Raw genomic sequence first — 144,179 nt, 5'->3', positions numbered from 1 at the left:
AAAATGGTACAGGGAAGAAGAAAAGTTGAAAGACAGTTTAAAGCTTAAGAAGGCTAAAAGAAGCTATTCTATTTGTGAAACCAGAGCTAGAAGTTATAAATAAGGAACATCATAGAGCAAAAATGAGCTCTAAATTTAAAATACCAGAGCAGATAGGAAATGTGAAAGATGTAATTATAAAATAATAGAAGGAAATGTTGACAGATTTTGTTTGTAACAGGATTAGGGAAGGACTTTGTGTACAAAATTTTAAAAGCACATTGCATTAGTCAAAAAGTGGAATGAATTCGTTTACATTATGGTTAAAGAGTTCTGTATATTGAAGGGATGTTTATGATAGGATGGGAGAAGATATTTGTAAAATATAAAACTAGCAAGGATCTCACAGCTAGAAGATTAAAGGAACTCCTAAAAATCAAAAGGAAAAAGACATCCACCCTAAAACAAAAGTACACTTTCTAGCCTCTCTCGCTCCCTCGTCTTCAGAGACAGCCTGCACTCTCTCTATGGAATGTGTATCTACTTTTACTTTAACCTGAGCACTCAACCCCCATACCTCGTGGCCTTTGTCTTGCCTTCTGAAACAGCCTGCACTCTATGTAGTATATATCTCTCTAGGTAAATCTACCGTTACTCAAAAAAAAAAAAAAAAAGCACATTCTAAAGAGGCAACTTATAGAAGGAGGAACCCCAAAGCTTATAAACCTATAAAGAGATAATCACAATCTTTAGTTGTCAGAAAATGTAAATTAAAACAAATGAGATATGACTTTATACCTATTAATTTGAACAAAACAAAAAAAATAGTGCATTAGTTGATCTATTTCTTCATAATAGATTATCCTCCAAATTTAGCACCTTAAAAACAACAAACATTAGCTCACAGATGCTGAGGATCAGGGATCTGGTAGCAGCAAAGCTGAGTGGTTCTAGCTCGACATCTCTTGTAAGGCTGCAGCCAGAGCTGCAGTCATTTGAAAATTTGACTGGGGCTGGATTATCTGCTTCCAAGATGGAACAGTCACACAGCTGTTGGTAGGAAGACTCATTTCCTTACTAGTTGTTGGCAGAAGGTCTTAGTTCTCCACTATATGGACCTATCCACAGGGCCGCTTGAGTGGATCCATAAGACTCCTTGGTCTTAGTGACATGGTGTTATGGACTGAATGTTGTGTTCCCTCTCCTACCCAAAGTTTATATGTTGAAAGTTTATGTGTTCAAATCTAATCCCCAGTGTGATGGTATTTGGAGGTAGAGCCTTTTTGGGAGATGGTTAGCTAACAAGGGTGGAACCCTCATAAATGGGATTTTAGTGCACTTATAAAAGGCCAGAGAGTTCACTTTTTCCACTGTGTAAGAATATGATGAGAAAGTCAGTAATCTACAACCCAAAAATGTCCTCACCAGAACCCAAACGTGCTGATATTATGATCTTGGACTCCCAGCCTACAGAACTGTGAAAAATAAATTTGTTGTTAATAAGGTGCTCGGTTTATAGTATTTTGTTATAGCACCGTGAGCTAAGACACATGGCATCTGGCCTTCCCCAGGGCAAGTGATCCAAGAGGGAGCAAACAGGAAGCCACTCTGCCTTTTATGATCTATCCTCCCAAATTACATACTTTCCTATTCATTAGAGGCAAGTCACTTAGTCCAGCTACACTTAGGAGGAGGAGAAAAGTTTCACTCATGAAAGAAGAAATTTATAAACTTTCTAAAACTATTACACTGGATAATGACAAGTGTCTTAATAAGAGTGTAGACTTTGCAGCCATTCTGGAGCTCAGTCTTTCAGTACTTAGATTAAAAATATGAATGCCTTATGACCCAGTAATTTTGCTTCTAAACATATATCTAAAGGTATTTGTAAGAGCTTCATAGGGGATATGTACATGGATGTTGATTGCAACATTATTTGTAGCAGCAGGAATTAGAGTCTATCTAGGTATCTCACATTACCATCTAAGTATAGATAAGTAAAATTTGTGAATACACATTGTATTAGGTTCCTAGGACTGCCATAACCAAGTACTCAGTACTACAAACTGGGTGGCTTAAAACAATAAATTCATTCTGTCATAGTTCTGGAGGCCAGAAGTCCAAAATCAAGATGTAAACAGGGCCATGCTCTCTCTAAAACTTTGGGTAGAATCCTTCCTTGCCCATTCGTAGATTATGGTGGTGGCTCTTAATCCTTGGCACTCCTTGGCTTGCAGGTAAATCACTCCAATCTTTGCCTCCCTTATCACATGGCATTCTCCCTGTATGTCTTCACATGGTATTTTCCTCTTCTTATAAGGACACCAGTCATACTGGATTAGGGCCTTTCCTATTGACCTCATCTTGACTTGATTATATCTACAAAGACTCTATTTCCAAATATGGTCACATTTACAGGTACCAGAGGTTAGAACTTTAACATATCTTTAAAGGATACAGTTCAACCCATACACGCACTATTATATAGCAGCCAGTAGCAATTGATTAAATGTATACATGCACATGGAAAATATAAGAAACAGAATGAGGAGATAGAAACAATAACATTTACATAAATGAAAAGAGTCTTATGTGTGTTCATCAGTGCTCTGCAGAGAAATAAAACCAATAGGGTGGAGAGAGAGATTTAAAGACTTCAAGGAATAGTCTTACATGATTATGGAAATAAAAATCTGCAATGTCATCTGGCAAGGTAGAGATCAAGGAGAGCTGATGGTACAGTTCCAGTCTGAAGCCCAGCAGCCAGATGTAGGAGAGCAGATGGTGTAGATGAAGTCCAGAGACAGTGTGCCGGAGAATTCCCTCTTACTTGGGGATGCTGTTCTTTTTGTTCTAATCAAACCTTCAGTTGATTGGATGAAGCCCACCTACTTTATTGAGGACAGTCTGCTTACTCAGAGTTAGTGATTTAATGTTAATGTTGTCCGAAACACTCTCCACGTTGACACTTAAAATTAACCTTTACAAGTCCCTCTCTTGTCAAACTGACTCCTATAGACATCTCCTTAAACCAGATTGTCTCCAAGTAAAGACAATAACAAGGTCATACTTCCACCTCACATAATACAGCTATTTTGTGTACAACCAAAAACACACTAACCCTTTCCCCAGAAGAGGATGCAGATGCTTTGGATTATGTTTACTCTTTCTCCTTAATATCCCATAACTGAAATACTGTGATGTTATTTTTATATATACTGTATATAATAAAGTTATTAGTCTTCTATTAAATGATAAAGGGATAAGAGGAAATATGTTCACTTTATATACACACACAAGTATATTCATAACAAAATAAGGAAGAAATGCTCATTACAGTTACAGGCCTCATTTCTGCAACTGGTCGTATGGTCATAGCTGGTATTCATAACTACATTTGTCCTATTGTGTATTACCTTTGCCTTCAGCAAGAAACTCAGCTAGCCATAGTTGTTTACCTGGTGTGGTGACCCAAAACCTTCATTCCTGAAGGATCTGGGCCAGTAGTAGTCCTGCTTGAATTGGATTGTTGTAGTTTTCCATTGATTTTAATGACAGGGTATAGTAATGCTAAGAGTGCCCCTGGGGATCTCTTGTATTCCAGACATACTCTTCTTTACCTCCATTGTGGAGTAGCTGTCTAGTCTCTCCTTGATCCAATCATCATAATATAACATAACTCCCTTCTTGGCCTGTTAGTTCAGAACTATGAAGAGTCCAAAATGTCCAGGTGGCAGTTTTAACATCCAATTCAGTGGAATCATTGTTATGTCTCCTTATGGAAGCATTTCTTCCTTTGGAACTAAGATCTCTAGGGCAGTAAGAGCATGAGGTCATGGGGGAAAGGAAGCAAAAATTTTCCTAGTGGGTCACTAGGGATAATAGTGGGTGTTGCTGCTTCTATTTCTACACCTTGATTCCTGGATCTTTGAATCCTAGTTATGGAAGAAATTCCACTTTATATTGGATGCCAATTCAGAGCATATTATAGAGCTTTCTGGAGAACCTTGCCCAAACCATGCAAGGTAACCTCTTGGAGAGTGATGGAAATGTTAGTTATCTTGATTGTGGTAGTGGTTTCATTGGTGTATACATCCATCAAAATTCATCAAAGTGTACATCTGAAATATGTATAGTTTACAGAAACCATACCATAATAAAGTTGTTGTGTTTTTTTTTTTAAGGAAGGTATTGCCACCTAAGCTGGTGCTATAGTTGAGTATTCAAATGGGCCCTTTTATCATTCTGTCAAGCCAGCTACTTCAGGATCATAGGGCACTTGGTAAGATCAGTGAATTCCATGAGCATGGGCCCATTGCTGCATTTCATTTTTGTTAAGTAAATTCCCTTGATCAGAAGCAATGCTGTGTGCCATACCACGAGGGTGGATAAGGCATACTGTAAGTCCATAGATGGTAGTTTTAGCAGAAGCATTGCATCCAGTGAAGGCAAATCCACATCCAGAGTAAGTATATTCTAGTAAGAACAAATGCTGCCCTTCCGTGATAAAAGTGGGTCCTATAGAATCAACCTGCAACCAGGCTGATCACCCTAGGAAGTAGTGCCATCTAGGACACTCAGTGTTTGTCTTTGCTGCTGGCAGTTTGAGCGCTTAGCATGCCTATAGCCAGGCTGACCTTGTGAGTAGAAGTCCATGTTGCTGAGCCCATGCATAACCTCCGTCCTTGCCACCGAGATCACTTTGTTCATGAGCCCACTGGACTGAGACATTGGTGACTGGGAAAAGAGTCTAATATCCACAGAATGGGCCATCCTATCCACTTCATTACTCAAATCCAACTCTGTGTAGGGTCACCCTTTGGTAGGCATTGCCATAGGACACATATATCTACATTTTTCACTCATTCAGAGAGGCCTATCCACATACCTCTTTCCCAGTCTTCCCTGTCACCATCTTTCCAACTGTGATCTTTCCAAGTCCTTGAACATCTAGTCAAACAATTGACCACAGCCTACGAACTGGTTTATAATCACATGTCTGGCAATTTCTCCTTCCAAGCAAAATTAACAGCCTGGTGCACTGCTTGAAGTTCTGCCCACGGGGAGGATTTCTCTTCACCACTTCCCTTTAGGAATATCCCAGAAAGAGGCTGAAGTGCTACAGCTGACCCCTTTTCAGGTGGTGCCTATATATCATGCAGAACCATCTGTAAGCCAGGCCTGAGTTTTCTCTTCCTCTATAGCTGATTGTAGGGACTCTGAATGAGGCTGTATAGGTACAGTCTGAGAGAGAGGATAGTGTGGCAGGGGTAGGGGCCATGGACATTTGGGCCACATCCTCATGTAACTTACTTGTACCTTCAGGACATTCTTGGGACCCTCTTTTTTGTACCACTTCTATTTGTTGATGGAGTGCTGCCATGCGCACCCAACTTTACGGCTTGGTGGGTCAGATAACACCTAGTTTATGATGAGCAGCAGCTTAGGTTGCATGGTAACCTGATGACCCATGGTTGAGCATGTAGTCTCTGCTAAAGCCCAGCAGCAGGCCAAGAGCTATTTTCTTAAAAGGAGAATAGTTAGGTGCAGAGGATGACTGGGCTTCGCTCCGAATCCTAAGAGCCTGTGGTGCAGTTCCAAACAGCATCCCTGTCCCACTGATATGGCCCATGTCAGAGCAACTTACAAGGCAGCTTGGATCTATTGCAGAGCCTTCTCTTGTTCTGGGCCCCACTGAAAGTTAGCAGCTTTTTGGGTCACTCAGTAAATGGGCGAGAATAACACACCCAAGTGAGGAATATGTTGCCTCCAAAATCCAGAGAGGCCCACCAGGTGTTGTGTCTCTAGGCACTGGGCTTTTTTGGTTTCTGATTGTTTTAACTGTAGGATGGACCAGATGCAACCAGTTATCTTTCGCCTTAGAAGGCATATCTCAACATGCCCCACATCACAACCTGTAGAAATTTCACTGATGTTAAATTCCCCTGAATTCCTGTTTGATTTATTTTTCCACTTCCTGGTACATAAATGTCTTACCAGTAAGTCTAAAGTAGTTGTTTCTTCCTGCTCACTAGGTCCAGTTAGTGTAATATCACCAGTGTAGTGGATCAATGTGATATCTTGCGGAAGGGAAAAATGATCAAGATCCCTCATCACACCATGTGTACCAACTAATCCTTGTTTTGCAGTAAAGATTCATTGTTAAGCATTTTAGAATAGTTGCCTTTGTATAAAAAGAGCAATGAAAATAGAAACTAAGGATAAAATAAGTACAAAAAGAAATTAAAATATGCAAATAACATTGTTAAAGTCAATGAAGAATCAGAAACTAGAATCAAAAGATCAAAAATATGCAACATGGGTAAGAAAAGAAGAGAACTGTCAGTCTGGGAGACCCAACTCAAATACCAGGAGTTTCAGGGGAAAAAAAATTTGAGAGGAAGTAATTCAAGGAAATATTCCAAGAAAATTTCTCAAAAACAACAAGAATTTGCAGGTGGAAAGGGCCCACCATGCATTCATGACAATGAATGATAAAAGGCCCACATTAGGTATTTCACAGTGAAATTTCAGGACATCCAGAGATAAAGGGAAAAATCTAAAAGCGTCTGGAGAGAGGAGAGAGTCACATACCAAAGATCGTGAGTCAGAATATCATTGAGCTCAGAAACAAATCTGAAAGACACCTGAGCATCATGTGTTCACATTTATGATGAAAAATGATGTCTACTTTAGAATTCATTGGTTAGGCATACTATCAGTCAATTGTGAAGTAGAATAAAGTAATACCCTTGAAATGTATGAAGAAAAATATAAAGCCTAAAGGTATACAAAAATGAACAAGTTCACAGTCAAAAATAACCATACTTCACAAACTTAGTAAGAATATAGAAGATTAAACAGTACAGTTGACAAGCTTGATTTAAAAGTTATATAACCCTGTATACATATATAAACATACACACACATGTAGAGCATATACATTATTTTTAAGCATAAAGATTTCAGTGACAAAAGCTGAATTTCTATTACATCACAGTGGAAATTTCATCAGACTTCATGAAATGAATGTTATTTAGAACATACTCTTGGACTTCAGTTTAATTGAGAAGTCAGCAACAGTAATGAGTTTAAAATTATATTTAAACAACTTTTGAACAGCAACAATAATAAATTTTAAAAATTACGTTTGAAAGTTGAATTAGAGAGCTTATGAGATAAGAGAAAATCACATTAGAAATTACAAAATATTTAGAACTCTGACAGAGAAATACCACATGTCAGAACTTGTAGGTTGCAACTAATGTGAATGGACATTCCTTTGCTTAAATTTTTTAAGACTGAATATGAAGTAGAAATTAATGAAAAGGCAAATAATGAGATCAATATATATAGACCAATAGACAAACTTCTAACATGAAGAATTAAAGGAAAAAGATACAAATAAGCAATATTAAGACAAAAAAGAATATGACCACAGATGGAATAAGAATTTTAAGAATCCTTAGTAGTAACATAATACCTTTGTATGGTGACAGACAGTAACTAGACTTATCATTGCGATCATTTTGTTATGTATAGAAATATTGAATCACTATGTGGCGCAGCAGGAACTAACATATTGTTGTAGGTTAGTTATACTTAAAAACTTACAGAAAATGAGATCAAATTTATGATTACAAGAGGCAGGGGTTGGGGAAGGGGGAAATTGAATGAAGGTGTTCACAAGGTACAAACTTCTAATTATAAGGTAAATAAATACTAGGGATGTAGTGTACAACTTGATTAATGTGATTAAAACTGCTGTATGTTATATATGAAAATTGTTAAGAGAATAAATCCTAAAAAAAAAATTATCAAGAATCTCATAAGGAAAAAAATTTCCTTTTATTTTGTATCTGTGTGAGATGTTGGATGCTCACTAAACTTATTGGGGTGATCATTTCAAAATATATGTAAGTCAGATCATTATGCTCTACACCTTAAATCTATACAGTACTGTGTATCAATCATATCTCAATTTTAAAAAAGAATTTTAAGAATCATAAGATAATTGATTGCTTTATTCATGAATGCTTTATGTAAAGCTTGAATCTTAGATGACAGTTTTAGAAAGATATAATTTGCCAAAATTAACCTTAGAAAAAAACTAACACTAATAAATTAATCACCAATAAATGCTAAATAGGAAACCACAAATACACTTTTACCAACTTCTCCACCATAAAGTACACTGAACCCCCAAATTTTATAGTTACAGAGAAGAGAACAAGAAGACTTTTCCATTTTACAAGACTATCATTCAACAAATAATTCCAGAGCATCTGTGCTATATACAAAAATATTTGATACCCAAAGCAACTTATGACAGTACAAGAAAAAGTAGTACTTAATCTTATAAACAGGAATGCAAAAATCTTAAAACATTAGAAAATTAAACCCAACTTAGTATTAACAGAAGAATACATCACAGTCAAGTGGGGTTAATCCCAGAAATCCAAAGTTAGCTTATTAGCAGAAAACCTTATAATGTAACCTGTCACTTCTAACAAATTAGAAGAGAAAAAAGTATTTAATATATTCATTGATCAGATGTTGAGCATCCACCACCTACCAGGAACTAGGCATTATTAATGGTGTGTATCAGTGTACAAACCAGAGTCCTGTTTTCATGGAGTTTACAGTCTAGTGTAAGGCAAATGATAAATTAGATTATGTAATAAGTGCTATGAAGAAATATAAATATCAGATAAATCAGGGAAATACCAGATAAAGAGTGATAATTTTTACTAATAATCATTCATACATTAAACGTAAACCAAGTCTCCTCTTTCCATCTCTGTTCTACTTCAGTCTCTTTGGCATTTACTTTTCCCTAAGCACAATTTGAAGACCTCTACTGTAAAATAATTAGATAATTAAGTAAATACTCCTGTACAGAAAATATGGTGACAGCTGCTGAAAATGACTTATTGGCCAGCAAGGTCTATCTTATAATAACTCTCTCTTTATTAGTTGAAGTTTCTAAGTTTGAAATTCCTGTCTAGGGAATGATATACATGTATGGAATATAAACATATTTACATTTTAATATATATTTATAATCTAATAAGCTATATAATTATACATGTAATGTAATTATACATTTTGTGTTTCTTAATAAAAACTTGACAAAGACCGTCCATATATATAATTTCTTTTTCACATAGAACAGTTTTACTTTTATCTCTCATAGGATTAAAGGGAAAAATAAGCTATTTCCCTAGCTTATTAATCAAGTATTATAGCACAGTGTCTTTAGCATAGTTTTAAAGTTGTGTTAAGCATAAGTCTGGGAGTTAAGTTTAATTTGAACATAGTGCTAAATGAAGCAGAAGTCATATAAATTAATTTCACAGAAAGACCTACTCTTAATCCCAGATAAGCAGTCTCACAAATGCCTCCCTATCAGTCTTTATTAGATGAACTGTAGAAGATCTCTAGCTTTATAAAAATGTTTTATATACTCTCAAAACAACCCTAAGGTATATTAGAGTTCTATAATTTAGCACTGTATTTGAAGGACAACAGTTATTTCAGAAAAATCTGAACTATTTAATTGGACTTTGGGAGATCTTCTTGGATGTCTGTTGGTTCTCTTTGTTTAATCCCTACAAAAGAACTAAACTCTCATGCCTTGTCTACATTAAAATACTACTTTAACTGAGCTTCTGCTAAAAGTGCTTCTTAAAGTAACTTTTATATTTATGTATTTTTAAAAACTTAAAAAGCAGAATTATATAAAGTATTTTAGGTCTCTTCTGTCAGACCCCTAGTTTACCTCAAGATCCCCCCTCCCACTATAAATGTATTTATTTATTTTAAGTTGCCTAAGACAACAATCAAGAATTGGGTAGCTTCCAAAAAGATGTGTGCACAAAAGGTCTTTCACTTTGCCTAGCCCAAAGGTTTCAGACTTGCAGCCAGCAGACTGATCTGGTCAATAGAATGTCTTATTTGTCCTGCACAGTGTTCCTGAAAAATAAATTCAGTTGGTTTCCAACATTTTAAATGTGAGATTTCACATAGTCTTGATTCCTGGGTCTGTTAACATTTCAAATCATCTGATACCACTTGGCATGAATTCCAGCCTGGCAACAGTTGGTCAGGGTTTAGCACTGGGTAAGAATTGCATGAGTCGTAAACTCTCCAGTTCCCTGTATCCCACACCATGTAGTTTTACTTCAGTCACTTTCTTAATTGTAACCTTTGTGAGCATTTAAGTGTATGACCATTGCTACCTTATTGACTCCTTGCAGTCTTTTTAAAATTTTTGTTTCTAATTGTAGCATGGGAAAGTAATTAAGCTAAATTTTAAAAAAAATTTTTTAAAACTTGAATTTGGGCTAGCATTGCCATCTCTTTCCTGGAACTGTACTATATATCATCAGGAGAATAAGTGTATGTGTATATCTGTATCTGTCTGTAGAGGTACATATGCATAGATAATACATATTTATTCTTCATTAACTTTCTCAAAGCTTTTTTGATGTTGATTGTCCTGGAGTCTGTTTCTATAGGAAGAATGTTGGTAAATTCAGTGATGTTTGTTTAAGGTCCTAATTTTTTTAAGTGATGATATAACTATTAGAATTAATGATTTCTCAACTCTCTATCACTAAAAAAAACCCATTTTTTAACCTTTTTCTGTGTCATTAAGCTAGGCACTTGGGATAGTCATTTATACTGCTTACTAGATATTTTTGGCTTTGTGCCATCTGGCACTTTCTGATCCCTCTGTCACTAAGCCTTGTGAACAATTCTAGCCAAAGAGTTGTGATTGGAAATGAGTATGTCACTTTCAGACAAATCATTTGTCAATATGAGACCTTCCAGAGCTCTTTCTTTCTCCTGTTGCTACTAGCAGTGGTTCAGAGAATGACTGTTCCATAAGTCTGAGTTCCAGAGGAGAACAATTAATACAGAGCAGAGCTCTTCACCAACCAGTGATAGACATGTAAAGTGAGTGAGAAATAAATTGTTGCTGTTTTAAGCTAGAGATTTTTGGAGTTGTTCATTACTGCAGGTTTTAACCAAGCTTATCTGATACTACACTAACAATAAAGTGAAGAAAGACTGATGTAATTAACCAATCAGTTAAAGCAGTTAATTAAAGGCAGCTATATTAAACAAAATCTGCATCATGCAAGCTATTAGAAGATTGTTCTTAATCTTTATGATAATTTTTTATTTATAAATTGTGTCATCAAAGACCTTAATTCTTAGAAATTACAACTCTGAGAGTACACACAAAAGCTATGTCAGAGATCATAGAACATTTTGCAGAGTGAATACCATGTTTTATACATAAAAATAGAAGATGGTCATTAAGGCTTATCGTAGAGAATCCTGCTTTCTATCAGTGGTGTGTGTGTGTTTTCTCAAGAGTAGCATGGACCTGAAAGTTTTTAAACAACCTTCCTAGATAGGTTATAGATATTTGTGACATAACATAATTTTGTGAAGTAATTTTAGAGCTGGAAGAACCCTTAGATATCATGTATTACAACACCCTTATTTTATAGATGTTATATGTTATGAAAGATGAAATAAAGAACATGTTTGAATAACCTACTTTGTACGTTATTTTTGGTTTTAAAATGCCAATTTGATTTCCCTTTCCCAGCTAATAATTTTCTTAGCTCTTTTTGCTGACATTTGTTTTTCTCTTGCTTCCTCATTTTCCCCCTTCTTCATTATATTTAATCCCCACAGTAATTCTAAGAAGTAGATATTTTTCTCCTATTTTACAGTTGTGGAGACAGGCTTAGTGAGGCAAAGTAACCTGCCCAAGACCTTATAGCTAAATAACAGAGCTAATATTTGAACAAATTCTGTTGATTCTGATTGCCCATGTTGTTTCCACCTATGTCTTCTATGTGTTTAAGATTCTTACACAAATGTAGAGAATGTTTTTACTTTGTGTGATTATTAAAATTAGATCTATCAGAATGACAGGAAGCCCAAAGCAATAGTTGTTTTAAAAAGGTAGAAGTTTATTCCTCTCAGTTGTGATAATAGTCTAGAGGTATGCATCTAAGATTGGTATGAAGCCTCCACCATGACATTAGGGACCTGGGCTCCTACTTTATTACTCCACTATCCTTAAACACATGAGTTTATGGTTCAAAATATCTGCTTATGTTACAACATTCTACCTAGCAGTAAACAGAAAGAATAAAGAATGGCCCTCTTCCTTTCCTTTAGAACCTATCCCTGAAGTCATATAAGCCACTTCTCCTGTTATCCCATTGGCCAAAACCTAGTCAGTTGGTCCGCTCAGGGAGGCTGAGAAATGTGGGCTATATTCTAGATGGTCATGTGCTCAGACAGAAATCTGGGGTCTGTCACAGAAGAAATAAGTAGATTTGGAGTAACAGTAATTTCTGTCACTGTGATTTAATCAGTTTTGTTTGAAATTGTTTATTTGTAGGTACTTATTGAACACTTATGTACCATGTACTGTGGCGTATAAATATATACAATGGAAAATTGTATTAATTCTTGTGTTCATTTATAGGTTAGAAAAATTTTACTCTAAATTGGTTAAAATAAAGAGTACCCAGGTGTTCTGTTTGTATGTATGAAAGAAAAGTCTGAAAGCGTTTGCTTAATATTTTACTTTAAAATATTATTGGCATAATAAATGAGAAAAGAGCATCCTTGTCTCATGCACCAGAGTATGATTAATAATGTATATGGATTCATTTAGGGATGTAAAAAGCAGAATTAAATTTCAAGGCTTTGCCTCTTTTATTTTTCACTTCCACTATTTGTTGGTCAAAATACCTACTTGATATACATGTCATTTCCCTAATGAATATGAGTTAGTGATTTACCCAACTTCTTATAAGAACTTTTTACTCATCTTGACTGAAGACCCTACTGCTTATGTATAACATAATTTATTAAATCTAGGTACTTACTGAATATTTATGTTACTACTGACTTTATGAATTGTTCAAAGGTAGTTTCTATCTCTGTCATTATCTTTGTGTGATTTCTCATGAAGTAACATCAGTACATAAAATTTTTTTTATATTTAATGAATAGGTACATTTATTGAAGTTGGATTTGACTTAGCTATCCTAGTTATAGTAGTGGTCTTATAAACTGAAGATCAGCACAGCCTTTGTAAACACAACCAAATTACCAACTTTTAAATTTAAGTAAATGTAAAATTCTAGCAAATATGCTGTAAATTGGTTACCATTTGTTCAAAATAGCAAGTAAAACCGTGAATCCAGCTTTTCACTTATCTTTATGCTCTAGTGAAAGATGCTGTATTTCTTCAAAGTCAACCAATACCTTTGAACATATTTGTACCACAACCCCAAATTACTAGGTCTAAAGAAAACTGTGTGAAACTTGAAATAATGTTATAACTTTTACTTAGCTACTTCATAAATTAGGATCTGTTTATAGACCATTTGTTTTAAACAGTTTATTAAACTAATGCCATTATGATTTGATTACAGGCTTCACTTAAGTTTTCTGTAACTGGATTATTTCAGAGATGTGTAAGTGAATTCTGTTCTCTATTAGTCTTATAGCAGAACACTTCTATAAGGTCAACTATGTAGTGATTATTCTTGAAAAACATATTTGAATAAAATTATTTGATAATAGCTCAGTAGCTTTCCTATGATACCAACAGATCTATAGCATTTTAACTTGAGACAGTTTCATTTTGAGATAATTTAACAACAGTATTTTGGTTTTATTTTTCTGTACTGAAACAGGTTTGGAGGCAAGAGTGAAAACGTAAAGCTAATGTAAGTCTTTGGACTGATTATTTTAGATTTGTTATAATTATTAAACAGAATTGGTATGCTTGGTGCTATGATCATCTATGTTGAAGGAGGATCTAAAGAAATAATTATACATACGTGCATATTTTGAGATTTGTACATAATTTTTATGATGAAGTTTACCCCATAGATTAGGTTTTGATTCTTATTTTTCCCTTTTCTTCCCAGTTCTTCACACCACTCTACTTTAATTCCTTTTGAATTTCAGATGGTTACTTCTCTAGTCCAATGGCACTAACAGTGGAGCTTTTTCAAAATTCAAGGTACTTTTGGATGTGAGTAACTTAAATCTGACTCAAACTGTCTTAAACAATCAGAAAACTTATCTTACATGACAGGAAGTTTTGTTTCAAGTTAGTTTCCCTCAAGACCTAGGGTGGCTGCCTACCACAATAATGCCACAACATTTATCCTTGTTAGTAACTACTAGGAGAAAAGAAAGAAGGACCTCTTTTACTCAGAAGTCAAAAAAGCAAACTGTTTCTAGTGTCTCACTGGGCCAAATTAACTCAGGCCTGTACTCATCCTTGAAGAGAATGAAATTACCATAAATAGCTATATTCTTGTGTGATGGAATAGATATTATGAAGTCAGTCGCAGTGTCTCCCTCATAAGTAAAGTGTGAATATATACATTTTTACAAGTTCTACAGATGATTCAGTGCACAGCTAAGTTTGAGCACTGCTATACTTTCCAGTTCAAAAAATAATAGAAAAGGGGGATAAAAGCATGTTAGGATAAGTGTCCTAAACTCCTATAATAGTGTCTGTTAACCCTTTTTAAAAATAGGTATGTTTAGCAAGCTACTTCTTTGGTCTATCAGAGAAAAGAGGAGTCTGTAGTTAGTCTCAGGAACACCTAAAAGAAATAACATCTAACATGACAGAAAGGGAGAAAAAAATCTATAAACTGCAGGAGTAACACAAGAAACCCAACAGTTTAGGACACCTTATTTTAAAAATAGCTTTGTGGTGATCATTTTGTAATATATAGAAGTACTGAATCACTATGTTGTGTGTCAGGAACTAACAGTGTTGTAGGTCAATTATACGTCAACAAACTCATAGAAAAAGAGATCACATTTGTGGTTTTCAGAGGCGGGGTTTAGGGGTAGAGGGACTAGATGAAGGTGGTCAAAAGGTACAAATTTCCAGTTGTAAGATAAATAAGTATTAGGGATATAATGTACAATATGATTAATATAATTAACACTGCTTCACATTATATATGAAACCTGTTAAGAGTAAATCCTAAGAGTTCTGATCACAAGGAAGAAATTTTTTTCTTTTTCTTTTATTTTGTATCCCTGTGAGATGATGGATATTCACTAAACTTATTGGAGTGGTCATTTCATGGTATATGTAAGTCAAATCATTATGCTTTACACCTTAAACATATACTGTGCTATATGTTAATTATAATTCAGTAAAACTGAAAGAAAAGAAATGCATTGTACTGATGGGTGGGTCTTCCAGGGTCTCATCACATTACAAAGTGGTAGACTTATTTCATGATCCTAATGATTATCTTATAAAAATCAAATTGTTATATTATTTTAAAGGTAAAATAAGGTAATTTACTTTAGAAATATTTTTAGTCAAAATGATTGAAATTAAAATTCTGTTTTGGTACTTGAAGGGTTTTTAAGCCCTCCAGACATTCTTAAAAAGTAGCTATAGATAAGAAAGAGGAAAACAAAGCTTTAGCTATTTGTACACAAGAGATTGGTCCAGAATCTCTCTTGGAGGTCTTATCTATTTATGAATTTGTGAAAATATACTATTTTTCTCTGTGAATCATTCAGCGACTATTACTTTTAAGTCTTGCCAAGATGTCCTCCCTCTCCCTTCACCCTAGTCAGTACAAACACCCCCAAAGACTAAACTAGTTTAGTCTTAATGTAACCCAGATGTCATAAAAGTGAGCTATTAATGATGACAGTTGTTCCCCAAATCCTCCATTTATTTTTTATTTTTTACATTTAAATATTTTGAACTCTGGGTGATCTTGAGATCAGTGGATATATTTTATTCTGGTCATGCTCCCCCTTATACATCTTAGAATCAGAAAGGAAATACATTTCTGTGAAGAGTAGCCTTAAATTACTCATATTGTTGATCAGTTCTGTTAATGCCATTAATTAAGAGTTTATTATGGAAATTTTTCTATGACTCTCTTTAGTTTTGTAGATATTAGTATTTTTTCTGGACTAGCAACTCCTTTGTAAGAAAAAAAGCTGTATTGTGTCAGGTTTTTGCCTTTTATGCAAACTTTTGTTTTTCCATATGTATTCCTGCTCTAGGACATTGTTATTAACATCAATCTGTGGGTATATCACATGAAAACCTAGATGATTTGTAATTTTTTTTAACTCTTCAGTTCTAAATGAAGAGTTTTTAATCATTTATGTGATTAAAGGAAGGCCCCAAGGAAGGCAGTTGTGGAAAAAAATAATATTTTGGCGCCATCTGCTGTTCTTTAGTGTGATATTTCATCTTCTTCAGTAAAACTTGCAGATAGATTCAAATATATGTATTTTTTCTAGTTGCCCACAAAATGCACAAAAATAATGGAGATTTTTCTTTTAATCTGCTAGAGCTGCCTATATTTCCAGCTGTCAAGACTGTCTTATAATTTTGGTGTTAAGAAATAGACTCGTCTTAGAAACGTTCCTATACTCTTACCTCTGCCGCTTTTGCATATTTGTTCAATGCCTCTGGAGTACCTGAAGATTTCCTTCTCTAGCACCCTATGTCTTCCCATTGAAAGCTCCTGAGTAACACAGGTTTACTGGTCTCCTTACTTACCTTTGCTTTTTTTTTATATCCCTTTTCCTTTCTGAACATCTTGTTTTTCAAGTTTAGTTGTCTGTCCATGTCTTATCAATCAAGCCTGATCTATGTTCATTCTGTGAAATCTTCCCCTATGATTCTGAACTACATTTACTTTTATTTTTATTGCTTTTCTATAGTTTGTTTTATGAAAATCATTTGCACTACAGAGATAACATTTTATATTCATAGTCTCTAATTGCCTCATGTGATATGGTGGTGTTCTGGTGCAGCAAGTACACACACACACACACACACACACACACACAGAATTTTGCTCATTGATTGCCACATGTGTCTTTTCTCTCTAAACAAATGGCATGTTCTTTGTTGACTGGGACAATTTATATGCTGATTTTGTAATCTTTAGATAACAAATCTGCCTGCACAATTAGGTATGAAGACTTGGAAATGTGATGCCTTAATTAAGAAAATTGTGTGCAGAGAAAGATAGATGGATCCTGAGCAGTGAACTTCGAGTAAAGTAGATGAATTTTTGTGCATGAATAGCATAAGATCTTTTTTGGCTGCTCAAAGCTCATTCTGCTTTGTCGCTGTCAGATTTAAACATTGCCTGTTGATTTCTGCTGTGATGGTTTACTTACACATTCCCTCCACTCACCTCATCAATGTAACTTATTTTTCCCTCAATTTTTTCCTATCGGAGGCACTGGGGATTAAACCTAGGGCCTTGTGCACACCAAGCATGTGCTCTACCACTGAGCTATCACCCTAACCATCCTCCCACTACATAACTTTAAACAACATACTTTAAGCTTAATTTCATTTTTCCTCAATTATGAATAATATCGGTAGACTCCCTCCTTTGTAAGATGAAACTACTCATGGCTCTACATTTTCATTATCAAGGTTGATAACGTATTTATCATATTGTTAACGAAGTATTTTTGTTAATTTGTATGTAGGTTGATTCTAGACGTTGAAAAGTAGTAACAGTGGTCATCTTATTATACTTACGGAGATGTTTTTCCTGTAGAGCCAGGTATATGCGAGATTCCATTTCTTTCTCCACTGCCTGAAATATTTCTGAGCCACTCAAAAGAATCATTCTTAACTGTTCTGATGGATTCTTTCTTATATTTCACCTGTTGCCTCTATCATGTCCAGGTTTTTCTCAGTTCCCCACTGTCTAACCTATTGTTTCCCCCCTTTTCCAGGAAATTTCATTTCTGTAACCCTTCAGAGCCCTGGTCCAATCTATACTAGTTTCTTTGGGCGTTCTTCACCCTCTTCGTCTTGAAGTATCTTCCGCTTGTTGCTTTTCTGTGATGACTTCATTAATTACTGCATCCCAAGTTTTCCCCTTTGTGGGTTTACTCCCTAGTTTTGTTAAAATATGTCCTCAAGTAACTTCTTAAGAAAGGTTACATAGGAGAAAAACTTTAAGTCTCTGCATGTCTGGAAATTTCTTCATTCTACCTTCAGTCTTACTTGGTAGCTTGAGAAGAAGACTTGATTTCATTGTATTGATCGGCAATAAATGCCATTGTTTTCAGATCCACATATCATTATCACTGTTGTCCTTTGTTTTCTACTTGCATTTTCAGAGTTCAAGACTTCTCTGAGGTTTTGAGAGAACTTGACATCTCTCTCTTCTGTTGTAGCCTCTCACATGCTTTAGAGGCAGTAGCTTCCTCTACTTTGCTTCACTAGTCAACACTCCTCTATTTTTGTGTCTTCTGGTATTCCATTGAAATCTCTTGTGTACAGATCACTTCATCTGGTTCTCTTTGCTGTAAGGATTTATATCTTTTTATTTCCTTACTAATAATGTTAAGGGGTCTTGGCGATAAAACGAATCTACCTATTCTGTCATTTTCCCATAGGTTTTTTTTTTTAAGTTTAAATTTGAAATATACTTACGGATCTAATGTTTTAAGTTACTTTCTAATAATTATAGTGACTTCACTGTACCAGAAAGTGATCCCTGATTTTATGTTGTTTTATGGGTAGCAGTAGTATGTATGTTTGTAGCTTTCCAGTAGATAATGGCAAAAACATTAGTGGGAAAGAGTGACTGAGCCATAATAATGTTTTGAGGCTTTTTTGTTTTTTTGTAGTCTTAACTACCACCACCCTAATCTAGGGCTCCCTGGTTTGTTGCCATTATTGAAGCAATCTTTTTATTGTGCTTTATTGCTGTTTAATCCACCTCTTAACAAAAGGTTTGAAATTCTACAACACTAGTTGAAAATTTTCCATGTTTTTTCTTAACAAAATAAAGACCAAACCCTTTGCTTTGGCCTTCAAGGACTTTTCTTTGGCCCCAGTAGTTCTCAAATTATGATCTCTTGCCCAGCAGCAGCATTCCTGGGAGCTTGTTAGCAATGTAAATTATCACTCCCCTGCCTGCTTTATGATTCAGAGACACTGGGGGTAGAGTTCAGCAAGGTGTTTTAATAAAAGACCACCACATGATTCTGATGCTAAAGTTTGAGGACTGCTGGTCTAGTCAATCTCTCTCATTCTGCATGCAAAAAAAAATTGAGACAGAAAGGTTAATTGGCTTGTCCAAACTCATTCAACTAGGTAGAGCTCTGTTTCTAATACTCTGTTCTTTATTTGACTTTACAAATTTTGACTTTGCAAAGTTCCAGTCAGAAAGCAATCCAAGATGTGAAAGTTTAGAAAGGCTTTATAGAGAACATGGGACTTGACAGAACACTGAACTATAAACTATGTAAACAGAGAGAAAAGAGATGGATATTGTGAGCAAGAAGACTACGGTGTAATACGACATTATACCTTCCAAGTCCATCCATGTTGTTGCAAATGGGAGGATTTCATTCTTTTTTATAACTGTGTAGTATTCCATAGTGTGTGTTTCATGTCTTTTTTATCCATTCATCTGTTGATGGACACTTAGGTTGCTTCCATATCTTGGCAGTTGTGAACATTTTTATAATTAGAAAAAATGTGACACATACTTTGAATTGTTTAACCTCTCTGTGTCTAGTCTTCTCATCTATTAAATGGGAATAATAATATGTTCCTCTTAGAGTTTATGTAAGGATTCAATGAGTTAATACATATATAAAGCACTGAAAACAGTAGTGCCTGTACATGGAATTTTTCAGTGTTAGGTACATGAGTTGGTAGTAGTACTGTTATTTACTGTCCATTCACTATCATCATCATCATCGTCATCATCATCATCTGTATGTAATTTGGATGTCCAAATTACTTTTTGTGAAAATAAATTAAAACATTGTGCTTGGAGTCCATTGGGCTAAAAAAAAAAAAACTACTATTTTGCCACCACTTACTAACTTTCTAACTTTCAACATTTCACTGAACCTTAATGGGCCTCAGGTGCCCCATCAGTGAAACAGGTCAATAATGTCTTTCTTGTCAGCTAATCTCTTGATCTGTAAAACATTACTGAAAATTATGCAGTCCCAGAAATTCTGGTATAACTATGGAACTGTGAAAGAAAGAAAACTGATGACACTCAGCCTCTTGGTCCGTTCTCCTTCTTTCAGTAAAGTGGTTTGCTGTGTGAATTTATGACAAAGGTTGAGCATTTAATACTTGTAAGAATACTTGTAAGCATTTAATACTTGTAAGAAACTTGTAAGACTTATTCTTGTTTTGATCTTCATACTTCACTCTCCTGGTCTTGACTAGTCCTTCTCTAGAAAACTACACTAAAGGCATTTCTAAAATTTTGTAAATTTCATGTGAAAATAAAACTCGGGACAGGCTAAATTGTTTCCTTTCAAGCTGTGTGCATGTGGTAATTTGTGTGTCCTATGTTACATTTTACTAACACCACATGTATGCTTGTAGCAACACTTATTATATTGCTTCAGTTATTTGTTTACATATCTAGCTTTCCTTATAGTTCAAGTCCCTCAGTGGTTGATTTTTACATTCATAGTGACTAGCAAATAGAGGAAAATTAACAACTTTTAATCAGTGACTTACATGAAGCTTAGGTTAGCCTAGAATTAGGTTTCTCTTAATTGTCGATTTGGGACCATGGTCATTCTGATCTTGAATTAATGATGCTTGTAATACTCTGGTCATATCAGCTTCTACTTTGTATATAATGCCACCTTTGAACCACATTTTCCAATTGAACTTAAAAGACTTCTTTTATGAAAGTTACTAACTTTAAAATAATTTTCTTGTTTGATAAAATAGAAAAGAATGGTTCTATTTTATGGATTTTGACACTTTAGGAAATATTGGAAATTCAGAACTAGAGATATAAAATATGAGAATAGAAGAAAGAATTTTAAAATGTTCCATTTTGTGGTGAGGCTATTCTATACCCCTTTCCCTGAAAGCAGTGGGAGAAAACGTCTTAGGAGAACAGAATGTGATATGTTAAAGGGAAGAATGAAAATAAAGCTAATAAGCTCTTCCTAAAGGATGTTAGTCCTTGAAGTTACTAGTTATCAGTTGATTTTCTTTTATTTTTTATCAAGCTGGAGTTATGAATTCTCATCAATACTGGGACCCATAAATATTGTTATGTATAGTATTGATAATTTTGAAATTAATAAACGATGATCCACTTTACATTATATGGCTGTTTCTCAAGAGTTGGATGACATATCTGCCATGAAACATCAGTACTGTACCATAAGTAAATACTGATAGATAATTTATACTTTCCAACTCTCCACTCCTACCTACTATAGTTTATTTTCAGAGTGACAAAATTCTCTAATTCTCTATCTCCAACCCAAATCACTCACCAGAGCCTGAGATCAATATATTTAGTTTTGTTGAGTCTCCACTTATGTGTCCCACATATACCTCAAAACTAAAAATCCAAACCTGAACTCACCTTTTCTTTTTTACTCTGCATCCCTGTCTCACCTAAAAAAGTCCCTGTCTTATTAAATGTACATGGTACCATCATCCATTCAGTTGCCCAAATCATTATTATTCCTGGCACCATCCTCTTCTACACCCCACCAATTCAGTCACCAAGCTTTATGAATTTACCTTGTGAATATATCTAAAATCTATTCAGGTCTTTTATGTTTGTTACCATAGTTCAAGCCATGTTCATCTCTCAGTTATATTACTCCATAATTCCCTGATTGGTCTCTTCCATCCAGTGCCATCCATTTCCAATAGTTTATACATTGTTCAGGTAATCTCCCTAAACAGATCAGAGCATGTCACTGTTCTGTTTAAAACCCTTCAGTGGCTATCCTTGGCCATCAAGATGAAACCTAAATTCTTTAAAGTGTTTGTAGCATCCTTCATAATCTGGCCCCTGCTACATGATACAGCCAATATGGAGCAACTTGCAGTTCCTTGAGACTGCTGGAGGGTGAGCACTTTCAGGTCTTTGCACACACTATTCCCTTCTGCTTAACTAACCGCCATTGGTTATCATCTCAGCTTGGACAGTCTGCAAGAAACCTTCACTAATACCCCAGCATCATCTAAAATTGGATTTGATATTTGTGTGTGTTCCCATAGTACCTTGTGCTTATCCCTGTTACAGCATATGACACACTGTATTATTATCGCCTGTCTAGTTATTAGTTATGTCTCTAAGCTCCTGGAGGGCAAATGTAGTACTGTTTGGTTGTTCTGCTTCACGGGTACCTCACACAGTACGTGGCACATTCATTTCAGCAAATACATGTGAAACACACTTTATGTCAGGCAGTTTAGAATGAAGTGGTCTAAATTTCTTCTGTTGAAATGAAGCCTTGTTTGAGTTTTCAGTAATTCTTTATAATATCAAAGATGTAGCTTCTAAAGATTATTACTCAGTGGTCAAATATATTTTCTTTGACTAGTCTTATGTAATCCCTACAGTTCATGTTATGGTGAAAATTTAGAATTATGTATGTGTGTGTGGATGTGTGTATAAGTAATAACTGAATATATAAACAGAAGTATAGAACAGTATCCTGAATAGTAAATTATTTAGTTTGTAACTGTATATAAAATGCAATTAGAAATATCTGATAATAGCAAGCCAAACTTTTAAAGAGCAGTTTTTTATAATTTTACTTCTGGACTCCCTACCTTTAAATTTTTGAGTAAATTTTTTAGGTAAAATATTTAAGTTTTAAGTATTTAAATGAAAATGTATTTAAAATGAATTTTGTCTTGATTTCAGCTTATTCACAGATTTTTTTTTAGTAGTTGGAAAAAAGCTGTGGTAGTTCCCAACTGTGTTAGAAACAGTTGTCAAGTGTGGTTCTTTACACTGTGAGACTAGGAGCTGTTTCTAAACACGCAGTTACTAGCGCAGATTTGCCTAAGTTTCCAGTCTGATCTGTGGCTATGGGTAAGTAACGTGGAACACATACAATGTTTGTGGGGGAAAACTTCTGGAAATTAAATTCCATCAACTACCATTTAACTTTAGGTTAGTTTTTAAACCTAACGTGTATAGACTTTAAACCCCAGCCAATCAATAGTACAGTTTTTTGTAAATCTTTAAGATAGTTATAAAGGTATGTAAAAAAAATAAAAATATTCTGCTGAAGGTGTATAGACTTAAGTCTCTTTATGTTGACATTAATTCTAATATAAACTCTTAGTGCTGTTTAATATCAAAGATTTCAAAGATGATTTTTTAGTTAAAAAGCATGCTTCTTCTCTAGAAGTCTTTACTTCTCCCCGTGGGTCCTTTTGATGGTGGAAGCCCTGGAGACTCTAGTATATGTACACAGGATTTGTAGTAAAATCTAAGGATTCCAGAATCAGTTTTGATGTTATGTTCGTGTGTGTATAGCATCCCTTTAAATTGCATAATACTTTTTTAAGAGGACTGATAAGAACTTAATAAAGATGTGTATATGTGTGTGTGTACTGTCCAATTAGGGTAGCCACTTGTCATACAACTGTTGAGCATTTGACGTATGACTTGTCTGAATTTGAGGCATGCTGTGTTAAAAATGAAAGGCTTTAATATGAGAAAAAAGAATGTAAAATATTTTATATTTTATAATACAATCATTTTATATTGATTACATGTTGAGATGAAAATTTTAGATTAAAATTGTACTAAAGTTAATTTTGCTGATACTTTTTAATATAGCTGCTAGAAAATTTATGGTTACACATATGGATGACAGTCTGTTTCTATTGAACATTTCTAGTCAAAAACATTTTTTTCTAACTGAAAATTAATTTTCTATGTTATTGTTGAAATTGAACATTTTTGGTATTGAGTTATTTTATTATTATTCTTAGATTACAGCTTGACATCTGAATATTGGTACTCTAATATTAGATGTAAAAGTTATAAAGTTAAGTTTTTAACAAAATATTATTTTGAGACTTTGTTGTTAGAACAGTACCATAACTAGTCCTTCCTGATTTCTTGGTTCTTGGATTGGAGGCAGTTTGGCAGCTACCATGGATCATTCACTTTATTCATTGTTTCATTTATTTAACAAACTTTTTTTGTTTGCTTCATATGTGCCAAATATGTCTTGTGGACTAGATCATAATGTCAGGAGGAAACAAAAAATAATGAATGTGCATGTAAGTGAGTTCACAGAGTTGGAGGTAGGAAGAAGGGAAGCAGTTCCTGTTTGGATTTTTTTTTTTCTGTATAGTGGTATGTAAGGTCATCTTAGCCCACCACTAGTGGTGGTTTCTGGGAAAAATTCCTTGACTGAGTGAAATTAAAGAGTTCTCCATAGATGAATATCAGCATTTATTTAGTAGTTGTTGGGCACTGAGCTGAACATGGAGGGAAAATATAACAAAGGAGCCTTGCTTTCAGAGCTTATAATTTTGTTAGGAAAATATGGCATACAACAAAAAGTAAATACAAATAAGACAGCTATGATATGGTAAAGAATATAGTACTATAGGGGTACACTATATGAAATATAGAATATATGGTATATGCTACAGTACATATAGTAGACTATATGGTATATATTACAATACTATAGCGGTACCTCTTCAAAAGATGAAGAGAATACTAGTGACTAGAGATTTTTCTTGTTTCTTGGTTGGTTGGTTGGAGCTTTTCTCCTTTTGCTTCTTATTTACAATAATGGCCAAGTGATCTTTTTATAATGACCTCTTTGTAAAATACTTTCTTGCACCATACGTGATTCTCAGAACAGTCAGTGGTAATTTATGAGAGCTGTATAGAAAGTTAGCACAGCACAAGTAAGAGTTCAGCACAGTTATTTTAGAACTGAGCTTTGCTTTAAAAGAGGACAGTGTTTATGAATGGAAAGTTGGGGTTATTATGGTATTACATAATTAAAATCATGTAGCTTCATGTATATATTTGTTGTGAACTTCAGGTTGCAGCTGAATTAACCAGCACCTATTGTTTCCTGTTACTATCTCTGAATTTCTTACTTTTCATTCCTTAATATCTGCTGTGTTGATGGTGGTGAGAAGGAAAGATGGATTCCAGGGTGGTGTCTGGGTGGGTATCTATAATAATAAGGTCTATAGATATTAAAGAGGGGTTGTATAGGTTGGAAAGTTTGAGAATGTCCTTTTGAGTATAGTAGAAACTGACTACTAACTACGTGATAAACCAAGCTGATAGAGATATTACCCCACACAGCAAACATATAGAAATGTAACACAAACCAAGAGCAAAACTGTAAATGCATAGCTAAACTCGAAGGAAGGAAAAAAAGAGAAGGAAATTCGCAGGTGCCAGGTATGAGAGAAATCAAATCAAAACCTTATGTGGGAACTGATGTTGCTGGGTGAAATAGCACAGGGGTTTTTTTGGTCCTGGATGTATGTCCTAAGAGATCTGTGGTGGAATTTTAGTGTGCATATGAGGAATGGAGATGTTGCCTCAGCCTTTCAAAATACAGCTAGCACTGAGACCCACACATGCAGCCTAGAACCTGAAACACCTTCCCTAATTGTACATAGATTTCTTAAAGTGCCCAGTGATAGAACAGTTTAAACAGGAATATAAAATGTGTGTGAAATGATCAAAGGGATTAAAAAAAAAAAAGAAAATGAAGGATGATGAAGTAACAGGCCTATATGAAAAAGAAACAATAAGACTCAAAAAAGAAAACTAAATCACCTTTCAGAAATTAAAAATATAGTCATGGAAATTGGCTTTAGGTAGGTTAAATAGCACATTAGACATACTCTTGCTTTGCCTGAAAAGGAAAAAAAATATAACAAATGGTTAAGAAGAACTAAATCTAAAATATAGCTAGTGATCCAAGAGCAAAAAGTTGAACAATGCTAGGCTGATAAAAGACAAAACAAAAAGCTCTTGGGAAAAATATCAGGCAAAAATAGATTTTAAGGGCAAAAACATTATTAAGGATAAAGAGAGCCATTGCATAATGATGGAAAAGGAATAATTCATTAGTAAGAAATAATAATCTTGAGCCTTTGTGTCCAAATAACATCTCAAAGTATTTAAAGCAAAAATTTACATACTAAAAATGGACTACCTACAGACAGTGGGAAATTTTAGCACATTTCCTTCAAAAGCTGGTAAGTCATACCACTGCTACTACTACCCCCAGCAAAACGTAAAGGCATAGAATATTTGAACAACACAATTAGAACAATTGGTGTTTTAGATGTTTAAACTTTACTCTCACAAAATAGAATGTAGATGTTCCTTTCAAGCATACATGAAACATATAGAAATTAATCCCATATTAAACTATGATGGATGGCTCCATAAATACCCAGGCTGTATTTTCTGATTACAGTGTTGTATATAGAAAACCTACTGGATTTTCCAAGTTTCATTTGAAAGTGATGTTAATGGAATAATATTTAAATGAAATAATAATAGGTAAAACATTTATTGAACACAGTGTGAGCCAAGCTTATTGCTGATCGTTGTGAATTTTTTTTGTTTCTTTCAGCAGCCTAGTGAATTATAAGATAACATTACCATCTTTAATAGATGAGAAAATTTAGTCTTAAAAATGTTAATGTGCCTACGATCTGCAGTTGGAAAAAAACCATGTTTTTAGTGTTATACCTCTCCACCTTTTAAACAATCTCCCACCTTTTAAAAACACCTTTATTATCACAAAATTTAGCCAGATAAACTCACATAAAACAAATATTTAGTTTACTGAATTATTATTAAAGTTGGTATTGTAACACCAAATAGGTCAAGAAGCAGAACTTTGCCAGCCACTACCAAAGCCTTTTATGGCCACATTCTGATCATAGCCCTCTTCCTTCCCCAGAAAATGATAATCGTTTTCTGGCTTTTTTCTTTAAAAATTTAATACTGTAGTGTACATTCTTAAACAGTATGCTTTAGTTTTGCTAATTTTTTCCCCCACTCTTCCCTGTGCAGTGTATCTGTTGAAGAAAGTTGTATAGTTTGATCTTTTACAGTTTCTAATAGTTTTAATCAAATTGAGATTTGATGGTTTGGGCAAACTTTTGTAGGTAGGGTTGTGTTCTTTAATCAGGAGGTATGTAATATCTGGTGGTCTTTCTTTTTGTGGTATTAGAACTATTAATACTCAATGGTCAAATTCATTAACTCTTCAGAGATTGCAAATTTTTATTATTTCTAATATTATTGTTTTTTCATTTATTGCTGGAATGTTTCTGTAAAGAAGCTTCCCCTCATATGATACTTGGTTACCTGGTGGTTCAGTTTATATAAGAGAGGAAGAGTAAATGTTTTATTTCCTGTTACATACCAGTTTTCAAAATGATTGGTTAATTTTCACTAGCATCTTTCACTAGTAACCTTTCCCCTCCCTTTTTTAAAGTATCATTATAAACTCACAAATTGAAATATATTTCTCTCAGTTCATTTTAGTTATTCTTACTGATATTCAAATTGTCCCATCTTTGGCCAGTGGGAGCTTCTTCACATTGGCTTCCTTCATCATGGAGTTTATATTTTAGTAAATAATATGCATATATATATATATAAAATCTCCTTAAAACACACACATGTACCAAACGCGTTCTGTATATTTTGGGTTTTGTACTTACTGTATATTGGAGATAGTTCTTTATCTGTTCTATATAGAACTGCTTTATATTTTGGAATGCCCACATCAATAGTATAGCTATACCATAGTTCATTTAACAAATCCTTATTGATGAACATTTTGATTGTTACCCAGCTGTATTATAAACAGTACTGGAATGAATATCTTGGACTTAGTGTTTTGCCAGTGTTTGTGAATAGCTGCAGAATCAGTTCCCAGCAATGGAATCACTATGTAATGATAGCTATTGCCAGATTGCTCTCCGTACAGCAATTAAGAACTGTTGTTTTTTTTTCATGTTATCCTTTGATATATAATACTAGTATGTGATAAAACTTTTTGATGTTGGATAATCTGCTACATTAAAAAACTCATTATAGTTTTTATTAGCATTTCATTTGTAGTTCCTAAATTTTGTTTGTGTCCTTGGCCCAATTTTCTATTGAATTATTAGTCTTTTCCATACTAATTTGTGGCACTCGGATAAGGAATATAAGGAAGCTTGAACAGTCCAAACTTAGGAAAGTTTAGAAGTACTGTACAAAGAATGGTTTTTCCCCCCTAAACCCTTCAAGAGTAAGTTCCTAGCCTTTGTCCTGTCACCTCCTTATACTTTAGTGTGTATTTCCTGCAAACCAAGATGTTCTCCTAAATAACCACACTACACCTATTAAAATCAAAAAGTTAATGTTGAAACATTAATGTCTTCTAATCTTTAAACGACTCCCACCCATTTAAGTTTCACTACTTGTTGTAGTAGCAACATTGTAGCAAAAGGATCCAGTTCAGAACCACACATTGCATTTAGCTGCCCTGTCTTTTCAGTATCCTTCAATCCCAGTGTCCTGCAGTCTGGAACAGTTCCTCAGGCTTTCCTTGACTTTCGTGACTTTGACAATTTGAAGATTATTCAGAACAAATGATAATAAATTCAGATTTGTTCTGATGTTTCCTCATACAGTTTTAAGTTATGTATCTTTGTCAGGAATATCGTAGAAGTGATGCTGTGATACTATATGCTATCAGGTGGCATACAGTTTCAGTTTGTCCTATTTATGATGATGTTCACTTTGATACTTGATAAGACAGTGTCTGATTGGCATCTCTGTTATGGAGTTACTGTTTTTCCCTGTCTACTTAATAAGTATTTGAGGGGGAGAGTATTTTAAACATCCCATTTATTATCATACTTTCAATTTATTTATTCATTTATATATAGTAGTATGAATTTATGGGTTGTTGTCTATTCAGTGGGTTATAATCCCTGTACTGTGGTTATGAATTTTAATGCTTCAACATAATTTTGCTAGTGGGTGACCATTCAGGCTGATTTTGATGTTCTTTTGACATGTCCTCATCATTTTTTAAGCACTTCCTTGTTTCTGCTGCAAGATATTCCAGACTCATCTTGTATTTCCTCCAACCTGGAATCAGCCGTTTATCTATTCTACATATGCCTGTCGGTATCTACAAATTTTGACCTCCCAGTCTGTCCCTTCCAACCCTCCCTCCCCCCTGGCAACCACAAGTCTATATTCAGGGGGTTTAGGCGTTCCCTTTATGTGGACATGCTGAGTCCACCAAATACAACTTAGGAGAAAAGAGAGGAGCAAACGTAAGAGGGAGGGCGCTGACCACCTAAATAAAGCAGGTGCTACAGTAGGAGCAGCAGCAACTCGTCCCATGGTTATCTGGATTTTTTTCAAGTAATTTATTGAGTTGACATTCACATCCCATAGAATTCACCACTTAAAAGCGCTCCAAATGCAGACATGCTGCCATGTGATGTCAGCGGCAGCGCGCCGGCCCCCGGCTCCGGGCTGCGCACCTTGTCCGTCACGCGGCCAGCCGGTCGCTGAGCTCGCGCGGCTCCTCCTTCTGCAGCCGCCACAGCCGCGCGGGGCTCAGCGGCGCGGCCGGGCCGCCGGCGGCGACACGGGGGCGCGGTGGCCACGGCGAGCGGCGCGGCGGGGAAGGCGGGGCGCGGAGGCCACGGGCAGCACCGGGACGCCGAGGGGGCGAAGCGGAACGGAAGGCACGACCGGCGATCGGCGACCCGCGCTCGCGGGGAGGAAGCACGAAGCACCTGGGGTGGCGGGAGAGGGGTTGCAGCACAAAGGACCAAGGGGGCGGACTACGAATCAATCGTAAAACGCCCTTTGTAGGAAAGCACGCACACACTCACACACGCGCGCACACACGCTCGGGAGATACGGGGCGAAGGTGGCCCGGAGGGCCGAGCAGAGTCCGCGGCCGCCGCCGCGCAGCCTCCCGCCCGCAGCACTCGGCTTCCTCTCGGGCGGCGCGGGGCCGCGGGCGGGGGGAGCGGCGCGGGGGGCGCGATCGCGGCGCCGCGCTCCCCAACATCACTTTCAGTCTGTTTCATGCCCCTCTTTTGATTTGCTTAAGACCTAATGATTTTATCACATACCATCTGTACACGTCTCCACGGAGAGGAAGTGGTCCCGCAAGTGTGGCAGCGCTATCAAGGGAATGAAAGGGAGCATGACGAGGAAATCAAGCTGTGTACCGGTATGTGTCTCTAAATTTACTTAAAATGGCGCATCTCTCGATTTGCTCTCCCTTCCCACTCACTGAGCCCGAGCAGGGCCTGTGATTTCTGCGTCCTGCCAGCGGGGCTGTCCAGCCCTTCCGTTCCACCCCTAGTGAGTGACCTGAATGAGTGCAGGCTGGCGGGGCTGGACCGCAGCGGCTGAGTTCCAGCATCATCACCTGTGGTCTTGTTTGGGGATTAGACTCGGAGTTGTCACAGAGCGTCCTGGAGCCCCCGGATAAAGGCTTCATTCTCGGGGTAGCAGGAGCCTGAGCACCAGCCTCCCAGAGGATGAAGTGTATGCAGCGTCATACGACTGCCCCCAAGCGTCCTTCTGTGGGGGGGAGCACAAAGGAAGCAGGATGCTGCTGCCTCCGCGGGGAGAGGGGCTCTGGGGGTGGGGAGACTGCAGAGGCGAGCCTGGGACACAGATGCGGGGATGCTGCGTGGAGAGAGCTCAGTGGGAGCTGTGCCTGCTAGGGGACAGCCTCTCAACAGCCAAGCGCCCCAGTCATGTTTCAGGGCCGCGGCCAGCTGTCAAAGGTCCGTGTTCCCTTGTGGGACAAATAGCTGTCCTGCGCCGGTGCGCTTCTGGCCCGTTGTGCTCTTTTGGGTCAGATTTACAAAGGCCCCCTTCCCTGGGGACTCACTCCCTTGGTGCCCCTAGCCATGCGCCCAGCGCGAGTTGAGACCCCAGTGCCCTGTGGCTGGGCAGAAACGGAGCACCCTGCGTGGTGGCCCTGCAGGTACCTTGCACACTCATCCTCCACCCAAGTGGGCGAAGGATGAAATCCTCAAAAAGCTGGAGCGTGAGCTGAGTTTGCTGTCCCAGCGCTTGGAGCTCTTGGCTGACCTGCTGCTCTCCATCCTCCTCCTCCCTCCTGGCCAGCTCAGACCAGCTCTGCTCATTTTCCACACTCTTCCTCCAAAGCCCCTTTCCCTAAATTCTCCGTTTATTTCAGCTATCATAGATTTAATCCCCAGGATCATTTCCTCATCTGTGATTGCTCTTTCGTATGCCAAGTGTTCTTCCTTTATGGCTATGGTGTCTTCTGTTATTTCTCTAAATAAGTAGTGACCGTTTTTCTAAGGTTGTGTTTTGTTTTCTGTCTTGTCTCCATTTTCTTCTGGTTGAATCCTCCTCGCTCCCCCTCCTCCTTTCCCCACCTCTCCTCTCTCTTTCTTTTGGCTCTCTCTTTCATATTGGTTAGTTGCCTTACAAGCTTGGGAAGCCCTTATCTATTTGTGTTAAACAGAAAGCTGACTTTCAGGGGCAGGTTGTTTACCCCATGAGGGCTGCCCTGCGGGAGGCATCACATGACCAGGGAATTCCCTGTGTCTCTCTCCGGGGGGCCCTCCCTCTCCCTGCAGTCGAATCTACCAACAGTGAGCCGGGAGGAGCCTGAGTGCCAGCGCTGCAGGAGCAGAGCGGTGGGGGTGGCAGGCAGTGCTGCAGCAGAGGGCAGAGCTGGGTGGGGAGTGTGTCAGTGTCTGAGTGTTGAACAGGGAAAGTGACCTGCTGGTTTGCAAACTTTTCGGTCCAGTGACTTTCTTTTATACCTTCCCACATCCCTGGGCCACCCAATTCCTGAAACTTTCTGGTATTTTGAGGAGAATTTGCTCAGTTTTGCTGGGATCCTCTGCGTCTTTATGGCTTCTGCCTTCATCTGCCTTGGTAGTCAGTTACTACTTCTCCCTATGCTTTATTTCTATTTTAAAATAACTTCCTGAGATATAGGTGATATTTAAGAATGCACATATTTAAAGGGTACAGCTGGACAGATTGTGACATAGGAATAGACTCGGAAAACCGTCACCACAGTCAAGGTAATGAACACGCGGATCGTCCCTAGCGGTCTCCTCACGCTCTCTTCCAGTCCAGCCCTCCTGTCCCCACCACCTCATCCCCTGGCAATCACTGAGCTGTTTTTGTTGCTATGCACTGGTTTACATTTCCTGAAAATAAACGGAATTACACACCGTATCTCTTTTTGTTTGCTTTCCTTCACTTGATGTAATGTTTCTGAAAGCAATTCTTGTTGTAGCCTATAATGTATTCCTTTTAAACTGATGAATAATATTCTGTCTCAGAGTTTGTGCGCTTACCTGTCGATGGACATTTGGGTTGCTTCCAATTTGGGGTTATTACAAATAAAGCCACTGTGCTTATTTGTGTAAAAGTTTTCCTATGGACATATGTTTTCTTTTGCCTTAGATAAATGCCAAAGAGTGGGATGACTGGGTTACAGAGTTTGTATGTTCATACGGGTTCTAAGTTTAGTTTTTAAGAAACTACCTAAGTGAGGTTCAAAAAACATGCTGTCATTGCACATCTGCACCAGCAACGAAAGAGAGTTCCAGCTGCTGCACATCCTTAACAGCCCTTGATAGGGTCTTTCAAATTTTATCGTCGCTACTAGTGGTGTCTCGTTGTAGTTTTAATTTTCATTTTCTAACTGACTGCTGGTGTTGAGCTTTCGTGTGCTCATTTGCCATCCATGTGTCTTCTTTAGTGAAGTATCTGTTCACATCTTTTGTCCATTTTTATGGTTGGTTGTTTCCTCAGTAGTTTTTCTGAGCTCTTTATGTATTACGTACACTAGTCTGCTTTCTTTCTAAAACTGAGGACTATTTCAAATATGGGGGAAATTACAGATAATACTAGAAAAATCCTATAAACTTGTCACACATAGTGAATGCATGGTAACATGTTGTTATATTTGCTTTGGGTTTTATTTTTTAAAATAAAATCTTACAGATAAGGGACATTGGAAGCCCGTTCCTTACCCCTCTCTAATTCTCTTCCTCCTCAAAAGTAAACATTAATCTCAACTTGGTGTGTATCTATGGCTTTGTTCTTTCACTACACACACACGCACACGCACACGCACATGCACACACTCACGCAGACACTCACACATCCATACACCTAGAGTTAACACTGCGTTAATCATTATCCTTAAGCTTTCTTGCTTTCGGAGTCCATACTAGTGCAATCCTACTGTATATATTCTATGTGATTATTTTTGTTTATATCATGTTGTTGAAATTTATCCACTTTGATTCAGGTAGCTATGGATCACTTGATTGCAGATTTCCATAATGATAACCAAGATGTATTTTTCTTAGTAGTAACGATGGACATTTTGGTTATTTTCATATTTCTCGTATTATCAGCAGCACTGCTAGAAGCTTCTGTGTATGCTTTCTGGAGCATGTTTGTCAGTGCTGCCCTAGAAACAGGATGCATGGGCCAGAGAGTGTGCTCATGCTCCACTTTACCGGACTAGGTAACACCCAACTGCTTGAACAGATTTGCAATTTCACCAGTAGCAATGACAGTTTCTATTGACTCACATTCTCTCCAGTACTTGGTGTGATCAGGCTTTATGTTTTTGCCGATCCGGGAGGTGTGAGGTGGTATCTCAAGATCTCTTATTGCCAATGTGTCCAACCTAGGTAATTCCTCTCCACTGTCTTCTGGATCCTGTTGCTACTATCAGTTCTTTTGTAGATGATCTGTTTCATTCCTTGAGATCCTATACAATTTTCTCTTTCCTTTTGCTGTTCTGCAATGCCACTACGATGTATCTATACTTGGAGAGGATTTTCTAAAGTTTATACTGAAAGATCCTTCAGCTTCCTGGATCTGAACATTGGTGTCCCTCAGTAATTCTGGAAAATTCTCAGCAACCAACTCTTGAAAACCATTCCTCCTCATCCTCCATTATTTCCTTTCAAACTCAAGTTAGACATATAATTGACCTGCTCATTTTAGCATCTGCATCATATATATATATATATATATATACACACACACACATAAATATATACATTTTTAAAAATTTATTGAAATATACTCAATTATAAAGTGCCAGTTTCTGGTGTACAGCATAAAGTTTCAGTCATACATATATTCATTTTCCTATTCTTTTTCATTATACATGATATAAGATATTGAATATGGATTCCTGTGGTATACAGAAGAAATTTGTTTTTTTTTACATAGTTAATTGTACACTGTACTTATTTTTAATTAAGTAATAATCATTTTATAACGTTGTGTCAAATTCCTGTGTAGAGCACAATTCTTCAGTTATAAGTGAACATACATGTATTCATTGTCACATATGATTTTCACTGTGAGCTACCACAAGGTCTTGTGTATATTTTCCTGTGATATTCAGTATAATCTTGTTTATCTATTCTACATTTTGAAATCCCAGTCTTTCCCTCCCCAACCCCCACCCCCTTGGCAACCACAAGTTTGTATTCTATGTCTATGGGTCTTTTCCTGGTTTGTATTTATGATTTTTGTTTTTGTTTTTTTACATTCCACACATGAGGAATCTCACGTGGTATTTTTTTTCTCTTTCTGGCTTACTTCACTTAGAATGACATTCTCTAGGAGCATCCATGTTGCTGCAAATAGTGTTGTGTTGTCATTTTTTGTGGCTGAATAGTATTCTATGGTATAAATATACCACTTCTTCTTTATCCAGTCATCTGCCAATGGACATTTAGGCTGTTTCTTCGTCTTTGCTATTGTAAATAGTGCCGCTTTGAACATTGGGGTGCAGGTGTCATTTTGAAGTAGGGTTCCTTCTGGATATATGCCCAGGAGCAGGATTCCTGGGTCATATGGTAAGTCTATTCCTAGTCTTTTGAGGAATGTCCATACTGTGTTCCACAGTGGCCGCACCAAACCGCATTCCCACCAGCAATGTAGGAGGGTTCCCTTTTCTCCACAGCCTCTTCAGCATTTGTCATTTGTGGACTTTTCAATGATGGCCATTCTGACTGGTGTGAGGTGATACCTCATTGTAGTTTTCATTTGCATTTCTCTGATAAGTAGTGATATGGAGCATTTTTTCATGTGCCTATTGATCATTTGTGTTTCTTCCTTGGCGAATTCTTTGTTTAGGTCTTGGGCCCATTTTTGGATTGTTTTTTAATCTATTTTATATATAGTAGTTAATATTAGCAATTCTTGAACTCCCAATTTATCCCTTCCCACCCCTTTGCCCTCAGTAGTCATAGGTATGTTTCTTATGTCTGTGAGTCTGTTTCTGTTATGTAGGTAAGTTCATTAATGTCTTGTTTTTCCTTTTTCTTTCTAATTTTTTTTTAGATTCCACACATGAGTGATATCATATAGTATTTTTCTTTCCTTTTCTGGCTTACTGCACTTAGAATAACAATCTCCAGATCCACTCATGTTGCTGCAAATGGAGTCATTTTATTCTTTTTCATGACTGAGTAGTATTCCACTGTATAAATATACCACCCCTTCTTTATCCAGTCACCTGTCGATGGACATTTAGGTTGTTTCCGTGTCTTGACTACTGTATACTGTATACTGAACTACAGGTGTAGTTCATACACGTATGAACACTGAGGTGTATATATCTTTTTGAATTATAGTTCCCTCTAAATGTATGTCCAGGAGTGGGATTGCTGGATCGTATGGTAAATCTAATTTTAACTTTGTGAGGAATCTCCTTACTGTTTTCCTTAATGGCTGCACTGAGCATCCACATCTCGACTACCTTTTGTTTTTCTCTGTTTCTTTGTTTCTCTGGATTGTATTCTAGATAATTGAGCTAGTTCTACCCTCCAGCCCTCTCCCAATTCTCTCTCTAGTTGTCTATAATCTAATGTTTATCTGCCCACTGTGCTTTAATTTAAGCCAAGCTTTTTTACATCTAGAAATTATTTTGTGCTTTTTATGGCTATGCAGGTATTATTTATAGTGTCTTGTTCCTTGGTTATATTTTCAGGCTTCCTTTAAAAATTACTTAATAACACAATTAATTTAAATTCAGTTTCTGTTCACTTCAAAACCTGTAGGCTCTAGCAATCTCAGTTGTAACAAATATTCCAAGTGACCCTGATGCAACTGTTCCTCAGAACATTCCTTGAGAAACATGGATATAATTTAAGAAAGGTAAAAATATCCATTTTATTCACTGGATTTTCTCATCAAATTTTCCCATAATTTAATAGGAAAAAAATGATCTGTTAAGAGAATTAAAGAATAAAGGCAGGCTTTTCACATTAAGAAAAATGTTAGAATCTTCTCCTTAACACGCTGGCAAAATTTGTCTTTGGTAAGTACCCTCAGTGTATCACATATGAACTCCTATGTAGTATCGTAGTAAAATTAGATCAAAAGTTAGAGTTTATGGCTAGTAGGCTAGAAATACTCAGGCTTCCTATGGAAGCACAGAAAGAGACTCTCAGAATTCCAATTTCATGTATTCTGGAGTTTTTAGGGCCAAATGATTTATTGAATCTCTACAAAATTGACTGCCATTTATTCCTCTTAAATTACATAGACCTATAGGCACATAAAAATTCACAGAACATTTCAAGGGTGACTTCCATTCTTATTTTTTGTGGAACTAAGTCCAAAATGTGAAAGTCAATAATAATAACATTGAATGACTAGATAGTCTTTACCATGTTCTCCTGACAACAGCTCTGTGGAGTAATAACTACAACAGTAGTTATTACTGTTAATCTTATTTTACAGATGATGGAACGGGGGCACAGAGAGCTTAAGCAACATGTTCAAGGGCACACAGGGCATACTAGAACAGGATTAGAACTGTAGCAATGGGATTCCATCCCCTGTACTCTGAACCTCTATGTGACAACATGCTTTACTCTTTAAACCTCTGTATGTGACTGAGCTCTGTAAGGTATGTAGATTAGCATGTTTAAGGGGTCCGTGATGGGATAGGATGAAGTGCTACCTGAGAATCTATAAAACTGAGTTATTATCTTGCATTTTTAATGCAAGAGATTGTTGCTACATAGTGGACTAAACATCAGGCTCAATCACATGAAATTGCCAAATGTTAATCATTTTCAACCTAAAAAAAGACAGCAACTGAGGTCAAAATGGTTGACTCTTGGCAACTTCATGTGGTGCAATCAAATACAAAATTTACACCCTCCTGGTGCTTCATAGCTTACACGAGCATGTATATAATTCTCACACCCTGTGGTCTCAAGACTTGGGTAATGCATTGTTTATGCAGGGGGAAGCAGAGACCATGTGAAGGGCTCTGTCCTCAAGGGCACTGCACACCTGGGAGGTGACAGCACTCATCTTTAACCTGGTCTCCGGGAACGGGTTCTGCTGCTCCGTCCCTCTTCTGCTGGTGCTGGCCAGTGGCTGCTGATCAGGGGCCAGTATGCAGGCGGTTAAGGTGTTCCCTTTATGTGGACATGCTGAGTCCACCGAATACAACTTAGGAGAAAAGAGAGGAGCAAACATAAGAGGGAGGGCTCTGACCACCTAAATAAAGCAGGTGCTACAGTAGGAGCAGCAGCAACTCGTCACATGATTATCTGTATTTTTTAAAGTAATGTATTGAGTTGAAATTCACATCCCATAGGATTAACCACTGATAAGCGCACAGTTGGGTGGCATGTAGTATATTCACAATGTTGTGCAATCTCTACTTCTATTTAATTGCTAAACATTCTCATTGCCCCCCTACCCCCACGAGAGAAAAGAAACCCTGCACTCATTAAGCAGTGACTCTCATCCTCCCCACTTCCTGGCAACTGACATCCTGAGTTCTGCACAAATAGATTTATCTTTTCTGAACGTTTCATGTAGGTGAAATTGGTACAGTGGAAGATCTTTTGTGACTGGCTTCTTCTCCATTTAGCCTAATGTTTTCAAGGTTCATCTAGCTAGAGTCATGTTTATATCATCTATTAGACTTTAATATTTTCATAGTTTAATACTATACCATTGTATGTATTTACCATAATTTGTTTATTCATTCCTCTATGGATATTTCAGCCATTTCTACCTTTTGGCTATGGTGAACCATTTTGCTATGAAAATGCATGTATGTATATTTGTTTGAATACCTGTTTTCAATTTTTATGGGGCATATATCTAGCAGTAGAATTGAGGGATCAAATGGTAACTTTTTGAGGAACTTACAAACTGTTTTTCAATGTGACTATTCCATTTTATAATCTGACCAGCAATGTTTGAGCTTTCTGGTTTCTCCACATCTTTGCCTGTACTTCTTGTCTGTCTTTTTTTTTTTTTTTTTTAAGAGCCGTGCCAGTGGCTGTGAAGTGGTTTTTGCATTGTGTTTTTCATTAACATTTTCCTAATGACTAATGATATTGAGCATCTTTTCTCGTGCTTATTGGCCACTTGTGTGTTTTCTTTGGAAACAAATGTGTTCAGCTCCTTTGCCCACTTTTAAACTGAGGTTCTCTTTATTGTTTAGTTGTAAGAGTTCTTCATATGTTCTGGATACAAGTCCCTTATCAGGCGTATGATTTGCAAATACATTATCCTCTTTTGTTGGTTTTTTTTTTTTTTTTACACTTTTGATAGTGTCTTTTGAAACACAGAAGTTTTAAATTTTGGATTCTAATTCCTTTATTTTTTTCTTTTCTTCTTTGTAATTTTAGTGTTCTCTAACCCAAGATAATGAAGATTTACTCTTGTATTCTTTTTTTCTCTAAAACTAATAAGTCCTAGTAAATTGGAAGGTTTTTCTTTTTCTTGTATTTTCTTCTACAGTTCTTTTGTTTCACAGTTTTAGCTTTTACATTCAGGTTTATTATCCATTTTGAGTTAATTTTGTATTTGTATTTGATGAGGTAGGAGCCCAACAATTCTTTTTTTAATGACAAAAATTATATATATTTAAGGTGTACAACATGTGACTTGATATAGAAAAGACAGCGAAGTGATGACTACAGTCAAGTAATCAACACATTGTCTCCTCACATGATTACCAGTCCTGATTACCCACTTAGATCTTTACGTTCTTCTGCTAAGCTATAACAGAAGTTATACAGTTTGAGAACAAGTACCATTTCTATTTACTCATCACAGTTTCTTGAACATCTTGTACCATTTCTCGTTTATTTGTAGAAGAAAGGAGACTTTGTGCAAATCATTTCATCTTGAGAATCAGCTCATGTTCTATAAAACAATAAATCTAGACAACATTATTCTATGTGAGCCTTCAAGTTCTAGTAAAATTATGTGAATTTTTCTCAACTGGGATGACTTTGTAACATGATTATGTATCCTTTAAAAACCAGTCTAAGGTTGGACAACCATCATCTAATTTTAGCTTGAGAGCTCTCTGGAAAAACCTACTGTTTTCTGGCACATGGTACCTATTGAATGATTCTGTTCTGTGATGGAGCCAAGAGTCATAATCATTTCTCATAGTTGAAGTTCTTGCAAATAACATAAATGGCTATACTTTTTTGTCATCCCAGAGATAGGCCATGTTTATTTTTTATTTGTAAAATATTTTGTTTTTTAATAAATTTTTAATTTAGATTTGGTCAGATTCCTGCTCACCCGTGGGACAGCCCTGTCATCCTAATTAAGTAACTGTACTGGATTCAGATGCACATTCATTCATTTAGTAAATACTTACTGAGCTCCAGCTAAATGCAACAAAAATGTTTCCTGGGGACAGTGAAGAGGACTCTATTTTACAAGAATACCCTCTCTGAAGAAACAGCATTTACTTTGAGGCTTTAGTGAAGCAGAAGGTAAGGAATATGAGATCTGGAGAGAAGTGATTTCAGGTGGAGGGAGCAGAAAGTGGGGAGCCCCCACGCTCGGGGAGTGGGATGACCCGTGTGGCTAGATGTGAATTACTTTGTTTTTTGTTTGTTTCCTTTTTTTAAATTGAGTTATAGTCAGTTTACAATGTTGTGTCAATTACCAGAGTAGAGCACAATTTTTCAGTTATACATGAACATACATATATTCATTCTCACATTTTTTTTCACTGTGAGCTACCACAAGATCTTGTATATATTTCCCTGTGTGATACAGTATAATCTTGTTTATCTATTCTACATATGCCTGTCAGTATCTACAAATTTTGAACTCCCAGTCTGTCCCTTCTCACCCTCCCTCCCCCCTGGCAACCACAAGTCTATATTCTAGGTCTATGAGTCTGTTTCTGTTTTGTATTTATGTTTTTTTTTGTTTGTTTGTTTTTTTAGATTCCACGTATGAGTGATCTCATGTGGTATTTTTCTTTCTCTTTCTGGCTTACTTCACTTAGAATGACATTCTCCAGGAACATCCATGTTGCTGCAAATGGTGTTATTTTGTCATTTTTATGGCTGAATAGTATTTCATTGTATAAATATACCACCTCTTCTTTATCCAGTCATCTGTTATAGACATTTAGGCTGTTTCCATGTCTTGGCTATTGTAAACAGTGCTGCTATGAACATTGGGGTGCAGGTGTCTTTTTGATGTAGGATTCCTTCTGGATATATGCCCAGGAGCGGGATTCCTGGGTCATATGGTAAGTCTATTCCTAGTCTTTTGAGGAATCTCCATAGTGTTTTCCACAGTGGCTGCCCCAAACTGCATTCCCAGAGATAGGTCATTTTTAAATTGGCAGTCTGAAAAATAATGGTGATTATACAGCAAATGCAGCTTCCTTTGAAACACTCTGAAGCATTCTCATGGAAACCTTTTTATCTTTACTGTATCATTGTAAAGTAGGAAAGGGATGAGTAATTGTTGGTATCAAATGACTGTTTCCTTAGGCTCAGTGAACTGGGCTGTTCTCACCCATTTCAGCTGGACAGTTGTAGTTTTATGCTTTTCTGTGGTTCTGGTCACTGTGATGGTCTATGTCAACCCTTTGCAAGTTACAATTTTCATCACCTCAAAAGAGTGTCTTTATGTGTCAGTGAAGCCATTTAATAATAAATTTCTCATGAAGAGCAATATTGATTTGACAATATAACTTGGGCATAAAATATTATTTGATTTTTAGAGGAGTTGGAAGGCTTTTCCTAAATTTACGTTTTCTTTAAATGTTAAAATTAATGGGCCTCATAAGTCAATGTTATTTCTCTGACTTCAAAGAAGCTATTTATTCAGGCAAGAGAACACTTTGGTGGTACTCTGTAGAATAGGAAGCACGTCACTTCATTTGGTAGGGAGTGGTGACGCTAGAGGACATGTCTCAATTGATAGAATGTAGTTTTTTATTACTCAATATGGCAGATTATGGAAAATGAAGAAAACTTTTCATTTGTTTTATATTTCATTCGTTATAAGTTTAACACCAAAATCTGACTTTAAAGAGAATAAAATAAGAGGGAAAACTATGGATCAATTCCATTTGTAAATGTAGATGGAAAACCCAGAATACTCTGAAATATTAGCAAATCGAAATCAGCAGTGAATTAAAAAAAAATCTTGCCTGACAAAGTAGAATTTACTCCAAAAAAATGTAAAAATGGTTCAACATGCTTTGCAAACTCATTACATAAGCACATTAAAGAACCATACAATTATATCAACAGATTTAAAATAACATTAAAGTTTTAGTCATTTGTATCAGAAGCTCTAAGTAAAAAGACTAGGAATAAACTACTGTTAACATAATGAAGGGAATTTATCAAAAATCTACATGTCCAATTGTGAATTATTAAGCAACCAAAATGTGGGACAGGACTTCAGTGCCCTCTATCATCATGATTAAATGACATGATTTTGGAAGGTCTAGCTAATGTAAAAAATAAGAAAGAGGAAATAAGTTATACTAATGTTAGAACAGAAGGATCAAATTATCTATATTTGTAGGTGGTAGGGCTGCAGGCTTGGAAGATAACATAGACCAAATTTTAAAAAAACTATTGAATAAAAAAGAATTTTTCACACAAAATAAAAATCAATAGCTTTAAAAAATCAATCAATAGAAATTAAATGGAAAACTACCCCACTTATAATAAAAAAAACCTAGAAAATAAGTAGAAATAAATTTAATAACAAAAATGAAAATAAATGAAAGCTAGAAAATAAATGGAAATGAATTTAATAATAAATTTAATAGAACACAAAGGAAGACCACTAAACAGTCTTGTGGGAGGATGCAGAATGAGATGAGCTTAGAGATGTACAGCCTTTAGAACTTCCAGGTGAGTCTCTTGGCTGTACCCTCTTGTGTCACCTGCCTCCCTACAGGTGGTCAGATGCTGTAGGGTGCCCTGGCCTCTTCCCACTCAGGACCACTTCCAGAGGAAGAAGACAGCCCGTAACTTCTGGATGCTAACCTGATGAGCAAGACAGATCTTACCCCAAAGATGGCACGACTTTCCTCACATCCTTTTGGCCAGAATTGGGCCACATGCCTACTTTTGAACCAACCATTGGAAAAAGATTAGACAAGTTAGCATGAGTCTGGAGTAGAGTGGAGTCAGCTTCCCATGAAGAACATGGCAGAACTTGTTTCTTGAAAAAGTCTGGAATTATGCTGGTAAGCACGAAGTGAAAAGGGACTAATGGTTGGGTGAGTAACAGTTACTCAACTGGAAGAACAAAAAAAGAGACAGATCCCTACCTTGTTCCATGTAAATAAATCCTAGAAGGTTTAAATAGCTAACTGTAAAATAGACCCATAACAATATTAGTGGAAGACTGAGAAGAATATTCATCTAATCTTAGGGTGAGGAAGGCCTTCGCAAGCGATTTAAAAAAACCGCCCTCAAAGATCATAAAGGCAAATGGTGACACATTCACTGTAGATGTTAAACATTTCTATATGGCAAAGAATATTAGAAACCATCAAATAAATGGTTGACAGGGTAAAACATTTCCAATATACATGGACAAAAGTTTAAGATTGCTCCTACATGAAGAACTTCCTCAGAAAGGGAGAAAACAAAGATCTAGTTGAAAAAAATGTCAAAAGGTATGACTAGGCAAGATAAAACACAAAAAGTGGCAAAAGATTAAAACCATCAATCTCACTAGTGTCAGGAAATTTTTAATTAAAGCAAAAAAAATCAAGTTTCTTAGCAAATTTTAACAAGTAAAAAAATTGATAGGGTCCAAGATGTAAAAAAGATTAGAGAAGCTGGCACTCTGTAATTTTACTGATGGGCATGTCTATTGCTACAGCTTTTAGGGGAAGCAATCTGGCAGTATCTGTTAAACTCTGTGATGATAAAATCTCATTTTTAACAGTGTATTTTATAAAAATTAAAAGCAATACACCAAAATATATGTCTAAAGATATTCTTGTACAGTTTTATAATAGCAAACCATAGGAAACCATTTGAATGTCCATCTGTGGTGGATTTGCTGATGACACTATGGTACACACATGCTGTGGACACACATGTTGCTAAAGGTGAAGGACGTCTGACAGGATGGTGAGAATGAAAGATGAATAAAGTAGAAGAGAAGCAACTGCAAGAAAGTGCTGACTGCAGCTTACTGGAGGGACAAAGCAGGGTGCTTATTATCTAAGGGATCTTTGGGCAGGCTGAACACAAAACACTGTCTAGAACGGTCCATCAGAGGAAGGAAGATAGAACTTTCTTGCTGGCACTCTTATGTCTTGTCTCCCTTTATCAAAGTTCCCCTTGAAGGTTTGGCACACCCATACTTCTGAGTATGTCGCCCTGCAGAAGCCAGACCCCAAGCATCAGCTGAGTGGATAAATGGTGATGGAGCAGGAGCCTCACAGCCTGGTCAGGCCATGCCTGTGCACCGGAGCTGCTGCAGCTCCCACCATCACAGCTGCCGAAACAGAACATGGAGGAGCTGGGCCTTACCCCACGGAGGAGTGAGGCAAAGACAGCCTGGCCTTTGGATGTGACATGGTGGCAGCTGTAGCTGCAGCAGTGGTGGCAGCAGCTGGGGATGTCCATGACCAAGGGACCAAGGTCCTTGGGGTCAGGAATGAATGAATGTGTTCAATAAAATGTCTCTCATCCATTTGAGTAAACCATCATCCTGTCGCTGTTCAGACTGCCTCTGCTCCAGTCTGTCTGTTACCTCTGGGTAGGAGACTGCATTCTCTGGTCTTCTACCTTCTCTTTTGCGTTTCCATCTGTTGGTGTCTTTGTGTTTTATTCAGAATCTTTTCTGTTAATCTGTATTCCTAGTCACATGGTTTCTCCTTGATTGTGTCTAAACTTCTGCCAAGTCCATTAATTGAGCTTTAATGTTAATAATTTTATTTCTATTTTAGAATGTTCATTGTTTTTCTTTAAAATTTTCCAGTATTCGGCTGGAAATGTCTACTTTTGTTCTTAATCTGCTTGAACATATTAAGAGTAGTTATTTTAAAATGTGTGACTCTAACTGGATTTTAGACTGAGAAATTATTATTAATTTTATTAAATGTAATAATGGTCTGATAATTGGGTTGTTAGAGTTATATACTAAAGTCTTTAGAGACGAAATGATTTTATGTTTAGGATTTGCTTGAAAATGCTCCCAAAGTGTGTGTGTGTGTTTAATTGTTAAAGATGAATAATTTATACTTGGGGGTTCATTGTACTATTCTTTCTGTGATGTATGCTTAGAACTTTCCAAAATAAAAAACAGGTTTTAAAAAGTTTGATTCTGATGACTCCATTTTGGGGGGAGTTCCTAAGAGTTTGTTCTATTTTCTCTTGCCTTTCTTGCTTGCATTCCTTCACTTTGGTCTCACGGGTATTTGGTATTTGCAGTTGAGGACCAAGTGCTGCGCATGACAAGTAGTAGGAGTCACCTGAGGCCTTGTCTGCTGTCACCTCCCCCGAGGAAGGATTTGTGCTTTTTCTTGGCTGTCAGCTGGAACATTCACCACAATCCAGTTTTACACGTGACTGGAAGCTGGGATTCAGTCCCTCTGAGAGATGAGTAACATCTCTGTCACCCTTATTCCTAGGATGTAGCCCTTCCTGGTCCCCACCTGGAGTGTGGGTGGCCTGTGACCCTGTCCTGCCCTTTGGTTGGTGCTGGGCTCCAGGTTTTATCTCCTCCACTGAAAGGCTGCCAGGAGCTCTTGATCCCTCTTGTCCTCTCTTAACTGCCTTTTTTTTTTTTTTTTTTTTTTTTGCAGCTGGTAAACATCTCTGGGAAGACTGGGTTCACCACCCTAGTCCTTCCTTTAGCTCCCAAATCCTTCCTTGTTAATTCCTTGTTGGCTGGTTTTATCTTCCGTGCCTCCAGGCAAATTCTTTCTTTCTTTTTTAATATTTGCTCACTGTTCTAGCTGCTCTCATGGAAGACTGGGCTAAATTCTCCAGTTCACCGCTGCCATAGGCCATGTGTTTTCTCTCTTTGTTCCTCCTCCTTTGATGGGTCTGGCTCTCATTTTTCTAATCTCTCCTGCTTAAGGTTCTGTGAAGGCTGCCCGGAGGGGGCTCCTGGTTCCGTTCATGAATGGAACACTGCTCTAGTCATCCTCAGACCTGTCGATGCCAACAAAGCTCTTTGTGGCCCAACCGTATGAATCCAGAGTGTCTGTGCTTCTTTTGCACAAAGACCATGAATCCCCTGCTAGGGATAGGTAGCTGAATTGACTGCCCTTGAAGACCGAGGATGTGGCTGCCTCTGCTGGGGTTCCTTGAGCTGAGGGGCTTGACTGAGAACCCTGAACTCAACCCCGAATACTGAGGGAGTGGACTGCTCTTCACAGGGAACTCTCTCTGGCACAAATCACATTTCTTTCAGCAGCAAGCTTTTTGGATGCCTTGAAGGGATGTTGCGTGAATTAAGAGTATTTCAATCTTCCTCGCAGATGTAGAACTTCTTCTGGGATTCAAAGAAAGAGAAAGGGCGGGGAAGAGGGAGGCCAGGGGAAGAGGCTATTTGCCCACTTACTGTCCTCGGAAGCACCGGCAGATCCAGGGCTGAGACGCCCAGCGGCTCCCGAAGAGTGACCACAGCTCCTGCTGCCTGGGCCTGGGAGGGTTTATCAGGCAGGAGCACCTGGGCAGGAAGGGGGGCTGCAGAGTTTTCCTGTTGTGCTTTTGGCCTGAAGCATGGCTGGTCTTGAACTAAACATGCTTTTTTTTTAACCCTTTATTGAGGGAGAAGCTCATTTACAAAAAAATAAATTTAAATTTAAATTAAATTTGGAAAAAGTTAGCATAACCCCATCCAGGCACCACACAGGCTTATGCGAAGCCCAGTGAAATAACGGAAACCCCGTAGCATTCTGTCTTCATACCTAATCGCCGCCACTGCACCCACCTCACCCCCAACGCTGATGATGTGTGTGCTGTGCTGAGCTTCAATGTGCAGGCACTGCTCACAGTGCTTTACATGTATTAATTAATCTCAAAACAATCTCTCATCTCCATTTTATAGATGGGGAAACTAAGACAAAAATTAATAACTTCTCCAGCAAGTGGTGGAAGTGGGATTCAAACCCAGGCCATTTGGTTCCAGAGTCTGTGCATTTTTGCTAACCTGTTCTGGGCCTGAGCTCAGAGCCACCCTGCGGGTGTGCCCCATCCTCACTGCTGGCAGTCCTAACTCAAGGTGTCCTGGGCCCCTCTGCACATGCCAGTGGCCAGTTGGGGCACCCTGGTGCAGCTGTCCACCTTCCTCTACGATTCTGGGCGACGGGCGATATGAAAGCTTTGCTGTCCCTCAGGCTCTAATGTGGACACATGTCCTCCAGGCTATGGATTCTTAAACCTGAGTGGGTGTAAAGGTCACCTGGAGGTTTGCTGAAAAAAAAAAAAGAAGCAGATTCCTGACTTGACTCCACTGCATTTGAGGAATTTATACCTTTCTGAGGATCTCCAGTTGGAAACACGAGCTTTTATTGAATAAGAATCACATGTGTGTTTTGACAGTTTTCAGCCATCTAGTCCTCCTCTCATTTCTTCACCCCTGTGTACCTATGTAGCGTCACACAGGGGAGAAACCCAGCCATCACTGGCAGGGCAGGCCCAGAAGAAGGGACGGGCTCAGAGTGGGCACCAGAAGCGTCTGCAAGGGTGGAAACAGCTCACTCTGGATTTAAAGGATGACCAAAAAGGACGCAGGCTAAGAAACACAAGGTTTCTGAGGCAAGAGAAGGCTCCACTTGACTTCTTTATTGAGGGCGCTAAACACCCATGACCGCTGAAACACGTATTAAGAGCCTCTGTTTATCTCTTTCTAGCTCCCTGTTTTGAAATGACACTAATTCCATTTTACAACATTGAAATCAAACTTAAGATGTTAAGCGCCCTAAACAACCATATATTAAATTGCTGGAGTATGTTATGCATGTTAAATGCTTTCCTCTCATTTATCAAGAAAACTTCAAACTGTGTCAGAATGGGGGTTTTCATGAATGGGTCTCCGGGGGGTGGGGGGCATCTGCGGCCCGGCTCGGTCTCTGCCTCGCTTCTGCCTGCTCGCTTGTGTGACGCAGCCCTGGGGCCTCCTTGGGCCTCTGCGCTCCCTGGGCGGCAGGCCCCCCTGCACGCTTGGAGCGGATTAGCCTTGCATCTCACGGGTTAGGAAATCGAGACACAGAGGTGACTGGGCAACCGGCCCCAGAGCAGCACAGGAGAACCGGCAGAGGCGGGCCCCTGCCCCTGTCGGCTTCTCCCTGTTGGGGAGAGTCGCCCCTTGACGAACCGAACACTGTGCATCTCTCAGGACAGAGCTGAAGACACTAACAATTACCCAGCAGTGGAAAACCCCCCTGGCTCTGCATCTCGTGTTGAGGACGTCTCAGCCTGTGCCTTTCCACCCGGCCTGGAGCCCTCCTCTCTGGGAACTGTTTTTCTATGTAGTTTTCTCGGGGTCATTAAACTTTCCTGCTTTAAAAAAAACACCTCTTTGAGTTTTATGGCTATTTCTTTTTTCTCTATGTTAAAAGATTCTCTATTTCTTTTGACGGCATCATTTCTGTACCAAAGGTGTCCCTATTTCTTCCTCCACTCCCGGCCCTCCGGCCGTGTGTGACAATGTGCTCTCTGGGCCTCAGCTGTACTTTCTGACTTGACATTCAGCGTCCCCACTCCCACCCCTTCCCATTACCTGTTGCTATGAGGCAGCATTTGTTGGCAAAATCTGTGTGTTCGCTGTGGCTTCCCACAGCTGTAAAAATGGCTTCACCACTCACCTTCTGTCAGAACTACCACGATGCACACTTGTAGACTGCAGATAGCTACGCAGCCTCCTTATGAAAACTGGCTGAAATCCACTAGACACAAGGTGCTGACTAGTGGTCAGAAAATCACCTGTGGTGTATAGGTGGGCACAAAACATCCAGTCTGTGCAATTTGTGAATTGATGCATATAAAGGAATACAAATAATTACATGTAAAAATTGTCGTATAATAGAACCTTCTTAAGGGATAGTTCACATCACTGATTTAAAAATATGTTTCTCAGTTTTTCAACTGTTACTTACATCGAGCCACATACTAAAAATTCAGGTACTTTAATAATTAAATGGTATAATTTTTTTTAGATTGTGAAACCTTGGTCAATATTTACAGGGCTTAATTTTCCCACATCTCAGTGTCCTTGTCTGTAGAATGGGTTGTTGTGAGGATTAAATGAGTAGATACATGAAGACACTTAGAATATAGTGTCAAACAGAACAGAAAGAAAGTCGGAGGGGGGTGGTATATCATTCTGAGGGTGGGGAGGAAATTTGCAAGCAGAACATAAGAGACAGATACCACAGAAGGAAAGGTTAATAGATTTAACATCAGGAGACTGAAAACACTGTAAGGGGGAAAAGGCACGAGAAATTGCAGTGACAGCATTGCTAATGAAAACTGTAATAAATACCACATAGAGATCATCATTCTAAGTGAAACAAGCAAGGAGGGGAAAGAAAAATGCCATATGATATCACTCATATGTGGAATCTAAAGAAAAAAAGACAAAAAAGACACTATGAACTCATTTACAAAATAGAAACAGACTCACAGACTTAGTAAATAATCTTATGGTTACTGGGGAAAGGGGGTGGGAAGGGATAAATTTGGGAGCTTGAGATTTGCAAGTATTAGCTACTATATATGAAAATAGATTTTTAAAAAGTTTCTTCTGTACAGCACAGGGAACTATATTCAATATCTTGTAATAACCTTTAGTGAAAAAGAATATGAAGATGAATATATGTATGTATATGCATGACTGGCACATTATGCTGCACACCAGAAATTTAATACATTGTAACTGACTCTATGTACTTCAGTAAAAAAAAAAAAAACTGCATAACAAATGCCAGATTAATATTCCTAATATATTCTATATGTGATTATACAAGCTTTATATTATATAAAATACAATCACATAACTTATAACATAACTGGCAGATGTCACTTTAAAACAATTATCAAAGTTGTATAAAAAACTTTAATAAAGGCTAATAGACATGAAAAGCAATTCACAAAAACAAATGAAAGTCAAAAATAAACAAATGAAAAATATTAAACTATTGATAATCAGAGAAATGGCAATGGGAAGTTTGCCAGAGCTGTTTTTCTGCAGCCAAATGCAGAGTGAGTTCTGAGAGGCGTGTGACCCACCCGGCTAACAAAGCTGGTGGAATGTGATTTGGCAAAGATCATGCAACTCTTTGGCCCACCCATTCTGCTTCTAGGAATTCAAGTAAATAGTCACAAGTATGTACGAAACTGTAGTGATAAAAATATATTTAAAAGTGAAAAGGTGTGAATTAGCCCGGTGCCAAGCCAAGACTGTGCATCAGTCATGAACATGTGAGGAAATTGATCATTAAAATGATCCTATAAATTAATACTCTGACTCAGAAACCTATTTCTAACCTATTCCTCAGTTACAGAAATATGTCTGCTATACACTAACCCCTGTGTAGAAGGAGTGATTAGTTTTTCCTTTATTTTCCAAATTTTCTAATTTGGACATTAAAACAAAAAGTAAATACAGTTTTGAAGGGCGTACATGCATTATTCCATGGTCTTCAATATGTACATACATAAACAATAATATCTTAGTTTTTTCAGAGTTTTCAGAACTATTTGCACTTGCAACGCTACACGTACGGAAGGGGCTGTAGGCTTACTCTTTCATGAATCCATCTTGAGGAATCTGGGTGTAATAACTACAAGAAAAGCAAAAAAAGTAATTAGAAGACTTCTATGGAAATCTGCATGACAGGTCACCCTGCTAAAGAGTAATCGTTAAGATATGATTAATTACATCAATCAGTGCCGCCGGTAGGGGAAGCTGGAGAGTGTCTGAGGGTCCCATTCCTGTCTTCAGAATACCTGTCTTGTTGGTTTTTGTTTTTTTCCAAGTCTTGTTAAATTAACTATTTACATTGCTTTATATAAGGTCCTTACAAATAAGAATTGTTTACCTCGAACTATCCTCCCCCTAACTTCCCAGAAAATCTTTGATGCTGAACCTCACCGATGTTTTTTTCCTGGTGGTAGTTGGTTTTCTACAGCTTGAATAGTAGTTGAAGGCAGCATACTCCATCAGAGCAGCAAAGATGAACAAGAAGCACACGGTCACAAAGAGGTCCACGGCAGTCACGTAGGAGACGCGGGGCAAGGACTTCCTGGCTACGGTGCGGAGCGTGGTCATGGTCAGCACTGTGGTGATGCCTGCACGGGGGACAGGTACCGAGGTGTAAAAGGAGCCACACAGAATCCCTCCACTCCAACACAGTGTGGTTTATTTTTTTTTAATGTGAACCTTTCTTGATATTGCATCAATGTAATAACACTTATAATTGTAATTAATGTCTATATAATTTTATAAGCAACATTTCCATAAAAATTTACCATAGTCTTCACAATAACATTAAAATACCTGGATCTTTTTGTTTATTCAGTTATTCTCTTATTGTTTGACACTTTGTCTTTTAAAATACTTTTAATGAGAATACAGTTTGCCATCTCCAATAATTTCCATCTGTTCCTCATCTCACACTTTTCTTCTGCCCGGATAAACCATGTCTACGCTCAGTTCTCCTCCTCTGTGCAATTTGTAAACTCCCGTCTTTCTTCCAGGCCTAGCTGAGATACCACTTTTTCTGAGGCAAGACTGCTTCTAGCAACCCAGGCAGAGCTGGCAACACACACGTCTTCACAATCTCTGTACCTGCTGTGTTCCTCATTTTTTTGCATTATCACAGTGAATTCCCTATGTCTTTACAGTTTCTCTCCCTGAACAGATCATGTGACCTTTAAGAGCAAAACTATCTTCCTCATCTTTGCTTGTCTGTTACCTAGCATTGTGCGTAGCATTTTAGACATTTCAATAAATACTTTGTATGGAGTGCACTGATTCGCTGACTAATTAGTTAACTAATCATACCCAGTACTGATCTGACTTTATTTTATACCTATGGGTCACCACTAAAGACTTAATCAAAGGCTGTGGAAAATATTTAGGCAAGAGATGCACATGTGATGGATAGTTTACAAGGAAAAACGAATGAAAAAAGGAATGGAGTCTACCAAAATGAAGGCGAGTATAATGATTCAATGATTATCATGTGAAACAAGTGAAGGCTGACTTTCCCCTAGATGAGCTCCTAGGAAGTTAGAACCTGCTGGAGCTGTCAGACAGGTGGGCTAGTAACACGCATCCCAGAATCACAGGCTGTGACACTCCCACCTCTGTGGTTCACTGGGGATGCTGTAAAGTTATCTGTCCAGCAGTACTACTCAGGAATCAGGCAGCCATGACGGATGGATGACCATTGGTTCCCACCTTTGCGGCAGCATCAGAGCTCTTGTTTGGTGTGCCTCCCTGGCCTGGAAATCAGCAAAGACCAGTTGTAGAGTGAGTCAAAGAGTACAGCATGAACAGCTTGGCCAGGTGTAAAGGATATTGACCTGGAAGCCAAAGCCTTCAGCTTTGTTCTGGGCCTTCTCAGCATCTGGACATACCAAGTCACTTACTTTCTTTGTATCGGTTTCTTTAATCAGCACAGTGAAAACAGAGTGCCAGCCTCTCCTTATTGTAAGTGGGAAAGTTGTGATGCTTCATGTAAAAAAGCATCCTAAACTTGAAAAGTCTACACCAATGGCAGTGTATTTTTACTTAAAAAAAGATTTTGCAATAAATGTCCAATATAACTATTTTCTAATGTGGTGACCATGTTATGTCTGTGGGATTTTAAATAGGTATTTTTTCACTAAATTTGGGGATTTTAACCTAATTTCTTCACAACTTTTTAACCTCATTTTTTCTCTTTTTGTTTTGGAACACCAGTTACAATTATTTTATACATCTTTATATGTCCCACAGATCACTGAGGCTCTGTTCATTCTTTTAAAATCTTTTTTACCCTTCTCTTTTCAGATTAGGTACATTTCATATGATGATCTCCAACTAGACAAGATTTTTTTCATGCTATCTGCAATCTCTTCCTAAGATCATTTAGCATTTTACTTTCAACTTGACTATTATACATTTTATTCTATAATTTCCTTTTTTAATATACTTTATCTGCTGGAATTATCATCTGTTCATTCATTAAGATTGTATTTTCTTTTAAATCCTTGAACATTGTTATAATAGCTCTTTAAGGCCCATGCCTGCTTGTTCAACATCAGAGTTCCATTTTGATATTGACTCTTTTTTTTTCTTGATAATGGATCATTACCCATTACCTTCTTAGAAAGTCTAATAATATTTTACTGTAGAGTAAATATATAGTACTGCATTATGGATGACACATTACAAACAGTATGGACTACATTACCTTTTCTGTTTTGTTATCTTTTTAAAAAATAATGTTGAATGCTTTCTTACAATAAATAGTTAATTTTTTGGTGATTTCCCTTGATCTTGTCATTACATGATTTAAGCTTTATTTAAAGGAATCTGGAGTACCTCTTTATTGTTAGGCACAGCCTTTCTGGTGAATCAACTAAATATCCTGGTGTTAATGACATTTCTCCACCCTTCTGGTATGTAAATCTATTATCTGCCAGCCCCGTGTATTTCTACTATCTTGTCCTCTTAATGCTGCAGTGGCTACTCTTTGATAAGATTTTCACAGTCTCAAGTTGTGCAAGCATAACTACATCTTATCTTGTTTAGAAGCTGATCTTTAAAGTCATGCTCCCTATGACACCTGACATTTGTAGTCATGAGGTCATAACCCCAAGAATATTTACTAAATCTGTTATGCCTTTGCCAGTTGATTTGTCAATTCTATCATGTATTTTCTATAAGCGTGCAAAACTAATATTGGCAGAGGATATTAAAGGCTAATTTATCATGTTCAAACAGTACTTTATTGTTAAACAAATGAAGAATTAAGAAACAAACAAAAAAGATACAGTGTAATACAGGAGACTTTGCAAAGATTTTAAAACTGAGGCAGTTCCCTTTTTTTGAAAGACAATTTTTGGGGGGGAAACAACCTCTGTATTACACATTACCTGTATTCACAAATCAAAATACTGAAAGTTAGGCAAAAGTCTTATCATAATTAAAAACTCCGCTATAATACATGTTGCACAATCATAAAATCACTGGAATTTAATGTTTTATTAAGAGGACTTTGAGGGCCAGAGATAAATTCATGAAACACTTTGAGCTTTAATATGTAAATTGTAGCTGAAAAGAATGATCATTTTCTTGTTTGCTGGGAAAGCTACTACAGACAAACAGAACTTTTATTAAGAGGCTATTTTACTAATTTGTATCATCAGTCCTCAGAGGCGTGTAGTAAGTTCTATTTCTTTACATTGGCATAACGACACTTTTGAATGCGGCAGGTTCCAGGGCATGACTATGGTTTTATGATGATATCATCCTTAGAGCCTATTATCGGATGATGCAATTGCCTTATTCTGAATCCCTAACCTCAACTTAATTAAGTGGTACACAGGGAATTCTGCTGTGAGGAAGAGCAACATACCTTGGCTATTTTAAAGAACCATGGTTCATGCAGCCCTCACATTAGATCAGTCACTTTTGAACTAAGTCTTTTTCATTGAAAGTATTTTTTTTCTATATTAAAGTTACACAAATCAATACAAGAGTTTTTCTGAAACTCACCTAATGCTGTTCTTGCTGGTGTAGCATCTTTTTTTATCCAAAATCACACCCAGGATAAAACTACAGTCAGCATACAGGGAATGTATGTTTGAATAGTGAAGTAGCCCATTCTTCTACTCAATTCAAAATATATAGTCATGACAACATAATCACCTGTAATAAAGTATTGTCAAAATTAACACAACCTTCACGTCTTAAAAATAATTTGAGGAAATAATTTAAAACAATTTGTTAAATGAATAACTTGGATAAAAATACACAAGTACAGCAACATCAAACTGGAAAAAGACTCCAACTGCTGGTGCCCTTAAACTTAATTTTTATAGTATCCATGGCTGTGCAAGGCATTTTACTGTAAGAGGCACAAAAGATACATATTAATTAACAGAGGAGGCAGACATGCCAGACCATTACTCAATAAGCTAATATTGCTTGTGTTTATCTGTTTGCTGCCTGTCGAAAATCAAGGGTAGCAAGTCACAAACTCAACCCCCAAGCAGAATCATTGTCATTTGGCTTTTTCAATAGTAACAGACGTATACATACACTTCACGTCGAAACTTGTGTAACAGATTTATACTTATATTCTTGTAGTAGGATGAATTTAAGCTTATCAACCTTTTACTTTATGTTTTATTTTCTATTTTTATATTTACCGTACCCTTTCATGGCTCTGGCACTTAGGCTGTGCCAACCCAGAAAACAAACAGAAGAAGTCATTCTGCGGCACTCTGCTCCCTCCTAACTAAAGCAAAGCCACAACGTAACAGAGTTGGGATGAAGATGGATGTTACTGGAAATTTCATAAGATTGCACGAGGGACTGGGAGAAGGCGCATGCCTAGTACATTGTACATTTATTCCAAAATCATCTCTATTCGTACCTTTCCTAGGTGATCTGCTGCTCAGATCATGTCTCTCCTCCTCCTCTTGTTTGACTTTCATGCTTAAGCCCACTGGATTCAAACTTCTTGCACCTCAAATTCAAAATTCAGGTGACCAGAACTGGATTATCAGCTCCATCACACCAACACCTGCTCTTAACTTAGGTCCTTCTTTCATTTATTCACACACCATCTCTGACTCATTTTCCCTTCTCCAACTCCTGTTCTGCTCTCAACTCCTCTTCCTGCCTAATCCAGCTACTGTCTATCTTAGCCCCCACTTTCTCTAACAACCTTCTCTGCTCCAGACCATTCTGTGCCCTGCCACCAAAAGGATCTTTCTAGAATATGAACATTATTATATCCCTCCCCTAAGAATCCTTCACCAGCATCTTGCGCCCCCTGTGCAATTCTCACAACTTTATCATGGCCTTGTTGGAGCCCAGGGTAGGCCATCCCTACGCGTGCCTCAGTGGCATATTGATTATTTCGAATTAGAGTTATTTTAGAAATGGCCACTACCAAGAGGGACATTCTGACCCTCCTCTCTACCCCTGAAAGTAGGAAAAAATGTGAAAGTTACACTCCTTGCAACTAGAGGTAGAGGACAAACTTATCTCCAAGTAGCCTGTATAAACATACCGTGTTACTTCAGTTTACTACCCCAAGTCCATGCCCCGTTTGGATTCCTTACTAATGAAGCATGCAAAGCCCAAGTTTTCTCCTGTAAATTCCTCACAAATTATTGTTTCTTTGTCTAAAAAGTATAAAAGCTGTCTGGCCACTTCTTAGGTCCCATTTCTATGAGACCTCCATGTGTGTTAATTAAATTTGGTTTCTTTTTCTCTTGTTAATCTGTCTTGTGTCAATTTTATTATTAGCATAGCCAGAAGAAATCAAGACGGGGAGGGGGGAATTTCCCACACTGACAATTGACAGTGTTCTGCACGAACACCCCATGCCTTGTACTCCCCGCATTCTAGGTCCGTGGGGGGTCCCCAGGGGCTCAGATGCGCAAGGTCTCCCCCAACAGCTGCCGCATCTCTGCCCTCCTGCCTAGGGTGCTCTTCTTCCTCCACCTGCATCCAGATGGCTCCCACCCAACTGTGAAGCTCAGCTTGGAAATCATTTACTTCACCAAGAAGTCCTCCCTACACACTCCTAACAATGGTGGTTAATTTATTTCTATAATTATCAATATAATATCTGCCTTAAAACCAACAAGTGAGGTAGGTGATAGAATATATGTCTTGTTTATCAATGTTAACTTGATAAGCAATCAATTCATATTTTTTCGATGAGGAGTCCCATTTTTAAAATCTACAGGGAAACGATATTAAGCCCATATGAAAATCATGCCTTTCAATAAATCAGAATGTTTTTTGCAGGATGTGGTGTTTGGTTGTACCAATACTTAGGATGACTGATAGACACATTAATTTTGAGGTCATTTCCCAAGAAACATTTAAAATTTTTAGCAAATTAGTCTTTCACTACAAAGGAATTAGAATAATAAACCTGAAGCAATCAAAAACACAAAAATATTTTTCTAGGTAATATGAATGTCAAGTTACATAATTTCCTATGGAAATATCATTGAATTATGTGTGATATTTAAATGTCTATTAATTTTTTCATAAATTTCGATTAAAAAACTGAGCAGAAAACAAACAGTACACAGAATAACAAAACACAATAAATCACCCTAGCAGTTATGAACATAACCCCAAGGGAATATCCAAAGAGTTGAATAATTTCTTCAACAGCCATTGTAGTTTCCTCAGTAAGATAAGCAGAAGGACAACTTCAGAGCAGGCACAATTCATTTCAGCAAACCTACCTGCTTTGCCCCAACCTGAGGTGAACAGGTTCCCCATTTCCTGTGTTCAGAATACCCCTTTGCCTAGCTCACAGGTCTGCCTGGATGCGCCACCACCAGGTATAAAAGTGAGGAGAAGCCATCAGGGCTACATTCTGGGGTCTGATTCTATAATTCAGCCGGCTCTTGGTGAGATTCTAGGACACGCCCCAAAAAGTGGTTCCAGAGAGCACTATGGATCTTGTTTTCCAGCTTCCACGGGGAATAAACACCTGGAGAAGCAGCGGCAAGGGAATTCTGGGTCCCAGCTGCCCGGTCCCCCACAGGAAGGCCAACACAAAGTCAATGTGCCGCTCACCACAAATAGGAAGGAAGAGGCCATGGAGTTCTCATTTTCTCATTTTCTGTGCATATGTAACTTGTTGGTCTAGGCCTGAAGTAAAACGTATCTTCTTAGGAAGTAAAATCTCCTCCCTGTTTCTGAAAATATGAGGCTGGGAAGTCCATTCTTAAATTACATTTGCCATTAGTTCCAGGACTCTGACTGAGAAGGAAACGTTGTACCTTCTGCGCTCCCACCCTCAGCACGTGCACACACACTTGCACACCTGCTCCTTCTACACACGCGGGCCTGGCCGGCTCCAGCGAGGGTGCGGAGGCTCAGCTCCAGATGCGCGCTCCTTGGAGGCCCTGCCTCCTTCTCCGAGGTGTTTAAGCTATTCACTGTGATCAACGTTCAGCGCTCCTAATGCAGTTCATAAACTAGACTGCAGTGGTGTTTGCTCTTTGTGGTTGGTTCTTTCCAAGCTAGAGACCTGGGTTTCCAATTGACTCTTATGACAGGCAACAGGGATCGGTGATTCGGGAATCACGGCAGTCATGGAGCCCACCCTGGAATGTGCCTGACGCCTACTTCCCAGAGGAAGATGGAATGAAAACCGCTGGGGAGGGAGGGAGAAGTTTCTCTTTGATGTGTCAAGGTAAAAAAGTTATCTTGGGCTTGGTGGAATAGCGAGAGCAAGTTGCCTTTTGCCAACTGTTCATTTCTGTGACCCTTTGTTCCTTCTAGGCCAGTAAGAAGCACTGGAAACCCTCTGGGGGAACAAGTGTGCTACTAGTTTTCAGGACAACAGCACAGAGCAGGCATTTAATACATATAGATAAAATAAAAATTTATCAAGCTAATACTGTGTTCCATGAGCTACAAAGATTAATAAGATACAAAATCTCCCTCAAGGTTAAAGACCAGCTGCATCTTCCATAACGTCCATGGTTCCCAGAGAATATTATTGTAAATCATTGTTCACTCAATGTTGTAGATGCCCGCATTTCTTCATTGCACCCCAGGCACCAAAGCATTCCTTTGGACTGCCTTTAAATGTAGTTGTCACTTCCCCAGATTTCTTCTCCTTCTGATGGCCATGTCTTCTCTCCCTGTCACAGAGGTACCCCACTCTCTGGCCTCCTTTGAAAACATCCTAAGATTAATACTCCTCAAAAGCCAGTCAGGGCCTGGTAACTGGCAAGTAGTGCTCAGCGCAGCGAAAGTCTAACCTTCTCCATTCAAGTCAAGATTGCCCTGGAAAGACTTGTCCTTTTCTATTTTCTTTATGACATCAGTTTATGAAAAAGTTCTTCGTTTTACAGAAATTAAATGTATCAACCTTTTATTTTATTGTTGGTGCTTTTGTGTCATCCTTGAGCATGTGTTCCCTAAACTAAGGTTATAAAGATATGTGCTATTTTTTCTATTAGTTTGGCTTTTCTCCACTTATTTTTATGCAGTCGATTCTTCTTCAAATTAAATTTTTAAAAATTCCATGATCAGTTGTCACAGCATCACTTACTGCTACCCGCAGTCATCTGCAGCGCCACCTCACATGTCCATGTATGTGTGGATCTGTTTCTGCATGCCAATTCCTGCACAATTACCACACTATCTTAACCATTAAAACTGGGAGGCACACCCTAAAATAGCCCCTGATCAGTCACATATTTGGACAATTTTCTCTTGAGAACCTAGGCAGCAACTTTGGCCAACAGAACTTCCTTAATTTGGTCATTTCATTTGGAAAAACTGAATGGATTTTGTAGATTGGCTGATTTCAAATTTGATCCAAAGAAAGGTTATTGTGGGTGGGCCTGGCTTAAACAGGCAAAATCCTTCAAAGAAGAACTGGGACTTTCATGTTGAGAAATTATCCTTCTGGTCTTGAAGAAGTAAGCTGCCATTAGCTCTACAGCTACAAACAGCAAATGGTGACAACCACCTGATGAGATCAGGAGGCTTTTCCCCAGTCAAGCTTCCAGTGAAAATGAAGCTCAGCCAGTACCTCAGCTGCAGCCTTTGAGAGCCTAACCAAAGGACCCAGAGAAGCCGTACTCCTCACTCACTTACTCACAGAAACTGCTGAATAATTGTGTGCTTTGTCTTAAGCCATTAAAGTTGTGGCAACCTCTTACAGAGAAATAGAAAACTAAGGGAGAGGGACACCCAGCAGAACAACCGAACAGGCTGCCCCTCAGACACAGCCCTCCCTCAGTAACACTAACTTGGCATCCATTTAGGGACCAAAGTGCCTCTGTGGGAGCTGTGGGGCTCAGATGGGAGGTTGTGCTGCAGAATGAAGAGCGTCATTTTGAGAAACCAGATCCATACCCATGGGGCAGACTCACTGTGGTCTCAGCCACAGACCTAAAAACAGCTCTGCTTGTCTTAGGACTCAGCTACAGCCCCGTTTGGCTTTGATTCTCTCACCAGCACCATCTGTCAAGGGACCTATGAGGAGTCACACCCACTGGGTGTTGGCCAATAGACATACAGGACTTGGTCTCAGCTTTGCACCATAAATGGCCCATGAACCAGCTCCTGCCCCTCCTGGTTGTGGTCTGGGAGCCCCTAAAGGACACTGGTTTAAATAATCTCCCACGGATAAGAGACCTTTTGTAGAAATCCAGGAGTCAAGTGGAAAAACTAAAGCACACCACTAGAACAACAGCAACAAAAACCCAAGATTGGACACACTGAAGAGGATCACAGGAACATTTTTTTCCCTACTTGTTCCCACAAAGCTTTAATTTTTTATTGAGGTATAGACAGTTTACAATGTTGTGTCAATTTCTGCTGTACAGTACAACTTTTCAGGCATACGTGAATATGCATATATTCATTAACATATTCTTTTTCACCATAAGCTAATACAAGATATTGAATATATTTCCCTGTGCTATGCAGTGTGAACTTGTTTACCTATTTTCTATATACCAGTCAGTGTCTGCAAATCTCAACCTCCCAGTCTGTCCCTTCCCACCGGCCTTCCCCCTAGCAACCACAAGGCTGTATTCTATGTTTGTGAGTCTGTTTCTGTTTTATATATAAGGTCATTTGTCTTTTTTTTTTTTTAGATTCCACATATGTGTGATATCATATGGTACTTTTCTTTCTCTTTCTGGCTTAATTCACTTAGAATGACAATCTCCAGAACTATCCATGTTGCTGCAAATGGCATTATTTTATCATTTTTATGGCTGAGTAGTATCCCATTGTTTAAATATACCAAATTTCTTTATCCAGTCATCTGTCAGTGGACATTTAGGCTGTTTCCATGTCTTGGCTATTGTAAATAGTGCCACTTTGAACACTGGGGTGCAGGTGTCATTTTGAAGTAGGGTTCCTTCTGGATATATGCCCAGGAGCGGGACTGCTGGGTCATATGTTAAGTCTGTTTTTAGTCTTTTGAGGAATCTCAATACTGCTTTCCACGGTGGCTGCACCAAACTGCATTCCCACCAGCAGTGTATGAGGGTTGGTCCCCTTTTCTCCACACTGTCTCCAGCATTTGTCATTTGTGGACTTTTGAATGATGGCCATTCTGACAGCGTAAGGTGATACCTCATTAAAGTTTTCATTTGCATTTCTCTGATAATTAGTGATAATTAGCATTTTTTCATGTGCATATTGATCATTTGTATTTCTTCCTTGGAGAATTGCTTGTTTAGGTCATTCACCCATTTTTGGATTGTTTTTTAATCTATCTTATATATAGCAGTTAATATTACCATTTTTTAATTTTTGCTTTTATTTCTTTTGCCTTGTGATACAGATCTAAGAAAATATTGCTACAATTTACACCGAAAAATGTTTTGGCTATGTTCTCTTGCAGGAGTTTCATGGTATCGTGTCTTATATTTAGGTCTTTAAACCATTTTGAGTTTATTTTGTTATATGACGTGAGGGAGTGTTCTGGTTTCATGATTTACATAAAGCCATCCAGCTTCCCCAATATCACTTGTGAAAAGGCTGTCTTTTCTCCACTGTATATTCTTGCCTCCTTTGTCATAGACTAATTGAGTGTATATTTGTGGTTTCATTTCTGGGCTCTCTATTCTGTTCACTGATCTATATGTCTGTTTTGTGCCAATACCATGCTGTTTTGATAACTGTAGCTTTGTGGTATTGTCTGAAGTCTGGGTGGGTTATGCCTCCAGCTTTGTTCTTTTTTCTTAGGATTACTTCAGCAATTCTGGGTCTTCTGTGGTTCCATATAAATTTTAAAATGATTTGTTCTAGTTCTATGAAAAATGTTCTGGGTAATGTGACAGGGATGACATTAAATCTGTACATCGCTTTGGATACTATGGCCATTTTAACAATATTCTTCTGATCCAAGAGCATGGGATACCTTTCCATGTTTGTAAGTCATCTTCAGTTTCTTTCTTCAATTCTTTACAGTTTTCAGCTTAAAGGTCTTTCACCTCCTTGGTTAAGTTTATTTTTAGCTTTGTTTGATGCAATTTTAAATGGGATTTTTTGTTTTGCTTTTTCTTTCTGATGTTTCATTGTCAGTGTAAAGGAATGCAACAGATCTTTGTATATTAATCTTGTATCCTGCTATCTTGCTGAATTCATGCATTAGTTCTAACAGTCTTTGTGTACAGTCTTTGGAGTTCTCTATATAGAGTATCATGTCATCTGCAAATAATGACAGTTTTACCTCTTCCCTTCCAGTATTGATGCCTTTAATTTCTTTTTCTTATCTGACAGGAGGACCTAGAACTTCTACTACCATGTTGAATAGAAGTGGGCAGAGTAGGTATCCTTACCCTTCTCCTGAATTAATGGGAAGACTTTCAGTTTTTGATCACAGAATATTATGTTAGCTGTGGGTTTGTAGTAAAAGGCTTTTATTATGTTGAGATATGTTCCCTCAACATCCACTTTGGTGAGAGTTTTTATCATGAACGGATGTTGAATTTTATAAAATGCTTTTTCTGCATCTTATTGAGACGATAATATGGGTTCTGTCTTTTGTTGACTTGCATATCTTGAGCCATCTTTCTGAACAGGATCAGATTTGCATCATAGTTCTCTTGTACAGCAGTGGGAAGATGAATTAGAAAGAACTCATAGGAAGGACATGAACAGTTCAGCTGAGAGATAAGGGCCTGCATTATTAACAGAGTGAAAAGACAGCCCTCCAAAGGGGAGAAAATATTTGCAAATCCCATATCTGGTAAGGGATAAATACGCAGAATATATAGAGAAGCCCTCCAACTCATCAATACAATTTTAGAAACGGGCAAAAAACTTGAGTAAACATTTACCAAAATAAGTTATAAAAATAGACAATAAACATATGAAAAGTGCAACATTGCTAATCATCAGGAAAATGCAAATATCAAAAGCATAATGAGAAACCACCTCACACCTATTAGGATGGCTACTATAAATAACAGGAAACAACAAGTGTTGGTAAGGGTGTGGAGAAATTGGAAACTTTGTGCACAGTTGGTGGGAATGTAAATTGGGGCAGCTGCAGTGGAAAACAGTTTTGTGACTCATCAAAAAATTAAAAATAGAATTACCATAGGATCCAGCAATTGCACCTCTGGGTTTTTACCCCACAGAATTGAAAGCAGGATCTCAAAGAGAAATCTGCACACCCAATTTCATAAAGGCATTAGTCAAAACAGACAAAAGGTGGAAGGAACCCAAGTGTGCATGGACAGGTGAATTGACAAGCATGATATGGTATATACAGTCAGCTCTCAGTAGCCATGGTTTCACATCCACAGATTCAGTCAATGGTGAATCAAAATTATTTGAAAAAAAACTCCAGAAATTTCCAAAGAGCAAAACTTGAATTTGCCTCATGCCAGCAACTATATACATAGCATTTACATTGCATTTATAATTATTTACACGGCATTTACACTGTATCAGGTGTGATAAAGTAATCCAGAGGTGATCTGTAGTATACAGAACAGTGTCCACAGGTTATATGTAAATACTATGCCATGTTATGTAAGGAATGTGAGTCTCATGGGTCTTGGAGTCTGTGGGGGATCCTGGAACCAACCCCTTACAGATACCAAGGGATGACTGTATATACAAGGGAATGTTATTCAGCCTCAAAAAGAAAGCAAATCCTGACACATGCTGCAACATGGATGAACTCTGAAGACATCATGCTATGAAAAATAAACCAATCACAGAATGACAATACTGCATGATTCCACTCATGAGGCAGGTAGTGTGCGCAAGCCCACAGAGACAAAGTAGAATGATGTCTGCCAAGCACTGGGGAAAAGGGGTAAAGGAGAGTTCTTTTTTTCATGGGTATAGAGTTTTAGTTTTGTAAGATGGAAAGAATTCTGGAAATGGATGATGGTGGTGGCGGCTGTATAACAATATGGGTAAACTTGGTACTATTGAACACTTAAAATGGTTAAGATGGTAAATTTTATGTCATATCTATTTTACCACAATTAGAAGGTAAAAGAGAGAGAGAGTTAAGAGCCTGAACTAAGGTAGTTGTGATAGATCTAGAGAAAACTCTAGAATGTTGTTTATGTTCATGACTGGGCAGATGATAGTGTCACCAACTGAGATGGGAAACAGAGAAGGCAGAAGAGGGTTTGGGGGAAAGAAGGTTAGATTTTGATGTGTTAAATCTGAAGTGCCTGAAGCAGTCACATCATGGAGGATACTGGACAGGTGGTGATTCAGTCTGTCTACCATGGGGATCCAGGGTGTGGGGAAGAAGGAATGGAAAGGGAAGCATGGGAGAGAGGGAGAGAGGAGGTGAGAAGGAGGAGATAACAAAGGAGAAAAACAAAAGAATAAAAATATTTGAAATCTCTGTGAGGTAAAGAGAATACCATTCCTGCAGCCAGAAGGCTGGGTTCTTCTCCTAGCTTGGTCATTTACACACTATAGGGTTTTGGCAAAGCTCTTAGCATCCCTGTGATTCACTTTCCTCATCTGTAAAATGAAGAGAACACCTACCTCAAGGAATATTTGGAAAGATTCAGTAATCTAATTTATGTAAAGGACATAAAGCAGTATCTGAAACACAGGAAGTGCTCCAGCAAGTCTTAGCTATAATTGTCACTGCACTGAGTAAACATACAAACAAAATAAAGAGAAGTATTACTTCAGACACCTGGATACAAGAAAAAGGTTACCTAGTTTTGTATTGGACCTTGTTTTGAAAAATAACCAAAGGAGAAGGGCCAAAGGAAGAAAAAAATCTTAGGTGATTTTTTTAAAATTCATGGAAAATACTTCTAAAGGTCTAATTTCATTAAAATATTACTTTTATGAGAAGTTGCCTTCCAATGCCAAACCTCATAAAGAATAAAAAGAAAAGTGCAGCAAACATCACCTTAATAACAGAGGTAATGCCTGAATGATAAACACTGGAGGGGGCATGGAGAAAAGGGAACCCTTCTGCACTGCTGGTGGGAATGCAGTTTGGCACAGCCACTGTGGAAAACAGTATGGAGATTCCTCAAAAGACTAAAAGTAGACTTACTATACGACCCAGCAATCCCACTCCTGGGTATGTATCTGGAGGGAACTCTAAATTGAAAAGACATCTGCACACCAATGTTCATAGCAGCACTATTTACAATAGCCAAGATATGGAAATAACCTAAATATCCTTCAACAGATGACTGGATAAAGAAGATGTGGTATATTTATACAATGGAATACTACTCTGCCATAAGAAAATAATAAAATAATGCCATTTGCAACAACATGGATGGACCTGGAGATCATCATTCTAAGTGAAGTAAGCCAGAAAGAGAAAGAAAAACACCATATGGTATCACTCATATGTGATATCTAAAAAAAAAAAAGACACTGTGAACTCATCTATAAAACAGACTCACAGACTTAAAAATCTTATGGTTACTGGGGAAAGGGGGTGGGAGGGGATAAATTTGGAGTTTGAGATTTACAAATGTTAGCCCCTATATATAAAAATGGATTTTTAAAAAAGTTTCTTTTGTATAGCACAGGGAACCATGTTCAATATCTTGTAATAACCTTTAATGGAAAAAATATGAAAACAAATATATGTATGTATATGCACGACTGGGACGTTGTGATGTGCACCAGAGACAGACACATTGTAACTGAATGTACTTCGACTGAGAAAATAAAATTACAGAAGTGCTGCCTCCCATAGTCACAGCAGCAGCATACTGAACCTAAGTAAAGCATATAAAGCCAGGATGTCACTCCCTACTTTCTTAGACTAAGTAAAACAAGAATGTTACCTACTTAGAACTTACTCTATAGTCATAAATATCAAACAAAAGCAGTTTCCACTTTATTAATGTGTTATGTTCTAAAAGCCAGCTGAGAAACCAGATACTGGGAAGCCATTTTTGAAAAGAAATTGTTGCAAATGCTAATTAGCTTCCCCTACTCGAACACAAAAGTCCATATAATCCATCTATAAAAATTCCATAATATACCAGAGTTTAGCAACTATACATTCTAGAATGCAGGCTCCACTTTAAACCTCTTCAATGAGAAAATACTATTTTTTAACTTGAGATAGCTTCCTCTTCAAGCCTCGGCAGTGCGAGTAATTACTTCCCTCAGCAAAAGGAGTAGGAGGACACTTCAGAGGCAGTAAGGAGAGAAGAGAGAAGGCAGACAGCTCCATAAGCCACAGGCAGGGGATTCCAGCAGCTGAAATTCTCAACAGGATTGTCAGGTGTTTACAGCACCAGAATCTCCCAAACTGAACTTGCTGCCGGAACAGGTATTCAGCAGGCCAGATTTGAATTACGGGAGGAGGCTGTCACCACCCCCACAAAATGCAAAATGCTCTATGCTACTAATTCTTTATGCTTCCAGGAACTAAAACATGCATTATTTAGCTCTTTCTTTTATTGCTTCATAAATATTACAATCCTACATTAAACAAATAAGGGAACTGAAATAAACACAGAATACTCTTTGGTAAAAAATGAATCATATACACTTGCAGGTGATTGCTCTAAATTTTCACGCAAGTAACACTGAGTCCACTTCACAACACGTATACATCTGCTCCCAAGAAAGGACTGGAATAACCGGTGAGTTCTCTGCAGTAAGAGCTTGGCGGCCACCTGCAAGACAGACCCACGTTACACCTTCTCTACTTACAGTGCCCACAGCTTTAACTGGTAAGTTTCTGAATAAAAACCTTAACTCTTCTTGAGTCAGTAATAGGAACGAAGGTGGCAGATCTACTCTTAATTAAAATTTACTTCAGTATTTGTCCTTTGTTCTCTACACCTACACTCACACCCAAGCAAGTGACAAGTTGGAACAATGTAGTACCCTTCACACCATGGGCACTTAACACAGATAGTTTAACCACTTTACACCCCATCCATTTCCCTAGATAATGACAAAAAGGACACTCATTTCAATAGCTGAACTCTGATTTCAGAGCTCTCACACATAAATACTATTAGGAGATTGATTGATTAATCTACATAAGATAATCACAGTCTTATTGCATAAAATTTAACTGATGTTTAATTTTGATCTTGATAGTGAAAATTCATAAAATTAATTTTTCCCAGAGTCCAAATATATTATGATAGATGAAATACCTAAGTTTAGGGTAAGGTATTAATTATATTTTATTTACATTTGAAAACAATCCTGAACTCACTACAAAAGTCTCCTATGAAAAAGCCAGCTCACCAGCTCCCCGCTGGGCTTGAGGCTCCAGTGGGTGCACCTGCACCCTGCAGAGGTGCGGCCCCAGCCCCGGGAGTTCACTGGGGCCACGTCATTGGTCAGACCCCTCATGCTCCCCATGGTGTTGATGCTGTTGATGAGACGGATGCCCACCTGAGCGTGGTTGTTGGTCACAAAGACGATGTCAAAGACACCCTCACTCTTGGGTACAGCTCCCACAGCCACCTGTTCATAGCCTCCAGAGCCTGGACGGGGGGGGTGGACCCTCCAGCTTAGACCCCCAGGGACTGATACCCAGAGGGGGTAGCCAGGGCTGGGGAGGTGGGGTGAGCTGGGATCCAACAGCGGGGAGAAGAGGGGAGGCCAGGGGCCAGGCTCACAGGTTCAGGGTAAGATCTCTGCCTTTGTCAGGGTTAATTCTTGCCCAGGGCTGTGGCTCTAAAAGGGTGAGTGGGAGCCGAAACCCAGCCCACACTCCACGCACCAAGCTGGCCACCTGGAGTTGGGCTGCATCAGTCCATAGGATGGTGACCTCTTCTCCCCACAGCGGCTGTCCCCTCACCAAGCTGTGCTCCTGTGGCATGTGCCCAGCGGGGACCCCCTGTCCTTACCCACACACACATGGGAGTGCTTTCATCTAATGCTCATGAAGGCGCTGTGCGGCCAGGGCTGGGGCTGCCCCCTCCTTCATGAAGGGGAAGGCTACCAGGGCTCCAGGGTTCTTTCTCATGTTCCAGCTGGCAGCGCACGGTGCACAGTCTCCTCCTGCCCTGCTCCGTGTAGATCCGCTGCTCCCATTTGCACGGAGCAAGGCTCAGGACCCGATCATGGTGACTGCATTCTGAAGCTGGGGCTGCAGGGGTGCAGAAGAGGCCATCCCTCAGACTTCCCTGGAGGCAGGTCTCATATGCCAGTCCCTCTGGGGACTGGGGACAGGGAGAAGACCAGATCTAGCCTCTGCCCTAAGGAGCTCAGCCCTGGGTCCTGCTCAGTGCAGGCCCCAGCTGGGGAGTGAGGAAGATGCTGGCTCCCCGCTGAGGAGGACAATGTGATGGGAGGCACATGTCCTTGGGGCATTTGCAATCTCCTGGGCCATCTGGACACAACAGAAAAATGAACACAGTGTATGCAGCCAAAGTGGGACTGATGCTCAACACAGCCTCCAGGTGGTTTCCATTGTAAAAGGAGAGCTACGTGCCCTTAGGAAGAAATGGTGCCTAGAAACACGACCACTATATAAGAAAAAAAAGTCTCTCAGCTTTTCTTAACAGTGTATGTTATTAACAACCTGATCAACAACAATACGCTTAGATTGGATAAACCAAAGAACAGATTTTGAGATAACATACTTTCTTTTCAATTTGGGGCTAACAATGGGGACAGGCTTCAGATTTGACTCATTTCAGTTTTTTGAAATAACTCTGATCTCCAAAACCATAAACTGCTGACTTCCAGGTACCATCATGAATGCATAACCCCTGACGAAATAATTCAAGAATTAAAGAAACATATCTTAAGGGATAATTACTCAAATGTAAAACCAAGTAACATAATTAATACAAACAACATTTCACCTCTATTTGAGCAAGGCACAATCCTTTATTTAACAAGCCTGAGGTGAATGTCCATGACCAGTGAGGCAGCAGTAACACTCATTATTGTGATCACAGTCACTATCTACACCCCATTTACATATTTACAACATACGCCCCTTTTTCTTTCCTTATACCATTATTTCTGTTTCTTTAAGACAGTGAGTTTCCCTTCATCATTTTCACTCAACTAATTGACCACGCACCTTTAAAATTAGCCTCTCTAGTCCCTTTGCCAATGTTGATTCTTCAAAATTTCAAGCTATGTTCATGAGCACAATTACGCATGCATAAATAACGCACTGTCCATCAGGTCCTTCCCTGTGTATCTGGTGCCCCACCTGCCCCCAACACCCCTCATTCTAGACCCAAGTTACATGAATGTGTTCCATAGAAGGCTTTTTAAAACTTTTTTTTTTAATTTTAAGGCTTACTAGTATGATTTATATTTTAATTGCTTTCTCTACTTCAATTTCTTTCTGGTACTGTATCCAGCATCGAATCCTTGTTGGATCTTACCCGGACCCTCATTCATCCATTTATTTTTCATCTCTTTGATGAGATTCTTAGCTCTTGGTGCTTTCCATTCCTTCCAATACTATTACACCTCCCACAACCCATACCTCCAACTCTAATTAGAAATGACTGGCAGAGGGGAGGGTTTAGCTCAGTGGTAGTGTGAGTGTTTACCATGCATGAGGTCCTGGGTTCAAGCCCCAGTACCTCCATTAATTAAAAAAAAAAAAAACTGCCAAAAAAAAAAAAAAAAGAAAAGATATGACTGGCAGAAAGGACAGCACAGGGGAGGTTGTAATCTCAGCAAGTACTGCCTTACTACTGTCCCTTCTTTACCTAACTCCCAGGTGGGCCTTTTAATTCTCTATTATGTAAATATTTTAAATTTCATTTATAATTTGGATTGTACATGACTGTGTTATGTCCTGCCTTATATACCATCTACCTTGTTTGAATGAACTAAGTCATTTAGAAAGATCCAAAACCAACTTCATCACAAGGCTTTGAAAGAGGAGTACCAGTAAGGCAGGTGTGAAGACACCACTGATTGCTTTAAGCAGAATAAAAGAAACAATAAAACCATCAAAAGAGTCAGGATTTCATTTCACAGCTTTGGTGAAACTGAAAGGTAGGGAGACACCAACCTGATTTCCATTTTGGTGCAGATTAATTTCTTCTGTTTTGTTAAAACTAAAACAGAGCTAAAAGTCTTAAGAATTTGTGAAACTATCCTAAATCTGTGCCTAGCCAATGTGACCTATTTGCAAAGACTTCCAAAAATCAGGAGAAAAGTTTTTGAAAATCTAAGGATAATTTCTTATAAATATAAGCCATCAAAAAGTCAAACATTACATTTCATTTAAAAACAGTTTTTACTTGATTTCATTGAAAAATAGAAAGAGAGGTATTTAAAATACAAATGTATAATTTAATGAAATTATAAAGCAAACTTCTATGTAAGCCCAGAAGGCCTTTGTGGTAATCAAGAAAAATCCTTGCTTTTCTTTGGAGTTTTACTATCTAAGTAAGTATTCATTCCTAAACAGCACAGCGAGCTTTGCTTGTTTCAGAATTTTACAGAAATGGAAGCATACTGTGTATATTCTTTGAGTTTGGCTTCTTTTGCTCAAAATTGTGCTGTTGGGATTCATCATCTGTTAGAGTACCTCCTACTGTGCAACTGAACTTTCCATTTTCTCAGTGGCATTTTTTGATAAACAGACACTTTCAGTTTTAAATTTATACAAATGTATCAATGTTTCCTTGTATTTAATGCCTCTGTGTCTTTTTTAAGCAGTCATTCCCTGTACAGCTTAGTGACTACAGTTAATACTATACAGCATATTAGAAATTTGCTAAGAGAGAAGATTTTTAAAGTTCTCATCACAAGGAAAACAATTTGTAATCAAGTGTGGTGATGGGTGCTAACTAGCAGTGATCATTCTGTAATATACACAAATATGGAATCACTATGTTGTACACCTGAATAGTACACTGTTATCTGTCAAGGATACCTCAATAAAAATAAACTAATAAAATTTACTTGTGAAAAATGGAAGCCATTCCCCATTCCTGACCTTGAGGCCATGAAATATGTCATCTTCTCAAAGCTTACTGTTCTTCCTTATGCCTCCAGGTCTATAATCCACCTAAAGTTGATTTGTGTACATGGTGCAAAGTATGAGTCCAATTTCATTTTTTCTCCATATGGATGCCCATCATCTCCTGAAAAGCCCCTTTACCATAAGTCAAGTACTCGCTCAGGCATGAACTACTCTGAGCCCTTCATCCTGTCCCCTGGGCTAGCAGTGCGCCCCTGCCAACACACTGACTTAATAAGGAGTCTTGATATTTGAGAGCATCTTTCTACCTTATTCTCCTTTAAGAACATCTTGGCTATTCTGGGCCCTCTGCATCTCCATAGACATTTTAGATTTAGCTTGTCAACTTGCACACCAGAATAAAACAAATAAGCAAAAAAAAAAAAATCTGCTTGAGATTCTGACTGGAATTATGTGGGATTATAAATCAATTTAAGGAAAACTGACATTTTAACAACATCAAGTCTTCCGATCCATGAATAATGGTGAATTTTTCCATTTATTTGTCTTCTTTAAGGTCTCTGTATAACATTTTATAGTTTTCTTCATAGAAATCTTGTATATTTTATATCACTTATTCTTAAGTACTTGATTTTTTTAAATTGAAGTAGTCAGTTATAATGTGTCAATTTTTGGTGTACAGCATAGTGTTTCAGTCATACATATACAAACATATTTTTGTTTTCATATTCTTTTTCACTATAGGTTATTACAAGAAATGGACTATAGTTCCTGTGCTATACAAAATAAATTTTTTACCTGTTTCATATATAGTAGTTAATATTTGCAAATCTTGAGTTTATCCCTTACCCCTGGTTACCATAAGATTGTTTACTTAAGTACTTAATTTTTAAAAACTCCTATAGTCTCTCTTTTTAAGAAACTCATTTTATAATGGCGGCTGGTATACAGAAATGCAACTGATTTTTGTATTATTGGTGTAACCAGCAACAATAACGACTAGAGCAGAAATAAACAAAAGAGAGAACAGAAAAACAACAGAGAAAGCAAAACCAAAAATTGGTTCTCTGAAGAAATCAACCAAATTTCAAAACCTTTAGCTAGACAGAGAGACAGAAAGAGAGAGAGACAGAGAGAGAGAGAGAGAAACTCAAACCACTAAAACCAGGAGTGAAAGGGGCACTACCAACCTTCCAGACATAGAAAGAGGTGCAAGGCAATACTACAAACAACTGTATGTCACCCAGTTAGACGACCTAGGTGAAACGGACAAATTCCTAGAAAGACACCGTTATGGATTAACCTGTGTGCTCCCTCAAACTCGTATGTTGAAGACCCAACCCCCAGTACCCCAGAACATGACATTATTTGGAAACAGGGTTGCTATAGATGTAAGCTGAAGCCATACTGGAGCAGGTGGGCCCCTAATCCAAACCCACTGGTGTCCTTACAGAAAGGGGAAATTTGCATGCAGACTCACATCTTGGGAAGATGAGAGAGAGGTTGGAGCAAACCATCTGCAGACTAAGGAACGCCAAAGACCGCCGGCAAACCACCAGAAGCCAGGAAGGACACATGGACAGATGCTCCTTCACAGCCCTGGGAAGAAACCAACCTGCCAACACCTTGATCTTGGACTTCCAGCCTCCAGAACTGCGAGAACAGTAAACACCTGTTGTTTCAGCAACCCAAGTTGTGGTACCCTATTACAGCAGTCCTAGAGAGCTAATGTGGACACAAACTACCAAAACTGACTTAAAAAGCAGAAAACCCCAGGAACCTGTGAGAAGTGAAGAGGTTGAATTCTTGTTGTCTCCTCACTGATTTCTAGTAGAACTGCATTATAGTTTAAAACACTCTAGAAAAGGGGCCAGCAAACTGTTCCTGTGAAAGGCCAAACTACGATTTTCAGGCTGTGCGGGCCACGTGTGGTCTCTGCCGCACACCCCTGTCCAAGTGTAAGCCACCCCTTCCCTGCAGCCATGTAAGCATGGGTCGCGGGCTGAGCCCCGCTCTCCAGCTACACCGCGCAGCACGGAAGCCATCACACAGCACGCATGGAGCACCTTCATCACCGTGGGGACCACTACTGCACAGCGCTGTTCCTGACTACGTGATTTCAAACCATGAATTTCTGAGTCTTGTTTCATGGTCTAACAGATAGTCTATGGTTCAGTTTTTCATGCAAAATTAAAAAGCTTAAGGGGAAAAGGAGGATAAGAAGGGGCAGGAGAGCAACCCAGTTCCAAGGGATGTAGAGATTCAAGGGAGTTATTTCCGCCCAACCCCTGTGAGATGAAGGCTCTGTACTTTGCTTTACGGGGAATCAGGGAGCTGCGCTGATGTGGATGCTTCAACCACCTGGTCCTGAAGTAAGCCCCAGCTTTGAGCCCTTATAATAATAATACTTAATGACACTTGCTGAGTGATTATTATGTGCCAGCCACTGTCCTGACTTGTATTCACTGACTATGACTAATTGAATCCTCAACAACTGCATGAAGTGGGCACGGCCACCATCTCCTGTTGTAGAGTGACTCCTGCTGCTCTTTCCAGGAAGCCCCTCTCCCACTCTACCTGTTTTCTCCCTGCCTCCTCGGGGTGGGCATCTGTTTTTTGTCAGCAATGCACTAATTCCCTATAACCCCTGCCCCATCTTCTGCTTACAAAACTCTTTTCTATTTGGAATTTGTTCCCTGTTGTTCAGAAGGGCTTGGCCCTATGATCCCCCTTCCGGAGGCCCATGACTCAGGCCAGGGCAATCTGATTACTCTGCTACCCCAGGTTGCACTGACAGGCTTGAGGATGACCAGAGGACCCAGTGCTTGACTCACCTCCCCATCATCGGATATACAAACTCTGGCAGCTGTTCCTAGGAAATCGTGAACTTTAAGGACAATGTATATACCTGGGGCTACCAGCACCTTCCCAGTCATTGAGAGAGCCCACATACCCAGAACATAGAAGAAATGAAGAGACAGGAAGAGAAAAGGGACAAAAAAAAAAAAAAAAGGCTTCTGGTAATACCACTTAAACATCTAGATCCAGCCGCACTATTTACTTGCAGACATCTGGTTATGTGAATCAACACACTCCTTTTCGTTTTGTTGGTTTAAACCAGGTGAGTTTCTCTTTGTTGTTTGTTTGTTTCTTTGCTTTTTGAGGGGGAGGTATTAATGGGTATTTACTCACTTGTATGTAGAGGAAGTGCTGGGACGGAACCCAGGCCCTCACACGTGCTGAGCGCGCTCTGCGGCTCGAGTGCACACCCCCTCCCAGGGAGCTGAGCTGCTAACACGCGCTGCCTGGGGTCCACGCACGTCTCCTGGACTTACTTTGAAGCCACTGTTTAGGCTGCTGCCTCTGCCCTTCCAGACACTGGTCACTGTTCAAGGTCAAACTTAACAAGGCCTCTGTGAGACACTCCCAGTGACTCAGGCCCACCAGTGTCTCCCTTTATTCTGACGCTCCTGGGGATACTCTCTGTACCCATGCATTTTAGCACGGTTTAGAGTTCTCTGTGTTCATTAATCTGAACCCATAACCCAGACAAACAGAACCATTCTTCAACACGCTCCACACCATCCCAGTTTCATCTTTATTAAACTATTTCCTCTCCCTAACCCACAGCTCCTCAGCACCAATCTTTAAAAATCAGTCTATATCTCAGCTTCTACCAAACACCCTTCGCCTCTAGCCTTCCCCACCGGGATGTTGTCTCCATTCTCAGAATCCCACAGCGGTTCACCTGCCACTCTAATCACAAGCCTGCTCATCTCCTACTGAGCCAAATCATTACCCCTTTAAGGGCAGGGTTTGCATCTTACTCATTATGTGCCACACTACCTTGCACTACTACACAATATTTGAAATACTGAATGTATTTAAAGACAACAAATACTTATGAAGCCTCAACTACAAACACAAATTGGGTCAGACAGCACTGGCCATGAAAATGCTATCATAAAGCATGGTCCTTTCCCAGAAGTACAACTACCTTATGTTCTCTAATAGACCGTATATTCAATAAGGTTTCATTTACATCATACACTTCTTGTGTGGTCACAGGAGCACCTAGCTCCAAGTTAGGCACATGATAAAAATGCACTGATTTGCACAAAGGTGACAACGCTCTTGACTGACCACATTCATCACAAAACAAAGGGCGATCTTTAGTGTTAGGGTGATGGTAATTCATTCTGATAGAATGAATTGTGCAGCTCTTGTAAACAAAGTCTATTTTATGTTTTCTTCTGGGGGAAATTGCGCTGGGGGCCTCTACTGGCTGGTACACATCTACCTCCTGGTGTCTGTCACAAGTGTTTCTGGAAGCAGGGGGCCCCTCCCTCTCCATATACCCCCCTCTACCTGGCCACGGGAGGGACTGAGGGCTCAGGGGTCAGAACTGAGACTGAGACTAGGAGCCCTGAAGGTCCAGTCAGATCAGGTCACTTGACCTCAGGGAAATGAGCACAGGAAAACAAGTAGAAGAGAAGTAAAGGCACACCCCCAGGTTTGGCTGGGAAGAAGAGGGAGCTGCCACTGCCCTCCCTCATCACCCCTGCCTGTGCTGGAGGGAGTTCTGACTCCCTCAGTTGCTTGGGGCCTGGAGGGCCAGGCAGTGGATAAGAAGACAGAAGTTCCACACCAGCCATCCCCACCCCGCAGGCCTGCATCACCCCTTTGCAGAAGGAAACTGAGGCCTAGGCCCTGAGCCAGGCCTCACATCTCACTTGGGCCACACCTCTCTCTCAGGCCCCAGTCCCTGCTCAGCCCCATGGGAGGCAGACACACACAGGGTGCCAGAACCAAGGCTTGCCCAACACAAAGGCCTAGGCGGCAGAAGGGACCCTGAGAATATTGATAAATATGGACAGTAGGACCCTGGAGGCAGCTGGCCAAGCCCAGGCTGGGCAGGGAAGCCAGGTCCAGCCAATCCCGAGGGCCCACCGCCACTCTCAGTCACTATTGTTTTGGTTCCTGGGGGCCATGATACGGTAGTCGGCTGTGTGTCCTCCCTTCTTGCCCTGCAGGAGGCTGGGGGTGCCTGTGCCAGCAGGGCCTGCCCCAACACCTCTTGTTTGTAGAGCGCAATCATTGCTTCCAAGATTAAAACCCTCTCAGCTAAAATCCTCAAAGCCTCACATAGCTGGTGCAGCCCCTCTCCACAGTGGCTCTTCTCACCAGGGTCTCCTCTGGGGCCGGGATTTCCCCACTGCCCCATGGAGCCTTGAGGAGCCAGCTCCCCACACAGTCCTCTCTCGCCCTTCCCTCCTGGGTGGCTGAAGATTCCTTTGAGTCCAGAGGGGCCTGAGGGTCCCATGTGTGCAAAACTCCCAGGGATGCCAATGGGACCAGGAGGTCCAGGAGGACCCATGAGCCAGTGGCTGCTGGTCTCAGTGAAGGTGTTGGACAGAAATGGTTCCTCTTGCTGGGAGATCCAGGTGGATTGTGGTCTAACAGGGGTTGGGGGTCCAGGGGCCTAAGTGGCCCTGGAAGGCCTGGAGGTCCCCTCTCTCTAAGGGCACCCACAGCTCCGGCCTGGCCAGGGCTCCTTTGGGGGCCCTGCAGACCTGGCAGGTCCCTCATCCCCACTGGCCCAAGCTGCCAGGGTCTCCCTTTGGGCCAGTGGGCCCATGAAGCACCCAGGCACCAACTCAATCATCTCCAGGAACAGTGAGGCCTTCACATTTTCTCTGGAAGCTTCCATCTCCAGGGCTGCCCTGGACAGCTGGGGAGCCCCAGATCAGGGCGGGGTCCTTGGGAGAAACTGGGGTCGGGGGCAACTGGGGTCAGGGGCACTGCCCACTTGGTGGCAGTCAGCACTGCTACCTTGGCCTCCAGCAGCTTCAGCCACACCATCAGCTCCGACACTTTGCTGCAGTTGAGACAACCTGAGAAGGCTACAGGCCAAAATGCCATCCGTTGCACGGTGCTGCCCAGCCACCCGGGCTCCACGGGGCCTGAGGAGCTTGAAACTGCCCCACAGCTCACCCCCATGTGCCCAGGGCATCACCTCCACTCGCAGGCCATCACTGTCTTGTATGTCACCTTGTGTGCGGGTCTCACCACAGTTCTGTAGCTGTTCCCAGGGCAGCTCAGAGGCCAAGGGCAATTCTGCGACACTCGCTGAAGGTAGGAGCCATTCTGCACATGGCACGAGATGGCGCAGGTCACCATGAATGAGCACCAGTTCCTGCGTGCAGAGAACGCGGTCCCCTATGCGCCACGCAACGCTGCCCCCAGCGAGCAGGAGCCTGAAGCAGAGTAGCATCCAGCACCCCAGCCTGGCGTCTCCACCCTTGTCCCCAGGATGCATGGATCCCAGTTCCAGGCCCCCAGTGCAGCGGCAGGAAAACAGGCAGGAGGCGGGTGCAGGGCCCAACAAAGTCTATTTTAAATCAAAATAATTCTCAGCCATCTTTTTAAAATTAGGCACAGTGACTTTCATACACTAAAAATTACAACTATATATAAAACTTAATCTAAATCCTATTTAACAGGAGTGTTTCATTTCCAAAATACTTTCAATATTAACATAGAAAACATGGGACAAACCAAAACTAACCTCAGGTCCTGAATATAAAGTCAGGAGACTTTCCATAACAGTCAGTGTGCCTAAAAGAGGGAGAAAATGGTAAAAGTTAAATCAAATAAAAATCTACTGACCCAGGACAAATAATAATAATTGATTCCCATTTATTTAAGGAACATTTTTATTAAGCCTACAGCTGATATAATTAGAAAAATCTGCACATATAACAGTATTAATAGGTTATTGTAAACAGACTTAAGGAACTAAAACCAGGTAAATTGTCAAAAGGAGAGTAGTTTAGCATAAACTGACAGTTGGTACTGACAACATCTTTTCTAGCATTCAGACTGACAGTGCTGAAAGTCTCTTCCAGTAAGGCAACAATCTAGCTCACTCATTCTGGAAGGCCGTAGGTTCTCAAAACCACATCCATGGGAATTATTCTATTTTCCAATATGAGAGTTTTCAAGACTTATTAGTAGTGACTTACAATGAATGTACAGAAAACCTACCAAAATGGGCCTTTGTGACGACTTATAAAATGCTACAGGAAGGCTGTTTTAATTAAATAAAAATATAATGAGTAAAAAATAAAAATAGAAAACCAAGACCAGAAAAAAGGGGAGAAATCAATTAACCATGGGGACTAATATATAGAGATAGTGGTTTAAGTACTTAATAATTTTTGAGCTTATCAAGAGCAGTAAGACAAAAGAAAAACATAATGGATTAGCTAACTCTCAAAATCTGGTAAAATGAAATATATCAAATTCTTAAGAGACAATGTTACTAGTTTCCTTAATTCCAAGAGAAAATTAAAGCATGGGGCCTTAGGAAGTTCACACTGAGCCAGGTAATGAATGACCACATCATCAACAATGATGTGACAGTAGAAGAGAACCAAAGCCACATAAATGCTGCTAGTCTGACCGCTGAGGAAAACTTAAGCCTAGATTAAAATCAACTCACTAGAGATGATTCTGAGGGTTAACAGAATACGGCTTTGTGAGCTAAGGCTCTCCACAGAAAGAACATGCGCCACCTAAAGCAGTGACAATACAGATGGGAACCACCCGCATCAGACATCAGCTGGGGGGCACCAAGCCACCTGGGGGACCCCCCAGGTTCCAAGCTCACATGGCCTGCCACCCCCAGGATGTGTTTCTCATGATCCGGTGCCACAAGACTGCCGTCTTCACTGACACTATGGAGTCAAGCATCGTGTTTCAGCTGAAGTGCAGTGTCCAGGGCATCCTCAAGCGGCCACTAGATGACCAGCTTTTGGCTGACAGCAAGACATTGGGCGAAGTGTGGCTTCACTAGCCAGACAGCATGGCTGCAGGCCCCAGTGGCCATGAGGCCAGACTTCCAGGCAGCTAATGCCCCTGAGTTCCTGAGCACTGAGCCCCTCTCCAGCCCGCCCCAGTTGCCAGACGTGATGAAGCCACAGGACTCAGGAAGCAGAGCCAATGGACAAGCTGTGCAGGGAGTGGGCTGCCTCGGTGCCCCCCTTTCCCCCAATAAAAGAAATCTGGATGTGTGCCCTGTTGCTTCCTCTTTCTGCGCACCCTCACTGGGATGGGGCCCACTCCAGCCCACTCCTCAGGCCTACCAGGCTGGCCTGATGGACAAGCCCTCTGGATCCAGCTATCTCTCAGGCCAGCCTTCAGAATGGCCCCCTCCCAGCAGGCTGGTTCCCAGCTAGAGCCAGTGTGTTGGTTTGGGAGGGTTCCATGGGGGATCCACAGCCTAGAGCCACCCCAAGTGGCTCCCCCAAGTGGCTCCTCCCCCCAAAACAGTCTGCAGGACCCTCCCCCAAATCAGCTGGGGTAGTTAAAATGCTGACTCTTAAGTTTCAGTATCTGGAAACAAAGTTTTAAATCTGCCATCTTGCTTCTCTGAGGGAAAACAAATCTTAAAGTAGTATTTCTCCCTTAAAAAGAAAATGACTTATTCAAAATAAAAACTGTCAAATATTTAAGAATAACCTCTATAAGAAATACATAGGACCATCATGAAAAAAAGCTAAACTTTTTAGTAATTGGAGATTTTTAATAAATGGAAATATACCAGATCCATGGATTGGAAGACTAAATAAATATTTTAAAGATGTTCAATTCATGCCCTTCTCTTTACTGGGCATGGTTGCAGTGTTTCATCATTAAGTATGATCTTGGCCACTACTTTCTGACATTGATTGTGTTAGGAAAGTATTCTATTACTCAATTTCTAAAAATCAAAAGTTAGCAAATGGCATGAATTTTCAAATCATTTATTGAAATGTGCATATAGCTTTTTGCCTTTGATATTCTGATGTGATTATGTAACTTCCTAATAAACCTCGGCCTTGATATATTATTCTTTTAAAATGCCATTGGAATTTATTAAAATTCTATTTAGCACATTCTTTTTACTATTAATTTCACAAGCAAGACTGATTTGTGGCTTTCTTCTTTATGCGTGTGTGTGTGTGTGTGCATGTGCGCGTGTGTACCATGCTATCTTTGCCAGTCTTTTCAATATAAATTGGAAAAGTTATCATCTTCTCAAGCTCTAGTATCATTTATACAGAACTGGACTTTCTTGCTTCAAGTCATTTTCTAGATGGACACTTTTTACATATGCACATTACTAATATCCATTATTTTTACTGTCATAGTAATTTTCTCATTCTGTTTTGATTTTTTCCATTTTAAAATTGTCTCCATTTTATAAATGAGGAAAAAAGATGTCAAAAACTTTGTTCAATACTTTCTAGCTTTGTTGGCTAAAAAAACTAAAACTTCTAATTATAGTATCTATATAAAGTATACTTTAAGATGTATTAATTCCTAAACAAAGCAAGTTAGAATTCATAATCTCTGCTGAATTTTTTTCCAGAAACTTTACAGCTGTAACCACAACCAAATTGAAACAATGGATAATTCCTTAATTCGAACACTTATAAGACTAACCATATCTCAAAAAACAATAGTGTCAATAGTATTTCTAATAAGTGTAGCTATATTAAACACAGAGCATGTGTTTAACACTCCCCTTTTATAGTTACGTTTCTTTTGCCAAGCAGATTTTATTTCATCACAGTTACAAACATGAAGTCTTTCTATTTCAAATTCCGTGACTGCTTATTAATCAATAATTACCATTCATTCTATTTTTGGGACCTATTACTCCCAGATCTGCTGGAATGCAGTCAGAGCCACTGCTTCCAATGATATAAACCTCCTATTCTGCAGCTTGATGATACTGATACATGATACTTTCAATATATTAGTTCCAGAAACTAAACATTCAAGAAAAAAAATCTGAGTCAGAGCTATACAGAAACATCTAGACCAATATTAAAATATTTAAGAACAAAGCAATTAAACTTTTAAAATGCTAACCAAAATGGCTTTGCAGCAAAAAAAAAAAAAAGGGCTTTCAAGGTAGCAAGACTGAAGTTCACAGCTTAAATCCATCATCTACTAAACTATAGAATTTATTTACAAATCACTTACATGGACTACTATATTAATATACATTTAAACATACATATAATGGAAACAAAGTTGAGATTAAAATAAATACAACTCAAAATTCTATTTTCTTTCTGTACCCAATAGATCCCTTTGGGTAATCTTTACACAGAACCATTTGAAACTCATTTAGGGGTTTCCTTGGCCTTTCTCTTGGTCATTTTACCTCCAAATATCCCAAATTGGCCAGCAGTCCGCCTGTGCTAGAATCACCTGTGCCACTCATTAAACACGCTGGTTACTCAGTCCCCCCAGATTCCCCAGGAACAGGTTTTCTGGGGTAGATGCCAGTAACCTGCATGTGCAGTGGGCCCCACAGGTGCTTCTTTGTCCATTAGAGGAGGAGATTTGCCCCCCCAGACATGCTCCCTGGAAAACCTCACCTACTGTCCTGACTCCAGCTGCATCATGCCGATGGCTTCTGGCTTCTCTCTCCAGAGCTGCACAGGGATGCAGGTGCTGTAGCTGTGGCCTCTGTTATAAAAGTCAGGACACACAGAGCACAGGACATGCGGCAAAACCAACTTCACTTCGGCTTCATTTTCCCTCCACTATTTTCTCTTCACTCGGATTTCCTCACTTACTTAAAAAAATAATTCCACTATTTTGTAAGTATTTCCTGTCTTAATTCAAAAATATCTAGCAGACACCTCAGTTTCACCTCAGTCCAAAATCAGATTCATCATCTTTCTCTCAAAACCAGTTTTTTTCTCCTCCAGTTCCTGGCATAGGAGACAATAAAGAATAATGTTTAAAAGCAATCATTCAATCATTTCTGTATTTTGTGATAGAATGCTTGTTTACATATGCCTGACCAGGTTTACAGATATCATTTGATTCTCACTAATTAAACTGTTGCAGATTAGAGAAATGAGTAAAAAAAAAAAATCTGCAAAAAACCAAATTATGACCCCCACCTGGCAAAGTTAGCACATCTACCCCTGGGAGTATAATTCATATCACAAAGTGAAAACAGCCATGCAACTAGGACTTAGGGGTGAGCAGGTTTAGGGGGCAAAAGCTAGAGATGCTCATGAATCATCCACATGGAACCAGCCAGACGACGGTAGCTAGATCCACCAGTCTGGAGTTTAAGGGGGCAGGTTCTCACTGGGAATAACTTAATGTGGCCTCACTGACATACAGTATTTACAGCCAAGGCTTTCAGATCTTTCTGACATAATCCTAAGAAATGCATTTCACATAGCAGCTCCATGCACGACTATACCTAGCTGAAACAAAGTGTTCATGAGCCAGTCATTTACCAGTATTATGTGTAATTCACTCTATTTTCTATTTCAGTTTATCTGATACTTCCTTTTTAATGCCTGATCTCAACCCACTGACTTGATTTCACAGTTTAAAAATTACTGGCTCGGCAGGGAGGGTACAGCTCAGTGATCGAGCATGTGCTTACCATGCATGAGGTCCTGGGTTCAATTCCCAGTGCCTCCATTCAGGAAAAAAACATTTAAAAAATTTTTAAAAATACTGGCCCAGTTACAGTTTCTTTGTCTGAAAAAGTTCTGGAAATAAAGTGGTGACAGTTAACACAGCATTATGAACGCACTTAATGTCACTGAAGTGTATACTCAAAAATGGTTAAAAAGGTAATTTTGTTTTATATATATTTTACTGCAGTAATAATAGTAATAATAATAATATAAAAAAAGTGGTCAGGAAATATAAACCGAGAAGAGTTTCTAAGGCTTAAGCTCTGAAGTCTCCGGCATTTGGAGGAGGATAAAAAGATCCAAAAGAGGAGACTGAGGCAAAGCTGGTGGATAAAAAATAGCTAGGAGAGGGCGAGAATTCAGGGCCATGTGAGGAAAGGGGAGGGTGATGGACTGGGCGCAATGCGAGCGCAATGTGAGGAGACAGGACTCAGAAGAGGACAGAGAACTGCTGATGGGATGTGACAGGGGGACCTGGGAACAGCAGTTTCATTTGAGAAGGAAGGAAAAAAGCCTCACAAGACTCATTTGAGATGGAGGAGGTGGGGAAGGAGAGACAGTAAGTAAAGGGAGCTCTTTCCAGGTGTTTGCTAGATGGCAGCAGTGGAAGGAGTATGGAGAACTAAGGGAGGTTTTTCTTACGATGGGAGAGATAATCCCATGTTTGTATGTTGAGGGAAATAACCCAATTGAGAGGGAAAACATGATGATAACTGTAAACCTGTGAACATGAAGGCTTTGAGTCCCACGCCCAGTAGAAGCAGGGGCAGCGCCCTGCGATGAGAGGTGAGAGGAGTCAGGGTGCGATGCAAGTGGGTGTGTAGGAAGACCTGTGGTGGGAAAAGAAGGTCTCTTCCGACAGCTTCTACTGTCACAGTGAAAAGAAAGAAAGAAAATCACCGGATAAGAGTGCAGAAAAAGAAACAGGATGCTAAAAGTGTGGGGAAAAGAAGTTATAAAACTGCTTCAGAGAGTAGGGGAGAATCGCCTAGAGAAACAGAGCAGGACTGCTGGCGGTGCTGAGGCCCTGGGGGAGGCTTGTCCCCACGTATTTAAAGTGGGGCCAGTCAGCAGGGGGATGTGCAGGTACAGAGTGAGCAGGGAGCTGGAATAACCAGGTCTGGGGCTTTTCCAGGGCACTGGGAAGGGAAGGACTAGGGAGTTGGCTGAGAAGGTACGTAAGACAGTGATTCGAGCAACAAACTACAGAATCACAGCCTAAACTAGTTAAGAATGAAATAAATCAAAATAAACAACAATTTAAATACATTTTTACTTGATAACAATCATAAAGACCTTTCTGCTTACTTTTTTCAAATTATCAATAACTTTCAGATGCTTAGTTTTCAAATGTTTTGCCACTTGTGTTAGCCTCCTCAGAAAAGTAAACGTCACCAACATTCACTCTGTTCCATGGACCAAGTGTCCCCCTCACATCCAGTCCAATAGCAGAAGCTATGATTGTCCTCTCAAAACACCTGAACTCAGCCACTTCTCAGCACCTCTAACACTCCTACCCTGTGCTTGGCTTGCTTCGACTATCCACTCTTGGTCCTCTACCATCTATTTTTCCTCTCAAAAGCCAAAGAATCTCAAAACTGTAGATCAGATCATGCCCTTGCATCAACCACTCAATGAGTCTGTCATATTTAGAAGACAGTTCAAACCCTGATCTTGACCTTTCAGACCTAATGACCTAGCTCCAGGGTACCTCTCCATCTAACTTCCCACCTCTCTGCCCAGCTCACCCAACCACACTGGCCTCTGGCACATTCCTCGGTCTTGCCAAGAAAATGTTCACCTCAGGACCTTTGTATCTGCTCTTTCCTGGAAGACCCGTCTCTTCAGACACTCAGGTGGTTTTCTCCCTCACTTCATTCTGGTCCACATGCAAATTTCAATTCCTCACAGAGACCTTCCCTGACCATCCATCTACAGAGACTGATGCACCAATCTCTTTACCTCCTTTCCCTGTTTTATTTTTCTCCAAAGCACTTGTCACTACCTGCAGCTTCAACCTTATTTCTCTGTCTCTCCCACTGACTGAAGGCTCTGTGAGGGACTTTTGGTTTTAGGCACATGATGTTCCTAGATTCACGCAGTGTTCATATAATAAACATTCAAGAAATATTTGTTGAATAACTAAACAAGTCCTTTTTGAACCTCTGTACAAGTTTTAACATATATACTGGTACAGTAATACAGAATGTAATTAAAAATAAATAAATTTAGATTAAGGGTACATGCTCAAACTTTTTTCTTTAAGGAGCATACAGTTTTTAAAAAGTCTGGCAATTATAGCTGTAACCACTAAATAAACCAGCATGCATTCCTTGAGTCTGGTGTCATTCTCTCTCTCAGGAGACCTTGGTCATATCCATTTGCTTGTCACAAGAAGTGAGAATTCCCCATATGGGGTTATGGCCCTGAATCAACTCTTCTGTCCCTGCCCTTACATTTCTCTGGAATATAAATTACCAGATTCTGCTAGAAATGAATAGGTTGTTCTGATGCAAAGAGAGGCTGATAACTTACCGGTCGTACACAATTGAGGACAAATGTTGCCGGTTTAGCCATTTCATCAAGTGAGGCTGGATTAGTGACATCACAAATTATTATTCCGACTTCAGATGACAGCGTTGGTCTTCCTAAAATAAGAAATAAATTGTCTTAAGCAAATCCTGATACAGTATTACATTTCCCCGATTTTCTTTTCATAGTAACCAGTGATGGTAAATTTACTAAATATATTGAAAGCTAACTCTTCCTCTCAAACAAAAGACGAAAGGGTTTTTAACCAGGTAATAAAAAAGAAAAAGACTATAAGGAAAATGGAGTTAATTGTAAGGACTGCTAAAAAACACTACTAACCTTTAAAAGAAAATCTAACACAAGGAACATGTAAATGACGGGCCTTCTAATTTAGAGCTCTCGCTATCGGCTAACAATGGGTCTGCTGGAGACTTCTTACAAGCAAAAAATAAATTAAAAATAAAGCTTCAGGAATGTTATCAGTAAAACTCTGAAGCATTCTCTTCCACCTCCAAAACACAAGGCAAAGTACAAACAATTCCAAAGAAGCCAGCGCTCCACTTTCGTTTCCATCAAACGTCAAGAGAACTCCAGCCCCACCAGTTACTAAATGGGATGGAGCTGGGAAAGGAAACCCTAAAGTTCTATTTCCCCAGTGGGGCTCCCCAAGTAAAGGAGAAACTCAAGCTGGGAGATTTAATTTGTTTTCCTGTTTAATGTAGGGAGCGAAACAAAGCTGACACTACTGAAGCACCGCTCCCCTCCTCCCGGCCTCCAGCAGGGCCGGGAAGCTGGAGGGGCGCCGCGGGAGGAGGGACGCCCATTTCCGTGGCCCTGAACCACTCAGTCCCGAGAAGGGGGCTCCTGGGAGCGAGCGGCGGCGGTGGCGGCGGGGCCGAGCCCGGGCTTCACGGCAGCCTCTCCGGCACTCGCCGCAGCTTCTCCGGGGAGCGGCCCGCGCGGCCCACGGCAGGTGGGAAGTCCGCTCCGGGACACCCGCTCTGTCATGGGCTGGCCGGTGAAGCCAGAGGGACCGATCACCGCCAGGCTGAAAGGCCTCTGCTGCTTCGTCAGGGGAAGCCCCCAGCGATGCGAGGCCACGGCGGGCTGCGTCCACGCGCCTGCGCCTCAGGCAGCGACCCGGGGACCGAGCGCAGCGGCCTCTCCGCCTGCGCGCCGCCGCGCTAGAGCCCCGCCCACAGCCACGCCCACTCCGCCTGGCGCCCGCGCTCACCCAAAGCTTCAGGCAGCCTCCCCGGTACCGGGTGCCACAGCCCCTACGCCGTGGGCGCCGCGGTCTCCCCCGCCCGCGCTGCCGCGCCAGAGCCCCGCCCACGGACGCGCCCACTCCGCCTGGCGCCCGCGCTCACCCAAAGCTTCAGGCAGCCTCCCCGGTACCGGGTGCCACAGCCCCTACGCCGTGGGCGCCGCGGTCTCCCCCGCCCGCGCTGCCGCGCCAGAGCCCCGCCCACGGACAAGCCCACTCCGCCTGGTGCCCGCGCTCACCCAAAGCTTCAGGCAGCCTCCCCGGTACCGGGTGCCACAGCCCCTCAGCCAGCGCGCCGCCGCACCAGAGCCCCGCTCACGGACGCGCCCACTCCGCCTGGCGCCCGCGCTCACCCAAAGCTTCAGGCAGCCTCCCCGGTACCGGGTGCCACAGCCCCTACGCCGTGGGCGCCGCGGTCTCCCCCGCCCGCGCTGCCGCGCCAGAGCCCCGCCCACGGACGCGCCCACTCCGCCTGGCGCCCGCGCTCACCCAAAGCTTCAGGCAGCCACCCCGGTACTGGGTGCCACAGCCCCTATGCCGTGGGCGCCGCGGTCTCCCCCGCCCGCGCTGCCGCGCCAGAGCCCCGCCCACGGACGCGCCCACTCCGCCTGGCGCCCGCGCTCACCCAAAGCTTCAGGCAGCCTCCCCGGTACCGGGTGCCACAGCCCCTCAGCCAGCGCGCCGCCGCGCCAGAGCCCCGCCCACAGCCACGCCCACTCCGCCTGGCGCCCGCTCAGTCCCCCCGCCTCTTCTCGGGGGCTTCCCGCCCTGGTGTCGGCGGTCTTGCCTCCGCGGTTGGTGCGCGTCCGGGGCAGGCAGGACCTGACAGCGGCCCATCGTCGCCCGGTCGTGGTCCAGGCACGGTTCTGCCGGCCCCAGGCATCGCATCTTCCCGCCCGCCTGAAGGCTGGAGCGGGCGGCGGCTGTGGCCAGTTAATGTGGTTGCAAGAGGGGGTTGCGCAACCAAAGACTTCATGAAAACCTTCTGATGGCCGAAGAGTGTACAGCCGGAACCCCACCCCTTTCAAAATTTTTATTTGGACTTTAGAATTACGTTGGCCAAGGAGTGTCTGCGGAGCCTGATGGAGGTGGTGGATGGACGTGCGGTCTGGGGTTTCCATGAATCACCTCCGCGCTCTCTCCAGGCCCCTGCCTCCACCGCCTTGGAGGCCCTCTTCATGGCCTGTGACAGTTACTGGTGAAGCTCCGTGGGGAAGTAACTCCCAGAGCTAATTTTTATTTTGCAAATTATATAAAAGAACATTTCATGTTCATATGCGTTATTCTGTTTGCAATGCCTTGTAATAAGGTACAATGAGAACAAAGATCAGTTTTTAAAGTTGATGACTTTAAAAGTACTAAATAGGGGAATATTCAGGCTAACAACAATTTGGTGGAAAAAGTTGAGGCATTTGCTTAACAGTATTTTAAATCTGAGTTGATTTTGCGGTGTGGTTGCAAACAAAACTAACATAATCTAGGCTTACCGTGGTAAGAATTTACTGGCCAGATCAAGGAGGTAATGGTTATACAGATTCTGCATAAAGCAGGTCACCTAAAATATTCAACTTACTTGTGAATTTCTGTTTTCATTGGGGTTAAGATACATTACCAAGTCATCAGCTAACCAGGATAAACCAACTAGTAAGAGATAGAGTCATGACGAATTCAGATGCTTCTAGCTATTTCTCATTAATTATTTTTTCATTTAATTATGTTTATTATTATTAGTTCTTGTAAGCATTTAGCTTTGAAATAGAGACCCTTGAACAACTTAGCCAGAAGAAAGCATAAGAAAGACATCAACAAAGACGTGAATTTCTACATATGCAAATTAAGGAAACATAAAATGAATATCAATATGGAGACCTCGAAACCAAAAACTTGGTTTCATAAAGATTACAAGCTCTGGCAAGATTAATAGAGAAAAAAGTGGATACAGTTACACATAATTTTAGAAGTACAAATTTGAATATAACTAAAATTGCTCCAGAAAATTAAAAAATAAGAAAAATGAAAACTTGACACACAATGAATATACTTATAGAAATAAGTAAATTTCTAGAATAATGAAAATTAATAAAATTGATTCCAAGGAGAAAAAATCTAAAAGTCACATGAACTTTAAGAGCAATTGAATCAGTAGTCCAAAAAAAAAAATCTTCTCATGAAGATAACATTAGGTCTATTTTGTTTACAGTTGAGTTCAATTGATATTTAAACCTTAAAAAATTCCACAATCTTACACAAGCTTTCCAGAGAACAGAATCATGAGGACTACTCAAGTAATTGTATATGGCTTGATATGTATGAAATCAGGGGCTTTGAAAAAGGAAATCTCCATCCAAACTAACTTGTGAAAATAGATGCAAACTTCCCAACCAAAGCACAATCAGAATTCATAATGTAGAAAAATGGTAAAACTAAACTGGCCACTTTGCTTTTATCACAAGAGTTCAATGTTGGTTTAATATTTAAGAATCAGTTTAAGTAATTGACAATATTGACTGATTAAAGGAGGGGGGTGGAAACTATTGCAATAAGAGTCAGGAAAAGAAATAGATAAAACTGAGTAATGATTCATGATGGTTTAAAAAATATAAAATTAAGATTGGAAAAGCACCACTTTATCTATTAAGAGTATGTACACAGAAATGGATAGTGTATATATCTTATTTAGTATAAAATATTGAAAGAATCCTTTAAGATCACAAACAGTTTTCACTGTGACCACTTTTATTTAACATCATATTAGAAGATTTGGACAGATACAGAGATTGAAAAGAAAGGAACAAATCTGTCATTTATACATGATATGACTATCTGCTTTGTGAACTGAGATGATAAACTATTAATAGGTGAATCTAGAAAGGAACTGTATACAAAATTAGTATTAAAAAGTAGTTTTTTTTTACATCAGCAAAAATCAGTTAAAACAACAATTTAAAAATAAGTCCTTTAGGAATAAATAATAAAAGTACCATAGATAGACTCTATATGGAAAAACAAAATGCCAAAATAATCAAAGGAAATCCTAAAAGAAAGATGGAGATGGAGTTTTAATCAAAACTTATCTGATACAAAGACTTAGGACTCATTTTAAAAAAAGAAATGATGACTGAGACAAAATGCTATTGGTATGACAATAGATTTTAAAAGATAAATGGAACTGAAAAAATAGCCTAGAAATATCCCATGCATGTATGGAAACTTGACTTTGAACAAAATATATATTGCAGATCAATGACAATAGGATAGACCATGAATGTTTCATCTTAAGGCCACAGTCTAGACATAGAAGCCAACTCTTCTTGTAAAATAAAATCAGTCAGCACTACCAGCCCCCGAGTCTGACTGCAGTCTCAGGGCGCCTGCCTAAAAGCATCCACACTTACCAGTCTGCTTTGGCTGGTCCTTCAGCACCCACTCACTGAGTGAGGAGCCCCATGTGCTGTCCTGGCCCAGAGTCGTCACTTCCTCAGAAAGAGGAGACATACTTTTTTGTTGCAGTCAGCTCTCTGCCTGAAAGCTGTCTGCTCTCCACCTCCTTGTTCCAGCACAGCTCAAGTGATGCGGTCATGATGGCTGACAGAGTTCAACAGAACAGGATCTATCGTCAGCCCCACCTGCAGGAGCTTTGAGATCTGTCCCAATCCCTTTGGGACCTTTCTTATTATTTCATTGCTAATCCCAACCTTCTGCCCCCCGAGACCATTGGGTGTGTTTTCAAAGGCCAACCCTTGTGTCTCTTCTCTCTTTGGAGAATTGCCTTTAGGCTCTTGGAGCCACTTTGCTCAAGTGCACAGACAGCAGAAGATTCCTGGGAACCTACAGCTTACATCCTCATCATTCTCCTGGTGGAGCTCACCTGTCTTGGGTCAGGACCACCCTGAGATGCAACTTCTGCCCCTATAGAGTCAGGGCAACGCTACCCTTGGTGGGGCCTTTGTCTGTGATCACACCCTTGAGTGGCTTCCTGCCCTTCTCTGACCTGCTTCTCTCTGTCCTTTACGGATTTCTTCTGGGTGCACTTTGCTAATAAGTCACATGCACCCAAATCCTTGTCTTGAGGTCTGCCTGTTTGGAACCTGACCTAAGACATGGGCATTGATGGAGGATTGGGGCTGCCTCTGTGAAGAGTTTGTGTTATCTGAGATGCAGGTGTCCAGCCATGGGGTGGGGAGGGGGGAAGTAAAAGCCTCAGCTTCTCATCATGGAAAAATCCAGATGATAGAACTTGATGGCTGTGGTTACAGGCTTTATCAGGCAGACCCATGTTGCTGTCCCGGCTCTGTCACTTACCCTCTCCCTGTGGCTTTGGGCAATTTGCATACCCTCTTTAGATCTGAGTTTTCTCCTCTGAAAAATAGAGATAATGGTCACACCTGCTCCATGGGATTGTTATGAGAGTGAAGGAAGCACGTGCATGTGAAGTGATGAGAGTGAAGGAAGCACGTGCGCGTGCAGCGCTGGGTACGTGCTGGCACATGGCGAGCACCCAGTGCGTGCTGGCCTGACTTATGGTTTGGTTCAAGCTGTTATTATTCTTTGGCTTGCGCTCTATCCCAGATTTATAACTGTGTGTGCCAGCGTCATTGTCTCCCTGGTGGCCAGTTTTCCATTTCTAGTTGGAGAGTGTAGAGTCAGGAGGGAGAATTCCTTTTCTTTCCCAGGAATGGAAAAAATACTTAAGCAGTCTTGATTGTAATTTGGCTTTTGATCGATTATCTGTAGTGTGATTGATGATGCCTGTGTGGTATTGGTTGTTAAGCATTTTTAACATTGCCCTTGTGTGGAGAACTCCTGATGAGTCAAACAAAAGATCGTTTGCCTTTGATTTGACATAGTCTTGAGAAAGTAAGAAGAAAAGACTGTAGGGATTGAAGGTAGGAACCTGTAGGCCTCTGGAACCTTATGTAGACTAGTTGTTATCTTAGTGAATCCTCCAAGTCATACAAGGTTGGGAATATTACCCTTATTTCCCAGCTGAGGAAACCAGGAGCTATAAAATAATGTGTGTAGAATCAAGTAACCAAGTAACTGGGAGTGAGAGATGTTCCCCAGGCTATCAAGTGGTGGAGCAGAACTTCAGCATAAGGCTTGTTTTTCTAAATTTCCTGCCTTTTTTTTCCCCCAGCACAAAGGGTTAAATGAAGACATGGAAATTATTCACTAAAATTCAGTGAGAGCAGGGTGAAACTTGGGCATTGAGAATATAATAAAAATCACAGAAGCTCTTTAAGTAATAGGTGGAACGGAAGATCTCACAGTCCCTCAAAGCTCAGAGAATCTGTGCCTGTGGAAGACGCCTTCTAGGTGCAAGCGCAGATCTCTCAGAAGCTTCTCAGGGCCTTTCCTCCTGCTGTTACAGCCTCTGGTGCCACTAGAGTTAAATTCTCCTTACTAAATCCAGGAAAAGCCACAGCTCTGGGCCACTGAAGGGGTGTCTGTTCACAGAGGCAGCAGGTGTCCATTTTGTTGCTAGGTGTTTGGCGATGAGGTGGCACGCTGTGGGGATACTTACTGGGACTTTGACGTAAAACAGACCCAGGCTCAAATTTGGGCCCAGCCAATCAGCAGAGATGGCCCCTTGGGCACTGTCTGTCTCACTCTGTTTTCCCATCAGAGGGATGTATCTGAAGGTGTTACATCTAGCACATGCTCCAGGGTGCTTTGCTCCTGTCGTGGTTCATGCTTCCCCACCTTGCTGTTTGGGGAACAAACCTTTGCGGATTTTGTTCAGGGATCACCTTTTGTGGTCCTCCCACAAGCCAAGCTAGCTGATTTTCTCTCTCTCTCTTTTCTGTCTCAGCAGAAAAGTGTGAATATGTTGATTAAGGCACTTGCCACATTGTGTCATAATAATCTGTTTAAAAATCTGTGTCTGTAAGAAGTCCTTTGGCTGCAAGTAACAATCAAATTCCAACTGGCTTTTTGGATGAGGAAATTGCTTATGTCAAGGGATGAAAAGCTAGAAGGAACTAGACTCCATCTCAGAGTTTAAGAGGTGCAATCAAGGGAAAGAGGAGATGGAGTGGTTTTAAAATATGAATGGAAACTCTTTGGCATGCCTCTCTTCAAAAGGTAGAGAATAAATCCCTGTCCTTGAGTGCAAGTTCCTCTAGATCCTCATGGTCCTCATCTGTCTAATGGGGTAATAATCACACTCACCTCCTGGGGTTGTTATCAGTAGAGTGAGGTCAGGCAGGTAGCATGCCTCAGGGAAGACAGTGTTTCCAGGAATGTTAATTCTGCACTCACAGGGACTCAGCTGTTGGCCAAGTAAGTCTGGGAAGCTCTGAGTTAAGCTGGTTGGCTGTAGGATTCCTCAGAGCCTTGAATAAGCTAATCTTATTGCACCCACCTAAGAAAGGCATATTATCAAGTGGCAGTTCTTTGGTATCGTTGACCCTAGAGTCCTACTTTGGAGGGCATTTTATGGGCCTGTGTCTACTGCCTTAGGTCTGTGTTAGGGGAGCCACATGTGGCCACCCGTGTCCTGTGGTGGATCCGTGGCTGGCACCTCTCCTGTTAGAGGTGGAGGGCAGGCCCTGTGCAGCGAGTGGGGCCCCACCTTTCCTCCTGCCCTGTGTGAGTTGTGGGCTGAGTAGACTTAGCAGTGGCCTCACCTGTACCTCACTTGACTCCCATAATGCACAGGGGCTCATAGTCTCAAGACTACCCTGCGCATCTGGTGCCACGATGGCTGTAGAAAGGCACCTGGCAGGTGGTCCTGAGGGGCCTGGCCACACACCGCGCTCTTCTTACCACCTGTGCCTTGCAGCTCCATTTGTTACCAAAACAAAAGCCCCTGGAAAGTCAGCTCAAGGATGACATGAGCACCTTTAAGTAAAAGGCACCTTTAAAATCCACACACCAAATGAGGCACTTCCTGAGTGGACATCATCATGGAGAACCCATCCTTAGCTTCCTTAGCTCCCAGGGTAGCTGATGGGAGTCAGGGCGGAAGAGGGCACTGACACAGATAGGATGGCACACAGCCACTCCTCGCCGTTCCTCCCAAGTTTCTGTTTTCCTCCCCCAGAGAAAACAGCCATTTCTCCTGGCTTCGAGAATGTGATGCAGCGTCCTTTCTGTGGTGAGTTCTGGCCTCCTTTTTCCCTGGGTGTTCCAGTGAGGCTGCTTCTGTTTTTATAAAATTTAATTTAATCTTGAAATATAGTCAGTTTTTTAATGTTGCATTAATTATTTCTGGCTTACATCCTAGTGATTCAGTTATATATATATATATATATATATATATATATATATATATATATATTCCTTTTCATATTCTTTTTCATTATGGGTTACTACAAGATATTGAATATAATTTCCTGGGCTAACAACAAGTTTAGTTAATTTATTTTTTTGTGTGTTTTTTTTTTTGTTTTTTGGTTTTTGTCTTTTTTTTGGTGGGGGGAGGCAATCAGGTTTATTTATGTATTAGTTTATTTTATACATATATATACACACACACACACATATATATATATTTAATTGCAGTATTGAAGATGGAACCAAGGACCTTGTACGTGCTAGGCACATACTTTACCACTGAGCTATATCCTCCCCCCATTTTTTTTTAAATTGAAGTATAGTCAGTTTACAATGTTGTGTCAGTTTCTGGTGTAATGTTTCAGTCATACATATACGTAACATATATTCCCTTTCATATTCTTTTTCATTATAGGTTACTACAGGATATTGAATATAGTTCCCTGTGCTATACACTAGAAACTTGTTTATCTATTTTGTATATAGTAGTTAATATCTGCAAATCTCAAACTCCCAATTTATCCCTTCCTGCCCCCTTTCCCCCTCTGGTAAGCATAGTTTGTTTTCTATGTCTGTGAGTCTGTTTCTGTTTTGGGAGGCTCCTTCTTAAGGCAGAAAAAGCTGTGGGTGAAGGAAGGGAAGACCTTTGAGCCGAGGCTTCAGACTCAGGGCTTGTCTGTCCCAGCCGCACAGCTTTGGTACCCACAGTGTGGAGTTAGTTTGGGATTCCCAGGGCTGTTGGGCCACCTTGGGATGAGCAGAGCCTTTGAGTGACAGTTCTTGGTCTATTTTGGGGACCAGATGGAATCTTTGATTCCTCTTCCCAGAGAAACACAACCCACACTTACACAGATATAGTATCTCTGGCATTTGGGGTAAAACCCCTTAGATTAGGGTACTATGAGATGGCTCTCTTTTCATTTCCTTTTTGGGGTCCCTGTTTGGTGTTGCCTTCCTTCCTTTTAGGGCTGCACTCGTGCCTATGCCCAAGACAGAGTGATGGTGAGACACAGGGGTTACCAACCAGTTCCTCCATCTGTGATCCCCCATCCTGGTGGTGACAGCACAGGTGACAGGGACCAGAGCATGAGCTTCCCTCATCCAGAGCCTGGGATGGGACAAGTCAGGCAGGGCTAGAGGATGGGGGATGGGGAGGAGAGGAAAGGGATGGGGAGGGAAGAGGAGAGAACTTGGGGAGGAGGAAGAGGGAAGAAGGAGAGGATGGAGGGGGTGAGGAAAGAGACCCAAGGAAAAGGGGGAGGGGACGGGCAGGTGGGAGGCAGGGAGCAGAGGGAGCAGGGGTTCCTGACTAGGGGGCATTCAGCACAGGGTGACATGTGAGTGATGCCCGGTGGCTTAAGAGGGAAGAAGTTGGTGGCCTGAAAGGGAGGGAGACAGAAAGCAGGGCTTTTCAGGGCCCAGTGCTGCCGCCAAAGGCCTCTGGGTAAAGGTTTACCTGAGTGTGAAAGGGATGGGGGCCTGGCCGAGCAGCAGCTCCTGGGGCTTCCAGGGATGTGAGGGTGGCCCCCCAGGGGCCATATGTTTGGAGCAGAAAGACTTTGGCACCAGAAGAGGGGACACAGGACAGGATGTTTCCAGGTGGGGGGCCCCTCCAGGCATCCCTGGCCATTGTGGGAAGGGGTTGCTTCATACAGGGGCTTGGAAAGACCTTCTCCAGTCACCCTTTCCCTGTTCAGTGTTGTGAGCCTGCCAGGGGTGAGAGAGAGGGCAAGCTGGTGGCATATCTGGGCAAGTGCTGTCACTGGTACCAATTCAAGTTTTTAGAAAATCATACTGTTTCATACTTACCACGTGTAGGTCATGAATAGATTTTTGATGAGGGTGACCCTCCCTGTTGGCTGTCCAGGAACTCAGGTCTCCTGGGATGCCAGATGTCCCATGTTAAATCTGGGACAGTCCTGGGCAAAGCAGGACAGCTGATCGCCCTAATATTAATTTGATTTCACAGTAGCTCTTGAAAGAGGCACCACATTTACCTCCACTTACAAATCAGGAAATGGGCAGGGAGAACGAAGTTCTGGAGGCCACAGAGCCAGGGGGCGGGAGGGCCTGGGTCTGGAGGTAACTAGTCTGGTGTCTAAGTGTGCGCCCCCAACCCCTCCCCTTTGCCACCTGGAACTTGGAGGCGATACCAGTGTGATGAACGTGCTTTCTGAACAGTGAGCCAGGATGATGGGGGCCAAGGGGGTCACTGGTCTGTAGGTCCCAGTGCTTCAGACAGGCCTGCCTCTCCCTAACAATTAAGATATAAAGGGAAAGAAATACTCCTATTTAATAAAACTGAAATTAAAAGGTGATAATAGAAATAACTCCACAGATAAATAGATCAAAATATATTTCTGTTAGGACATCAAAAAAGTTTCCCATCACAGAATGCATGCACAGCAGTAATGAAACAATGTAACCGCAGTTTAGTCCTGAGCACAGAGTAGAGCTCAGCTGCACAACTTTGGTCACTACAAGTAAACAGCAGCATTTAGCACAAACTGCTTGCCATTCTTTGTTAGTAGATTAAGGTCAACTCCATTTTCTGAAAAAGTATCAATAATCCTCTCACATCTCTTTTCCATTACATTAAAAGAGCTTTCAAATTCAGGAACCCTCTATAGACTGATATAAATACCAGGCAAACAGATCACAGTTTGACTAACATTCTTGACATGTTTAAATATGTAAATCATCTGAACAGTAAACAGTGGGTTGCATTGTATTCCAGGTGTATTTTCTGACTGTCACAAAAGCAGACATCTTAATTTGAAGGTGTTTTTTAATAGCTAGGCACAAAAATCCAGCCACAATAAAAATGTGAATCAAGCAGTATATCAATTACAGGCTGTATATGCATTGGTAAATATTAAAATTAAGCACACAGGATAGTACACAATTTTATTAGAATACCATTTATATTCAGTAGTTGGACTCAAATATATTTCCCAGTTAATCCCATTCACAATTTGGCCTAATAAATGCAAGATGACATTTTCTGTAAAGAACTTAGTGTATTATCACAGTATTCAGTTTATGACTATCTTCATTCATGTTTTATAACTGGTGATATCTTCCCCCAGATCTCCTGTGTCAGACATTTGACCATCTTGCAAATTTTGAGCCTTCCAAATTCTCACAGTTCGATGACTACAAAATAATAAATTAAAAACAAACGTGAAAAGAGGTGGAAAGATAAAGAAACAAGTTCTTTGACTTACTTATCATGGAAACATCTTCTGAAAAGTTCTTTAATAGATGTAAGTAAAATATACATTGTCCTATAAGTATATCAAACAGTTACCCATAATAATGAAATTTAAAATAGCTCCTATTATCAAGGGCTTACTATGTGCCAGCATTGTCACTATGTGCACCTTACATAGACGAATGAATTTACTTCTCCTTGCCTACCATAAAATACAGATAATGCTATTATCCCCTATTTACTGATGAGGAAACTGAGGTCTAAAGAAGTTAAGTAATTTGCCCAAGATCATAAAGTAAGTGATAAAGGCATGATCTGAATCTAGGCAGTCTGGCTCCAGGACCCTGTCTCCTAAATATCACACTGATATGACAAGGTCAGAGGTTCTTAGGCATAAGAGCCCAGAGTAAGGTCAGAGTCCGGGGGCCGGGCAGGGACTCCACGGAGTTGGTGACTCTGTCAACAGTCAGGAAGGGTTATGTTCTGGTGGAATCAGCAGAAGCCCACAGGGAAAACGAGGCTATTAAGAAGTGGACCACCACTCTGCCTATCAGAGAACACAGAGGATGCAAATTTTTTCTGAGAAAACTCATTATTGTTCACCCAACATGTGGGTATTGGGGACCAGTCATTAGACAGTCACATTTTTCTGCCATGTCTCTCATGGCTCTAAAAAGGGAGAGTTGCTTTTCTCTGATTTCCTAATAAATCCAAAGCAAAAAAGAAAGGGTTGCCATGGAATTTTATAGTTAAAAAGCATTTCAAATGTTATGCAGTCCATTTCAAGGATAACGAACATTTAATGACTTGTCCAGTGTAACACAGTGGAGCACAGAGCAGAGCCTAGAATCCAGGGTTTCCAGTTCTTAATCAATAGTCTTCTCTCCTGTAAGAGTTCTCATCACGGGAATAAAAATCACCCTTTTTTTCTTTTTTCTTTTTTTTTCTTTTTTTGTATCTACATCAGATGATGAATGTTAACTCCTAAATTTATTATGGTAATAATTTCATCATACATGTAAGTCAAATCATTATGCTGTACACCTTATACAGTGCTGTATGTTAATTATATCTCAATAAAACTTGGGGACAAATAATAATCTCATCCACCTACACAGCACATGCACATTGAAAACAGTAAGGGGCTATCTATGCTCATTCATTTACCCATTTATCCATCTCATTTATCCCATTCAACCATCCACTCAGCACATTTTCACTGAGAACTTGCTGTGCTTTAGGCACTATTTTAGGTGCCTGGGATAAACATAAAATAAACAAATAAATAAAAAATAGAATTTTCTGCCTTTATAGATCATACTTTCTAGCAAAAGGAGACAGACAATAAACAACAATAAATAATTAGATTATAAAGTATATTAGAAAGTGATAAATGTTATAGAAAAATAAAAGAGCATGGCAAAGGGGAGCAGGAATATCAGGTCACAGGAACAATCACAGTTTTAAATAAAATGGCAAGGTGATTCTTCTTGAGTAAGTAAGAACTTAGAAGGTCTGAAGGCAAAGCATTGCAGGCAAAGAGATCAGCCAGGACAAATGCCCTAAGGCTGGAATGTGCCTGCTCTGCTCAAAGACCAGCAGAGAGGTGATTGGTGTTGTCAGAGAAGGAGCCCAGCAGAGGGCACTGGAAGGTGGCATGAGAGAGAACAGATGCTCAGAGGGCCAGGCCCAGTATGGACTCGTCTCTACATGAGATGGACAACAACCACAAGCTTGTCAGCTGAGGAGAAACATGATCTGACTTGTGTTTTAGAAAAATTATTCTGGCTTCTGTGCTGAGAAGAGACCACATATGGGCAAGGGACTGTGTTTAGGAGGCTGCTGTGGTTATCCAGAAGCTGATGGTGCCTAGGGTCAGTGAGGCAGCAAAAGACATGGTGAGAAGTGGTCGGATTCTAGATGTAATTTAAAGGGACAACACCAACAGAATTTGCTGTTATGGAGTGTGAAAGAAAGGGAGGAATGAAAGTTTCAGGTCTGAGGAACAGAGAAGATACAGAAGCCATTAACTGAGATGGAGAAGGGTACAGAGTGACCCTCAGAAAGGTTGGGAGTTCAATTTTTGGCATATGAAATGTAAGATAATCACCACTACTAGTCAGGAGAGAAAAACTTGTGCCAGGTTCTCTCTCCTGTTGTAAACAAAGTGGAAACTTGAGAAAATGTATGGAACAACTATTTTCAGACACTGGGCAATGGGTAGTTCAGGCATGTAATCCCTGAGAAAAGGGGAACAGAGAAGGTAAGCTCTGTGATGGACTTGGTTCTGGTCCTGGAAGCACTTTCCAGACTGCATCAGGGGGCAGGGGAACCAAACAGAAAAATCACAGAATGGGAGGTGAAGAAATAGTAAGAAACACCTGGGAAGTATGAAGTCATTGGAATTTGCAAGATCAAGTAGAGAAGAGGAGAGAGCATGCAAAAACAACTATGGAGCTATGGGGAAAAACTCCCATAAATACATAGAGGGCCTCCAATGTCTCTGACTGAAGGCGAAGCTGCACATGAGCAACAACTGTAAGGCCAGGCCAAACACCAGCTACTAGTAAGTATAAGTCAAACGACTCCCAGGGTGCACTGAGGGCTGGGAGAGGCTCAGGTTCTGACCAGTAAAGCAGAGAGTGTCATCACACACCTAAGACAGTCAATAGGGGTCCAAGAAGAGCTCAGAACAAGTCTCAGAAAGATGAAGCTGAGCCACAAGTAACTTAAGTGCCTGGCAGACAAAGCCCAACCCTCTTTAAAGGAATAAAATACAGTCCTGATGCTCCAACACAACACTGTCATGCTCAACAGTCAATAAAATATTACTTGACATTGAAAAGGAGGAAAAACGAGACCCATAGTCTTAAGAAAAATCAGTGACAACAGATCCAGGAATCAGATATGGTGGAATCACTTCTACAAGGACTGGGGATTACACAGTGCCTCAGTTTTCCCTCCTGTAAAAAGGGATGATGACAATGCTCCCCTCCTAGGGTTCTCATGGAGACAAAATGAGTTAGCACCTGAAAGCTCTTAAAACAATGCCTGGTGGATACTAAGCCCTGTACACATGTTTGTTAAATAGCAAATACATAGAACTAATTTGAAAATAGCCAATCTGATTTTATTGTCTGTTTTCCTGATTTGAAGTTATGTGGTAAATGCATCTGCACCGGATGCACCGGGAGTAAACTGAGGGAAATTTCAGTTCTTCAAAAATAACACTGGGTCATGGAGGAGAGGAACTGCAGCACTCTCACACCTCACTGGACAGGCCTCAGGGACGCACAATTCTTCTATAGTCTTATCTTAAGTGTCCTATGACTTTGAGGGGTATTAAGTTATTTCCAGTAAATTGTCAAGGACACAAGAAGTTTCCAAGGGGATAAACAAAAGTGGTGACTCTTAAGAAAGTCACGCATCTTGGAAATTGCATCAGTGAAGCACCAAAGTAAGCACCTTAGAGAAACACAAAACAAATTGGCTTTGATGTTCTTTAAAGATGAGAGAAAGCAAATCTAAATGAAGAAGGATTTGAGGAAAACATCACAAATAATAAGAGGCTTCAAAATAAAATCAGGGTTATCATGCACTTAGGATAAAAGAATCAAGAAGGTGCTTAAGTTAAATTAAGTAACGTGATTGGTGCCTGAATGACATAGGAAGGTTTTCAAGATAGACATTCAGGGGAAATGACATTTTACTTGAAGGAGACAAGCACCTCATGCTACAGTACATATGCTCTCCTTTCCAAAGTGCTTATACACATATGATGTTATTTGTACGGTCTCATCTCTAAACCTCCTTCAAGCACCTTCTTAAATGTCACGTTCTCAGTGAGGTCCTCACTGACCACTCTCACTGTGCAATCCCCCCGCCCCCCCAATACTCTCTCCCTTGCTTTATTTTTCCCCATAGCGCCCATCACCAACTGACGTATTTTACTTATTTATTTTCTTTTCATCTCCTTAGAATAAAACTGGGGTTTGTTTATGTTTTGCTCACTTTGCTATTCCCAACAGCCTAGGACAGTGCCTGGCACACAGGAGACTCATCATGAAAGAGCAAATAAGTTAATCAATCCAGCCATCCTAAGAGGGAGGGAGCAAATATTAATACCATGTATTTTAAAAGAGGTGGGAGAGGTAAAAAGAGGTTTTTAAAAAATAATCTGTTCTAAATATGAAGAATGGCAAGTTTGTCAACTTCCTGCAGAAAAAAAATCTGTAGAAATTAGTCACCTATGAATGACTAAAAAATATTACAATCACCAGAAGAAGATCTGGCAGTAGACTTCCCGGTATAAGCAGAGAGCTGATACAGGAGTAACATTATTATCATGTGCCTGGGGAGCCCGAACTCAGAGCCCACAATGGACCTCAGAAAATAGAAATCAGACAGCATGGACAGCCATTAGAGTGACTGTAATAAAAGAAGGATTTTGCATGTTCTACATTCCCAGATATTGACAACTTACAGCATTTATTAAATCTGAACACAAGCAACAAAAGTAGAGAAAGATCACACAGAAAAAGTGACTCAGCTGCAGTAAAAGTGTGGGTGGAACTAACACCTATGGCTTTGCTGGGGCCATCATGACCTTCCGTCTCTCTGACGGGCACAAAGTTATCCACGTTCCAGAGTTTCAAAATGCCCCCTCTGCAGCCACTGAGCAAAACCGGGTGGCCTGCCACCATTCCCGGGCACAGACCCAATCCTTGTGTGCGTTTGGAACTTGCTGAGAGAAAAAAGAAAAATTATCCGCATAAGAGGAGCCTCCCAAACAAAATTTTTGTATGAAAACAAGTTACAAATGTTTTTACTGACAAAATTCAATATTTGGAACACTGAATTGGCCTGGAAACTATAAAAATCAGTTGATATGCAATCACTCTTAGTGATTTAAAGAAATAAATCTATAATTTGCTCTGCAATTTGCCTCACTAGTTATCATCAGTCTTATCAGTATTAAAGAGCTAGAATATTAAAAATCTATAGAATCTAAAAGACCTGGAAAGTATACAGGATTTTTCAAATATCACTTCCTCTTCAAAGGAGTAACTATCTCACCTTTCTCTAACACATAGTTCATGCACGTTTGAACACTTTAACCTGATATGCTCTAGGGATTATCTCATAAAATCACTGCCCTAAATTTTGAGCAAGAACATAGAGGCCTAAAACTTTCTGTTGAAGGCTGCAGCTAAACTATACATTTCAAAATGAGAAGACAATAATTATAAGCTCAGACATTATGATCATACTTTATGCATAAATATATTTCTATGCATAATATAGAAGTTACATCCAAGAATGTATATCTATAAAAGAAATGCTTTTGAATGTAATGTCTGCATCTGTTGCGAGGTTTTTTTCTATCAACATTCAGGCTACTTGTTCATTTGCTTTCCATCTGGTTGTCACAGGAAAGTGACAGCAACAGCAGGACAAACGCGCCCACATGAATAGAAGAGAAAGCTGGAACCTGAGAACAAGTTCATGTGTTAAATCATTTTTCCCTCTAGGAATTAAGGAAAGCCACTAATATTTGATTCTACTGACAAAATGCTTCAACCCAACCACCATTCTACAGGAAGTGAGAGAACCACCACTCGTGGAGGTATGAACATGCTCCTGCAGAGGAGGCACCATTTACACTGCTCTGACTTGAGCTACACTTAGATTTCTTTGGACTGTGCATACCTAAAGCAAAAACAAAACAAAATGAGAAACTGTAACTGCTTTGCTCTGAGACTGATTTAATTTAATAAGCAAATGCACAGGGCAATCCCAGATCTCCCAATTCTTATCAGGGCCTATTCTTATCTAAGAGGTTATCATTAAGTGTTGAATGTTGCCCTTTTCATAATTAATAACTCTGGTGGGTAACAATGAAACACTCTTGAAGAGGAAGACCTGACTGATATCATCTTTAAATGATGAAGTTATACTTAGAGGCTCTTCAAGTTCTTATAGAGAATACTGGTGAATTTGAAGTACCCAGTCTATCCAGTGTATTACCTGTAGAAGGTCTTTTTGAGCCAGATTCCATTTCTTGATTCTATTGTCTCTGGACCCAGTAAGTAGGTTATCCTCTTGTATGGTTAGTGCTTCAATGCCGTCATAATGAGGGGGCTCGAAACTGTGGGTGGGACTCACAGTTCCAAGAGCCCCTTCAGTTACATCAAACATCTAAATGAAAGCAGAAAGAAAGCAGTCATCCTATTTAACTTACAAATAAGTACCCATATGTGTTCATTTATTGAGATACATGAGATGCATATTAACCAGACATGATTTGTTTTGTTGTGATATTTGACTAAGTTAATTTAAAAAACCTGCTATGAATGACTCAGAATGAACCTGAGCCCATTTTCACATTACTTTTGCTTACATGTTAGGCATTTAAAGGTAACAATTTTTTTCATGTATGAGTGCACAAATGATATGTTCAATTCTAAAAATACTGAATATCAATCCAGTTGCAGTTCAAATAAGTGACATGATGGTTATTTCACCACTGTTAGGCACCTCTCCTGGTGGTCATCGCAAATACCCCAGAGCTGCTGTTAAGAACTTTTCACTCCCTTCAGTTGCCTTCATCTCTCAGCTGTTGACCTTGTAATGTTCTGCAAAGGCTAGTGTGATCAAAAATAAACTTTCTGGACCCTCCTTCTAGTTAAAAAAGTTTCCTTTTATCCTCAAACATTTTTTTACTCATTCCTTCTTTTCAGTTGCTAAATGTCCTTACTTCTTTCCAAGGTTCACATCTTTGATCTCTTTTTTCGTCTGATTCATCAATTGCCACCCCTTTTCTGTTCACACCTTCCCTCTCCACTGAGCCCATCTCCTAAGCATTTAAACACACTCAAGTCTATAGAATACAAAATCCTCTCTCCTTAACCACTCTCTTTTCAAGTCACTAACCCATTTCTCATCTCTTAATCAAAGTTCCTTAAAAAGGAGCACTTATATGCTTCCTAGCTCTATCACCGTATCCTCTTTTATTCCCGTTGGTTCTTGTAGGATTCCCCAAGGCTGAGTCATGTCAACTTCTTGCTCCTTTGGCCATGTCAACTACTCTAACTCCTTGAACACCTGCTTCTATCTGACTGGCTCTGAAACACACATGTCTAGTTATAGCTTATCTTGAGCCCTGGACTTGTCTTTCAAATGGCCTACTGGGCTTCACAAGGAAATCCTCAAACTTACCATCTCCAGAATAAAACTATGCATCTCTCCTCATCTTATCTGCTACTTGCGTAAAACCTGAAGCCCATAATATGTTCAATATAAAAGATGGTGATAATGGGACTTAAGCAGTACTTGGATGACTGAGCCAACAAGTCTTTAAAATCCCTCCCACTTCTATGACAAGTGATCATATATGTATAAATACTAAGACAACAAAATCAGGAACTATGAGTGAGGAAGATCAGGGAGAGGAAGCAAAGGCTAGAAATGAGAAAAAAGAAAACTGATTAAGAAAAAAGAGTTCTAGGTGTATCCAAATACTTTAACTCTATCATTTAATAGGAGAATATATTTCAACAGCTCTATCACACAACTTTGATGTAATGACCCTTGGAGCCAGTGATGATTCGATCTTGTCCATTGGAAATCTGATCTACAGTAAGACATGTAACAGGGCTAGGTGTCCTGTAACTTTCCTGTGGACTGAGACCTTAAAAAAAATTAATAATTTTGTTTGGAAATATTTCTTAGCGTGCTAAGGCTAATCCTCAACAAAAATAATCTATATTCTTTGATAAAACTTCTCATCATTTTCTACTTGATTTAACTCCACCTCTATACAACTCTGTTCAAATTAACAGTCAAAAACTGGCCAAACTATGATGGAAGCATCAGGAGTACTAAACAAGTTATTCCAAAGTGACTAATGTGACTCAGGTAGTAAACAAAAAGGCACCAAAAGTCCAAAAACTTGCTACAGGTTAATTTTAACTCCCACCTAAGTCCAGGTAAACTTTAACCAGTTAAATGTCCACACATGTTATAGACATATGACTGATGTTATCAGACCCAGTGTGAAATTGGATTAAAACAACTACATCACTGATATAACTAGAAAATAACAATATGGAAAATGTAAGGTTATTTTTTACACACATATATTTTCATACATACACATGCACGTATATGTACACCCATCTTATATACACATGTGCACACATATACACACACATGTATGGGCATTATGTGTGTACACATGTGCACCAGTAAATAGGTAGTCCATTTCATCAGTTATTTTAAAGATATGAAAATGACCAGGAATGTATCTGACTGGTAGGAAAACACATGATGTCAATTATCCAGGGGTGACAGTGAAACTTTGTTTCGTAGCCCTGCCTCAAATCAAGCTGATGGGATGCAGAGATATATTTCACTTCCAGAACATTACCATTTCTTGACAACTTTTTTCTTAGTTACTTTGTTAAGATGAATCTGTATTTAATCATGTTGCTGAAATCAAGCAGGTTTCAAAGGATCTAACTCTTCAGCAGAAAAGAAAGTGTAAAGATTTTCAAAAGCTGATCTTCTCTGCCTCATGTTATGACTAAGTTTCTTCCTCCACAGTACTCTGACTCCAAGAATAAACCAAGTCTTCCTCTCTCCTAATTTTCTTAAACAAGCAATCTTTTTCTACTTTTCATTTTTGAAACAGTACTCAGGGCTGTGTTTCTTCTTTCTCTTTCTCTCTCATTTATTTATATATAAATTAGGTTTATTATACTTTTCAGTCATGCATTAAATTATTACAAGCTATAACTAGTTATTCTGAAAATTTCTAAAATAAATTTCCCTTTTATTAACCACTAACAAATTCCTTCTAGATTGGATTATTACCTGAATTTCCTGAATTGCAAACTTAACTCAGTATCCTGTAATTGCTTGTTCAATGGGCTATATCCTCCATTATGAGATGAGTTCTAAGAAGGTGGACCCCACGTTTGTCTGGCTTAGTCTTTATCCCCAGTGTCTATCATGGTGTTGGTACAGCATCTGCCATAATTGATCTTGAATAACTATTTGTTAACTAATAAATTAATATTCTATTGCTCCCAAGATTTAAAGAACTAAACACTCAAATGAAGGATAAAAGTTCATACTTCAATTTATCCTTTTTCTCTTTTTACTCACTTCATCTTCTTAATACTTCATTTTTTACATATATTATTTCATATTCACCAAAATCCTGTGAGGATTTATGTGCAAAGTTGTAAAGTTTATAAACTGAAAAACTTGAGATATAAGATGCATGACTGATGTTACAAAAAATAATTCTTTCAAAGGTGCTGATGCCGGTAGGATGAGAGTCTGGGTCTCTTCTTGGTAAACAACACAACTGGGAGACATGTATTAAGGAAGGTTGTTTTCCTTCATATACATTTTCCCCAGCAATGGAGATTAAAGAAGGAAAATCATGAGTTTGCTAGTGAGGACAGAAGAGACATTTAGGAGTGTTGTTTTCAACAGAAAAGCCTAAGATTTTATATTAACTTATGGGGTTATAAAAATTAGATTTAACATGCACTAATGATGAGTGAAAAAATACATTTGCTGTATGCAAAAATACATTTTCCTTTAAAATTCTGCCTCTTAAGATCTCACATTCTGACCGCATTTCCAGAAGCTGCATAGAGGAAGGTGCCAGCTGGGTTCAGTGCAACTTGACTGATCTGGTTTCCCCAGAAGGAATAGCAACTGTCTGGCTGGTACTTGCAGAACAAGCGTCTCCAAGAGGAACTTGACCTGAAGACCTTAACAGAGATGAAACAGCAAGATAAGTCACACTTCTGGATAACAGTTAGGCTTAGAATTCCTTAAATTCCTAGGAAACTGGCTGCAGACAAGATCTGGTTACTGTAAGCACCTTACTTAGCACAGCACTTCACACACATGTGACTGGCACTTATAAATAAACATTTTGACAGATAAATAAATGAATGAATGAAGAAAACAAGATGACATGGCTTTAAACTCCTAATTTGCAAGTCTCTTAAACACTAGGAATTCTGAGTCCTGAGTTAAGGATGACTTCAGTATGATTCAGAAAAGATTAGATGACAATGATTTAAAAACTCAACAGGTAATGCAGCGCCACAAAGGTAATTCATTCTCCTGCAGTTTCCAGAAGCCCCCTGAGGGGTGAGCCTACTGATATTCCTTTCATATGTAAGATTTGCCCTTTTCAGTTAAAGACACTGAGGAATTTTAAAATTATTTTCAGTTTTTGTTTACTTTAACCCAATCATATATGGATTAGTTACTATTGCTTAAACATAACTTACTTCTATTTCCTCAGCCAAGTTCTAAGCAGCAAATGTATTTTTAAATTTGGGAACATTTTCTCAGTAAACTTCTAAAATATCAAGTTATAATCAATCTTTTCAAATTAGATTTTACTGAGTCAACTGGATGGGTAAATTTCTAACATAAGATAACAGTGTTCTTTTTCTACAAAACTTCCCTCAAGAGACTTGTATTCAATACAGCAAATAATTAGTAATTCTCAAAATGCAAAATAGAATTTAATGTTAATAACCCCACTCTACGAATTTGTAAAAACTAACCACTCCTATGCTCCCTGCTCTTATTACCAACAGAGTTCACCTTAATTTTAATTATGTAGAACAGTTCATCAATCTTACGACAAAAAGAATCATCTGCTCTACATTTTAAAGACATATATGATAAGAAACACAGAAAACAAACTCATCTTCCAATCACCCAACACAACCTAAAGTTATAAAATATGGGCTAACCCCAAGGCAGTGTTAAGTCCTAATGAAACAAAACAAAACAACAAAAAAATCCTCTCAGTTACTCAATACATGCTAATTAAGTGTTGAAAGTACTTCTTCACCATCTACTATGGTGATTTGAGCCATTTTTCAAGGAGTGGTATTCATTTGAAGCATGTAACTATATAAGTAATAAATACTATGAAAATTTAATTCCTTAGTTATCTGGTTAGGGAGGAAATATGAAATGTGTACTTAGTCACAGATCAAATAGGACTTCTCCCTTTCTGTTTAATATTGAACTCTTATATATTATTTTCTCAATAGGTTTTTTCACCTTACTTTATTGGCATTCTTACTGTAAACACTGTAATGCTCCTTGCAAGTAGACAGGTATAAATAAACAAAAATGCATTCACAGACCTATCTTTTCTCATATTTATAAACAAGGGCTATTTGCCCCTTATGCTGCTTCTCTTTAAGTTACTTATGTTAGCATTTGAATGCACTTTGCCGAGTCTCTGATATCCCACAACTTAATATAAGATGCCGACGCTGTGAAGGCCAAACTTGTATAATTATAGTATTTTACAGATATGACATTGTTGGGATGACCCCCCCCAGTGACATTATCTCCTGCCCAGTCACCAGATTCCACACTTTAAAAGTACAATCTAAAACAAAAAAAGAGGAAATACTGTCAATATGAACTAAATTAGACTTCTATGAGAAAACAATGATAAGGGAACAGTAATTATTCCATTAACCTGAAACAGGCATCCTAACTCCTAACTTCTAACTTGCCACAGGTTCAAGGGCAAAGCAGGTGTAAAGGATTGGATGAAAGCTAGGGATGCATCACACGGTATTAAAAAAGTAATTACACAAAATTTTGAAATAGATATGTGAAAAGAGTCTTGCTCCAAATTGCCCCTGAATTTTAAACAGCCATCCTAAATCAGCCATTTCAAAATCTGCTCTTACCTCCTGACAACACTCCATACTCATAAATACACATACGTTTCTTTCCAGGAGTCACTGATGGATGGATTTTATCTTTGACTCAAAAAACATAATCACAAAACTATTTTGTCTTGTTTTTCTGACATGCTAAATGTATAATTATACTGGAGAAATCAATTTAACTTGAATCATTAGAAAATTATGTTTAGGTAGAGTAAATTTTTTTTTAATGGGGGAATTGCTTGCAATTATTCACATCGCATAAGCTAGACTCTTTTATTTCCCTCATAGAAAATGAGCAAAAATTTTTCTGATTAAACTGAGTCTTGGAACATCCCTAAATGCTAAAAAACTTTAACTAGCTCCCCAAATTCTTATACATGCTTCCTTCTCACCTTCCTAGTCTCATTGCCCATTGTCATGTATATTCTACATTTCAACTCAATTGGATTTAGTTTGCAAATTCCTTTTTTTTTTAAGGATTAGATTTATTCATTTATTTCTGCTTAGGAGAAGTACTGGGGATTGGACCCAGGACATTGTGTATGTTGAGCATGCTCTCTACCGCTTGTGCTATACAACCCCCCTCCCCCCAAATCCACTTCTGCCTCCACGTCTCTGCTTCTGCTCTTCTCTGACCTTGATTGCCCATCCTTACCTGTCAATAGCAACAATCCTGTAAGACTCATCTTAAACACCTCCTTATCAAAGCTTTTCTTATTTTTTACAGCTTGGCATAATCTCTCCCTTTTCTGAAACCCCAAAACCTAGTCTATAAATTTTCAAATCATTTATAGTTGATTTTTTTTAGTTGCCTGCCATTTTACCAAAGGGGTTAAGAGTGCAGGTTTGGAGACGAGTAGACCTAGGTTTCCAATCCTGGCTCTTCCACTTTCTAAGTGTAGCTGGGGAAATTATTTAACTTCTTAAATTTTCAGTTTTTTCATCTGTAAAATGAGGATGCAATATGTACGTCATTGGGGTTGTTGTGAGAAATAAGTGAGATGTAATTTGCATACTGTCCAGTACAGCCTCTGACATACAGGGACTGCTCAAGAAACGGTGGCCGCTACCCACTTTACTCTCTCTGTCACACTGTATGCTGCAATGGCCTTTCATAGATTTTTACGCAGCCTGCATTACTAAGCTCAGGGCATTGCACACATTAGATGCTCAATTACCATAGAGAGATGTATCCCCATGCCATTCTACTCACAGTGCATCAAAAGAGGTTTTACTTTCTTACCAACCATGCAGTGATTTTATATTTTATATAATTCAGGGATTGAACCAGATTATCTCTCAGATTCTTATGAATCTTAAGCGGTTTGACTTTTTTTCAAAACCAGCTCAACGTAATCATTTTTTAAAAGATCTGTTATGTACCCACATGACACAACAACCAGTACCTTTGATCCAGTGAAGAGAAGAGCATCAGTAGCCCTCACACAGAGCGCAGCTGTGTGTGCCCTTCAGCTACGTGCCCACACAGAAGTGGGGCATTCCAATTCCTTTTGAAGCTGGAAGTGGGTTGATCATGCCTCTGAGATGGGAGAAAAAAAAAAACCAAAGCTTTACTTCAGTAGCTGTATCATGAAACTACTTTAATTATTTTTCTCTGACTTTAAGAAGTCTTTCCAAGTAATAGTAATTAAATCCATACTGCTCCTTGTCTCATTTTTTAAGCAAAGGGACACAGTGTGAAACAGTAAAAGCAGTGATGGCGTGCACTGACTAATCAGGTGTCAGCTAGCAGGTGCCTTCTGCAAGGAGCAAAGCCAGTGCTGCATCTGGATTTTCTTATTAGTAATTTCATCTTGTTCAAATTTCATGAAGTAATATTGGGAGCTGTTCAGGTATAGTGAATTCTGACAGGTATGAAAGTATAAATGATGGCTGACTGGAAGATGTGACTCTCTGTCAGGTTGGAATATAATTCTATGTCCAAAAAGACATCCTGGAGAAAGCATAACACATACCACCTAAAATACTAAGAAAGCAAATTTCAAACCAATTTGAAGAAATATATGAATATTTACATAGACAGAAATTCTAAAGGGAGAATGGCTCAAAAATAGCAAAAACTTTAAAAACTCTTAAAAGTGTAAAAGAAAAAAATTTTAAGAGTAAAATTTTAAGAGAACAGTGAGGCTCTTTAGGGAGCTTTCTGATAAATTTAATATTTCTGAAGTTTCTGCTTTATGCCATTGGACTATGAACTATGGAAACAGAAAGTTTATCAAAACACTGTCCCTATCCTAAAGGAATTTAAGACAGGATCTGAACTGAAATAAATGTAAGAGGAAGACTAAAGATGAGTGTGAATTAAGACATGATAAGTATATAAGATGAATGTAACTTTGCTCAGAGCATAAGAAAAATTATGCTGAAATATGCCCATCATCTAAGACAGGGGGCATAATATGAGGGCAGGTGCAGGCATGAAACTCAGCTGTCTGTTTCCTTCTTCTTGATGAGTGAGAACAACCTTCATGATGCAAGGGGCAGGGATAATTCAGAAGAAATATAAGCCCGAGATAAGTTAGAACTGATAAAGAAGACTTGTTCAATGAGTTCCAGTACTTCTGTTTCTGAAACATTATGTCACAAGGTTTTGAAAGTATACACCATTGTGGAGGCAAAGTCATTGTTGGGACACTAAAAGGATCAATAAAGGGGATAAAACACATAGACCCAGTTTTCTAGAAAGGAGAAACATAGTGGATTTCAGAGATTACAGATGGGTAACTCTTGTTGAGTCTCACAGAGGAAAACATTACATAATTATAAACACTTAGATGTTCATCTATAAGAGATAACATGAGCTCACTAATCTCATGGGGAAGTTCTTTGTAGAATTAACAGGCAGCATATTAGGGGAATGTCATATTCACAACATATGTTGACTCCAAAAAGGTCCATACAAAAAGCTTTTCAAATGATATCTTTGCAGATGAAGTGAGTAAGTAAAACCCTATTGTAGGAAGGTAGTCCCACCAGTGGCTGAAGAACCACACCTAAAGGGTCCATGTTCCTGCCAGTCTGGAAAGAGGCCTTCAATGCCTAGTCAATCTGTCCTCAGAAACAAAGACAGACATGGCCTGTGTATTAAATTGATATATTAAAGCAATGCACTGCCTAGAAAAAATTACAAACAAAGGTCATTTAAGTACATACCTAGCACTAAAATATTCAATGGAAAAAATTTAAACATATAATTTAAGTTGAAGAGAGAAGAGAATGCCCCAAGTAGGAAAGGGACTTAACTCAATTTACAAGCTAAAGAAGCTTGTTTATTGATATGAGATCAGTGGCTTAACAATTTTTGATTCCCCTACCAACATTTTCAATGACTTGTGCAATAGAGGTAAATATTTCAGAAGAAAGCAAGAGAGTTACTATATTCTGCTGAGGCCACATCTGGAGTGAGGTTGAGCTCTGGATGCCACATTCTAAGAAGAACTCTGAAAAATGGGAGATTTTCCAAAACTGTGGAAGCAGATCCTAGACTATATCTTATTAGGAACAGATGAATCTAAAACTTTTGAGATGATATGAGAGCTTTCATTACAGAGAGCATACAAAAGCACAGTTAAATGGCTGAATATTTAAAAGATCTGTCAGATACCTACAAAAAGATGTACTGGATTAATTCTACTATGGCTCAAGAAGGCTGATGACAGGCCAATGAATAGAAATTTAAAGGAAGTAAATTTAGGCTCAGGATTTTTAAAAATCCTTTATTTTTAGGGTTTAGTTATAATGATTTCACAAACTGAAGGGAGTTCCTCATTACTAGAAAATAATACCAGGAACTGTAATCACATGGACGTGTAATGACAAAATCCAAAGTATTACTTGCATACATGCATCGATTTGAGGTTTTTGAAACTAATGCTCAGTAACTTGTTGGTAATCTAAGAATTTAACCAGAACTGAAATGGGAGCAAAACCTCCTCAAAAGTCTGAATCTGCCATTTCAAAATCTTAACTGATGGGGGGTTTAAAAGCTATGAACTGAAGCCATCAAATTGTAACTATTGCTTCACATGTTGAAAGCTATGGTCTAATACACAGTCAACTGCTACTGTTACTTCGAAAACAGAATATGTATGTATGTATGTATGTATGTATATTCTAAGCTGACTATAAAGAAAAAAAAATCCACATTAACAGCCTAAGAGCTGCATGATCTGCATTTAATGACACAAATCACCCTAAGGGGGAAAAAAACTAAACACTATTCTCAGTTACAGAATACTATGTCTCCAAAAAATTGCCTCCATTCAGATCATTCTCTTTATCCTAAGCAGTTATTAAATGTTCCCCTCATGACATAACATCCAACACAATTCTGTCATGTCAAAGGTTGTAATATTACAAAAGTAAATATTTGCCTCCAGTGACAATGTATGGCAAAGCCTAGAGACCAGGATGTCTTTTTTTCATTCTTACTTGTTTTTATTTTTTCAGACCTTTGAAGAAAAAGAATTTCAGCACTAAATAAAGAATTTTATTCATTAGATACTTAAAAGTGCTCTCATATATTCAGAATATTAGGGTTAATACTTTGTAGAGATTACCTTATATCAAAGATAATAGAAAAAATACAGAAATTGGAAACATACATCCATGCTATTTTTTCCTATTAAAATTAATCTATTCACGTTCTGAAATATATAAATCAACTTTAAAATTGTTTAAGTTAAGGTTAAGTACTGCAAACTTACACAACAGACCTGATGTGAAGGAAAAAAAATGCTTACTTTTGTTCCATGCCAAACCAGTAAAGTCTTGCAATGCTGTGAATGAGATTAATTTCCTCTCCCTTCCCCTGCCTGACTTCTGGAGGATCTACTGATGATCAGGAAAATGGCCATAAGACATGGGGGGAAAGTGCAAAGGGAAAGGAGACAAAATGATTAGTGTAAAGAGGAAATGATAGAAAGAAAAAGAAATTAAGGGTCCAAAAAAATCTGTAACATGAAAAAATGCAACATTGTTGTTTCTAAAATAGCATTTACTAGTTAAAAATATTTATTATTTTTTAAAACCTCTTTTTCTTTCTATACTTCAGGTACCATAGTATCCTTTTTCCCCAGCATACCTTTTTTCATCACAAACCCTGCCATAAGCTTCTTACTTAAAATCGATAAACCAACATGAAAAACTACCTTATTCATCTCCCACAATTTGAGGGGGCAATATTCATTGAGGAAATTAATTTCCATAGAACTAAATTTCTTCTAAAGAAAACTTTTAGATTATAGACAGAAAACAAGTAGCACAATTTTTTATGTTATTATACAAAAAACTCTGCCACTACTTGGAGAGTTATGATCACAAAAATATATTATATATATATTAAAATTTATGGTTAAAAATATTAGTGCATTGACACTTACCAGTTATGAATGCAATGAAAATGGGACTTGCTTAAAGTTTCTAGGAAGGCATTTTAGAACATCACTGAAAGGTCAGAAGGTAGGAAAGGCAGAAAGTCCCCATGTACCTCCGACAGAGAAGAGTCACTCTCATCAGACCTACAGGGAAAGAGTCAGAATTGTGAGGAGAAAGACTGCAGATGGTAACAGGCGGACACTGAGGCTGAGCTGATGCAATGGTATGAATAATAGAAACACAGCAAACATTTCCTTTAGTGGGCCCTGCTTTCCTATTTGCGCTGGATATCAGCAAGTTCAATAGACACCTAAATTAGCTAAAATATTTTGTTCTTATGTTTTCTACCAAGATTTGGGGGGGGTCTATTACTGATTCATGGAACCTATCTGTCCTCGCTTTCTAAAATGTAGGCCCTGAAGAGGAACACCGTCAGGTAAATGAAGTCCATCACTTCAAGGTGCTATTTAGTCTGACTAGTACCAGGAAACTTTTCCCACTTCACTAAACATTAATGAATTTCATTCCTCTTGATAATTACTGTAGAGTCTCATATGAAAGTTACACAAATACATGTCTGCGTGGGGAGCGAATCAGTCAAAACTTAATAACTTCTGATATAACTCATTTCAAAAACATGGAGGCCTTCTGCCTAGCCAGTCCCTCAGTAACAGCGGGGAGGTTTTGGTGGGATTTTAAAAATAGCTGAGCCATTCCTGTCAGCCTGACCCTCAGTTCTCCAGGACTGACAGTAAGGCTGGTTATTATGATACTGAATATTTAGCGTGTAGTGTCATACAATAGGCTTGGGAAGGATGAGAACAGAGTGGGTGCTCGCATGTCATGTCATCAGAAACAATGTGTGGGACCTAACTTCTAGCAGGTGAAATATGCTAGTCTCAAAAAGGGGCCCAAAGAAAGTGAATCAGAAGGTAGGTGAGGGTTTGGGGTAGTCAGTTCTTCTAAGTTTTAATTTATAGAGATGGCAATGCAGTTAAACAATTGGTAGCTGATAAACTATTTCAGTAAAAAACATGGAACTATGATTAGACTGTCACGATTACCAAAAGACTGACAAAATGTTACTACTGTAAATACAAGGTGGACAAAATTTAGTAATTCTTCATATCACTAGTGAAAAATGGACTTCCTAAAGGCATTCCTAATGTTCTACTCTTTTCTCAATTAAATGAGAGGTATGATTTAACAATGTTCAAGAATCTTTTAATACTTGTTTTTAAATTTAAAAAAAAATCACCTAACTAGATCACTTTAAAGGACATATCATCTACTGATTAAACCATATCAAAATCTAATCAAGAATTTTATCCATAAATTAAGTAGATTAAAGATTACTTCAAAATAATAGTGTATCTTTCTAAGTCTACAGAGCCATTTAGCGTTACCAAACATGCCAGACATATCTTAAACAGTATCCTGTAATTTCAGAAATCGTTGATATGTATAGGAAGATCACAGCATAGAAAACAAATTGGCGTGGGAGGCTGGATATCAAGTACATACATCCACAATGTTATAATTCAAAATCAAAGCAGACAAGTCAGACTTAATAAATACTTTATGGCAACACCTTTAGTATGACATTTTTACAAGAGAGATTCTGGCTCAATGTGGGAATATTTTTTCACTTCAACTTTGATGAAAATTATATTTTCCCTACCCCTCCAACTTTTCTTCCCCAACAGCCCACCCTTAGTTCTATCCCCTCCACACATACTCTTTTTTTTTCAGGAACACAATGACTCAAATTTTGTGGTGGATTTGCAGAACAAGCAAATGATAACATGTTACACATCTGTGACATGGTCTTTGTCAGCTGTGATATTCACCAAAGGTAAAATAATTTGCCTCTTTTCAAGGCAGGCTATCGAATTAGAGGCTTTTATGGGCTCAATGAAGATGAAGAATCCCAAGGAATTTCAACTTCAAGTGATCACAAAAATGCTTCAATTCTAACTGACTTGCAAAAGGAAAAGGCAAGGCAAGTGCTGCAGTGGAGCAATGCAAATCTACAGCAGGGAATGATGATCAGCAGGAAAATAAATTCATCTAACTTTGTGTATATAGTTCATTTCCCATTAGAAAAACACGTAAAATACAGCACGAGTGCACAAGTCTGTCTCCACCTCCCGCACAGAGAGAGAGCTAAGTGTTCTCCCTAGATTGTATTGAAAGGCTCAGGAATATTATAACCCGTAGTTGGGACTCTTTAACATAATGAATTACTTATCCTGCTGAACTAATGTGTTTCCCTGAGAAACAGTGAGACGATTAAAAACATTCAGTTCATTACAGGGCCAGCTTGGTGGGGAAGAAGGGGGTGAAAGACTAGCCTCTGAGGCTCCAGAGTCTGAGCTACAAGGAAAAAAAGTTAAATAGGTGGCTTTAATTGACTTTTGTTTGTTAGAAATGTTATAAGAAACATGCTTTTAAAAAAAAAGCTTCTCAATAGAGAATTCCTTACTTCCTTTCTTCCTTTTTCATAAGATAAAATGCACTCTGAACAATTTAATTTTCCCCCCACTGGATTGTGTTAGATTGGCCAAAGACGGCACTAAAGAAAAAGTTCTGTTGGCTAAAATCTAAACTCAGTATGAATAAATCAAGGCAAATTTAAAATTATACAATTTTACACTTGAGACCAAGATGCTCACTTTATAGATGAGGAAACAGACCCTGAGAGATTAAGAAGGATTTGCTTATTCAACTGATTAATTCATTTATTTTTCAATTACTTATTTGCTCCATCCCCTATCTCCTAGTTATTCTTTGAGATATTTGATTCAGTAGAAACAGGTAAATTACATCCTTAAATACAGGAAGCAAGGATGATTAGAGCAATTTCCATGACATTCAAGGCAGTTAAACCAATGGTCGAAGTAGAGAGTGTGCATGATGGTACAGGGGAGGGGATGGTATCAGATCATTCATTTGGGTACAGAAAATACCCAAAAACTTCTTTTTATATTTAATATTGAAGAAATTGGCTTTACCAATATTTGAATACAGATTGCCATTGATACTCTCACTTAAGACCATGTCAGAGATCGACCTGCCATCTGCAGCCCATTAGGTGACCCAAGGGAAAGGTGAGTGTGCCACAGGTAGAAGGATACAGGGGCTCTAACCCATTTATAACTTTCTGCATGTTGTGGTGTTGCAATTTACAAATGCCCAGGTAAGTGGACCATTGGATTATATTATATACTGTTAGGCAGACTAACCCTCACAAAACACACACATAGCTTCTAAAAGATTTCAACAACAACAAAATTAATCATAATGCCAATTTAAATATGAAAGAACAGCAAAAAAACAGCATAACTCACACATCTTCTAACACCAGATTTTTTCAACCACTTTAAAGCGGTGAAATCAATCTGTGTTATCAGATAACAGTCAGAATTAATTTCAAATTTTTCTAGAAGACTATTTGAGTTACAGTTTTAATAAACCTCTCCTCAAACGTATATTAAGTCCACAATGACATACACAAATAATTGAAAAATAAATCAGAGTACATGATCGATTTAATTTACAGGTATATGTGTGACCAAGAAAATTAGAAGACCACAAGCTGACAGCTGATTCGATTGTCTTAAGTCAAATCAGTCACAACCCCAGAGTCAGCCTAAATATGGAAAATAATTCCACTGCTGTCCTTTAGCATCTCAGTGCCGCTGATGTTTTATACATCCTATCAGATAAAAAAGCATTAGTAACTGACTGCTTTTGTTCCTTGGTCTTTGGTTTTTCTGCTTTCTCACACACCTTTCTCCTTGCTATGGGGGGAGGCTCTGGTGTTTTTTTTCTGACAGAGATGACTGTCTGGAACTAACAAAGAAAAAGATTCTGTAATCATCTAATTTTAAATATATACACATAGAACTTTGGCAATTCAACCTAAATTTTTAATAGATTACTAAGTAGAACTTGAAAAAGGTTACTTGGGAATAAAAGATAGAATTAGGATAGGAAAATATTACATGAGTTATTTTTAATTAATGGGAGCTTGACAATAGTATATTTAATTTTTAAATTGGCGATCTTATCAAAAATATATAAGCCTATTATCTTTGAACATAAACATCAATGCTATACTGCCAAATAGCTAACATGAATTTTTAAGTTTTAAATGTCTTTAAGTTTGATTAAAACTGCTTTAGGTGAAGAAAAATTGTCTTTACAATTTTGCAAGAACAAAAATATTAGAATATCAGAATATGAGAAACAATGAAATTTAATGAGTTATTATTTACAGAGTCACAAAAGAATACTACAGGTGAGCACAGAAAATGTTTTACTTAACTAGTATTTAAGTATTAGTTAGCTATGTAAATTTTGGTAATAAAAATATTCTCAATTTATTACAAATTTCAAATGTTGAATAATGGCTATGTAACTAACAATTTAAGACTGATTTTTGTGTATAGTGGTAATGAATTTTAATTGGAAAAAAATGAAATTTTGCTATCCTTGGCTAGTTATACTAATAAGGAAAAAAACACCAAAGAATTAGAAAGCAGGATCCTCAGAATGGGCTTACAGTGATTCCTACTGAAAGTGAAAACTAAATGTAACTAAACTTCATGTGCCTGATTTTTCTAACCAGAGGAAATCACATTTTAGAAGTTCTGCATCATTTAAGTCATAGGCCTACTTAGGTGAATGATTTTGTTTTATGCAATAAAAGTCATGATGTGATGGGCTGTAAGAGTCATTGTACCAGCACATGACCAGGTCTGAAATTTGTACAGAATTACACAAGCATCTTAATTGATGAAAACTTCTGCCATCATCAAAATTAACTTCGGAACTAAAGGTAGCAGATGGGCTTACTGAATGGAAGACAATGAAAATACCTTCATGAGATGAAGAAAGTTATGAGAAACAGGTATTCAAGGTGAGGGCAGGGAGTTTGTTATATTTTATTATTTGCAAAGTCATCTAGTGTGTGCCACTTTTTTGGCACTATTTCTCAGCGCAGTCATGTGTTCATCCAGTAAATCATTTGCTAGATCATATGTGAGGGTTAGTTTGAAAAAAGTCATTAAAAATCTTTACCAGTGAATGACTGATGTAGTTGTAATACAACTAACAAGAAATACACACACATGCACACACACTGGCCTGTGTAGGAAAATTATTCTTCTCAAGATAATTATGAACAATTTCTAAATAAAATCTATTTTGAATAGAATGTTTCTTGTTAAGATTATCATAGATGGGAAATGTTCCCTCCTTCAACTCTTTAATAACACAATAACAATTCTTTGTGTATACACTCACTCCAGACATGCAATGTCTTCAAGGCAAAGAATTAGGAAAGTTCAAAATGTATTAAGCTGGTAATTGACATCTGCATTTTTCTTTAAAAGTGACAGCAAAAGTCTACTCACCTGCCCAGGCTCTTAGAATGAGGATGTACCATGATTTAGAGCAAACTGGAGAGTCTTCAAGGTTCTGTTTGATGTAATGATTTTACAGGTGTCACTTTAACCTATATTTGTTTCTAAATAAATTTTGTCTGTAATTCACATCTCAGCCTTTATAAAAATGATACTGTTTAAGAAAGACCCTAAAACTTAGAAATAGGACAGAGCAATTTCAACAAAGCACGTGTCATTTAAATTATTTTGAATATTCAAAAAATTAGGGGACATGACACCTAGCAGAAATTACTTTGAAAACTAGAGATCTTATTTACATAATTAAAAAAAAATAGAAATAAGAAATTAGCAACATGCATATTAAAAAAAAATCAAAAGAAAGGAAGTTGGTTTAGCTGGGCCAGACTTACATGCTACCTACCTTAGAAGCGAAGCCAGATGGGGGAGGGAGCTCTTTTTCCCTAGCAGAAGTACTAGTCTCAGTATTCATTCCAATCTCTTGCCCTTCTGCAACGGGTGTAAGAGGGCCAGGCAAGAAGGCATCTCCTGCACTAGTGTCTGAAGGTAAAAACATTAAGCATGTCTTTTCCTAGCAAGTGTGTCAAATATAGCATGTAAGACAGTGACAAGCCAGAGCCACAGCCAGGTAAGATTTTCAGGGGTCATAATCATAGCCAACATTTGTATATGCTTATTGGATGCCAGAAACTGTTCTAAATACTTTATTATATTAGCATATACTATCATTATTCCAGTTCACAAATGAGAAAACGGAGGCACACAGAAGTTAGAAGCCCAAAGTCACAGTAAGTGGCAAAGCCAGTTTCAAAACCAGGCAATCTGCCCCCAACATTACTGTGCTATGCTGACACTCATGGCCAGCTCCCTCAGTGTCTCATAAAAAAAAAAGAAAGAAAGAAATTAAACCAAAAGATAATTGCAGGGGTTTTCAACTGAATTTTGATTTTTCTCATGCTTATATGATTTATTTAATGTAAATTTTATTTTAATATCAATTTTTATATTTGTATCTCCATTTCCATGACCCTGCCCCCTGACGTCTTAACTGGATGTTTAATCTGCCTGCTGGATATACAACGCCAGCCCATCCTAGCTTTTGGCAGCATGGTGAGGCAGGTGAAGGTTAATTTTCCCTAGAATCGAAATTCATCTTAAGCATTCCCTTCCATACTCCTGGAAAACCAAGGGACTACCTTGTTGTTAATGCTTAGAGTTGGATGTTATCACTAACGTATTAACAGATAATCAAGGTGTTTGCCACATTATAAACCTTTATAGTGCAGACACCCTGCTGTATTCAACATCGCATGCTCTGCGTTTAACATAGTGCTGGTACAGACCTATTTAAAGCATACAGTCAACTTCCTTTATTCAATGAGTGAAAAATAAATGATTTGAGAGCCTTTTAGGCATCTTTGCAGTTCAAAAGGAGTGGCAGAGAGCAAGAGAAAACTTTTGGAAAGAAAAAGCCCTGCAGACACGCACCCCTCCCCTCCCAGGCCCCCTGCAGCCAGCGCACCTCCACTCCAGGTGCCCGCCCGCCCTCGGTCCATCCCTCTGCTCGAAAGTACACAAGAAAATAGAAATTATTCCTAAAGAGCCCAAAGCTTCATAAAACAGGCAAATCCATTCATGTGTTCCTTGGTCTCCTATCTCGCTGAGACTCACACAAGTCAGAGAAGAGGAAAGGCATGTGGCTGAGGAACCTCTGGAGGCGGGTGGAGGGTCACCTGGTTTGGGATTTGCTTATTCACTCAAACACTATCCAGTGATAGGATCTAAAACACTCTGGGGGAAACGGGGGTGGGGGGGAGAGGTTGGCAAGTCTGTCCGGTTCCCTGTTTCTCCATGGAAAGAGCAGGAGCAGGATCTCCCCAAAAGTGTCCTTCAGAGGCACAAAGGACCCCGGGGTGACCAAGCTGAAGCATCCATTCTCATGCCACAGGGAACTTGCCCTTCAACCAGGTCTGGGAGGGAAAACACAGAAAAGAGAAATGGTGACAAGTGAGCGAACGCACAGGGTCCAGCCAATGCATGTCCGAATCAGGACACAGGGAGTCTTCCCACCGGGCAGGGGCAGCAGGGACCAGTGAGGAGAGACAGTGGTCAGTGTGGGACGTGGAGCCCACATGGAGGAGCCCACCCTTCCCTGGCTCACGGTTCCTTCTCAGCCAAGGACGGTTAGGGAGTCCCAGGGATGACACAGCCAGGCACCCTCCCTCCAACCATCCTTCCAGAAAGGGAAGACACACAGGCAAAGGGCTCACAGCAGGCAGGCACCATCGCAGGGGAGTGGGGACCGGGACCGCCCTCCCGAAGGTGTTGGGTGGGGGGACTGGGAGGAAGCAGTAGCGGGGGGACAACAGTCACACTCAGGACAAGAGGCCCAGTCTCCAGCTGAGACACGTTCCAGGGCATCTCCCTGAAAGTGCCGTGGGAAATAAGAAGGAACACAAGACCCAGAAATTCGAGTTGTCCACTGGACACACACAAACACTAAGCTGAAGGAGACTGGGGGAGAGCCAGAGTCCAAAGACTGGCTCCTGAACACAGTTTCCCATCTGGTCCTGCAGACATCCCCGAAGTACGAGGAGAAGGTCATTATACCTTCTCGTGGGCTGTCTACACACGTTTCGCTTTTGGTTTTCTTTCAAGTCTGCTGTAACATACAACCACAAAAAAAAAAAAAAACAAAACAACACTGTATTTGTACAACTGATGTATGTTACATAAACAGAGCCTTTTACACTAAGTCTACCATGAGAGCACCTTTTACAACTTAGCACTAGAGAAACAAGTGAGCTTTACATTTCCGGCTTCAAAACCACCCACAGCCTCTGCTGGCAGGATTCATCACAGGAAGGAATCAGTGCCCATCACTTTATTATTGCTCCATAAAAGCCAGTGGCATCGTATGACACGTATGGCCAATTAATCTATGACAAACGAGGCAAGAATGCACAAGGGAGAAAAGACAGTCTCTTCAATAAGTGGTGCTGGGAAAACTGGACAACTACATGTAAAAGAATGAAATTGGAACATTCTGTAACACCATATACAAAAATAAATTCAAACTGGATTAAAGACCTAAACATAACAGATACTTTAAGACTCCTAGGAGAAAACATGGGCAGAACACTCGTGGACGTACATTACAGCAGCATATTTCTTAAACCAGCTCCGGGACTATTAGAAATAAAAGCAAAAATAAATAAATGGGATCTAATTAAACTTAAAAGCTTTTGCACAGCTAATGATACCATCAACAAAATGAAAAGACAACCTACAGAATGGGAGAAAATATTTGCAAATCATGTGACTGACAGGGGACTAACTTCCAAAATATACAAACAGCTCACACACCTTAGTATCAAAGAAACAAGCAATCCAATCCAAAACTGGGCAGAAGACCAAAACAAGCAATTCTCCAATGAAGACATACAAATGGCCAACAGGCACATCAAAAAATGCTCAGCATCCCTAATTGTCAGAGAAGTGCAGATCAAAACTACAATGACGTATCACCTCACACCAACCAGAATGGCCATCATTGAAGAGTCTACAAACACATAGATGCTGGAGAGGGTGTGGAGAAAAGGGAACCCTCCTACACTGTTGGTGGGAGTGTAAACTGGTGCAGTCACTACAGAGGACAGTATAGAAGTTCCTTAAAAAACTGAAAATAGACTTACCAGGTGATCCAGCAATTCCACTCCTGGGCATATATCCGGAGAAAAATAAAATTCAAAAAGATACATGCACCCCAATGTTTACAGAACACTATTTATAACGGCCAAGACATGGAAATAACCCAAACATCCATCAACAGATGACTGGATAAAGAAGGTATGATACATATGTACAGTGGAACACTACTCAAGCCATACAAAATAATTAAATAATGCCATTTGCAGCAATATGGATGGACCTGAAGATTGTCAGTCTAAGTAAAGTGGACTGGAAAGAGACAGAAAAATGCCATAGGACATCACTTACATGAAGAATCTCAAAAACAATGGCAATAAAAAGGACACAAATGAACTAATTATTTTGATTTCTGGAATACATGTAAAGCTCCTTGACCTTGGCAGTCCACCCAGCTCGGCAGGCAGGACTCGGGCAGCGCGCGCACCTGCCGGCCCACTAACTGTTGCTCGGGGAGCGGCGGATCACGCGGAGACAGCGAGGAACTTGAGGCCCGGAGGATGCAGCTGAAAAGAGGGGATTTGAAATCTCCTCTGAATGAAATAGAGTGCTGTAGCAGAGGGCAGAGCACAGATTAATGGCTGAAACAGCTAGTTCTTCTCTCCCTTCTCTTCTAACACATTTAGACATTTTGTCCTAAAGAACTTTATGAAACAGTTTACTTGCTATTGTCCGTTTTTAGTTTAGCCACCATTTTAGTGGGAATGAAGTGCTGTCTCATCGTGGTTTTGATCTGCGTTTTCTTGGGGGTCAGTGATGTTGAGCATCTTTTGGTGTGCTCAGGGGCCATTTTTATACCTTCTTCAGAGAAACGTCTGTACAGATCCTCTGCCCAATTTTAATTTTTACTGATGAATTGTAGGAAAAACTGTGTGTTTTTTAAAAGAGGGGCAAGTCCAGGTTGGTAGAGAGGCAGGTTTGAAAGCATGAGCTGCGTTGGCCACAAGTCCGGACACACACACAGGTGCACACACATGCTCACACTCATGGGAACCGCATTTCTACATAAGTCCAGGTACATGCCCAGGGACACAGGCATAGGGACTCATGGATGACCAAACCTGCGTACACCCGCAAAGAGCCTGTGTGTGATGTGTGTCACACATGTGGGCATAAAGCACAGTTCAGCGACCCCGTGTACTGGGGCCAGGCCTGCCTCCCAGGAGCATGGCCATATCAGAGCAATTATCCTCATTTTGCAAAGTGGGGACACTGAGACACGGAAAGTCCCCTTGACTGGTCCAAGGTCACCCCACTGGCCAGTTTTAGAGTCTGGACTTGACTTGGTCTCAGTCTCTGAGCCCCATCTCTGGGACTGTGTGTGGCCCCCAGACCTATGATCTCACGTCAATCATTTCAGAATGTCAGGCCTGGGCTCCCCCACTTCCTGGGCTGCTGTGTGACCTTAGGCAGCATGCTGTCCCTCTCTGGGCCTCAGACTCCTAGTAGGGTGACACAGGATGGTCGCCAAGACCCTCCCCAGCCCTCAACCCCAGGGAATGGGGACTCCATCAAGGTGAGCCCCCTTCAGCCAACTGGTGGGTGAGGAGGTGGACCCTAGAACACAATCAGAGCCCAGCACAGGGCTGGGCATGCAGTTGGTACTCAATGCATATTTGTGGAATGGACCTGACTTGACCCTCAACCACCTCGCAATCTGGGGGAATCACACTGGTCCCCAGTAACAGGGAAAAATAGCCAAGCACACAGAAGGGCCCGTTGGCATTTGCAGGGCACAAGCACAGAGCTTGTGCAAGGATAGGGTCTTGGGTTTCTAGCGGCCCCTCCCGAGACTGACGGGGCCACGTCCTGCTATTGCTGAGGGCGGTGGGATTCCCTCACCAGAGCTTGGCTTTGGTCCTGCCGACATCTCTGAGCTCTGTACCCACGGTGGCAGGTGCTGGGAACCACACAGACCTAGCCGTGGTCTGCAGGAAGCCTCTGTGCTCATGGGCAAGGCAAGAGGGACCTGAGAGACAAGGGCCAGGATGGCAGGATGGGGGCTGTGGAAAATAAAGAATGAGAGCTGGACTCATCCATCTAAGGGGCCTCTGACCCAGGTGGAGCCAGGAAGTTCCAGGGGTAGGGGTTACCAGGTGGACAGTGTCAAGAGCAACAAGAGAGTTAGATCTGCCATTGAGGGAGGTCAGGTAGGCCGATCTTCCATCTGGCTGGTGGTCTGGGCAGGCTGCCTGGAGGAGGCATTGGAACTGGCCTTGGAAGGTTGTTCAAATTTGGGCATGGAGGGGAAGAAAATTCCACCAAAAAGATCAGGAAACCCAGGAACATGTGAGAAGCACTGGAATTTGAGTTGTTTTGGGTGGAGGATGGGGTCAGTGGGCTGAGGGGTCGAGCCAGGCATGGACTTCAGGCTTGGACTGCAGGCCTCCCCTTTCCAGCTCAGGAGGAGGAGAGTGAGGGAAAATGTGTGTGGGGGCTGTGCAGGGCACAGAACTGCAGTCTGAAGCCACCTGGATGGTGGCTGGGGGGTGAGGGAGGCAGGAAAGAATGGCTCCCAAGCCTGGGCAGATTCGTGGAGGGAGGGGCTTTCTGGGGAGAGGATGGTCCAAGCAAAGATGAATACGGGACAGGGTTTAGGGAGGACAGAGACGTCTAACTGCGATGAGCAGGAATGGGGAGAGGGGCAGGAGGCAGAGAAGAGGCCCAGATATGCTTTTCTGGGGTGGGGGTGGGGGTCCTACCCTTCACCCTGACCCACAGACCAGGCTCCTGGCCAAGGCCCTTGACCCAACTACCCCGCAGCGCGGTCACCAAGCCCTGCAGTTCCAACTCTGAATATTCCCCAAATCTGACCCCCTTTCCCTCCTCCGGACATTGGGGCCCACACACCTTGGCCCCCCAGTGGTGAAGTCTCAGCCTTTCCTCTTCTGTCCTCCCTCCTCCCCAGCTTCTCTTGTCTTCACCCCAGGACATCATCCACGCAGGTGCAGAGAGCCTCACCCGCCCAAACTCCAGGCCGCCAGCCTCAGGGCCCACCCAGCACCCACATCATGTTCATTTGGGCCGAGTCTTCCCTTCGTGATGATGGGGACAGCTCTCTGGACCTTGCTCATGCTGTACCCCTCCTGGTACACCCCCCTTTTTTCTAATGAGCTTCTATTCCTCCATCAACACCTAGTGCAGGGATCACCTCCTCCAGGAAGCCGCCCACCCCAGGCAGCCTCCCCCTGGTCAGGGTCAGGCTCTCCTGGGCTCCCACAAACCCAGCACTTTGCCAGTTTCCTTCTCTGTTTCCCACTTGGACTGTGAGCCCCAGAGATCCTTGCCTTGGTCCAGGGCCCCATGCAGTTGGGGCTGGGAAAGTGATTGGGGCAGTTTGTCGACCCCCTGGCATGTTTCTCTCTCTTTTCATTTCATTTGTTCATTCATTCATTCATTCGTTCACCCATTCACCGAGGGTCAGGGCTGGGGTTCTGGGCAAGGAGGCAGAGGATATCCAAGCCCCTGTAGAGCTGGGCTGTCAAAGTGACACCAGCGGAAGCCTGGACAGCTGACAAATGGTCCTCATGCAGCTTCAGTCAGGCCTGGCTCGCAGGGCCCTTTTGATCCGGGAAAATGAGTGCCTGGGGCCAGGGCTGGCTCTGGGAATCGGCTTTCCGGGGCCAAGGAGGGAGGCTCAAGGAAAATACATGGCTCCTGCACGCATCCTGGGCCCCCAGGGAGCTGGGGAGAAAGAACAACACTGGTTGGAGGCTGGCTTCCCGGCAGACGGCACGCCCGGGCCTCACCGACCCGTGCCCTCACCTCCCACTTGCCCCCTCTCTGTCCTTCAGCAAAGGTGCACAGAGCTCCACGGGCATACTGGGCTTTCACTGAGCGGCCATTTATTAAGTGCCGACTGCATGCCAGGGCCTACACCAGGCATGAGGGTGAGGAGTGGGAGAGATGGGTGGGGCATGTGCACGTATTAAACACCTGCTGTTGCTGGGCTGGGTGCCATGGAGAGGTGCCTCCCTGAGCCAGAATGGGTGCACACACTGACTTTGCCACCTGCTGCTCTGTGACCTGCAGCAAGTTCCACTGCCCCCTGAGCCTCAGTTTCCTTATTAGTGCATCAACCCTCAGGTCCCTGAAGGGTGGTGAGAATGGAGTGAAACATTTGATAAATGTACACCAGGCTCTGCCAAGTACTGGCTTCTCACTGACCCTCATGTGGCCCTCTGTGTCGGGCCTTATGGAAAGGAGCCCCATTGAACGGGTAAGGATATAGGCTCAGGGAGGAGGAAGCACTGATGTGCGGTCACCCAGTGGGAAGAGGGGAGTGGGCTCCAGGTCAGGTGGAGGTGGGGGCCACATGTCCGGGGCCAGAAACGATGGAGTGCAGCCAGCTTATGGTGTACCATGCACTGCCCACACACTCGTCCCCACCCTGAATTTAGGGTATTTTCTCATGGAAGCCCATGGAAATGTGTTCTCAGGCTACTGATCAATCAAGTGGGCTGGACATTAGCCTGCGTGAGTGACACTGGGCCCTGGACCTGGCGTCCACCCTGCCAGCCCTGATGATGCCAGGACACTCCACAAGCTGATGTCCTGGGAGCTTCTGGGCCACTGTGAATGCCCCCCGGGCCCTCTTTCCCCCAACCCTGCCTCCTAGGACACCCCCACCTAGAGTCCTCTGCCAAGGAACCTGGTTAACTTATGTTATTATATAATTTTGGAATGTCTAAGTGTCTTTTATATCATTGTGACCTACACTGGGTACTGGGGGCGGGGGCGATGGACACCCTGTTCCTGAGCCAGGCCCCTCCTTCTGCCTGAAACAGACCCTTGGACCCTTGGGGCCCCTGATGCCACCAAGTCATCCCACTGTCCCTCGGCCACCAGGTGCCCCTGCCAAGACCCCACCCTCCCTGCAGAGTGTGTCAGCAGTGGCCCTTCCCTTGGGTGGGGGTGGGGGTGGCACTGTGGTCCAGGCGGGATGGTGGTGGCTGAGGCGCTGCGTGTCCCTGCAGTGTCCCACTCCAGGAGAGCTGGCGGGTTTCTGACAGGCTGTGTCTGGCCTCCCTGGGAGGGGAGCGCTCAGCTCCAGTAAAGCTGGAATCAGAGGAGTGAGTGTGTGTGGAGCCCCTGCGATATCTCGCCCCTGGGAGGGGGGACACAGGAGCTATCCCCCTCCAGGACATACCCCCAACCCCCCCAGCCCTCATGTGGCTCCCGCCCTTCTGACTTCCTCACCCCTCTGTGGGCTGGGCTAGGCTGGGCCATGCTGATGGTCCTTTCTGCTCCACCCTCCCCCACTCCTCACACCTTTCCCAGGTCCCATGGGCGAGGGTGGTCTTGGGGGACACAGGGAAATCTTATCCCACCTGCCTCCAGCGACTCGTGGGGGCTAGGCCCAGACACTGAGGCCTCCTTAGACAGCCTGGGTCAAGCTGCAGGGACGGGAGGCCCTTGGCCTGGTGCCATGGGGCTGGATGGGGGCTGCTCTCAGAAGAAGGGGGAGCCCGGGGGTGGGCAACCCACAGCCAGGAGGCCCCAGCCCCAGCTGTCTCCCTCTGTGCCTCCCTTCCCCTTCTGACCCCAGCTGGGCTCTGGCCTCAGGGTCCCTGTGGGTCTGTCCCATTGAGGCTGGTGGGTTTTGACTCAAGTGCCCCCTGAGGGGTGCCCCTTGTCCTCTCCAGGTGTGGGAAGGCAGCCAGAGGCTCCTGGGAACTCAGCGGCCCCTAGCTGACCACCAGGCCTAGGTGCTTCTCCCCAGAGGCCCGGCCTCCGCCTGCAGTAACCGTGTGAGCAGGAAGGATGAATGGTAGTCCAGCCGAGGGCCAGAAGGCTTGTGGTGGGGCCTGTTTGGCCACTGCCCACTGTCCAGGCAGCCTGGCATCAGGCAGAACCACTGATCAAACAGCCCCTGTCTGCCTGGGCACCCACGGAGCCTGGCCCCAAACCCAGGTCTCAGCAGAGGGGCCACCAGGCAGGCTTTTGGAGGAAGTCGCACCCTTCCAGGCTGCGGTGTGGGGGAGATGGACGAGAGCCCAGGGCTTGGAGACCAGGTCCTGCCCTGCCCTGACACCAGACACCGCAGCCTCTGCTGCGGCCCTCCCCACGTGTGGCCTCAGTTTCCCGTCTGGGAGCGGGAGGTGGCTGGGGCCAGGACTCGGTGGTCGACAGGGTTGGTGGGGCCTGAGCCAGGCGGGGGCCGGTAGTTTGGCAGGAGGCCCCTATTCCCCACGAGATGGTGAGCAAACCCGCGGTGGTGGCTGCAGCGGAACACCGGGATCCGGCCACTCCCGCAGGGCCAGGACTGAGGAAGGAGCTCCGAGAACGCCCCGGCCCCTGTGCCCAGGCTGCACTTATTTTTGGCTTCAGTTCAACCCCAGCCCCGGCCTCCTGGGGCCGCCTAGCCCATCCTCCAAGGGGCCCACCCTGAGATGTTGAGTCTACACTGCCTGGCCCATCCTGGGGGCCCACCCGACCCCCAGCCCTCTGAGGCTAATGAAGCATTTCCCTGGGCGGCCCTGCACCCCCAAAACGGTGGCTCATTCTTCCAGAGTGTCACCTAGGTCCCTCAGCTGTCAGCTGGCCCCAGGCATGCCAGGTGCCTTCCAACCTCTTGAATTTGCCCAGGATGTACCTCCTCCAGACTCGCCTTCCCACTGTGCTCCAAGACAGCATAGGATCACTGAGGCAGGAAGGGTCACAAGGGCTTCCCCAGTAGGATGTTGGGACACTAGCACGGAGAGCCTGGTGTTCTGGGAGTGCGTCTCTGTCACCCGTTCATTCATTGACTTGTTTATTCACTCATTCAGCCTTGCTGGAGGCCAGGCCCTGGTCTGGCCCCTGGGGACAAGGGGTGTTCATGGCACCTACAGGGGCTCCAGACCTTTGTCCCACTCCTGCCCTAAGCAGGCAGCCCCTTCTGGGGGTGCAACTGCTGACTGAGGCAGCCTGGGAGACAAGAGAGGGCTTTGGACCTGCTCTTCCAGACCTCTGGGCCTCAACATCCCCCTCTGTAGAATGGACACAGGGGAGTAAGCTCTGTCCGGCCAGGCCCAGGTTCCCTCTTTCTCAATCTGGAGGATACCCCTGCCCACACTCTGCTGTAGGCTGAGCTTTTGCATCACGGGGGGGTCCCACCCTGTCCCTACACAGGGCTACCCAGGCAGTCCACTCAGTTGCTGTCTCGTGGCCAGAGCTTACAGGGGGCCCTGTGGCTGTGGTGGGCAGAAGCTCTCTCCTTGCTGTGGCCTTCAAAATCCTTCCTGATCCTCTGCCTCATCTCCTACAGCCAACCTCTACCGAGCCCCCATGTTCAGCCCCCGGCCCTGCCGGCAAGCCTCCCCTCCCCCGAGCAGCCCATCTCACCCCCCCACCCAGCCTCTGCTCGTGCTGCGTCCTCTGCCTGGGACGCCCTGTCCTCCCCCCTCTTTCCCCTAATGCCCACCTTCCCCAGCAAGCTCACCGGGGCTTCTGCCCTCCCTCACCCTCTGTCCTGGCTCTCATCCTCACGGGCAGAGGTCCCACTGCTGTGACTGCCCTGCCCCTGCCTCCAGCAGGCTGAGGGCCCCCGGCAGAGAGCAGGGGGCACTGCTCCTCACCACGCCAGTCACCGGGACTGGTCCACGGGCACCCACAACCTGCACAACACCCCTTCCTCAGATAGGCCAGTGCTAACTCTAATTTCTAGATGGGAAATGCAGGCACAGAGAAGAAAGGATTCTGTTCAAGGTCACACAGCTGGTGAGAAGCAGAACCAGGATTTGAATTCAGGCCTTCTGGTGTCTTCCTTCTACCCAAGTCAGAGGCCTCCTCCCCGAGGGGAAACGATGGCCCCGGGGCTCTGTCCGAGGCCGCACAGAGGTGAGTGGGCAGAGGCCGCCAAGGTGGGTCTTGGGGAGGGGTGATAGCAACACTTATCTTCTACCAAAGGCAGAACAGGGAAGACGGGGTTAAACGTCGGCAGGTGGGGTCTGAGTCAGACACCTGGGTGAACTTCATGACTCCCAGAGCTGGAAGGTGGGGAGGGGTCAGGAGGACGGGGTTGTGGGCCTGGTAGAGGGAAGAGGGGACTGTGGTCTGGTTTGGGCGCACCTGGGGCAGGTGGAGCTGTGGTTCAGGGGGCCTGAGGGGCCCAGGATGGGGAGGAGAGGCGAGTGGGGGCTGGAGCTGCTGGCCCCCAGGCAAATGGTGAAAGTGGTCCCCTGGGCAGAATAGCCAGTGCAGCTTGTGGGAGGCAGCCCTGGAGCAGGACATCCGGGAGCCAGGACGCTCAGCTGGACATCAGCTTGGATCTCCCCCACCACCGGCCCTGTCCTTCCCTCCTCTCCCTCTGACCTTGTGCCCACCTTCCTTCTCTGTGATGCCACCTCCCTGCTCAGCAGGCCCCTGGGCTTGCATGACCTGGGGACTCAGAGCTGCCTGCCTGGGCATCCCGGACCCTTGGGAATCAGAACTCATAGGTCTTGGAGGGCCTGGGGTGTCACAGGCCTGGCACCCATGGCGGTGCCCAGCAGAGGCCTGAGAGGTGGGCAGCTGGTCCATAGAAGTCCTTGGTGAGGGGAGCTCAGGGCCCGCCTGCAGCTTGCCCTGGGGGAACACTGCTTCTAGGGTATCGGGGTGAGCAGCGCTCGGGCCAGAACTGTGTGCCCCGTTCCCCTGGCTGGCTTGTCCTCTTCTGGTCTGGACTCCATGCCCCCCTGAGCACAGCTGCAATCCTCAGTCTCCTGGGATGCTGGAGAATGGAAAGCCCTCACAGCCTCGCGAGGAAGCAGCTCAGATGCAGGCAATGCCGGCCCAGTATCAGGAGTCCTCTTCCTCCACCTGCAGGCAGAGGCCGGTGGCCAGCAGGGCGGCCAGGGCTGGGCCACTCTCCAGGGGCTGGACACAGGTGGCCTTGCTGGTCCCCCATAGGTGGCCAGCCCACCCACCCTGCAGCCCGAGGGTGGCCTCTAGGACCCCAGTCCTTCTGGACTGGCCCAATGGGAGGGAGGCTCTTGCGGGCAACACTGGGCAGGATCCCTGTGGATGCGTCTCCACTGTCTGCAGCTCTGGAAGCCCCCTGCCCGAGCTGCTGGGGCCGGGCTGCTGCTGGGGCCATTCTGCTGCCCTGCCATGTGCTGCACCCTGCAGCCCCAGAGTGGATGGGGGCTTTGCCCAAGTCCCTCCCCTGGTTTCTGGCTCAAACCCTCACTTCAGGCTCCTGAGCCTGCTTTCCCACCCAGCAGGATGGGAGAGCACATCCGACCATCCCCACATTCCTTTGTTCCCTTGTCCATCACCACTGATCTCCTCAGGGCCCAGAGCTTGGCTGGGCGTGGCGGAGCCCCAGAGCTGAGTTTGCAATGTGGCCCTCCCTTCATAGCCCCAGGCCAGGATGGGGAACAGAAGGATGAATAACAAGTCCCTTCGCGTCCCCCTACCCCTGTCATACCCAAGGCTGCCATGGAGGGAGAAGGGGCTGGGACCTCAGAAAGGCAGGGAACAGACCTTGGGGGAACATGGGGCTGTCAGCAAAGCTTCCTGAAGGAGCTGGCACCTGGGCTGAGGAGTTAAAGAAAAGGAAGGAAAGAGTAGGGTGGGGAAGGAAGCAGGAGGGAAAGTGCTGCCTCAGGCTCAGGAATGGAAGAGAGTGGGGGTCTGGGCTTAGACTGGGCGTCCGCTGGAGGGACACGGATTTCGCAGAGCACTGGCTTGTGCGTCGTGGGGAGAGAGGAGCTTGGAGACCTGCCCCATGTCTGACAGGTTCCAGAAGGTTCTGGAAGGACAGAAGGGAACTTTGCACTGGAGCCTGGTAGGAAAGTCTCTCAAACAAGAGTCATCAGGCTGGGAGGGGTGTGGGGAGGAGGGCTGGGCCCTGGGGCCCCTCCTGAGGCTGCTCCTCCCCATCTCCACCCCTCCACTGGGCCTGGTGGCCAGGGTGGTCAGTTGTCCTACTCGGCTGGCTGCTCCTAAGGTGCTCATCAGACCCAGATGGGCCTGGCCTGGTGGACACTGAGCCGGCCACCCGGGTTCCCCACAGGTCCTCCTTTGAGCTCCCAAGGCCAATGCCAGGATATTCATCTCCTGGTCAACTGGACTGGGGAGGAGCTGCCCTGCCCACTGAGGAAGTGGGGATTACCTTGTCGAAGGGTCCTGACACAGAAGGGTTGACTGATGCCAGCTTCCCCTCCTGGGTTCCCAGGGAAGGAGGATTGGTTAAATCGCAACGCAAACACACTGGGAGAGGGAGGGCAGCTGGCAGCGACCGATCTGAGTCACCAGGACCATCTCCAGGCGGCGGGAGTGCGCCCACTGCTGGGAGGGGCACTCCCTCTTCTCACCCCAGTGGAAGGGACTGCGGGCCATCGGGGTCTGCAGTGCGGCCCCCTGAGGAGACTTTAGGGCAGCTCTAGGAGGTCCAGTGCTGGGCAGGCCTTGGGCCACGTTAGAAGGATTTTCTCACTGCCTCAGCCCCTGGAAGGAGGGAGTTCGCTGTCACTGGGGGAATTCAAGCATGGTTTAATCCCTATGTGATAAAGAAGGAGATGTGTAGCCCCCATAGCGTTCTGATTCCATGATTCTCAGATGCTGAGAGTCTGTGCTCTCTGTCTAGGGTTCTGGAAGTCTTGGTTCTGTGGTTGGAAAAGGTTCTCAGTTCTGGGCCAGGGTCCTGGGTGGGGTGGGAATGGGTGGTGTTGGGCTCTGGGGAGGCTGCCTCACCCAGGCCCTCTTCTCCTGTGCCTGACCCTGGAGTTTCCTCCCGAGGCGAGAAGCACTTTGACTCACCCTTATTCATTTACTCCATATTATTGGACACCTCCCATGTTAGGCACCAGGGATCTAGCAAAAGTCTTGCCCACGTGGAGACGACAGTTTGGAGGGGCATAACAAAACAAACATCTATTAGAAGTGCAATAAACCCCATAAACCATAAAGTGTTTGGCATGGAAGAAGATAATCAGGGCTAAGGAAGAGCCAGGGCAGGTTATGTAAGCTGGGTGGGTGGTCAGGGTGGACCACAGTGAGACGGTTGAGCTACCACTTGAAGGAGACAAGGGAGGAAGACATTGAGGATGTTCCAGGCAGAGGGACCAGCCAGGCCAGAGGCCCGGAGGGGAGAGAATGTTTGGTGGGTTAGAGGAGCTGCAAGAGGCCGGAACAGAATGAGGGTGGGAGGGCAGAGGACAAGTGGGAAGACAGGCAGCAGGCTGGGGCACCCATGGGCCACCGTGAGGACTTGGTCATCCCCCCGGTGACAGGCACTAGAGGTTTTCTGCCGACAGTGCCGTGGTCTGCCTTCATCTCTGACAGGATTGAATAGGATCTCTCTGCTGCTGTGCAGGGTGGAATGGGATGGGGGTGGAAGCAAGGAGACAGGTCAAGAGGCTACTGCATCCGTCCGGGAGAGCTGCAGTCGTGGGAGAAGCCGTGGATTCTGGGTGTATTTTTGTAGTTGATCAGGCCCTAGACAGGAACCCTGGGGAGGGGAGGGCCGGAGAAGGCCCAGGATTGCCTGGCCAGGCTGGGTACCCAGCTTCCCGTCAGGTGCAGGGGGCAGGGACTTGCCCCAGGGCACACAGGGTTGGGGAGGGACCAGGGCACAGGCCTGCCTCCTGCTTAGTGGGCCTGGCACTTCTTCACCCCTGTGGCCTGTGGGTGGCTGGCTGATCCTTTGCTTTGTGACCCTGGCCCTCTGCGCCTCTGGAAGACAAGGCAAGAGTGCCTGTCTAGGGGCTGAGAGGAGGGTCCGGGGAGACGGCCTGTGATGCTCAGAAGACATCGTCAGCCTTTCCCTCCTCCTCACCCCCACCATCCAGTCCAAGTGAGGGGCAGAGGGTGGATGTGCCCCCCAGGCTGGCAGCCAAACAAGGGCCCTGGGACACCCCTCTGACACTCGCCCTGCTAGCCCCCTCCTTGCTGGGGAGGCTCACAGGAAGGGTAAGGGATGCTGTAGGGGTGGGTGGGCCCCTCCCCACCACCCTCCCCCTCATGAAGGCAGTCATCTCCCTGGGGAATTCTCCCTGCCGACCGACCCCTGCCAGCCCCAACCAGAGCAGGTCCCAGTGGCCCTGGAAAGATACCAAGCCCCACCCTGGTGTGCCCACAGCTCCTTACAGTGTACAGATTTCCCTGTGACCATTACCCAGCTCAGCTCAGGCCTCAGGAGCCCCCATCCCCATCTCCTCCTCACCTTTGGGGTCCCCCTCAGCTGGGGCCCTTCCCCCTCTCTGGTTCCTACTAGGGAGCTCCTCACCCCTTGCTGGCCCCTGACTGAGGCTGGGCCTCAGGGGCCCCGGGGGTCCTTTCTGTCTCCCTCCTCTGGCTTCTCATGCTCACAAGGTGTCTGTGATTCTGAATCTCTCTCTCCCTGGCCAGGGTGGCCATCCACCTCCTTCACTCCCCGGCTCCTGCAGGTGGCACCCAGTATCTCCCCCAAACTTCCCCTCCCCACTGACTCCCCAGGGCCACTGGGCTCCTCCTCACAGTCTGGCAGGCCCCCCTCCCTGCGGACCCCCAAGTTTACATCCCAGCTCTTCCCCTGGAACGCTGCCCAGGGCACCTGGTGCTGCCAGGGCACCAGGGCACCAGGCCACCTGGCGGCACGCCTCGTAACTTCACAGACCCCTTGAACCCACCGATCATATTTCCCAGATTTGCCCTCCACCCTCGCCCACCTCCAGCCCCTCCCTCACCCCTCCTTTGAGGCCCAGCACCCTCTGTTTCTCCCCCTCCCCCACTGGCCTCTGTCACCCCTCAGCTGGGACGTGGCTTCTTCTAGGACCCCCTGGTTGTCTTAGTGTTGTCTGTGCGTTGGTGAAGGGGGGTTATTATCACCACTGGGTGAAGGGGGGCTGGGATGGTGTCCAAGCCTCTCTGGGTACCCCCACCCCTGATGTGGCCCCTTGCCTGGCCAGCCCAGCGCTGACCTTCCTCCCAGGCACCTGTAATTGGCATCAGTTCTATCATCACTTTCTGATACCTCTTGCTCCCATCCTCAGCAGTTAAGTCAGGATTTGTCAGGAGACCTGGAGTGCCAGGCTAGGCCTGGCACAACCAGGCGGGTGGGGCAGGAATCCCCTTGGGGACATGAGATGCTCCTATTTTTAGCCTCTGGGAGAAAACTAAACCCCAACACACACAACAGGCAACACAAACATCTGTTTTTATTCCTCAGAGGGCTCGGCTGGTGGGTTTGGGGCCCGCCGCACACGCTGGGCTGAGCCACTCCAGCTCAGCGGAAGCCTTGCATGTCCCCACACACCCCAGCCAGCACTCCCTTCCGTGGCCCCCACCCTGAGATCCGGACCTCCCAGGTCCCCACCCACCAGCGCGGTCCCCTCCGGAGCCGGTACCGGGGAGCGCGCAGCTTCCCACCTCCAGCCTCCTGTCCAGGCACCACGCCACTCTCCCTGCTGCAGCCGCAGGACCCTGGGAGCACCTCCTCTGTGGACATCTCCCCTGCTCAGGATCCCCTGGCACCCTCAGGCTGGCCCTCCATCAGCCAGGTCGTAGGCAGACATCCTCATCTGGGGGTCCACTCTGGTCTGGTCGGCTCCTGCGCTGCGTCCCGGGCATGAGGAACACACTTCGAGGTGCTCACACCCTAGGGGAGGTGCAGGGACGTCTGCACTGCACTGAGGATGCCGCCCAGGCTTCCTTGGTGGCTGGGAAGGGGGCAGGGCCCTTTCTCCTGGGGCCGCTTGAATGATCACAGTTGGGTGGCTTCACCCAACAGACATTTAGCCCCTCACACTTCTGAGGCCTGAAGTTCAAAGTTGAGGTGTGGGCAGGGCTGCCTCCCTCGCAGGGTCTAGGGGAGGATGCTTCCTGGCTGTTCCCGTGCCTGGTGGCTGCCCGCATCCCTGGCTTGTGGCCACGTCACACTGGCCTTGTAGGCCAGCATCTTCCCACCTCTCTCTGATCCATCTTCAGGTGGCCTGCTCCCCTGTGTGTGTCCCAGCCCCTCTGCTCCCTCTCAGAAGGACACCTGTGACGGCGTTTAGGGCCCACAGTCAATCCAGGGTAGTCTCCCATCTCGAGATCCTTCCCTTAATCACAAGTACTGTTTAAGGAAACACTTATGAGCTCGGCACTAGGACCTGGACATCTCTGAGGCCTCTATTCATTCCGCTACAGCGGACTTCTCAACGCTCCCCAGAGGCAGCTCCTTCTGAGGAGAGGGCAGGGTGTTGGGGCACACAAGGCGGAGCACGGCTGCTGCAGCCAGAATTTGGGTTTTGGGGGAGAATGCAGAGGTGACGACTGTGTCCCAGGCCACCAGATGTGACTGCTGGCTGGCTGGTGAGGACCACCCTGGGGTGGAGTGGGCCTGGCACCTCGGTTCACACTTGCGGGCTGTGCGCCAACCAAGAAGCACTTGCCTGAGGCTGGTCGGGGTCAGCATGGTCCCTGGCTCCAAGGGCCCTCCATCCTGAGTGCCAGCAGAGCCTTGGTGAGGCGTGAACGTCCAGTAAGCCGTGGCTCTTATCAGTCTCCTGACTCTGCTCTGTCCCTGCCCAGCCCTTCCTGCCCAGGACTGTCTGGTTCACCTCCGTCTTCCTCAGGGGCTGCCCAAGACCCCTGGAATCCCTCCTGTCCTCCGATCTGCCTCTGGGGTGGGGGACATGCCCTCTGCCTGGGACAGTCTCCTGAAGACCTCCGAGTGGCTGCCCTGTTGCTTTGAGTCTCAGCTTGGGGGTCACCAGCTCAGAGAGACCCTCCCAGGCTCTAAATTGCAGCGGCCACCCAGTCACTGTCCGTCCCGTCCCCAGACCTGGCTTGTCCCCCAGGCTTTTGGTTGGTTCCTCTGGCACGTACGCCCCAGAGAGGGGACCACCGCTGGCTTGTCACCACCACAGCCCAGGATACAGTGATGTTTGCTGACCCAGTCAATGGATGGATATTTTCCAGACGTTGGTTCAATGAGAAAATGCCGCAAATAACAGAAAACAACACCCAACAGCAAAAGCAAACCGGCGAGCGGGACGAATCCAGCCAGACCGTTCCAGCGACGCTGGGACACGGTCCGCCCCTCCCCCCGGGCCCAGGCCCTGGCTGGGTTCAGGTTGTTACAAGACTAGGAGTTCGGGCGGAGCTTTTGTCCGGCGAGTGCATCTACTGGGCTCCCGCTGTTGCCCGGCTGCCCTGTGAACAGAGCAGTAAGTGCTGGCTCCAGGGACTCTCTGGGCTGGGGGACCCTGGCGAGGCCCTCAGCCCATCCTCAGGGTCCACGAGGTCTTTCTGGGAGAGGAAACGAGGCCGGACATCCTTCTGTCACGTCCAGGAGCCAAGCACAGCCTAGGGCTCAGCGATTACTTTTGAGTCAAATCAAACAGAATATTCAGGTGAGATCTCGCCACACAGAACTCCAGGGAGTGTTTGAATCCCAAACCCTCTTCCCCCGACAGCCAGCGTGTTTGCAGGGAGGAGTGTGTGGGGCCTGAACCACTGGTGTGGCCGACTCGAGGGGCGGCCACAGACCAGCAGTGCTTTCCCACTCACACATTTTTTCCAGGTGGGGGCAGAGAAGGGAGGACATCAGGATGTGTCCCCTGTAGCCCTGGGCTCAGGGCAGGGGCTTCGGACCCTCCGACCCACCTCTGCGGAGCAGCACTGCTGTGACGGGTTTTACAAGCTGGGGTTCCACAGAAGGCTTAGTTTGACAAAAGGGCTCTGCTACTCAGAATGTTGGAACACCATGAAGGGAGTCCTACCCCGCGATTCATGCGTGAGGCTCAGAGAGGGACATCATCTGCCCCGGGCCAGACAGTCTGCACGGGTCCCCTGGCCCCTGGGCTCCCCCCAAACAAAGGCTCCCTGAAGCTGGGCTCTTAGCTTCTGCAAACCCATGGGGTGGCCTGGTACGGAGCAGCCCAGCACCCGTCCCATCAGCCTGCACTTGGCCTGGGACCCAGACGGAAGTCCCTGCCGAGAGCCAAAACCAGGAGGTTCTGTGCTCCAAGGTTCCTACTTGCAACTCACGTGAAAGACAAGCCCCAGAAATGCTTTGAGAGCATCTAGGCATGTGAACTAGCCACTGAGGTCGCGGGTCGGGGCGGGCGGCACAAGGCAGCTTTGTTGCTGGGTGCAGGCTGGCTCACCTGGGGTGACAGGGGTGATCCACCTGCTGTTTCCCGGGAGGCCTGGTGCTCTGTTGCCATGTGGAGGGGGGAGGTCCAGACAGAGCCAGGCAAGTCGGCGAGTCCACCTGTGCCCCATGGGGGAGCCTCGTGGTTGGTGGATCTCAGGAGGGCAATGGTGCAGCCCACCAGTCAACATCACCGTGACCCCAGTCCTCTTGGTTGGACCCTGCTGGGTGAGATAGGCTTGGTCCTGCCTGATTGAGCTGCCCAGAGAGGAGACCAGACCAAGATCCAGGGCCCAGAGAGAAGGTCCTGGGGGAGGCAGGGCAGTGGGACTCAGAGGGCCAACCCCAGATTTCTGAGGCTGAATTCAACTTTTGAGATCTGACTGGCAGAGATGGGGAGGGGCTTCCAGAGCCAAGGCCAAGGGCCGGAAAGCTCAGGGAGCTCACAGCTCAAGGAGAGCAGACAAGAACAGACATTCTTGCTTCTTGCTTTGTTACTGATACCAGGGGAAGGATTTCGGTCTTCTACCGTTGAGTGTTGTGTTAGCCTTGGCTGTTCCATAGAAGCCTGGTGAGGGCCAGGTGGACAACGTTATCTTCTACAGCTGCTTGTGGATGTTTTTGTTATGAAAGAGTATTGCATTTTGTCAGACACTTTTCTGCATAAATTATAATCATATGGGTTTTTTCCCCTTCATTCTGTTAATATGGTTTATTACATTAATTGATTTGCATGTGTTGAACCATCTTGCATTCCTGGGATAAATCCCACTTGGTCATGATGTTATCACATTAGGTGCGAGGCCCTGTTCTCAGGGCCCTGGCCGGACTGAAGCCCCTCTGGCTTCGTCAGGGAGTTCTCTCCTACTTCCAGTTCACACTGGAAGGGTCCCCTTCAATTATTAAACTTGAATAAGAAATATGAAAAAGAAAAATCCAAAGCAAATTAATATAAACATATTTTTATTTTTAAATCCACTTCTTAAGGTATAATTTACATACAGTAGAATGCACCATTTTAAAACGTACAGTAGATCACTTTTGACAGAGGTACACACTCATATAAATGCCACCACATGGTAGGAGGTTGCTAACTTTATTCTTCTACTCAAAGGACCAGATTTTGGCTTTTTTGTGTATTCTCTTCATATTTATATTCTATTTTTTTACCTTCTGTTCTTTATTATTTGGCATCATTATGTGGTTCCTTCTGAAGTTGTAAGTATGGTTCATATATTTCTATAATTATTTATTTATTAATTCAACAAATTTTTATCAACCACTTAAAATATGCCTGATGCTATCCTAGGCCCTGGAGATTTAATGGGATTTTTTTGAAGACACAAATCCCTGTGTCTTTATAAATTGTCTTCTAGTGCCTACACCAGAAAACAGAATGAGTAACCCAGCTGTGCGCCATGTTAGAGAATGGCAAGTGCTAAGGGTAAAAGTTAAGCAGAGATGGAGGAGTAGGGGTCACAGAATGCTGGTGGGTGGGAGCTGCAATTCTGGGAAGTCAGAAAAGTCATTTCTGAGAAGACACATTTCAATAATTAGCAGAAGTAAGTGAGGAGGTGGCCATGCCTATTTAAGGAGGAAGAACAGTTAAGACACAGAAAACAACCTTCCAAAGGTTCTCAGGCAGGAGGATGCCTGATGTCCGGTAGAAAGTTACAGGAACAATGGTGTAAGTGTCACAAACAATTGTTAGAGCCGAACCCTATAGAATGAGATGACACGAGTGGAGATGTGGTGAAGGAAGCCATTTGGTGGGATTGTTGCTGAACTTCAGCCTCTGAGCCCCCATTCGCAAATTGAAACTCGGAGACAGAGTTTGGATAAAGCTGGCAAAACAGCTTTATTTCCATACCAGGCAAAGGAGGTGACAGTCAGCTGGTGCCTTTAAGACTGTGAGCCCAACGTGGAGAAGGTGGCTGAGGGCTTTGTGGTGAAAGGCCAAGGAGCAATGCGCCTGGTAAGAGTCAGGGCAAACCCGGAGCTGTGTTTTCTTCTTTGATGCAATCATGCGGGTGTCAGGGGAAATCTGGTGATTTAATTTATTTTGTTTTTAATTTTATTTAATAATTTGTCCCTGATTTCTGATACCCATTTTGATGATAAATCAGTTCTGGCCTTACTGAATCTGTGTTGTATATTTTCTGGATCAAGAGTCAAAAGCATAAAGTCACTCCAAGTAACTTATGAAATTTTGATTTGTTATTTATACTTGCTAAATAGGTAATTTCATTATGGATGCTCTTTAACTACATGGAAAAGGCTTTAAAATTAAAAAGGAAAATCAGAAAATATAATAATATTATAGGATGATTGAAATTATATAGATATGTTTGTATATAAGCAGAGAATAAAGTAAAACAATGAGAACTATTTGTAGGTTGAAATTCTGAAATATGCTTTTAAAATATGTTTCAGAGAGAAAAACTGGAAGAACACAAACTTCTGAAGCCAGTGGTAGGAGAATTGGCTATGAGAGAGGACATGACAGAAGTTATAGAAATGCAAGAAGTAGCACAACAGGCTAGATCGATAGGAGGTGAAGCTTCATACCATGCACCTTTTATAAGTAACGGGTTTTTTCAAACACAGAGCGGTTTTCCTCAACATTGCTGCCTCAGTGATTTACCCAAATAGCTTACGTGCCCTAACTGGCAATGGAGGTAAAATTACAGCCACAATAAGCCTAAAGATGGAAAAAATATTTTTTTCTTAAGGCATAATCCAACTAAGATACTGAGGAAGTCAGGAATCATGACTGCAAACTGGTGTCCAAGTCAAGAAATGTATTTGCTTAGGAGAGAATCTCCAAAAGTGTCATTTCTAAATTATATAGAGATATTATTTTTCAATAATTGAGATGCGTATACATTATATGCACATATATATCCTATACACATGTATATGCTTACTAAAATATCTATTAGAATCTCTAACTGTCATATGAGGAAAGAGCTTCAAGACATTAAAGTGACCTGATCAAGATTGTAAAGCCAAGTCATTAGTTCTCAGACCTTTGCAGAGGGAACAATCACTTGTGGGCTTTTTTTTTTTTTTTGCCAAAAAATATCTTGGTCCACATAGGAAGACCTTGAATCAATGCACATGGTTAAAGCATAAATGTCAACATTAAAAAAAAAATGTTTCCCATGTTAGTGTAATTATGAAAACTTTGAGAAACAGAGTTACAGTGTTGATGGAATTAGAAATATGAAAGTTGTAATTCAGAGTCCAAATACACTGTTGTTGCAAGTCACCATATCCCCAGTTTTCTTTGCAGATGAATCATTTCTCAGCCATGTCTGCCTTATATTCAGTGTAACCATGGAGATGAACAGCCGTGTGAATGAGTTCATTCTATATGAGTTAACACGAGATATATTAAGGGAGAAAGTAGTATTCGTGATCTTGCTTGTATACCTCACAACTCTGTTGGTGAGCTTCCTAATTGTGATGACCATAAGACATAGCCAGACACTTGGGAGCCCCACGTACTTCCTCCTTCTCTGTTTATTCTTTGCTGATTCTTGTTTGTCAACAACCACTGCTCCTAGATTGATTGTAGATTCTATACCTGAAAAGAAATTCATCTCCTACAATGAATGCATGACCCAGATCTTCGCAAGTCACGTGTTTGGGTGCATGGAGATCTTGGTGCTCACTCTTATGTCCTTTGATCACTATGTGGTCATTTTAAGCCCCTGAGATACACAACCATCATGATCCAATGCGTCTGTGCTGTATTGGGTGGGGTCTTGTATCCATTCTTCAACACAGATCCTCTTGGCTCTGAAATTACCCTTCTGTGGGCCCAGTGTTATCAGTCACTATTTCTGTGATATGCAGCCTTTGTTGAAACTTGCCTGCACCAACACTTATGTCATCAATCTACTCATTGTGTTTAACAGCGGGGCCATGTGCATGGTGAGTTTCACAGTGCTGCTTATCTCCTATGTTTTCATCTTACTTCTCTGAGTAATCAGACTGCAGAAGGAAGAAGGAAAGCCCTCTCCACCTGCACCTCCCACAGTATTGTTATCATCTTGTGCTTTGAACCGTGTGTATTCACATGCACTCGACCTCTATCTGTATTTCCAATGGACAAGATAGTGGCTGTGTTTACACTATTGGGACACCCTAACTCAACCGTCTGATTTATACTCTGAGGAAAGCAGAAGTCAAAACTTCAGTGAGAAAGTTATGGTGCAACAAACTCTGACTTGAGATGGCAAAGAGCAGAAGAAGCCAATTGCTAATTCTGTCACAGTTTAAATAAAATGGATTGATAGAAAAGACAAAATGTTCTCACTCCGATGTGGACAATGGAATCCTCTTCCAGTGGGAGCTTCGGGGGAGCAGGCAGACTGAGCGCAGAGCAAAGCCAGCGTGACAGACCGTTAAGCGCAGTCATGTTTGTGAAAGCACAACCCTTTCCTGCGCGTCTGCGGTTTGCGTCGATAGCGCTGCTCTTTTGAAGCTTGCGAGCCAGATCCTGTTGTCTCCATAGTTTGCGTTTTTGATTTTTGTATTAATTTGCTTTGGATTTTTCTTTTTCATATTTCTTATTCAAGTTTAATAATTGAAGGGGAAGAGCATGAATTGCTTCAGGTAACATAGATATCCTCTCCTTAAAAACCACACTTTCAATAAATCAAAAAGTAGCAAAAGATAGTTTTGTTGGCAGGTGGACAGCCATAAAAGAGGTCGTGTAATTTTATTTTGTTTCATTTTAAGTAAACAAAGAGAAGGTTTGGAAAAAAAAAAGAGAGAGTAAAGATTTGGGGACTTAAAGACAGGAAAGCAGCACTTGACAAGATATATTCATTAGATCAGATCGTCGCCTCGGAGGTTTATCATTTTCATCCGTTGTTTCCAGACCTTCCTGGACCATCCTACCTCTTTGATTAAGGGGTACATCACAGTAGAGGAAGCTATTTCCGTTTATAAATCCTTAAGTTTTACTTTCACCTGTTCAAATTTTAACCACTTCAAATACATTTGGAAATATATTTGGTGCCAAAAGCCTTCCAATTTTTTTTCTCTGGATAAATAAACATCTGCATCTCTCTCTTATGCTCCTATATTACTATGTGGATTTTCATATACACATAATTAATTGAATAAGGCAATCCTGGATTATATATTATTCCTGCTCTGTAATCTGATCATTTAAACAAGCTTTCGCTTGTGTTATTTCATTTGACCTGCACATTTAATTTTTTTGCAAGGTAAGTGTGGCCATTTGCTTTGTCCTTTTCTAAGTACAAAGTCTGATTTGTGCTGCAGGAGTTTTACCTAAGACAGGTGAGAACTAGAAAAGGATGTGACTAGATAGCCTTCCTCTCTAGCATTCATGCTACATGTCATGTAAAATATTAAATACAAATCATCACATAGATTGCATCTTAGAAAAGAAATCCTGAGCCTTCAAAAAAGGATGATAATTGATACCTTAAATTTCTGTCCTGACTTCAAAATCAAGTTCTTTAAACTGCATGTTGGGGCCAATATCAAAGCAGAAAATAAATGCCTAAATAAATCATACTGAAGAGGAAGAAAGAAACAAAGATTAGATAAAGTCAGAACAAGAGAGAGGAGAGTGAGCAGACACGAAGGAAAGAAGAGCCAGCGGACAGGATACAGAAAGATATAGTGAGGGGAGGTGAGCAAAAAATGGAAGAGCCAGTAGTTTGACCCAAGATTTCATCACAAAGTTCAGCTTCTTTCTCCCTGACCCACCACACCATCACTTTCCCCAAAACCAAGCCAGGAATGTGGTCATAAGAGAA

General features: G+C 41.7%; 2 long non-coding RNA genes and 4 pseudogenes across 6 annotated transcripts; 2 read left to right on the top strand and 4 right to left on the bottom strand.

Annotated features, from left to right (window-relative positions):
* Positions 1-49,541: 49,541 nt before the first annotated feature.
* Positions 49,542-54,311, bottom strand: LOC140688380 (uncharacterized). The gene is made up of 2 exons (XR_012063027.1): positions 53,913-54,311; positions 49,542-50,494 (listed from the first exon to the last, which is right to left on the bottom strand). It is a non-coding gene; the product is annotated as an uncharacterized lncRNA (long non-coding RNA).
* A 9,770-nt stretch (positions 54,312-64,081) lies between these two features.
* LOC140688535 (saccharopine dehydrogenase-like oxidoreductase) lies at positions 64,082-84,362 on the bottom strand (annotated as a pseudogene).
* LOC140688530 (EMI domain-containing protein 1 pseudogene) lies at positions 75,201-76,597 on the bottom strand (annotated as a pseudogene).
* On the top strand, positions 77,975-78,518 carry LOC102525775 (elongin-B pseudogene; annotated as a pseudogene).
* A 10,839-nt stretch (positions 84,363-95,201) lies between the features above and the next one.
* Positions 95,202-120,091, bottom strand: LOC140688379 (uncharacterized). Of its 5 annotated transcripts, XR_012063024.1 has the most exons (8): positions 119,044-120,091; positions 118,632-118,695; positions 113,217-113,354; positions 112,578-112,668; positions 109,221-109,354; positions 105,716-105,864; positions 102,104-102,274; positions 95,202-96,018 (listed from the first exon to the last, which is right to left on the bottom strand). It is a non-coding gene; the product is annotated as an uncharacterized lncRNA (long non-coding RNA). The 5 variants fall into 5 exon arrangements; XR_012063023.1 differs by lacking the exon at positions 118,632-118,695 and having other exon boundaries at positions 119,044-120,088; XR_012063025.1 differs by lacking the exons at positions 118,632-118,695; positions 119,044-120,091 and adding an exon at positions 117,004-117,057.
* A 21,623-nt stretch (positions 120,092-141,714) lies between these two features.
* LOC107035087 (olfactory receptor 4C11-like) lies at positions 141,715-142,609 on the top strand (annotated as a pseudogene).
* Positions 142,610-144,179: the final 1,570 nt, after the last annotated feature.

Source organism: Vicugna pacos, chromosome 22 (genome assembly GCF_048564905.1).
Source record: "Vicugna pacos chromosome 22, VicPac4, whole genome shotgun sequence".
Classification (NCBI taxonomy): domain Eukaryota; kingdom Metazoa; phylum Chordata; class Mammalia; order Artiodactyla; family Camelidae; genus Vicugna; species Vicugna pacos.
The sequence above is the reverse complement of the archived record's forward strand: the minus strand, read 5'-3'. Positions and strand labels throughout refer to the sequence as shown.